This window comes from Ostrea edulis, chromosome 7 (assembly GCF_947568905.1).
Source record: "Ostrea edulis chromosome 7, xbOstEdul1.1, whole genome shotgun sequence".
Lineage (NCBI taxonomy): Eukaryota > Metazoa > Mollusca > Bivalvia > Ostreida > Ostreidae > Ostrea > Ostrea edulis.
Window position 1 is genome coordinate 87810522 of NC_079170.1, and position 144179 is coordinate 87954700.

The 144179-nt window shown below is 35.0% G+C and overlaps 7 protein-coding genes and 1 long non-coding RNA gene across 14 annotated transcripts in view; 3 read left to right on the forward strand and 5 right to left on the reverse strand.

Annotated features, from left to right (window-relative positions):
- The window catches only part of LOC125655833 (uncharacterized), an 11387-nt gene extending 6300 nt beyond the window's left edge, over nt 1-5087 (reverse strand). The window contains exon 1 of the long non-coding RNA XR_008796436.1: nt 4458-5087. This is a non-coding gene — a long non-coding RNA (uncharacterized LOC125655833). The remainder of the gene's footprint in view (nt 1-4457) is intronic.
- Nucleotides 5088-14249: 9162 nt separating this feature from the next.
- LOC125654001 (sugar phosphate exchanger 3-like) lies at nt 14250-49063 on the forward strand. Of its 6 annotated transcripts, XM_048883735.2 has the most exons (20): nt 14250-14541; nt 15538-15652; nt 20471-20563; nt 20831-20862; nt 23866-23917; nt 24405-24550; nt 25005-25101; nt 26448-26532; nt 27026-27103; nt 27628-27663; nt 29647-29715; nt 32758-32778; nt 37389-37495; nt 37655-37796; nt 39571-39596; nt 40822-40894; nt 43740-43850; nt 44824-44918; nt 46368-46433; nt 47341-49063. In XM_048883735.2, exons 1-20 carry the CDS (start codon nt 14483-14485, stop codon nt 47509-47511), a joined length of 1674 nt encoding a protein of 557 aa, XP_048739692.2. In that variant the 5' UTR covers nt 14250-14482; the 3' UTR covers nt 47512-49063. The 6 variants fall into 6 exon arrangements, with proteins under 6 accessions (XP_048739692.2, XP_048739694.2, XP_048739695.2 ...); XM_048883737.2 differs by lacking the exon at nt 32758-32778; XM_048883738.2 differs by lacking the exon at nt 27628-27663 and having other exon boundaries at nt 14251-14541.
- Nucleotides 49064-52293: 3230 nt separating this feature from the next.
- On the reverse strand, nt 52294-65552 carry LOC125655925 (ryncolin-1-like). Its single transcript, XM_048886461.2, has 6 exons — nt 65461-65552; nt 64845-64985; nt 54890-55028; nt 53547-53643; nt 53038-53202; nt 52294-52576 (listed from the first exon to the last, which is right to left on the reverse strand). The coding sequence occupies exons 3-6, from the start codon at nt 54914-54916 to the stop codon at nt 52332-52334; spliced, it is 534 nt and encodes a 177-aa protein (XP_048742418.2). The 5' UTR covers nt 54917-55028; nt 64845-64985; nt 65461-65552; the 3' UTR covers nt 52294-52331.
- A 9657-nt stretch (nt 65553-75209) lies between these two features.
- Nucleotides 75210-76656, forward strand: LOC125655924 (type-1 angiotensin II receptor B-like). Its single transcript, XM_048886459.2, has 2 exons — nt 75210-75295; nt 75418-76656. The coding sequence occupies exon 2, from the start codon at nt 75434-75436 to the stop codon at nt 76484-76486; it is 1053 nt and encodes a 350-aa protein (XP_048742416.2). The 5' UTR covers nt 75210-75295; nt 75418-75433; the 3' UTR covers nt 76487-76656.
- An 18485-nt stretch (nt 76657-95141) lies between these two features.
- Nucleotides 95142-98214, forward strand: LOC125655082 (type-1 angiotensin II receptor-like). The gene is made up of 2 exons (XM_048885246.2): nt 95142-95227; nt 95350-98214. The coding sequence occupies exon 2, from the start codon at nt 95366-95368 to the stop codon at nt 96407-96409; it is 1044 nt and encodes a 347-aa protein (XP_048741203.2). The 5' UTR covers nt 95142-95227; nt 95350-95365; the 3' UTR covers nt 96410-98214.
- Nucleotides 98215-99345: 1131 nt separating this feature from the next.
- Nucleotides 99346-104272, reverse strand: LOC125674099 (ryncolin-1-like). The gene is made up of 6 exons (XM_048911139.2): nt 104181-104272; nt 102782-102921; nt 101498-101637; nt 100758-100854; nt 100354-100518; nt 99346-99640 (listed from the first exon to the last, which is right to left on the reverse strand). The coding sequence occupies exons 2-6, from the start codon at nt 102873-102875 to the stop codon at nt 99390-99392; spliced, it is 747 nt and encodes a 248-aa protein (XP_048767096.2). The 5' UTR covers nt 102876-102921; nt 104181-104272; the 3' UTR covers nt 99346-99389.
- A 10245-nt stretch (nt 104273-114517) lies between these two features.
- LOC125654478 (ryncolin-1-like) lies at nt 114518-123086 on the reverse strand. The gene is made up of 6 exons (XM_048884442.2): nt 123001-123086; nt 122504-122626; nt 118081-118220; nt 117588-117684; nt 116578-116742; nt 114518-114801 (listed from the first exon to the last, which is right to left on the reverse strand). Exons 1-6 carry the CDS (start codon nt 123080-123082, stop codon nt 114557-114559), a joined length of 852 nt encoding a protein of 283 aa, XP_048740399.2. The 5' UTR covers nt 123083-123086; the 3' UTR covers nt 114518-114556.
- Nucleotides 123087-138210: 15124 nt separating this feature from the next.
- Nucleotides 138211-144179, reverse strand: part of LOC125656854 (leucine-rich repeat-containing protein 4C-like) — an 11631-nt gene continuing 5662 nt past the window's right edge. For both annotated transcript variants that reach the window (XM_048887468.2, XM_048887469.2), the window contains exon 2: nt 138211-140509. In XM_048887468.2, coding sequence (XP_048743425.2) covers nt 138664-140509 — 1846 coding nt within the window. In that variant the 3' untranslated portion in view covers nt 138211-138663. The remainder of the gene's footprint in view (nt 140510-144179) is intronic.

The following is a 144179-nucleotide window of genomic DNA, read 5'->3' on the forward strand; positions in this document are numbered from 1 at the left end:
GAAGCATCCTTGATCATCATTATCATACTATTAGTTTGTCTACTTAATACCCAGCAGCAGAGGAGAAGATTTTCAAAGAAATAAAATGCATTTTCACTATATGATCAATAGGACCCCACCCTAATACCAGAACCCCTGACCCAGGGGCCATAAATTTCACAATTTTGAAAGAGGCATCCTTGCTCATCATAATCATGCTATTGGTTTGTCTGCTTAATACCCAAGGACAGAGAAGAAGATTTTCAAAGAAATAATGCATTTTCACTATATGACTTATAGAGCCCCACCCTAGCACCAGAACCCCTGATCCAGGGGCCATGAATTTCACAATTTTTAACAAGAGGTACTGTAAGCAATGCTCACTAAGAATACCCCCCGCTTACCCCAATCTCCCAAAGGGTGTTGGTAATAGGTATAAACTACCTCTTTTCTGAGTGTTGCTACTTCGATGTCCAGTGCACATGACCTTTGACTTTTTGACCCCAAAGTCGATAGGGAACATCTTCATCCCATGGGTAGTCCATATGTATGATATGGTGACTGTAGGTGGAAAGGATAACGCTTTAGAGCCCGGAAACCATATTGCTACTTCAATGTCCAGTGCACTTGACCTTTGACCTTTTGACCCCAAAATCGATAGGGATCATCTTCATCCCATTAGTAGTCCATATATATGATATGGTGGCTGTAGGTGGAAAGGATAACGCTTTAGAGCCCGGAAACCATATTGCTACTTCAATGTCCAGTGCGCTTGACCTTTGACCTTTTGACCCCAAAATCGATAGGAATCATCTTCATCCCATGGGTAGTCCATATGTATGATATGGTGACTGTAGGTGGAAAGGATAACGCTTTAGAGCCCGGAAACCATACTGCTACTTCAATGTCCAGTGCACTTGACCTTTGACCTTTTGACCCTAAAATCGAAAGGGAACATCTTCATCCTATGGGTAGTCCATATGTATGATATGGTGACTGTAGGTGGAAAGGATAACACTTTAGAGCCCGGAAACCATATTGCTACTTTGATGTCCAGTGTGCTTGACCTTTGACCTTTTGACCCCAAAATCGATAGGGAACATCTTCATCCCATGGGTAGTCCATATATATGATATGGTGACGGTAGGTGGAAAGGATAATGCTTTAGAGCCCGGAAACCATTGCGTCTACAGACGGACGGACGGACAACTCGATTCCAGTATACCCCCCCCCCCCCCCCCCCACAACTTGTTGCGGGGGGTATAAAGAGGCATCCTTGCTCATCATTACCACGCTATTAGTTTGTCTACTTAATACCCAAAGACAGAGAAGATTTTCAAAGAATTTCTACATTTTCACTATATGACCAATAGAGCCCCACCCTAACACAAGAACCCCTGCCCCAGGGGCCATGAATTTCACAATTTTGGTAGAGGGCTCAATGCTCATTATAATTATGACCACAGTTTGGCTTCTTGATGTCCAGGAGTAAAGAAGAAGATTTTTTAAAATTACACTCATTTTGATGGTTTTTGCCCCACCCCCTCAGGCCCCAGGGGGGCAGGGACCACGAATTTCACAATTTTTGTTCCCCTTCACCCACAGATGCTATATGCCAAAATTGGTTGAAATTGGTTCAGGGGTTTCAGAGAAGAAGCTGAAAATGTTCAAATGTTAACACACGACGACGGACAAAAACAGATAGCAATAGGTCACCTGAATGAATTCAGGTGACCTAAAAATTGTTGAGTGTGGCGGAAAACATCAATCAATCAATCATATGAATAATATCTTTGCACATGTTCTATACTGAAAATTTGAAATTGTTACAATACCAAAGAGAAAAATATATCATATGACAGAAAAATTTAAACAAATTTGTATACAGCTTAGAACTTGATAGCCTTGGTCAATACAGCTAAAATATTGCAACATTTTCCCAATGATATGAATATATAGTCCTGTGCGTTGTGACTTACTTTTTCATTGTGACATTGTATGGTATGGAGTGAAGTGCATTGTTCAACTTGAAGGTACATTTATGTACAGCACTGAGACTTTTGGGGGGATTAGCCTTAACTTAGCTGTGTAGCAGTGAGGGTTCTTCATCGTGCCAGTACCTACCGTGATATGGGGCCTTTGGTTTTAATGTCGTGCCTAAAACACCTGTGCCTTTCACTTCTAATGCTGAGGGATTGGCACAGGATTTACTTCTCATCTTTAATTTGATGCTGCACCATAATTGAGAATAAAAACTATTTCTAGGACTAAAAAATTCGGATGGTTAACTGGAAATAGTTTGTAGATATTTGTATGGCTAATATGCAATAGTCGTAATATCATTTGGTCCCTACATACAATACTGTATACAGTAATATGTTTTACGGCGTGACCGTGTTTGAGGGCGAAGCAAATAAATTTTGGCATTAGTATCTATATCCAAAACAGAACGAAAACAACCCGGTTAGCACGAGGACGGAGCTGTATCAAAGCATCCTAATTTTGGATATTTGATCCGCCTATATATTGAACGCGGGAAATATAACGCAATTGATGTAAACAGTACATTGTGACGTCATATTCAGCGTCGTTATTTAGCAAATTTACAAACATAGCGTTTGAACCACAACAACAAACATGGCGTTAATGGTGGAGTGATTATACAGGGTTGCAAATAACCACTCGCCCACTCGCAAATGCGAGTAATTTTATCTGTGGGCGACAAAATCTTAAGGATCTTATCGCCCACATGGCGAGTAAAAATTTTGTCGGACTTTTCCGGAACCCGACCGGGGTTTGACTCTACTTTTAAATGCACTTTCGTTTTCACTATTTGCTACCGATAAAACGTTTTCTAGAGACAGACTGTTCATTGGATCAACGTCATAAGAAGACGCGCGATTAGATTCACGATGTGGAAATTTATACAGGGGGTACCTAACCCAGTAGAAAAAAGAAAAGCAGACCGCAAGGAGTACTTCGTTGAGTATGACAGGAAAAGAGCAAGAAATTTTAGTGCAAAATGGACAGAGAATAGAACATGGCTGCTCAATACCGAAGCGGGTATGATATGTAAATGGTGCAGTAAACATTGTCATAGTAGTGATCCTAAATCAAGTTTTATTAAGGGTTGTCAATCTTATAAAATAGACGCAATTGTGAAACACGAGGAATCAAAAATGCATGTTAGATCAAAAGAAATTGAAGAACAGTTGCAGAAACCGGTTCAGAAATCAGAGGCAGCAAACATTGCTAGTGAGGATGAAGAGAGAGTATTTGAGAGATTGCAGGAATTGGAAATGGAAACTGAGTTCAATTAAATTAAAACATCATGTAAAAAGGTTTTTTTCTTCTTTGTTATTGCTTTCAACATTTCATTGAAAATGTGGGCCCCAAAATATCAATGTGGGCTAGTAAAACTTGTTAAGTTAGGAGCCCACATGGCCCCTGGATTTTTAAAATTATTTGCAACCCTGTTATATATGATTAAGAAAATAAGATTTACATGCTTTTACGAATTTTATGTAACATCTCAGAACGACGTGAACTAGGGTAGACGAGATTCAAAATGGAGGAATACATGTCCACGCGATAGTATTCGAATCGACGCCATTAGTACCAAAATTTTCAAGTTCCATAGGTATGGTTTAATTTTTCATTGTTTTCCTATATTTTCCTTTTAAACATGTATATATGTGTTACCTAGAGGGAGAGCTCCGCTCTCACGGCCCTTTGGGCCGTGAGAGGGCTTTGCCCTCTATTATACGTAATACCCCCCCCCCCCCCCCCCCACTAAATTTCTCAAAGACTACAATGCAAAACCATTTCAAATTTCACATAAACTAGATCTATAATATGTTTTACGGCGTGACCGTGTTTGAGGGCGAAGCAAAAAAGTTTTGGCATTAGTATCTATATCCAAAACAGGACAAAAATAACCCGAAGTTAGCACGCGGACGGAGCTGTATCAAAGCATCCCAATTTTGGACATTTGATCCGCCTATATATTGAACGCGGGAAATATAACGCAATCGATGTAAACAGTACATTGTGACGTCATATTCAGCGTCGTTATTTAGCAAATTTACAGCGTTTGAACCAAAACAAAAAACATGGCGTTAATCGTGGAGTGATTATATATGATTAAGGAAATAAGATTTACAGGTTTTTACGGATTTTATGTAACATCTCAGAACGACGTGAACTAGGGTAGACGAGATTCAAAATGGAAGAATACATGTCCACGCGGTAATATTCGAATCGACGCCATTGGTACCAAACTTTTCAAGTTCCATAGGTATGGTTTAATTTTTCATTATTTTCCCATATTTTCCTTTTAAACATGTATATACGTGTTACCTATAGGGAGAGCTCCGCTCTCACGGCCCTTCGGGCCGTGAGAGGGCTTCGCCCTCTATAAGGACCTTGTAATCACAACACAAAATCAAACGTTATATGTAAAACCTTTCACCACTTACTGGAACATCCCATCATTGTTTGTATAAGGCATACTTCATGCTTGGAGGTTGTCCTTGCATTTCGTATTTCCTTATCATTAGAATGAATATCCCTACATCGACCTGTTCATCCTTTAATCCATAGATTTATCGTTTAAAAGGCCACACATAACATATGCACTACCCCATGCACATGCAATGATGAATCCGCAACATCGTGAATGAAAATGTTTCAAGTCAACACCGGAAATACCTACAATGATATATAGAGAGAAAGAATAGGTTAGATAACGTTCTGTTTCCGAATCGGGACAGGATATTTTTTTTATTATTATTTTTTTTTTTTTTTTTGTATTTAAAATTCTAAAAGGTGAATATCAAGCATGTTTTGATGTGTTCTGTTGTGATTATGAAATGAATATTAAATATCATTGCTCTTTTATGAGAAAAGGAAAATTTGTATAGTCAGAGATAACATGATATCCCGTCAAAAATTGTTTAAATGAGACGGCAATTGCCAGTATTGGCTATGGACAGACTCGTACTAAAATATTCAGTGAGGATGCATAATGGAAGATTGTTTTAAAAAGTTCCAGAAATTTTTACTCAATACCCTCTAAAAGACATACCTGAATGATGCCCAAAAACAGTAGACGTCTCCTATTCTCAGAAAAATCTTTGGATCTTCCAACACCGTCAAAAATCATGAAATAAACTCAATACCGGTGTAGCATACAGTCACACAAACTTTCTTCTGCATCTTTATGGGGTATTATAAGGTGCCCCTCTTCTGCCCGACTTTTCTCTGTTCTCACAATATGAGCTATAAAGCAAGTGTATATACAAGACTGGACATTCTGCATGTGAGATATCCAAATACATGGAAATGTTTTGAAGAATGAACTGCTTTTTTCTTAGCAACACATTAATTTCGCCTCGCAATTGTCAAGGATATTTGTAAACACATGTACATGTACGTGTGCCCCTCAACCATCTACTTTCATTTAAAGTGGTTTTATTAACTACTGGAGTCTCAATTTTTACTGAACTAAAACGTTGAAATCCTTAGATGATAGATGAAACACAGGAACTATATACTAAATTCAAGTAATTGCTCAAGTTTCTTTTTCTCTAATTAATATATCAGTCGGGATGCATGTCAGTAAAAATAAAATATTGATTCTACAAATGTATAATAAAAATCAACAGTTAGACATTCAAAATTTGATTTGCTTGTAGTAAAACAATATATTTTTTCTTGTAAATATCAAAATAGTCCGCAAGTACATATATCTGCGATTAGAAAAATAGTTACGTTGAGAAGTACTTGCTGCTAAGAAACTGTAGACATGATGATTATGAAATTCACTGGCAGAGAATATGTGAAAACTCTTATGCATGATCAGTATATACATGTAGGTCTATATGTACTTTTTCATCAAATACGTTTGTGTTTCTTTTTTCTTTCTTTTTCTTTTCTTTTCTTTTTTGTGTGTTGTTTGGTTTGATCAATAGATACTTGTAAATCATATCTAGATCTACATGTACATGTATTATAGTTATCAAAATATGTTACCAAGAAAATAATACTTATGTATCTCTCTCTCTCTCTCTCTCTCTCTCTCTCTCTCTCTCTCTCTCTGAAAAAGAAGTTTACATCATATATATGCTTACATAAAGGAATAAGATGAATATGAAATGTAGACAGTATACCTTATGTTATTGAGTTCGTATTTCAAAATGAATATGTGTGAAAATATCCATGTAACCTATTTCCTATATGTATGCAACAGTGATATATGTATGAAATGAAAAATTCGTAAATATAATTTTTTTTAAATCAACAGTACACATTAGAGAGCTTCTAAGTTTGCCATTATTGTATGCTTATATCATGTTCATTTGTATGATATCACTTCCAAAGTGCATGGATATATATTGTTGAGGGTTATAATAATATAGAGATGGTGAAGATATTATCTAATTAGATTTGCTTTAATTTACTACCAATACCCGAGTTCTAGATCGAGTTGTGTAGAATACATCCTCATAGAACTTATTGTCGAAATAATGCACATCGAATTGTATTGTTGAGTAGATGCAGATTTTGCAAATGTTGTAGGTTTAGATTCAAACTTCTAAATAACAGTAAATAGACTTTCAGGTTACAATATGGACTTTCAGGAACTTAAATTGAGAAGTGTTCATAAGTGCATGTTTGTATTAGAATGCTGAATTCATTTCTAATGTGTGAAACTTTGCATGGTTTCAAACTGCACTGCATTAAATTCATATTATAAGATATGCTGATTCCAAAATTAACTAGTCCTGAATTTTGTGAACAAGTACTATATGCGACAAATATTCGCATACAGTTTAGTGCCCAAATGTTACAAACATGCGAGGTAATTTAAAACTCATCTGCATAATCGAACACAAATACATCTAGGAATGTAAGTAAGTAAGTAAGTAAGTAAATGGTTTATTATAGTGACATGTGTTTTATACATTACAGAATTGAAAAATACATTAAACAGAATAATAGGAATTTAAACACCCAGCCCATCGGGCCTATATGTCACTTTTAACAGAACACCCCCCCCCCCCCACATTAAATAATAAATACAGTGGTACATGTATTACGCATGACTTATACTATTATGGTATATGATAGATTGTCTGTAGGTGTATGCGGAGAACAGGAATTTTGCAGTTTGTCTTGGGAAATTTAATAATAGAAATTTTGTTTTGTCTAAATCTGACATATTGATCACAGTGGGGTTAAATCCGATACTGGTAAAAAAGATTACTCTAAGCTTTGAATAAGAGGAACAATGAAGTAAAAAGTGACATTCATCTTCTACACTATCTTAAGAACATAAAGTACACAGTCTATCCGATAACGCCTCCCCCTTGTACCGTCCTGTTTCAATTCTTATAGGTAAGACACCACATCTGAACTAGGCAAGTATAGAACGATGACTTTTTGGAATATCCATGATTACATATTTTTCTGTTTGAAAATCACTCATATTTTTACGGTCGGTAGGTTCTAAGTTTTGTATCGTTATGGACCTCTTCATTCCAGCCATTCATAAAATCCAGACGAAGTTTTTCTTCCACTGTGTTCATGTTACAGACCATACGATTTAGGAAATATACTGTCATATCAAGAGATCCAAAAAGGAATTTGACTGTATTTGACCAATTTATGTTGTGTGATTATTTCATATCCCACATGAAATTTTTTTTTTTCGTAAGCCTGTCGTCCGGCATTGTAACGAGTCGATTCCATAGGCGTAAAATATTCATTTGATGTCGATAAAATGAAGGAAGCATTACATCCTTACAGGTCAACTGCCTTTCTATTGGTATTAGAAATGCTCATTCAATCTCAAATTATAAAACATAAATAAAGCGGCAAGCTAAATTACCACTTATGGTGGTACATCTAGGTATTAGATTTTGTCATAATTGTGTACTATGAACAATGATCTATTACTGCAACCTCGTTATGTTCATGTGAATATTATAAGTATAAGATGCATACCATTATTTTTTTCTTCTGTCCGAAATTCGCAAAGGCTAGGAAGGATTTCTTCGGTCAATTTTATGGACTTGATAAAACTCAAACCGTTGACACCATATGTTTTATGAGACGATGATTCTTATTGTGTTAAATTATTTTGTATTTTTCAAAGATATATTAGAAAACCTAACAGATTCAGTTAAGCTTTGAATTGAAATGTTCTTAAACAAATAATATTAATATTATTACACATGTTAATGTCCTAAAATGTACTGTGACTAATAATGTATGTACACATGTCATAATCTACATGTACACTGTATGTAGAGAGGGCAACGTAAGTTTTCAGAATATATGCCTATAATCACATTGTATATCCTTGATACTATTATAACATATGATAAAATCAAAACACCCATTGACATGCATGCATAATTATACATGTATGCAAATTACATATTGATTGCTAAATCAATCAATTGAGCATATTCGAAAAAAATTCCAATTGGCATATTTCATGTAATTACTTGCATGTGCGAACGTATTTCATACGCAGACATATGTGTCTAATTCTACCACCTGACTATAGTATTAGTGTTTGAAATCTTAATTTATAGTATTCATAGTTTTGAAATTATGAAAATAAGAAAATCTACATTCTTAGTAATGCAAATGCAACGTAAAATCTGCGTAAATACATGACTGTATATAAATGTTCCAGTTGAAGGTTTATGTTCAATTCAACCCCAACCCCACATATGCACTTATTTTTAATTACAATGAACTTCGATCTTTGTTTCTATGCGGTGACAAAGCTGGACATTATTCTTCCAGTAATTACCTTGTGTATTTATCTCTATTGTTCCCATGACGGAGGAAAATCCTTGCAATTAACATGGAACTAACAAGAAATACACGGAGGGATTAACTGAAGTACACAGGCATGCTAGCTTGTCAAACGTAACAACACACGGAATATACTTTGTTTTCTGTATCTCATTTCATGTCTGTTTTGTTTAACTGAAAAAATTCTTATAACAATATGATGTATATAAAGTGCTTACTATTCTTCTCTCACTTACATTTTTAAGTTTTTTATGTGCTTTTTAAATTCGCATTTGAATTATTTATTGCATATTATTACTTTAAAAACCTCCGAATTTTTGTAAAGTTTCAGCATTGCGGAAACCATTAGGAATCAAAGCCTACAGTTTCCGCAGACTGAAACTTGACGGAAACTATATAATCGTTTACGCACGGCGTAAACCATACGGGAAACCTCAACGTCAGGTTTCCGCAAGGTTTCCATATGGTTTCAGTTTTGCGGAAACTAGCGTTTTCATCCGGTGAAGGATAACCTCCAACGATGTAAAGATTTTGTCAAACGATGGTATGAAAAATCAGCTACTGAGAGGGGATTTCATTCTGGAGATGAAGATCTCGTATTACTCCAGTCGGACGCATGTAGAACTGAATGATAGCAATGATAGATGAAATCACCTGCACATAATTGACTCTGACAGCTCACCCCCCCCCCCCCCCCACCCCCACACACCACACACACACACTTTCGTATACTGGAACTCTCTAGCTTTTGTCTCTGTATAATTATTAAGCTTGTCACCTTATCGATGATAAAGTTAATTGACTCACATCATGTCTTTGGGAACATTGTAAATCTACACTACATTGTATATAGAGCATTTTAAGCAAAAATTTAGTCAGTCTTCCAATATCTGTTCAATGCTACACTCATGGATTAAACTGATGCGAAATATTTAGATTGTGTTCAATTTTTAGTGTAACAGTACCTAGAAAGAGTAAACATCCCCTGCTGATCGATAACACCCGCCGTGAGTTATTTATCTTCATTTGGTTAACGGAGTAATCCGTAGCCCAAATCAGTATGTAAAGGAAGGCCTAATGATTGGCATCAAACACGTCAGACAACATTCGACATATACATGTATACAGGTTGCATTTGCAAATTTGATCATTATAGTGACCATAGGTATGAAGTAGGCGTTAAAAATGACCTCATTAAAGATCAAAATGTAACGTTGATCACATTTCAACGTCTGTTTATGATAAAACAAAAAATACAGTATGATAAATTTTGATCCGGGTCAACATTTTTAAACGTTGAGAAATAAATACTGGAATCGTTTTTCAATGGGGTCACTATAGCTATTTAATGTTATACCAGAAAACTCGAGTATGTGCGATTGGCGGATTCACTGAAGTCACGAAGCATGAGACCTTGACACAAGAAAGAAAACAATTTAACGTTAAAAGGACCAGTCATCCGTCACGTATTGTTGCAGAAGTGTAGATCTTTGAGGGGGGATGGGGGGATACTATTTCTATTTATCCTAAGAGATCTAGAGCTACGGTTCTTCAGCTACTTCTGATAATGCAGATGACGTCCTTAGAGAAGTGAAGGAGTTTTCAATAAACCTATCCATTTAATAAAACGTCAATCAGTTTTAGGTAAAGTATTTCATGTACACTATTCATATATTACAATTCAGTTATAGGTATGATATTGCTTACTTTCATGTGAAGGGGAATTTGTAATTCTCTCAAACCCTGGCATCTGTCTATATGCACCTTCAAATATTTACTTATTAAAATCACTGGTGTATCTGTCTATGTGAACAGATCAAGGGGTCTGATTTTAATTAGGTTGATATTTACCATTCCAATGTTTTAGCCTTCGATACACTTACCAATTTTATTTTCTCATGAATGTGAACTACATGTATATGAATCTTAATAAATATAATACGATTATTTTAACGGCTGGGAATTCTCCGACAGCAAGGAAAATAGAATGTAAATATAAAATATTAATTTCGTTTTTGAAAATACATGAGGATATGAATTGCAACGCTTCACGCCGGCATATTTTACACGAATGTCATGCGCGTTTCATGAAGTATGCCGACGTATAAAGCATTGCAGTTCATACCCTCGTGTATATTTCAATAATGAAATTAATTTCTCGTCTCCGTACAATCTCTGAGTTGCCAGTACTGAATATATTGATACATCTGTACATCCCACCTCACTCCGCGTGGTTTATTCGTATTGAGGCATACAAGACTAAAGATGTGTTCTGAAAAGGGAGAAAAATATCACATTTTTATGCATGAGCTTTGAACAGTATAGGCAGTATTTATGGCTCTTCGGTCACGGAGTAGAATGTGTATTTAAGTTTACAATAGGTCTTTGTGTATTTAAGTTTACAATAGGTCTTTGTGTATTTAAGTTTACAATAGGTCTTTGTGTATTTAAGTTTACAATAGGTCTTTGTGTATTTAAGTTTACAATAGGTCTTTAAGTTTACAATAGGTCTTTGTGTATTTAAGTTTACAATAGGTCTTTGTGTATTTAAGTTTACAATAGGTCTTTGTGTATTTAAGTTTACAATAGGTCTTTGTGTATTTAAGTTTACAATAGGTCTTTGGGCCACGAAGATCCGTGCGACTTGTATCTAGCTCTAAATAGAACTTTCAATATGGCCGGTTTGGTGAATATACTGACTTGCACAACGACAAGCTAAGTGAAACCAATTGATTGTGTCAGTTTAACAGATAGGTGGATGAAAAGGCAGACAGACATGGTCAATACGTGTACATCCCAATACATGTAGTTGTTTGAGGGGAGGTTGCATAATGTACATGTACAGAAATATGAAGAAAAAACAAAAACTACAAATGACTTTCTTGGAATTGAATATACCAGGTACAAAGGTTTGTAACATAGACTACGGACGGACGAAGTAAAACCAATATAGAGCCTCCACCCCACCCCCCAAAAACTCATCGTTCGCGGGGCGTACGATCAACACGTTGACATGCCGTCACTACCATCAAGTTACACATAAAGAGTGTATTCGATTAAGCCACCCGAGTTACAAGGGTAACTAGAGTTGTAAATAAAATGTCGAATTATCGACACTAGTGATGAACTCGTGTTACTCGAGTATACTACCCATTTTACCAGGAGTAACAAGTGTTCCAATATGGCGGCGTGTTAGGAAGAAACGTAGTGTAAAGATTAGTTTTGTCTATATTTCGTACCAGACATGTAACGCATCAATAAAAACACGATACGAAACATAATTCTGACACTTAAAATTGAACTGGATACTAAAAGGAAACTTTAAATCACATTCGCGAATGCACAAATTGTCGAAATGCTGAATTTACCAGATAATGATAAAACTATATAATGATTTTTGTTTTTGTTTTTGTAATTGACGTTTACTAATTTTACAAAATGCAACTCTAAATGAGTATTTGACAATTAGAAGATATAAAACAATTGCCTATGTAAATACAACAATGAATTTGTTATATTACATTTCCCCATCAGGGTTCGCATTTCTTGCGTTCCTATCCTCCATGTTGTAAACAAACACTACACAACATATGTTTTATTTTCATATATGGAGTTCATTAACTGTCACAATCATTGCCTCCTCCCAAACCTTCTGTCGTCATAAGCTAAACAGCAAGACTCCCTCTTGCATGCCATCACCACCGTTCTCGGCAATCACAACACAATTATGGAAGTCGATTCATTAGCGGCATTTGAGGATGAGAGACGATTATTCTAAGGACGTCCTCGTGTTCCGTCCACCACACGATTATCTCCCAGCAGTTTTATCAGTAACGTATCAACGAAGTATTCTTATGAAGCTATCAGGGGGGAAGTATAATTAATGATAATAATAATTGGTTTTATATAGCGCTTTTTCCGGCGTATGCTGCTCAAAGCGCTTTACAATTCATAATTACCCCGGCAGACCTTATATCAATCTAGAACTTTTTCAGCCTCCTCGGAAGCATACATTGCAAGCTGCCATTACAAGCGCTAGAGCACTAACATTCTAACAATATCTTTCACTGGCTATAGCCAGGTACCAGTGGCGGATTTAAGGGGGGGGGGGGGGGGCGCAGCAAAAAGGTAAATCTTGGTGTCTAGCTTGTTTAGATAAATGTACTAAACGATAAAAGAAGCAGTAATCTCCTCCACTCCCGGAGAAATAAATGATAACATCTTCTGATTTCTTGAATTACTTAATTGGGAGAACTTAATTTTTTCCAAAAACCTTAAAATTTGCATCATTTTACTAAATTCACTTTATTAAAAATCATAGAAAATAGTACAAATGACTTAAATAGGAGACATATTCCAAGCCCTATAAAATCTGTAAAATCCAGGAGCTTCCGGGGGCTTCGCCCCCTGGGCCCCCACCACGACTTCGCCCTGGACCCACAGACCCTCTACCTCATAAAGTTGCGCCCCCCTAACCGCAATTCCTGGATCCGCCCCTGGGTACCCCTTTTACACTTGGGTGGAGTGAGTATGTGGATATGCTAAAGAGATTTCCCCAGAAAAATATGGACATTCCAGCAAAATTTTGTCAGAAAAGCAAGTAAACAGTGTAAATCATTGCGATGCAACACTACACAATGCTAAGTTTTGTATAACGCCCTAATCAATTCAAAATCTCATTAAAGGCGTACAAATGTAAGTAAACAAACATCAACAACAAAAATGTCCTGCATTAAAGTAGTATTGTATACTGATAAAAGTCTAACAGTCCTTAAACTATTTTATAAAAAAAACAAAACCCAAAAACCTAAGAATTGTCATATTTTGTTTTAAACGTTAAAAGCAATGTTAAAGAAATGAACCTTTAAGAAGTGTTGTTTAAAAATATCCAATGATTTGTCGCGACGTAAACCAACCGGTAAAACGTTCCATAGTGTAGGCGCTGAAAATGGTCAAAGCGCCTGTTTCCGTAATTATTAAGTCTTTTAAGTAGTTCGAGCCAGAAGCAGATCACGTTTTCCGATTGCAAGTCTCTAGGCAGACAATACGGGGTAATGGCATTCTTTGGACTGTTTTGTAAAGCATGCACAAACACTTTATATTTTATACGATATTATCTGGATTTTATGATTTTTATATATTATAATGAATAATACATGTAAAACTTTGATAATTCTTGTTGTGATTTTAACTTTTCATTGACAAACTGAGACCAAACACGAGTTGAATTACTGTGGGACTCTGTCCTGTATATACTACACAATCAATCAATCAATCAATCAATCAACTAAACTGGTTCCCTGTTGATCTCGCTTCATCAATCAGCGGGAAACCAGTTTATCAATCAACCAACTTCGAGAGAGAAAAAATAATACAGTTTTAAAATCTCCCGCTTTGATGTAAGTTTGAAAGAACTCTTCATTGAAGAAGATAACTTGTTCGACTTCCTGTTTTTATTTTGATTCACACGGTGTCACACGACAAACATTGATTATATTACAGTAGGCCTACTCGAATTTATTATTTGTTCTGTTTTTTATCAATTTGTTTTTAAAATCATGGATGCTAGACTAAGTACCAGAGCTGTACAAATACATGGTTGTTCAAAGAAGGAATGAGTTTACTTCGTGAACAGCAGCGAACACTTGAAGTCTGAAGTCAGCTGACGGCGATGACGAAGTACACTTACACGCACCATCATGTGGCTGTGTTTCTGCTGACATTTTTAAGGTATTTTTTTTTTAGAGTATAATTTATTTTGATTTGCACTGCATTCCTGTGGGGATCCGGATTTGAATATCTCCTCGGTAGCCCTTGCTTGTCGTAAGAGGCGATTAACAGATTAAATAGGGCAGTCACTCGGATGAGACCGCACAAACCCAGGCCCCGTGTCACAGCAGGTGTGACTCGATAAAGACCCCTCCCTGCTCAATGGCTATAATCGCCGAGCATAGGCCTAATTTTTACAGTCCTTCATAGGCAATGGTGACGTCACCTTTTGCGTGAAAAATTCTCAAGAGGGACGTTAAACAATATAAAATCAATCAATTACACTGCATACAGTACATAAGTACACATACACACATTTAGTATTAGTTATACAGTACATAAGTACACATATACACATTTAGTATTAGTTATACAGTACATAAGTACACATATACACATTTAGTATTAGTTATACAGTACATAAGTACACATACACACATTTAGTATTAGTTATACAGTACATAAGTACACATACACACATTTAGTATTAGTTATACAGTACATAAGTACACATACACACATTTAGTATTAGTTATACAGTACATAAGTACACATATACACATTTAGTATTAGTTATACAGTACATAAGTACACATATACACATTTAGTATTAGTTATACAGTACATTAGTACACATACACACATTTAGTATTAGTTATACAGTACATAAGTACACATACACACATTTAGTATTAGTTATACAGTACATAAGTACACGTACACACATTCATCAAGTTTGCTTAGCATTATTGTATGCTCCTGTAATCAGAGATTTGGGGGCATATAGTTTTTGGTCTGTTTGTGACTGTAAAAACTTTAATTTTGCCTTTGGCCATAATTTTTGAATGGATGGTGATCAGGTCATTTCTGTGGAAACGAGGGGATTATTTATATTCGGTCTTTCCTATCCCCCTTGTTTGGAAAGTCGAATCTAATGTTTGTACACGTACTTTTCAGTTATGCATTCTTTCATGCAACAAGAAAAACATTCAGCAATGTTAAATCGACAATCTCCGATGAGTGGACTCCATCCTACCACAACGATACTGTCAACTACACCAAGCCTGACCGGGTTAGTATCACATTACAGTCAACTACATCAAGCCTGACAGGGTTAGTATCACATTACAGTCAACTACACCAAGCCTGACCGGGTTAGTATCACCAGCGATTTTTTTCTACCCACTGGTACTGGTGCCGGTACCCATTCAATTGGGAAAAATAGCGCCAAAATTGAACAAATTGGGAATTTTCTACCAATGTATCAGCAAATGATTTCAACGAAAAGAAAAGAAAAAAGAGAACAAAACAAGAAGTAGTCATCCCTTTAAAAACTTTTTTACGGTAATATTTGCTGTTGTGGTACATAAGGAATCATGGTAGCCTCATTTTAGAATCGTCGTAGCTCTACAAAACACGCGCACTGCCATATGATCTGTACTTTCGATTTAATACTGGAAGTGAACATTTTAGTTAACTTGTACAACTTGTACAGACTAAGTAAGTTACGATGTCAGCGGTCTATTTTTCGGCAAGTAAATTGGGAATTTTTAGTCTCAAAATTGGGAAAAATCAATGGTTTTTGGCATTGGGAATGGTACCGTTCATCGGTACCAGTTATATAAGGAAAAAAATCGCTGATCACATTACAGTCAACTACACCAAGCCTGACTGGGTTAGTATCACATTTAGTATAACCAACTAGCAAGTAGAAAGAGAGTTGGATAGTAACAGCTCAAGCATGTTACCGTAAATACTCGCCTATAAGTCGGATTTTTGGGGGTCAATTTTTGGTCCAAAACTCTATGTCCGACTTATAGGCACGTCCTAAGAAGATTGGTATTTTTCTGGGCGGCGTAATGTAGTGTTTTTTAAACAACTCTGACGATTATCATGGACTACGACACAAATGATTATTGTTCACAAATATCTAGACATGTTGTATTGTTTGTGTATTTTAAAATCATGTATAAAGTACAAGTATTTACATATTTTTATCTAGTTAAAAATTATTTACATACCGATAACTAATACTTTCAACTAATCTATCGTTTATCGGTAAAATTGAATTACGAACCCGATTTAATATTGAAATGTTCATATGTATACCGGCTGAAATATATTTCATAACAGACTGAATATTGTTAACAGATAATTTAGATCATCATTCTTGACTCTTAAAAACTTTATTGTTGATACAATGAATTATACCAGAATCCCACAGTAACAGTTTGGGCGAGGCGCGTGCCACTAAGTAAACACGGTGTCAGGTACTGGTAATTAGGAGACCATAATTGCTTAGGTAACAAGGGATCATTGCCCATAATAGAACAAGGGTTGCGTTTAAACCCCAATCGATATGGCTTGGATATTGAGCAGATCATAATTATTAATTTCTCGAAATATTTGTTAAAACATAGGTAAAAACACTAGAGCATTGACTTGAAATTGTCAACCGAATCTGACAAAAAATTGTACAGACTTATAAGCGGGTCAATGGCAAATTCCTACAAAATAATCTTAAAAAATACAACCGACTTATAGGCGGTCCGACTTATAGGCGAGTATATACGGTAACTTAAAAGGTAAAAACCGAGGGATTAAAAGCTTCCATACAGTGACAGTCAGAAAAAGTGGATAAAGTAAGAGGTTTGATTTTAATTCAACCACTGGCATACAAACTGCAGACAATATTGGTAAAATAGTTAGTGAGCAGAGATAAGCAGCTAGGGTGTATCATCATATGGCTATATAATACTGCGGAACATTGACTGGCCAGATTGGAAATATACAGCCTTCATGACTGTCATCTGTTGCAATCAAAACACTGGGCGTCACAAATGAATTGGGCGGGTACGATTCTGCGTCAACAACCATGAAAACATTGGATTGAAATTTCACTTTTTAAAGGGACTGGTTATTGTTTCTTGAAAGAAATATTTTTCATTTTTTTTTTTTTGAAAATTAAAAATACACTGTATAACTCTTTTAATGTTGACAACCAAAAACTTGGACCGTCTGAATGCAAGGATAAGAGCAATATTTTAGCTTTGACTCTTTGTTATGTAAACAAAGACTCAAGTCTTTTTATGTAAACAAACAAACCAGTGAAACATTGATTTTGTAATTTTAAACATCTTCATTTTGTACAATCACAAAATGTAACTTTTGAAATGACACAAATTTTTCCTATAAAGTATACTTGAGATGTGATGTGATAAACTTGGATCAATGTTCATTCATTTTGAAAACTTCGTAAACAATACCACATCTTTGTTTTCAAAACAAATAATAAACTTTTTATGATGAGCTTCTCTCATGATGAATAACCTTGATTTTTTTGTGAAACCTTCTAAACTTATTAGACTGTAGATTTATTATCATTTATACCACCTTCACACTCAAGGATTTTTCCTATGAGTCCTTACAGATCTCCGACTCGTAGTCATGCAATCACAAGCATTCGTAAATCCCTAGTCGTTATCATGCAGTTAATAACTCGTCACAACTCGCACACACTCGTAAGGATCCGTGAAAATAGGGGCAAATTTTTTTGTCGTGTGAAATTTTTTTTCATAATTGTCCATGGATTTCATTTCCCATAAATAACTTGTAACAATCCGTAAGTATCGTAAACTGGTTGCAAGAACATGTAAACTGCTCGTAAGAATCCGTAAAACACTCGTAAAAAGGTTTTTTTACAAATCTTTGCGGTTAGTTTACGATATGTTACGGATAGTTTACGAGTTCACGGATTATTACGAATGCCTAAGTGAGATTTACGATTTCATTCATGTCGGGTTACAATCGCTTTATGGATTTTTCAGAGTCATTACGAGCGCATTATCTATAGACACGATTACTTTACGAGTACATACTTAAACTTTACGATTTTAAATACAACCATTACACTCAAGGATTTTTCTTACGAGTCCTTACAGATCTCTGACTCGTAGTCAATCGCAAGCACTCGTAAATCACTCGTCAGTATCCGTGTCTAAATTGTAACAATCCGTGTACTTTTACGGATTTGTGGAATATGTAAGGATCCGTAAGAAAAATCCGTGAATGTGAAGGTACCATTAAAGTGAAAAACAAACTTTGGGGGAAATCGTGAATCAGTCCCTTAAAAGTCAATTTCAATCCACTCTGCAATTACATGTTCTATAATCAATATAAGGGTTATCAGGCACACATGATTTCTTCTAGAATGCAATGATGATCGTTAAATACTTACTAGTGAATTTTAAGGCATGTATTTGAATATCTTTACCCTCGTGACTGTCAAAATATTTGACATCCCAATGAAAATGTCAGGTATGATTCAGCGCAGACGGATCATAAAACATTGGATTGAAATTGTAGTTTTTGAAGTGAATTTCAGTCCACTTTGCAATTACATATATATCATAACCAATATAATGGGTATCAATAAAAGAGTTAAAGGCCATCCTGTTTTGACCTTGAATTAATTTACATCCCGTTAATCATGAGATTAAACTTCAGTTTACTAATTGAATTCTTAGCCATTTTTAGCCTTCAATGTGAGCCTTGTCTGTTATAAGCAGGACAAAATCCTTTAATTCAACAATATCTTCATCAAGATAAAGTAATGCATCGATCTTAAGGAGGGAATAGATGCTGAGAGATTTATACAAATGAAAATGTTGGCAACCATAACGAAAGTATTCAAAATTTGCAAGGTTTACCCCAAGAATATACATTTACAATGTAAGTTCAAACAGTAAACATGGAGTGAGATTCAAACTCACCACCCAGAGACCAAGAGCTGACATTTTGTAACTGACTCCGATATGTACAATAAATATAGACAGTTTGATATAGATGAAGATTGGTAAAATAAATTAAAAAGTGGAGGTTAATTTATTTTGAAAGGATTTATGTACTAGTAATGAAGGTGTCTTACACCACCTAATTACTACACATAGAAACAAAAACAAGTGAAGGGAGATAGCGGTAATGGTCAGATTTTCTATTGATAAATTGTGTTAAATGATCTCTTCAAAACCTCTGGTAGGTTTTTTTTTCTTAATCGACATACAATCTTATGATATGTTCAAATAATACATGCATGTCTTAAATTTTACTATGTAACAAGTATTCAATGATCATCAAAGCATTTCAGAAGACGTCGCGTGTTGGTGCTTGATACCCATTTTATTGTTATGACACATACATTGCCAAGTGGAATGATATTCACTGCAAAAACTGCAATTTCAATCCATTGTTTTCATAGTCATCTGTGCTGAATTCTATCTTGGAGATATCAAGTGTTTTCACTGTGAACTATGACAGTCACAAATACTTTATATTTCCAATCTTGCCAATAATGTAACCAGATCATCATTTTGTTTAAAATGCTACTCATTTTAAGGTTTTGAATGAAACCGAAATTCACTGTCATATGAGATATATAGAACACCACATTAAACTACAAAAACTGAACTCAACCTATAAACCTTTTTTGTATTGATTCAGCCCTAACATAGTATCTAAGCATTATTTCAAATGTTAGATCTACATTATGTCAATGTATACTTTTATTGAGCATCAGCATTTAAAGCTGAAACATCTGTCACAGTATTAAAAACTGTATTGGAATTCGGTTCATTGAACAAGTGTTAAAGTCATGAAAATACAAGCCTTGGATGCAAAGGTTACATTCATTTCTATATATACTGTATCTATGAAAATTGCTGGTAAAAAAAAAATAATCATCATTTTTTAATCATGCATGCAGACATGATTTACCTTTCAATAACACCTTTCACCCATGGCGAAAATTTTTCACTGACCTACGAGGGATCCTTCATACATTTAACTTTATATTTAACCAAATATTGAATCTAATTTTGCGTTGTCCTCGCAGATCTGGAACCATCGCCACATGTTTGACACAAGAGGAGACGCTGAGCCCTATTTGGGGATCCTGGATGCTGTTTTCATGATATCATACGCTGTGGTAATATTTTATTTCATCTTGATTATGATCACGATAGGTTGTAGGTTTTTAAGTTATGTAATGTAGGGAAATATTCAAAAGTATGTTCAATGATTAATGAAATTGATTTATGAGTATGTACTGAGCATCTTGTTTTCTTCTGTAGCTTTTACCCTTACATGGGATATTAACTTTGTGTTTGGGAATCCAGACTGAGTTTTATCGTCTGCAGTAGAACCTATCTAAATTTTACAATTGATACTGATTCTGTGTCTTGGGTTTTTGTAGGGTTTATACATCAGTGGCATGATTGGAGACAGGTAAGTATGAGTCTAGCAGATAATGTATCAAACTTATGTACAATACATGTACCGGTACACAGTCAGTGTTTTGTACAATACCTGTATCAGTACACAGTCAGTGTTATGTACAATACATGTATCAGTACACAGTCAGTGTTATGTACAATACATGTACCGGTGCACAGTCAGTGTTATGTACAATACGTGTACTGGTACACAGTCAGTGTTATGTACAATACATGTACCGGTACACAGTGTTATGTACAATACATGTACCGGTACACAGTCAGTGTTATGTACAATACATGTATCAGTACACAGTCAGTGTTATGTACAATACATGTACCAGTACACAGTGTTATGTACAATACATGTACCGGTACACAGTGTTATGTACAATACATGTACCGGTACACAGTCAGTGTTATGTACAATACATGTACCGGTACACAGTCAGTGTTATGTACAATACGTGTACCGGTACACAGTCAGTGTTATGTACAATACATGTACCGGTACACAGTGTTATGTACAATACATGTACCAGTACACAGTCAGTGTTATGTACAATACATGTATCAGTACACAGTCAGTGTTATGTACAATACATGTATCAGTACACAGTCAGTGTTATGTACAATACATGTACCAGTACACAGTGTTATGTACAATACATGTACCGGTACACAGTCAGTGTTATGTACAATACATGTACCGGTACACAGTGTTATGTACAATACATGTATCAGTACACAGTCAGTGTTATGTACAATACATGTACCGGTACACAGTCAGTGTTATGTACAATACATGTACCGGTACACAGTCAGTGTTATGTACAATACATGTACCGGTACACAGTGTTATGTACAATACATGTACCGGTACACAGTCAGTGTTATGTACAATACATGTATCAGTACACAGTCATTGTTATGTACAATACATGTACCGGTACACAGTGTTATGTACAATACATGTATCAGTACACAGTCAGTGTTATGTACAATACATGTACCGGTACACAGTGTTATGTACAATACATGTATCAGTACACAGTCAGTGTTATGTACAATACATGTACCGGTACACAGTCAGTGTTATGTACAATATATGTATCAGTACACAGTCAGTGTTATGTACAATACATGTATCAGTACACAGTCAGTGTTATGTACAATACATGTACCGGTACACAGTCAGTGTTATGTACAATACATGTACCGGTACACAGTGTTATGTACAATACATGTACCGGTACACAGTGTTATGTACAATACATGTACCGGTACACAGTGTTATGTACAATACATGTACCGGTACACAGTGTTATGTACAATACATGTACCGGTACACAGTGTTATGTACAATACATGTACCGGTACACAGTCAGTGTTATATACAATACATGTACCGGTACACAATCAGTGTTATGTACAATACATGTACCGGTACACAATCAGTGTTATGTACAATACATGTATCAGTACACAGTCAGTGTTATGTACAATATATGTATCAGTACACAGTCAGTGTTATGTACAATACATGTACCAGTACACAGTGTTATGTACAATACATGTACCGGTACACAGTGTTATGTACAATACATGTACCGGTACACAATCAGTGTTATGTACAATACATGTATCAGTACACAGTCAGTATTATGTACAATATATGTATCAGTACACAGTCAGTGTTATGTACAATACATGTACCAGTACACAGTGTTATGTACAATACATGTACCGGTACACAGTGTTATGTACAATACATGTACCGGTACACAGTCAGTGTTATGTACAATACATGTACCGGTACACAGTCAGTGTTATATACAATACATGTACCGGTACACACTCAGTTTTATGTACAATACATGTACCGGTACACAATCAGTGTTATGTACAATACATGTACCGGTACACAATCAGTGTTATGTACAATACATGTACCGGTACACAATCAGTGTTATGTACAATACATGTACCGGTACACAGTCAGTGTTATGTACAATACATGTACCGGTACACAGTGTTATGTACAATACATGTAACAGTACACGGTCAGTGTTATGTACAATACATGTATCAGTACACAGTCATTGTTATGTACAATACATGTACCAGTACACAGTGTTATGTACAATACATGTATCAGTACACAGTCAGTGTTATGTACAATACATGTACCGGTACACAGTGTTATGTACAATACATGTATCAGTACACAGTCAGTGTTATGTACAATACATGTACCGGTACACAGTCAGTGTTATGTACAATACATGTACAGGTACACAGTCAGTGTTATGTACAATACATGTACCGGTACACAGTCAGTGTTATGTACAATACATGTACCGGTACACAGTGTTATGTACAATACATGTACCGGTACACAGTCAGTGTTATGTACAATACATGTACCGGTACACAGTCAGTGTTATCAGTTTCTCTATTCGTTATCGTGTTTTACACATATTCTCAAAATTTAATGATTTAACGATTATCTGAGTAATGCTTCCATTTTAGCATTGACCCAGATTTGAAATGACATCAGTGCTAATAGAGAACATAAGGTTGATGTACTAAGATCTTCTGTCAATATATACAAATAATGCATACGTACTAAGATCTTCTGTCAATATATACAAATAATACATATTTTCAATGTATATTGTATATGTCAACTATTGATACATATTTATTGATCCATTTGAGAAGAATGGAAGTTATATACTTAATATAGTAATGCTAATGTGTGTGGATGTTGTTTTCATCCAACACCTGGCAATGTTAAAGTTGCATTGGGTTCAATGCTTTAATAGAAATAGGCACTGTTAAAAAAGGAAATTCCATTTTGCACTGCTTTTCTACGGCTGTGTTTTCTAATTCCATTAATTTCATATGTACTTGCTCTATGCAAAACTCAACAATGGCATTCATTTTGACATGTGATATGAGCTACCATCAATTAATGGATATCAATATAAACTCAGTTGTTTTTTTGTTTTAGGTTCAACATGCGTTTGGTGCTATCATTTGGAATGTGTTCATCTGCATTGATGGTATGTAAAAGAATTTCTTTCTCTCATGAAACAGCAACAGTATTCCAGTCAATGATTAATTTGTACAGTACATTAAGTCAGAGACAATTGTTTTAACATGTTTTATTTGGGCACAGTAACACTTAACTTTGAGGGGCAATATCATTATAAATGTACAGATATCTTTTCGTTTCTCTCTGTTTAGATGGACAATATCATTATTAGTGTACAGAAATCTTTATAAATGTACAGGATATCTTTATTCTATGTTTGGATGGGTGATATCATTATAGATGAACAGATATAATTATGAATGTATAGATATCATTATAGATGTACAGATACCATTATAAATGTACAAATATCTTTTATTTTTTCTCTGTTAGTGCTTTGATGTCACAAGCAAAACAGTGTACCTTAATATCACAAAGACAAAGACTGTAGTATCAAAGAAAAACTTGTCTGAAGTCATTTATAAGATGTTGACCTTGTGATGTTCTATTTTTAGGTGTTTCTGTTTGGAGTGGTGTTTGAATGGCTTCACTTCTACAACAAGTATGTGTACATCCTCGTCTGGATCCTGAACGGACTTCTCCAGTCCACAGGATGGCCCACGGTGGTCGCCATTATGGGCAATTGGTTTGGAAGATACAGGTTGGTCGCTTTTCTCACCTCCACACTTTTACCTCAGAAGGAAATACTTATAGTGAACTTCAAAATAGTGAACACAGTGGTAGGCATATTTGCTTTCTATGACACGGGTCATGTCCTTGTTATCAGCAGTGGGTCCTTGCGAGAGGGTATGGATATCACCCACTTGGACATGTTGAATTTGTCTGGACACTATGGTGTCCTCACACACAAATGACCCACTAGTGTTAACTTCTTTTAAAAGCACACATAGAACCCCAATGAGAATTAGGTCACAGACTCTAATGGGTTATCTTGGTAAATACTGTTTAAACTAGAGAAAATGTTTATATTTTATCTGTCATGTAATGCAATGGAAATTAGGTATTGGGCTTTTGTGGGTTACTTTGGTAGTTGCCATCTAAGCTGGAGAAAACGTTTTTTATGATGTGTAAGACATTCTTGTAATTGATTTCAGCCGTGGTTTGGTGCTTGGTCTGTGGAGCGCTTGTGCGTCTGTCGGTAACATCATCGGTGCCTTTTTAGTGTCGGGAGTCTTAAACTATGGATATGATGTAAGATTCCTTATACTTAATTTTCCTTCCCCAGATATATCTGATTTATGAATTGTAACCTTGGAAATTGTCCCATTTGAATTTTGCCTTTGCACACCAAACAATGATTTCACCCAATTTTGAGTTCACCTATCCATATTATCTATCTATATATATATATATATATATATATATATATATATATATATATATATACAATCCAAAACCGCTGCGGTGGCCGAGAGGTTAGAGCGTTCGCCCTGCATGCGGAAGGCCGGGGTTCAAATCCCGGCCGCGACAGACCTAAGTCGTTAAAACAGGTAGTGACAGTTCCATCGCCAAATGCTCGACATCAGGTGTGAATGTCACGGGTCCTCAGAGATGACCTTAAAAACGGATGACCCGTGTTACAGTAGGTGTGGCACGCTAAAGAACCCTCACTGCTCAATGGCCGTAAGCGCCGAGCATAGGCCTAAATTTGAAGCCCTTCACCGATCTTGGTGACATCTCCATATGAGTAAAAAATTCTCAAGTGAGACGTTAAGCAAGATAAATCAATCAATCCAAATATAAGTAAATATCCACACAAGTAATAGTCTAATAAAGAAAAATTAGAATGCCGAAAATAACTCAACCGGTTTCATTTTCAATTTTCAAGAGTTATGACATTATTGCTTAGTTACACATTATAGATTTAACTATGACGGATTGTATTGACGCTTTAACAAAGATCATTATGACGTCATGATACAACGTTATGAAATAATACATGAGAAAAGAAAAAAAGGAAATAAAAACACAGCTGACTTTTGGTCTGTGCAAGATAAAAAATATACAATATGTACAATAATAATGACAAGTTTGTTTACATAGCAGTTGACTTGCACAGACCAAAAGTCAGCTGTGTTTTTATTTCCTTTTTTTCTTTTCTCATGTATTATTTCATAACATTGTATCATGACGTCATAATGATCTTTGTTAAAGCGTCAATACAATCCGTCATAGTTAAATCTATAATGTGTAACTAAGCAATAATGTCATAACTCTTGAAAATTGAAAATGAAACCGGTTGAGTTATTTTCAGCGTTCTAATTTTTCTTTATTATATATATATATATTACCAATGAATTACAGTAACAGAAAACCAACATCCACTGAGTCAAACTCTGACCCTTTAATGACTGGCAACTATCATTAGATTTTTTTCCTCATGCCCATATAAAATCCTTATTAAATTCTTTCATATCATGTATGTGTGTTACATAAGATATCATGTATGTGTGTTACATAAGATATCATGTATGTGTGTTACATAAGATATCATGTATGTGTGTTACATAAGATATTCAGACTTTGACCTATTTCAGTATGCGTTCCTGGTGACATCATCTGTGTTGTTTGCAGGGGGAATCGTAAACTTTTTTGGTCTTGTCAGCACACCAAAGGATATAGGTATGTTTATTAGTCTTTGTACTGACAGTTAGGCCTCTGTATCAAGTCATCAGTACATTGTAGTACAAAAACCCTGCATTTAGTAGTGTTGATTTACAGTGAATTTGTTTATTATACACCAGTAAATAATATTCTCATTGATTTCCAGAAAGCATTTCTCCCAAATTAGAATTTTCGCTTTTGTATATGTATTGATATTTTGTATAGATTTAAGTCTGTCAGCATACTGTTCTCACATTTTTACACTCTGACAAACTGACACTTCTAGTGATTAGTCTAATTAAGTCCGTCAGCATACTGTTCTCACATTTTTACATTCTGACAAACTGACACTTCTAGTGATTAGTCTAATTAAGTATGTCAGCATACTGTTCTCACATTTTTACATTCTGACAAACTGACACTTATTAGTGATTTTCTAATTAAGCACAAGGTGTAAAAGAGGGAATCTACAGTGTTATGTAAAATGTAGATGAAATGTTTCACTTTTCAGGGCTTTCCATCCCAGATGAAGATTCTGCTGTTCACCCACAGGAGTACAGTGTTCTTGTGAATGAAAGGGACAGCGAAGGTGAAATGACGTGTACTGTGTGTGTTTATATATACCAACACTAGTTTGTTCAGAAATTTACTGCTTTCTTCATGAAAAATTTGCCGTACGTAATTATGAACCAGTGCCGTTTGTGTTTTTTCTGTTATGTGTGGTGCAGGTTGATATGGGGGGGGGGGGGGGGGGGGGGGTGATCATGAATTATCTCCCTTACTACTTCACTAAAATAGGTATACATAGTCAAACTTATAATGCATGTTATCTTTCCAAAGGGAGATCACTGGCTTGTGTGTAAGTTTGGGCAAATTATTAAAAAGAATGATAGGTGTATTTATGTGTACATATATATGTTTTTGGCAGAGTCAGCAGTCTTATTGGAGAGAGCTTGTTATTTGATAATACTTATACATGTACTATATTTGTGCTTTAAAAGGCATGTAGAATTTACTTCCTGAAGTGTAATTTATCATATTCATGCTTTCTATAATGCCAACATGCATGTGACAATTGTATGTTACAATGGAAGTTACTGACATTATTTTCAGAAACCATTAATATGCCCCAAGCCTACCACAAGCAAGGTACTGTTGTCTGAAGCATTTCATGTACTAATACACATACTGTGGTCATTCTGATGATGATGAGTTTTATATATAATACATGCATTTGCTTGCTCAGATTGAAATGGAGAGGCTTTGCACATGGCACTGTACAGTTTACATGTACCTGTATAGAATTTAACAGATATTACACAGTTTTATTTTTGTAATGTTATCTCGCACCCTCTGGTTTGTTTGTTTTTTTGTGGGAGGGGCATTCATTGTCTTTCTTTCTGATTTTAATCAGATTGCCGTTACACCAAATGTAATTTTCTGCATGGTTTATTTAGGCTAAATTTTAACATATTTATTGGGGGGGGGGGGGGGGGCATTAATTGTCTATCTTTCTGATTTTATTCAGATTGCGTTTATACAAAATGCAATTTTCTGCATGTTTTATTTAGGCTAAATTTTAATATATTGTGCAACTTTCTAATATACAACTTTAGAGCATAGACCCACTGAATTAACTTTTATTGCATTACGGCTGTTTGTATTAAATTCCTGTTTGACAACTGTGGGAACCTGTAGGAGATATAAATTGCTTTTATTAATAATGCTCTCAGTTTGTTGATCTTCAGAACTACACAGTTTATCATTGTAGAGTTATGTCCCTTGTCCTTCAGAACTACACTGTTTATCATTGTAAAATTATGTCCCTTGTTCTACAGAACTACATAGTTTATTATTGTAGAGTTATGCCCCTTGTTGTTCTTCAGAACTACACAGTTTATTATTGTAGAGTTATGCCCCTTGTTGTTCTTTAGAACTACATAGTTTATTATTGTAGAGTTGTGTCCCTTGTTGTTCATCAGAGCTACACATTTTATTATTGTAGAGTTATGCCCCTTGTTGTTCTTCAGAACTACACAGTGTATTATTGTAGAGTTATGCCCCTTGTTGTTCTTCAGAACTATACAGTTTATCATTGTAGAGTTATGTCCCTTGTTCTTCAGAACTACACAGTTTATTATTGTAGAGTTATGTCCCTTGTTCTTCAGAACTACACAGTTTATTATTGTAGAGTTATGCCCCTTGTTGTTCTTCAGAACTACACAGTGTATTATTGTAGAGTTATGCCCCTTGTTGTTCTTCAGAACTATACAGTTTATTATTGTAGAGTTATGCCCCTTGTTCTACAGAACTACACAGTTTATTATTGTAGAGTTATGCCCCTTGTTCTACAGAACTACATAGTTTATTATTGTAGAGTTATGCCCCTTGTTCTACAGAACTACATAGTTTATTATTGTAGAGTTATGTCCCTTGTTCTTCAGAACTACACAGTTTATTATTGTAGAGTTATGCCCCTTGTTGATCTTCAGAACTACACAGTTTATTATTGTAGAGTTATGCCCCTTGTTCTACAGAACTACACAGTTTATTATTGTAGAGTTATGCCCCTTGTTGATATTCAGAACTACATAGTTTATTATTGTAGAGTTATGTCCCTTGTTCTACAGAACTACACAGTTTATTATTGTAGAGTTATGCCCCTTGTTCTACAGAACTACATAGTTTATTATTGTAGAGTTGTGACCCTTGTTGTTCTTCAGAACTACACAGTTTATTATTGTAGATTTATGTCCCTTGTTCTACAGAACTACATAGTTTATTATTGTAGATTTATGTCCCTTGTTCTACAGAACTACACAGTTTATTATTGTAGAGTTATGCCCCTTGTTCTTCAGAGCTTTATTATTGTAGAGTTATCTCCCTTGGTGTTCTTCTGTAGCCAACTATCAAGTATGCTGTCTCTGTACCAAGTTATACCATGCAGTGTTTCTTACTAAACATGTTATCAAATGTAATATTCACCGAGACAAACAAATCAAAACATTTTTTGCTTCAGTCTCTGTTTTGGAAGTGGGAGGGGGGATTGCCAATGTATATTTTTTTCCAATAATCTTTGTGTATGTGTTGTGTGGTATAACTGCCAGTGGTTAGAATTTTTTCCTTTTTTAGGACGGTGTGTAGAAGATGGAGATGTAGCCGGTCAGCTGACTAATGACGGAGTGGAGAGTGAGGAGGAGGGTTCGTATTCTGATCATGTATATTTCTTATAGATAATCTTATATCATTTTGGTTTATACCATTATTTGTAGTATGAGATGAATAATATATTGTTGATGATAGTCATATTTATATACACTTATTTACTCAGATTTTATCATTTGTTTTACTAATTTCATATTTTGATATTATATGTGTTTGTAATCTGGCAAGTAATTATAAACTTTACTGCATGTTGTCAATGTTTCAAAGTTTTAAAAAATATGGTAATTTGGTAATACCTGTATGTAGGAAATTGAAAATTCAATCATTTTGAAATCTTATCTAAACAGAATATTTTGTCATGATAGAACAAAATTGGGTTTGTGCTCTTTATATTTATGTATATTATAGATGTATGTGTATTGCTGTGTGCAGCTTTGTATTTTCACTGCAGTAATTCACCTGCTATATTTACAATGTGACAACATTTTTAAGAGTCGTGAAATGAAGGCTTTTCGGACTTGAATAGTATTTGACATTTTTCGAGTGAAAGCAGTGATTGAAGTTAATGATATTTTAAAAGAAATATTGTAACCACTTCACCCTAGTTCTTACATGAAGTCAGTTTAAAACTTCATGGGTAAAACTATGAACATTTTGAATTAGATTTGACAAGATTAAGAGATATGTATCACATGGTGGGATGCATTGGGACAAAGCTATGGAACAATCCATTATTCAGTAGATACAGTCATACACACATTGATAAATTATCATTATTCAGTAGATACAGTCATACACACATTGATAGATTATCATTATTCAGTAGATACAGTCATACACACATTGATAGATTATCATTATTCAGTAGATACAGTCATACACACATTGATAGATTATCATTATTCAGTAGATACAGTCATACACACATTGATAGATTATCATTATTCAGTAGATACAGTCATGCACACATTGATAGATTATCATTATTCAGTAGATACAGTCATGCACACATTGATAGATTATCATTATTCAGTAGATACAGTCATGCACACATTGATAGATTATCATTATTCAGTAGATACAGTACATACACACATTGATAGATTATCATTATTCAGTAGATACAGTACATGCACACATTGATAGATTATCATTATTCAGTAGATACAGTCATGCACACATTGATAGATTATCATTATTCAGTAGATACAGTACATACACACATTGATAGATTATCATTATTCAGTAGATACAGTACATGCACACATTGATAGATTATCATTATTCAGTAGATACAGTACATGCACACATTGATAGATTATCATTATTCAGTAGATACAGTCATGCACACATTGATAGATTATCATTATTCAGTAGATACAGTCATGCACACATTGATAGATTATCATTATTCAGTAGATACAGTACATACACACATTGATAGATTATCATTATTCAGTAGATACAGTACATACACACATTGATAGATTATCATTATTCAGTAGATACAGTCATGCACACATTGATAGATTATCATTATTCAGTAGATACAGTACATACACACATTGATAGATTATCATTATTCAGTAGATACAGTACATGCACACATTGATAGATTATCATTATTCAGTAGATACAGTACATGCACACATTGATAGATTATCATTATTCAGTAGATACAGTACATGCACACATTGATAGATTATCATTATTCAGTAGATACAGTACATGCACACATTGATAGATTATCATTATTCAGTAGATACAGTCATGCACACATTGATAGATTATCATTATTCAGTAGATACAGTACATGCACACATTGATAGATTATCATTATTCAGTAGATACAGTACATGCACACAGTGATAGATTATCATTATTCAGTAGATACAGTACATGCACACATTGATAGATTATCATTATTCAGTAGATACAGTACATGCACACATTGATAGATTATCATTATTCAGTAGATACAGTACATGCACACAGTGATAGATTATCATTATTCAGTAGATACAGTCCATGCACACAGTGATAGATTATCATTATTCAGTAGATACAGTACATGCACACAGTGATAGATTATCTCTTTTCTTTAGATACAGGCCATTTAAATTAGTCACCTTCCTCCTCTGTTGCTGTGTGTGTTACGTTTTAGGTCAGACTGTGTCTTTTTCCTGTTGGTCATACTCCTGATTGTGTTCTTTCCTTTTGCCCTTTGACCCCACACGGATGTCTGACATCCGAAATCTTGAATCCATCGTCGGAAACCCACGATTGATTACGGTTCGTTTCTCTCTCCATCATCCATGGGTCCATTCATTCCTACTCGCTCATTCTCATAAATAAATATTTAAAAATATCATCCAATCTAAGTAATCATTATAGTAATGGAACTCTTCTGTTTTTAAAGGTAGCATTAAGTTAACTTTGCTATTGCACCAATTGTATACCGAAATTGGGCTGAAAGCGTCTTGTTGATTGGACAAATTCGCTCAGGGTGCACTATGAGCGCCCAATCAAATTGCCTCATCAATTGCCTCATCAATTATTCATCAGAACGAGCCAGTAGGAATGAATGGACCGACGGTTGATGGAGAGAGGAACGAAGCGTAATCAACCGTAGGTTTCCGACGATGTCTTGAATCCAAAATGTAATTATAGGAGAATCAGGTTCTGCAACTTGTGCTCGTTAGTTATCATTTTTCATCAACTTTTGTTCACTGCTTTATATTAAAAAAAAAAGGACATAATTTTTGTATTTAATTGTTCTTGTTTCTATGTTCTCTATGTTGTAAGTTTCAACAGAAAAAAAATGAAATTCATTGAGACACTCGGCAAGCCTTTTGTATTTTGTGAAATTTGAATTTGAAGTAAACTCCATTAGAAAAAGAACCTGGAAAACTAACTTGTAAGATTTGTGGAACTTACAGTCTTAAGAAAAGAAGAATGGAATTAGTGACCTTGTTGAATAATCACTACAAGTGAAAAATACCACAAGTGAAATCAAAGCTGTATACAGTATTTATAGTTTACAGTCAAAATATAACATTTGAAAATTTTACAATTTAGACACGGAAGTTTCATCACAAGGTAAGAAATGTATCAGGTGAATGTCTTATTTACAAAACAAGTGACGCTATTCTCTCGTGAGGTACGCTTATCTACAAAACAAGTGACACTATTCTCTCATGAGGTACGCTTATCTACAAAACAAGTGACACTATTCTCTCGTGAGGTACACTTATCTACAAAACAAGTGACACTATTCTCTCATGAGGTACGCTTATCTACAAAACAAGTGATGCTATTCTCTCGTGAGGTACGCTTATTTACAAAACAAGTGACTAGTCTCTCATGAGGTACGCTTATCTACAAAACAAGTGATGCTATTCTCTCGTGAGGTACACTTATTTACAAAACAAGTGACACTATTCTCTCATGAGGTACGCTTATCTACAAAACAAGTGACACTATTCTCTCGTGAGGTACACTTATTTCAGGTTTTCTGATCGCAGTTTGTCTCTTCGTTTACATATCGCATATAAACTTATCACATTTATCAAATTCTCAACATTCCAAGCAAGATTTTTTATTGCTCAAAACAAAATTGACTTTTATATGCTAGAACAGCTGCATACTTTCTCATCAGACTAATGTTCCTCTCCTGCCCCAGAGTATTGAAGTATTTTTAGCCGAGTTGCAACGAAGTTGAACTCGGCTATTGGTTTGGTGATGTGGGTGGGTTGGCGGGCGGTTAGGTGTCAACAATTGGTTTCCAGATGATAACTCGAAAAGTTTACAATCTTGTCAAATAAAACTTTGATATGTTGTTGGGTACCAGGTAAGGAAGACCCCAATTGATTTTGGAGAAAAATGGTCAAAGGTCAAGGTCACAGTGACCGAAAAATAGAATGAAAATTTCAGAAAAATTTGGTTTCCGGATGATAACTAAGAAAGTTTAAATCCAAATCAAATGAAACTGTGATATATTGTTGGGTACCAGGTAAGAAAGACCCCTATTCATTTTGGAGAAAAAAGTTCAAAGGTCAAGATCAGTGACCGAATATTGAATGAAAATTTCAGAAAAATTTGGTTTCCAGATGAAAACTTAGAAAGTTTAAATCCAAATCAAATGATACTTGAAGATATTGTCATGTACCAGGTAAGGAAGACCCCTATTGATTTTGGAGAAAATAGGTCAAAGGTCAAGGTCACAGTGACCGAAAATAGATTGAAAACTTCAGACAAATATGGTTTCTGGACAGTAACTCGAAAAGTTTAAAACTGAAATTAGTTCTTCACAATTATAAATATGTCACATTATTCCTGACTTTACAATGTATCCCATGCAACTCGGCTCATGCACCCCTGGGTGCATACATTGATTTTTTCTATTCAATGTGATTGAAATTTAAAAATTGACAGCCTTGATATGGAATAAATAATTTTAGCATTTCTAAATGGTCCTCATGAATTGTAATATATTCAACATTTGTTATTATTTGCTGTTTATTTCATTGAAAACTCTAAATTTTCCAAAGTGTTAAAAACAAATTCAAATTATTATAGCAATTTCTCAAGAAATTTAAAAGTATTCATTCTTATATACAGGATTTCATTCATAAATTTCAATGAATCAATTAAAAAGAAGTGAATTTTACTTTCTTGTGAAGTTTATGTAATTTAATCCAATAAAAAAGACAGCATAATATATTTGCAAGTTAAAATAAACAAAAATCGAAAGTTATGTATGTGTTTATAGAACCTTCCTTATTTCTCACTGGAAAAAAAATATGAAATCATTTAATGATGTTTCTTAGATATGAAGTACATGCACATATGGCAATAAAAATGTAGTATAAAACTGAACCCTTCCCGAGACCGTGGTTACATGCAGAGGTGATACAGAAATGTGATGTGAATTCTTCCAACATTTTTGCAACTCTTGCATTTAACAATTAATTCACATTGAATGAATATATGAGACGGAAAAGCTGGAACTTTTACTGTCCATCAGGTGAGCCCTGTGATAAAAACTTTAGGTTTTTGTTGGAATTTTTGTTTTTTTTGTTTTTTGGGTTTGTTTTTTTTTTAACTTTTTTCTAATTTTATTTTGCTAGTCTGCATGATAAAATCATTTGATTTTAATACATAGTACACATGTGCATGAGGAGCATGTTTTCATTTGTTCTCTTTGCATGATATTGATAGAAATTGATAGATTTGATGTACTGCTGAAATTCTTAATGGTATCGATTGTATTGCATGATTGTGCAGTTAAATACAATTCACGACCCCTTGTAGGTCTTGACTGTGCAATGGTTTATAATGATATATATGTGCATCCTTTCAATAAGTAATTATATTATGAAAGTGATTGTTCTATATTCATTCAAAGAGTTCTTCCTAATAACACCCCCCCCCCTCCTTTTTAAACATATGTTTGTGAAGAGTGAAGTACATGTATTTGTAACAGTTGATAATGACTTAATCCATTGATAATCATAATGTTTTCAAGATTACTCCGATCATTCATTATAATTTTCAAAGATTAAAAATGTTTAAAAACAAGCGTAGAAATCTGTCTGGATATGGAAAGTAATGATTACAGTAAAGCGTAGAAATCTGTCTGGATATGTAATGATTATAGTAAAGTGTAGAAATCTGTCTGGATATGGAAAGTAATGATTACAGTAAAGCGTAGAAATCTCATTCTGTCTGGATATGTAATGATTATAGTAAAGCGTAGAAATCTGTCTGGAAAGTAATGATCATAGTAAAGCGTAGAAATCTGTCTGGATATGGAAAGTAATGATTACAGTAAAGCGTAGAAATCTGTCTGGATATGTAATGATTATAGTAAAGCATAGAAATCTGTCTGGATATGTAATGATTATAGTAAAGCGTAGAAATCTGTCTGGATATGTAATGATTATAGTAAAGCGTAGAAATCTGTCTGGATATGGAAAGTAATGATTATAGTAAAGCAGCGTAGATGGTCCCTGTTTATCAGTTTTGAGCAGAGCTTTCCAGTGAGATCCTTCAGCATTAGGAGAGACTGTACATAACGTCAGCAAAAGTTTGTGTAAAAATGTTGTACAGTGGAGCCTCGTTAATCCGGACACTTTGGTTCCCAGCAAAATCGTCCGGATAAATGAAGCGTCCGGATATTTGAATCGCATATTTTCTAGCTTTGCCTAAGTAGCCAATATGTGCCTACTTTATTGATGCATAGTGAATTAAACGCATTCTATCATTGGATTTAACCTTTTGCATTAGTAAATAAATTATAATGATAATGTTAACATTTACATGTATTTCAAAGCACTAAAATTTAATGTACGTGTTCAGTGTATTTGCCTGTGCTTACACTGTACATACATATGATCCCTAAAAAAAAAGATACAAAACTGTGTACCGTATGCACTAAAACAAATAATGAAGCACTTTATGTAACTATAAGTAATTAAATAATTAGTAACTAACATAATCATTTACATTTCAAACATTTCATCACACTTTTACTTCTGAATGAGGCCGGTAACTTCCATCTGTCACGGTTCATGGGTTCGGCGGTCTGTTAAAACAATCTTCATCGTCCAAAGTTGATATAAGAATTTCGTGATTATCATGTCAGTTGACAACATTCTTTAACCAAAATTCAATCTGCCAGACTTTATATTTCTTATTCTATAATTATCCAAGACAATATCAGGAGAACAAAATCATTTAAGCTCGTAATATCAAGACCTATTACTGCTTTGATCTAGTCACGCGCACCTATTATTTTCATGATGTGATAATAACTGAACAAAACTCGGGTGAAATTAACATTACAGGTACATACAGAATTTAATTGTCATTTTCCTTAAAATGGTAATTTTCTCACTTCTACGCAGAGTTTAAAATTTCGAAAGCAATAAAGCTCTACAACATCGTAACAAGAATCAATCGTACACAGGTACATTCTACATGCGCGACATTCTAAACGTTAAAAAATCATACTATATATACATGTGCATGAACATACATGTATATTTCACGCCAATCAACAGAATAAAATCCAGAATCTAGAAGTATAATCTACACTCTTTAGATTTGAATAAGCCGATATCAATTTACGAATCAGTACAACTGATACGTGTAGCAGTTAAAAAAAATTATCATTACGGCATGATGTTTAATTTATTAATACTATTAGGGTATTGATCAAGACTATAAAATAATATGCTACAGATTTATTTACAAAATTCAACACTACACGCAATAAAGATCGTATGTGCGAAAATTGGCAATACAATGTCTCGATCGGCACGTGCTATCTAAGTAACGGACTTATCATCACACACCACCTAATTGGAGGGAGGTGTTGACAGGGTACAGGTAATCGCTTCAATTAGACAGTTTGGCTTGTTTTCTTTATAATTTACACCTTGCTAAAATTGTCCGACACAGACCTTCCCTAAACAAAATTACCGTCCGGATTAACGGTACAATTTTCAATGCATTATAACGTTTTGTAGTAAAAAGTGACCATCCGGATCCGGAACGCGAATTTCCGTATTAATGATGCAAAATAACGTATAAATATTCCGTTCCCTAGAAAAATCGTCCGGAAGGTGAAGCGTCCGGATTAATGGCGTCCGGATTACCAAGGCTCCACTGTATACAGTATGTCATAATGTTGTTATCATTTTCAGCTCCTCTGATCCGATCCCACGAGCGGTACTGTGGTGCCTCGAACGCAGAGAACAGACCTAAAGCCATTGGTTTTTGTAGTGCCCTCTGTCTGCCAGGGGTGGCTCTGGTAAGTGCGTGTATGTTTTGAAATTCTCGCACATGTACCTGTGACCTCTGGTAAGTTTGCTTATCAAGTGATTGTTTATCACGCTGTATGTAATATATATATACATGTATGCTTCATCACCTGTACAGCCTTTTCCTATTTGATTGTATCTATTTTTAGTACGCCTTGGCCTATGCATGTCTAAAACTGGTCAACTACTCCTTCTTCTTCTGGTTGCCTTACTACCTCCACAATAAATACCGCTGGAAAGAGACGGTGGCGGACGATATATCAATCTGGTATGATGTAGGCGGAATCATCGGTAAGTTTGACCTTTTATGTAAAGGTCAATTAATAGAATTTTGGGGCATTTTTGTTTAGTGATCATAACTTTTTTGTCTTTTGACAAAGGCCTTTGATATTTGGTATGTTGGTATGTTTAATTTACTATCATATGTTCTCAACACTGTTCCTTGGTTGAAGCACATATACATATAGGTGACTGTTATGTACCGTAACTCTTAATTTTTCACTTTATACATGTAGATGACCCCTAAAAGTTGTTTTTAAAAAACTATGGAAAATGTATGGGGAGACATCAGTTTTAGTGTGATTAAACCATTCTTCCTAAAACTCGCAGTAATTAGATAAAGTATCATTACCTCAATTCTAATTCAGGTGGTTTTAGAATTTGAAATTGTTTGTCATGTTTGTCCCATTTCTCCTTACCTGTAAAAAAATGTCACGCTGTTGGATGTTACACATGTCATGTAGAATGTGACATACACTATCACATTTACACGCGTGTCATGTAGAATGTGACATACACTATCACAGTTATGTGTCATGTAGAATGTGACATACACTATCACAGTTACACATGTCATGTAGAATGTGACATACACTATCACAGTTACACGTGTCATGTAGAATGTGACATACACTATCACAGTTATACGTGTCATGTAGAATGTGACATACACTATCACAGTTACACATGTCATGTAGAATGTGACATACACTATCACAGTTACATGTGTCATGTTCTGTGCAGACTTATGTTTCTCATGTCATGATGAGTTTCATGACCTTTATTATGTTTTGTTTGTTTATGTCCCTTTGAGAATATTTCAGTCAGATTGAGATGTCACTAGCTGTAGGTGAATAGCTCCAGATTCTGATCCGTCCCAATATTTCCTCAGAGAATTACTGTTCTGCTGCTAGTAAGTGAAGTACCACAAGTTAGATTCACAGGGGCTCCATTTAAAGGTCTCATCCAAAAAACCCACAAATCTTACTTTTAAATGCAGAGTGTTTGGTGCAGGAGCAATCACTACCTATTTTTACATCGTAGGTTTTATGCAAACAAGGCAGTTAGCTTGAGCAGGGCTCAAACTTATGCTCTCTTGGCCACCACTCGTGGTCACAGTTAATCTGGCAGGTGTTACATTAGAATGCATTATTGTTACAATCTAATTAAAATTAGATGTTAGATCCGCTCACATACTCGCTACACAAACATCTAACAACATTCCATAGAGGGTCACGTCAGAGGTCAAATTTGTATGAAAAATTAACCAATCACTACAAAGGTGGAATGTCATCGGCATCCAATGAAAATCCTCATTATATACTGTATTTGGTTACTTATCAAAGATGGCGACCGATGAAGAAATAGAAGCGATTAAAACCGCTTTGAAGTTGAAGATATTTGATCTTGGGGCTTTGAAAATGAATAGGAACAGTTACTTAAATGTCATCTTTGTTGAAGTATACATGAAAAGATCCCCCGATGTCGCCATAGTTTAAATTTAAACAAAACACGCGATAAATAAGTCACAATCGTGGGTGCTGCCATTTTTTTCTCTTCCTTACGTAAACAATACATGGAATTGTGGGATAATACCCTATCGATATGAAGGGGGAAATTTGATTGGCTGTTGCAAATTTGACCTCTGACGTGACCCTCTATGGGATGTTGTTAGATGTTTGTGTAGCGAATATATGAGCGGATCTAACATCTAATTTTAATTAGATTGTTATTGTTACAGTTTTAAACTGAAATCACATCTTAACAGTCTCTTTTGGATTTTCAGGAGGAACAATATTTGGATTTGTTTCTGTAAGTTGAAAACAGTTTTTTTATTATCATTATTATTTTTAAAGCTAACATGTACAATTGATCAAGTCATAGACTCTGATTGACTGTATATAGGGAATTATTTGCCCCATTTTATTTTTGCCCTTATTGTCAGTGGGGGAATTCAAGACTGGGTAAAAACTTTTGGGCAAATTTAAAATGATGCGAAACGGTCAGCATGTGTAGAAAGGTGAAACTAACAAGAAGTGAAAATAACCCTGTATACAGTGTCTGTAAATATCAGATGTAACAAGAAGTGAAAATAACCCTGTATACAGTGTCTGTAAATATCAGATGTAACAAGAAGTGAAAATAACCCTGTATACAGTGTCTGTAAATATCAGGTGTAGTTTTGTATATCGTTGATTAATGATGAGTGAGACTGACCTCTAACTTTTAGCTCGCCTGTCTTAAGCTCTGTGTGGTTGATTAATGATACATGTATATGAGTGAGACTGACCTCTAATTTTTAGCTCGCCTGTCTTAAGCTCTGTGTGGTTGATTAATGATGAGTGAGACTGACCTCTAACTTTTAGCTCGCCTGTCTTAAGCTCTGTGTGGTTGATTAATGATGAGTGAGACTGACCTCTAACTTTTAGCTCGCCTGTCTTAAGCTCTGTGTGGTTGATTAATGATGAGTGAGACTGACCTCTAACTTTTAGCTCGCCTGTCTTAAGCTCTGTGTGGTTGATTAATGATACATGTATATGAGTGAGACTGACCTCTAATTTTTAGCTCGCCTGTCTATAGCTCTGTGTGGTTGATTAATGATGAGTGAGACTGACCTCTAACTTTTAGCTCGCCTGTCTTAAGCTCTGTGTGGTTGATTAATGATACATGTATATGAGTGAGACTGACCTCTAACTTTTAGCTCGCCTGTCTTAAGCTCTGTGTGGTTGATTAATGATACATGTATATGAGTGAGACTGACCTCTAACTTTTAGCTCGCCTGTCTATAGCTCAGTTGATTAATAATTTACATGAATTGATGATACTAGTCTAAATGATGAAATATTGTGGTAGTTGATGGATCTAAAAATGTCTGCCATTAGCCTTTGCTTGACTGATATAAAATCATGTTCTTCATAGAACAAACTATAGTCTCCTTTCTAACTGATTTATCATGAAGTAATTTGGTGAATAATTCAGGTTCATCAGAGTCTGTTGTAGTCACGTTTGCTATTTTTCGTTTTGTTTTACCTTACAGGACAGATTTCAACACAGAAGTGTGATCGTTATTCCTATGCTGCTTCTCGGTATTCCAGCCCTCTTTATCTACAGTATGTACAGAACTCAAACTCTTAGTTAAATCTGTTTGATATTGAGGAAGCCCAATACACTTCAAACCCTTTGTTTTAGCTCACCTGAGGGGAAAACTCAAGTGAGCTATTCTGATCAACGTTTTTCCATCGTATGTCTGTAAACTTTTCACATTTTCATCTTCTTAACCAGAACTACTTAGCCAATTTCAGTTTAACTTGGTACACATCATCCCTGGGTGAAGGGAAATGGTTTGACCTTGTGACCTTGACCTGGAAGTTTGACCTACTTTTTATAAAAATCTTACATATTTTGATTAGTATTTCCTGAACACAGCTAGCTTACATATTTTGTATGTAGGTAAGGTCTTCATATTATACATGTACCGTGATCAATGACTGTGAACTTGGTCTTGTCCCAAAGAAAGAGATAATGTTAGTCATATGGGTGTTGAGGCATCTTTGTGTTATGTGAATTCATTTTTAGCTAACCTGAGCTGAAAGCTCAAGTGAGCTTTTCTGATCGCCTGTTGTCCGCCATCTGTCCGACCATCCGTCTGTAAACTTTTTACATTTTCGATTTCTTCTCCAAAACCACTGGGCGAATTATAACCAAACTTAGCCAAAAGCATCCTTGGGTGAAGGGCTTTCAAGTTTGTTCAAATGAAGGGCCATACCCTCTTCAAAGGGGAGATAATCACAAAAAAGCAAAAATAGGCTGGGGTCATTTAAAAATCTTCTTCTCAAGAACCACTGGACTAGAAGAACTGGAATTTACATGATAGTTTCCTTACATAGTGCAGTTTCAAGTTTGTTAAAATCATGGCATCCAGGGGTTAGATGGGGCCACAATAGGGGATCAAAGTTTTACATACAAATATATAGAAAAAATCTTTTTCTCAAGAACCACTGAGCCAGAAAAGCTGAGATTTACATAAAAGCTTCCTGACATAGTGCAGATTCAAGTGTGTTAAAATCATGGCCCCCGGGGGTAAGATGAGTCAATAATAGGGGATCCAAGTTTTACATCTGGGGAAAATCTTGAAAAATCTTCTTCTCAAGGTCCACTGAGCCAGAAAAGCTGAGATTTACATGAAAGCTTTCTGACATAATCCAGATTCAAGTTTGTTAAACTCATGACCCCTAGGGCTTGGATGGGACCACAATAGGGGGTCAAAGTTTTACATAACTAATAGATATTAAAAAAAAATTAAAAATTTCTCCTTTAGAACCATTGGGCCAAAGAAGTGTACATTTGCACGAAAGCTTCCTGACATAGTGCAGATTCATATTTGTAAAAATCATGGTCCCTGGGGGTAAGATGGGGCCACAGTAGGGGATCAAAATCTTACATACAAATATATTGGAAAAATCATTAAAAATCTTCTTCTGAAAAATCACTGAGCCAAAAGTTTACATGAAAGCTTCCTGACATAGTGCAGATTTAATTTTGTAAAAACCATGGTCTCCAGGAGTAGGTTGGGGCTACAGTAGGGATCAAAGTTATACATGCGAATATATTGGAAAAATCTTTAGATATGAGCCAAGGTGACTCAGGTGAGCGATGTGGCCCATGGGCCTCTTGTTAGTTATGGTGTGATCCTTTGGGGCTAGATTGGCATCCCAATATGGGGTCATAATTTTCATAGGAATAAAGACTGATAAAAAAAATCACAACAGCTGAACAATCGCAGAGCCAAAGTGACTCTGGTGAGTGATGTGGCCCATGGACCTCTGGTTTTCTAATCACAGTGAACTTCCGATGATTCCAGATTCATAATTGTGGTCCTGATTTACCAGTAAATGTCCTCTTGTTATATACCAATTGATCATCAATACTTCGTTACTAGCTTGAAAATACGGATGTATATTTAATTACTGTTACAAAATTTAGAAATTCATCTCAAAATTAAGGATTATCTCCCTCATGCATAGCTCTTATCCTTGGACGAATTTGGCTCCACTTTTTTGGCACGCTGTTTTTGGCTATATTTAGCTCTAAAACTTCATAGTTACTTCGGATTTCAAAGATTTCGGTTGAGCATCACTGAAGAGACGTTATTTGTCGAAATGCGCATCTGGTGCATCAAAATTGGTACCGTATAAGTTTTACATTATGACCCCTGGGTCGAGGCCTCTGCTGGTGGACTGTTAGTCCCCGAGGGTCTCTACAGCCCAGTAGCTAAGTACTTCGTTACTAGCTTGAAAATACGGATATATATTTAATTACTGTTACAAAATTTAGAAATTCATCTCAAAATTAAGGATTATCTCCCTCATGCATAGCTCTTATCCTTGGACGAATTTGGCTCCACTTTTTTGGCACGCTGTTTTTGGCTATATTTAGCTCTAAAACTTCATAGTTACTTCGGATTTCAAAGATTTCGGTTGAGCATCACTGAAGAGACATTATTTGTCGAAATGCGCATCTGGTGCATCAAAATTGGTACCGTATAAGTTTTACATCAAGAGAAATGATCTCGTCATGATGTGTTCAAAACTTTTACTTTTTTGTTTTGAAAGATATTTTTTCTCACAATCAAATTCATTGTCTCTTATAATAATAATAATATTAATAATAATAATATCCTTTATCTATACAGGATTGCACAATTAGTTATATAAACTAGTTTACATTGTGGTCCTGTCTATAACACACATTGTGTATATACATATCGAGAACATATATCACAAAACATGGAAATATCACAGTTTATATACATACAGATAAGAACTAAATGAAAAGAAACAATAAACACATGAGTATGATTGAGGATCAAAATAATGTTTGAGATAGGCTTAGATTTAGAAGATGTGGTAGTTGTGCATTTGCTGATATTTTCATGCATGTATAATTTTGTTACAGATTCTGATCTAAGCAATACCCTGACTATGAATGGTCTCTTGATGGCAGTTGTGGGGTTCTTCATAGGAGGCGTGGCCAATCTAGTCAGTGCTGCCATCTCTGCTGATCTCGGTACGTCCGTACTGGTATATCATTAATCATCATAACATTTCCAAGGTTTGAAAATGTATTGGAACTTACTGTAGTTATTTGTGTTGCCTGTGGTGGCATCATAATTCATTGTATGTATTTTAAGTTTTTAAATGACTTGCACAATAACAATGATTTTTAAGACCCATTTTAGGTAAGAATATTGGCCCTCTCCCCAAAATTACCAATTTTTTCCCCAATTTAACTTGCACTTTTCCCAGTAATAAAAACATATTTATCAAAAAATACTGTAGAAGTACTTTTTTCCGCATGGTATTAATTTACACTATGTACGCGGTCACAAATTTTCCGCGGAAATTTATCCCAGCATACTTAAAGTAAATGAAAGACATTAAGTGGCAATCTAAGAAATCCGCCCAATTTTCTACCCGCGGAATAAACATAAATTGTGGAAAAAAAGTACGTTTACAGTGAGTTCAATGTGAATAGTTTATGTACGACACGACAAAGACACATCGATTCTAGATGATTTAGAAAGAATAGTCGAAAATTTTAAGAGCGTAACAAAAAGAAAGTTAGATATGTAAAATATGTAAAAATAAAGACATCAATTTGTTTGATATGATATATTTAGCATGTTTATAATAATGTCTAGGTTTTCCCAATTTGATCAAAATGTTGACAATTTTTCCCCAATTCGAATTGTTGAAAAATAATGGAATAATGAAAGTACATGCTAGATACATGTACCAGCATCCTATTTCTTATAGCTACAAGGTAAATTCTAGGTTATGACAAAGCATTTCACAAAGCATTCTGTCATTGATTGATTTCGCAGTGTATGAAAGTCATGATGTATCAGTAGAAAGACTTAGTGTGATATACGTGATAAAATCTCGGAATGAAATGAAATTAATATTTAAACTTTTTAAATAATTATATATATCTATTTATGATATTCGTATAAATAATTTACACTACTTTGAAACTACAGGCAAGCAGGGTCCTGTTCAGGGGAATAGTGAGGCCCTGGCCACGGTGACTGGTATCGTGGATGGAACAGGAAGTGTTGGGGCAGCCATTGGGCAGGTTAGAACAGAGATTATTGTTTTTGTGAACAATTTTTGTAATACACGGATGCAGCAAGGCCTTAAAATATATCTTTATAAGTGATCCTACATAACCAGAACTATTCTCTCAGTTTAGAAGAGAGGGACATTGCTTTTCTTTGAACAAATTATCCTGTTTTACAAAAATATTTATGAACTACTGAAACAAAAGTGAAAAAATCAAGATTTATAAGGGGAAAAGATAAGAGAGAAATATTTTCTGAGAATGTGATACAGTTAGAGCTAACAAAATCCTTTGCTGGATTCTGACTTATGATTGACGGAGCTGCGATGTAACCACTGAGCTAAGGACTGTTCCAGAAATGATCAAATGGGGGGGTCGGGCCGCAAATGATATTTTTTTGTGTGGGTGGTCGTATTTTTTCATATTTTATTTGGTCCGTGGTTGGACTGTTAAAAAAATATTTATTATGGGTAGTGGGTAGTTTCTATTGTATTATTTTGTGCCACGTGGGTGTTGAGTTTTCAGAATATTTTTATTGTCGCTCTGGTCGTGTTGGTTACAAAACGTCGGAGGGAAAATTGAAAACGTGCTTTCGAAATGCTGCTTTCGAAATCGGAAATCGGGAGTAACATAGAACTATTCGAGTTGTCGCTTTTTGCAGCGCATAACTTTCCATTACGGCACTCTTCAAATTAGAGGCGCGTTTAGTAGGGTCCCTTTGAACGTGATGGCGGCGAACTCTGTTCTGTAGATTATTACAGTTAGCAGTGCATCGATTTTGGAAATATTTTGAAACCAATAAGTATTCCGTTTTCTAATAAAAATAGGCAAACCTTAGTTGATTTATACGAGGGTACCGATGCGTTATATTTATCAGTCAGTGTGAAGGTGATATAGAGGCCTCCGGACGCGGGCTCCATTAGAAGACGAACGATTCGTGGAAAAACATATCCATACCCATTTCATGATAATAGCATCGTTTGGACTCCCAATCTTTCCAACATTCCCGCCATAGATGCCTTTGATTGTTGATGTGACATCGTTTCTTCAGAACTACTGTGATACAATGTCGCACAGGCATTACCGCGTCATTGACTAGAATGTTTGTCCCGAAAACCTCGCGAGATTTGTACCGTTTTCATTTTTAAAAATATTTTTGTGGTGGGTCTGGTTAGTTTTTTTTTTAATTAGATGGGTCATTGTAAAATGAGTTTATCAATTTGATGGGTCATGGGGTAATTTTTTATTTTTTTTTATGGGTGCTTGGTATATACAAAAGGTTCCTCCCGACCCCCCCATGTATTTATTTCTGGAATAGCCCTAAGGTGTTAGTTACATGAATCAGCCGGGATGCGCAGTTTGACTAAAGCAGGAAATCTGCATTGCTGTGTGGAGTACCGCACAAAAAAATTAAATTGAGATGTTGTTGACACAGCTTGGTGATTGTGTATTGTGACTTTTCAGATACTGGTGCCCGTGATACAGGACAGACTGGGCTGGAAATCTGTGTTTTATCTGTTTATGCTGATGGTAAGCTGTGTTTTATCTGTTTATGCTGATGGTAAGCTGTATTTTATAAATCTGTTTATGCTGATGGTAAGCTGTGTTTTATTTGTTTATGCTGATGGTAAGCTGTGTTTTATCTGTTTATGCTGATGGTAAGCTGTGTTTTATCTGTTTATGCTGATGGTAAGCTGTGTTTTATCTGTTTATGCTGATGGTAAGCTGTGTTTTATTTGTTTATGCTGATGGTAAGCTGTGTTTTATCTGTTTATGCTGATGGTAAGCTGTGTTTTATCTGTTTATGCAGAGGTAAGCTGTGTTTTATCTGTTTATGCTGATGTTATAAATCTGTTTATGCTGATGGTAAGCTGTGTTAAAACCACTTGCAGTGTATGCAGAAATCTACAAAATCTAATATTTACATACATGTATTCAATGTTTTTACCCTTGGCATTTATACCAATTGAAATGATAGTCATTTCCTCATGAATGTGAACAACGTACATGTATGTATGAATCTTTATGATTTTAAAAGCTGGGAAGTCTGACAGAAATGAAAGAAAAATGTAAAAATTAGAAGTGAATTTTAGTTTTGAAAAGACATGGGAATATGAACAGCAAGGCTTCACTTCATGAAGTCTGCTGGCTTATGTGTTAACACACTTCATGAAGTCTGCTGGCTTATGTGTTAACACACTTCATGAAGTCTGCTGGCTTATGTGTTAACACACTTCATGAAGTCTGCTGGCTTATATGTTAACACATTTCATGAAGTCTGCTGGCTTATATGTTAACACATTTCATGAAGTCTGCTGGCTTGTGGCATTGCAGTTTATGCCCTCGTGTATTCTCAAAATCTTTAAATTTATTTCTCAAGAAATATACTTCCCTTTCTATTCATTTTAGACATACTTTCACTTTCGATTCATTTCAGACACTTCTGACAGCTCTCTGCATTCTCCCATTGTTCGTGAGAGAAGTGAAAGACATTTGTGCAAATTACAGGAATAGAACTGGAAATTTGAGGTACAAAGGTGTGTCTGTCACAAACCAAAACTCGTCGGAGATCACTCAGGGCGAGGAAACGGAGGATCTGTTTGACTGACCTTGACACAGTTTCATTGATGTGACCTTGTGTCTGTTAAGCTTCCAGTCATGCTTCATGTGTCAGCTGGACAAGTTCAGACAACACATCCATTTGAATGTTACACTAGAAAAATTTAACAGGTGCTCAAATAGTGCCATTTCCTGTTATGAGATTTTCGTGCCTATATATATATATATGTTCTATATGGTATATTTTTGTTAACCATACATCTCTCTGAAACCATTTCCATGTACAAATATAGACGAGTTCTTTGTTGAGCCTATTATTATATAGACTTTCTTCACATGTATTTTATGCAAGTAGCAAACTATCGCAGTGTCTATACTGGATGTGATCGGGGGTTTACTACCATTATGAACACATTGTTTTCCAGCTGTTGACTTGGTTTTTCTAAGTAGACTTGCTTGAAGCTTGAAAACCAGTATAAGAGGAATTCAGTTTTTTAAAATAATTTTATTTCGTTATCTTCAGCACTTATCTAATCAGTAATTATTTTTATATCAAGTTTCTGTAGTTGTAAAGTTTTTTAATGATTTATTGCAAAGCCACAATTTTTTTTTCTCCTATGCCCATAACGTTTTTTGTATCATGTTTTTACAGGTAAATGATTATTGGTTTTTACTTATCTTTAATTATGGACAATTTCACTGTGATTTGAAAATTGGTTGTAAAACCTACTTTTACAACATTAACAATAATACTATTATTATTTTTAAACCGTTTTTATTTTACATAATGTGTTATAGTTATGTTGCTAGTCTTTAAAGCGACTCTGGATATTCTACTCTCTTTTTATCGTATATATTTTTATCCTTACCGTGCATTTTTTTTTTCGTGCAAATTTTCATTATAATTATGTACATGTATCATTTTAATGTCAATCAACACATGTTTACAAGCAGCTGCTTGTATATTTACATGGATATCTCTGTGCACATTGTATATTTACATGGATATCTCTATGTACATTGTATATTTACATGGATATCTCTATGTACATTGTATATTTACATGGATATCTCTATGTACATTGTATATTTACATGGATATCTCTATGCACATTGTATATTTACATGGATATCTCTGTGTATATTGTATATTTACATGGATATCTCTATGTACATTGTATATTTACATGGATATCTCTATGCACATTGTATATTTACATGGATATCTCTGTGTATATTGTATATTTACATGGATATCTCTATGTACATTGTATATTTAAATGGATATCTCTATGTACATTGTATATTTACATGGATATCTCTATGTACATTGTATATTTACATGGATATCTGTGTGTACATTGTATATTTACATGGATATCTCTGTGTACATTGTATTAAAGTGCAGTGGATATTATTAATGATTGATCCATTGAAGGTTACAATTAATATACATGTATAGAGATAAGTTCTAAAACTAAGACATGTGTATAAAAGTTGTTATGAGTAATGAGTCATATGCACATGCATATGCAACTGAACAAGTGTTTAGAATAATTGTGAAACCATGAATAACATTAATATTAAATCTTAAGAATAAACATATTGTTCTTGTCATATGATGTGTGGCGGATCTGGGTTTTTTAGCTCTTCTGAGCCGAAGGCTCAAAGAGCTAATCATATGGCCATATGTCTGGCGTGCGGTGTGCGTCAACTTTTTGGAAAAAGGGCTATATCTCAAGAACCCCTTGGTCAATTTTTGTCAAATTTGTCACAGGGTATCCTTGGCCCAAGGGCTTTCATTTGTACTAAAACTAGGGTTGTGGCCCTTTAACAAGGGGAGATAATTAGGAAAATGCAAACAAAAGTAGTGGTTGCTAAAAATCTTCTTCTCAAGAACCACTGGGCAAATTATCACCAAACTTATGCATAAGGATGAGGATAGGTTGTAGATAAAAAATTGTTCAAGGTATCATCCTGGGGAAAAGGGTGTGGTCTCAAGGTCACTTCAAAGTTGACCTTAAATTTTGTTTTGTTGAAACTTTGATATTTTGCTTAGTATAAGGACTAGGATCATCAAATTTTGTCAGTTGATGCATCTTAGGACTTATATCATGTTGTCTCAAAAGTAGGTCATGGTGACCTACTTTTTGAATTTCGCAGGTAATTATTATTAAATGGATTTTGATGCATATCTTAGACACTTTTGAGCCTATGATCATCAAAAGTTGTCAGTTGATGGATCATGGGACCTTGAAGTGTGTCATGTGAAAAGTATGTCACCATGACCTACTTTCTGAATTTTATGGCTAATCATATATGAATACGTTTTAGGTTGTTATTTCAGATACTGAGAGGTTTAGAATCATCAAATCTTGTAAGTTGATGGGTCTAGAGGCCTCGAAACATATTTGTAAAAAAAGGTAGGTCACAGTGACCTACTTTTTGAATTTTGCAGACATTCAAATTTCACATTTTCAATTTTAGATGCATATTTTGGACACTATGAAAGCTAGGATCATCAAACTTTGTCAGTTGATGCATCTTGAGTCTTCATAGTTTGTTGACCAAAATGTAGGTCACCGTGACCTACTTTTGGAATTTGACGGCTATATTTTAATATTTCAGATACTATTTGACTTACAATTATTAAACTTTGTCAGTTGATGCATGTTGAGTCTTCAGAGTGTGTTGACTAAAAAGTAGGTGAGCGTGACCTATTTTTGGATTTTGACGGATATATTTGAATATTTCAGATACTATTTGATTTACAATCATCAAACTTTATCAGTTGATGGGTCTTGAGTCTTCAGAGTGTGTCGACCAAAAAGTAGGTCACTGTGACCTACTTTTGGAATTTGACGTTTATATCTGAATATTTCGGATACTATTTGCCTTCAATTATCAAACTTTGTCAGTTAATGCATCTTGAGTCTTTGGAGTGTGTCGACCAAAAAGTAGGTCACTGTGGCCTTCTTTTGGAATTTGACGGCTATATTTGAATACTATTTCACTTGTCAGTTGATGCATCGAGTCTTCAGTGTGTCGACCAAAAGTAGGTCACCGTGACCTACTTTTGGACAGTTACATTTAAATTTTCAGGTACTATTTGACTTAACATCATCGATTCTAGGCCCATGGGCCTCTTGTTTTATTACTTAGAATTGCATTAAATTCAAGCCCCGGTTGTTAAATCAGCTTCTCATTACTTATGAAGTTCATTTACTTACTGCCAGTCATTTAAAATGTTGAATACTTTTCATATTACATTTGGTGCCGTTCACCACCCCTAGACTTGCAGGTGAAAGTCCTGCCAGGGGCAAAAAGAATCTGGGTTGTGTGTCTTTGAGTGCGAAAACAATTTAAAGAGGGAGAAATTGTAAATGACCAGATGGAGATTCGAACCCAGGCCCCGTGCATTTCTAGTCGGGTGCTCTACCAATTGAACTATGGCTACAGGTGATAAAACCCATTTGACCGCTACATTCTTTCCTCTTTGAATAATATAATTTGTTTATAAATATATATCAACACAATGTTGTCAAAATCTAAATCGAGATAATTGTGCGTGCATTTTGTAGTACTGTAAACAGACGCTTGTCATTAACCAGAAAACCACATGCGGAGGTCAGGACACCGAGTCTGTCAAAAGCATTCAACGTTTCGGCATAGGTTAATGATAATTCCATTAAGGGTGCATGTAGAAAGAAAAAAGAACTGAAATTTCCTGTTGCCATGTTGAGAGTTGAGTCACGTAAAGTTTGGGGGGGGGGGGGGGGCATTTGAATCTCCTTATCTATCTGTTTGTTTGTAAATGTCTGATTTTCTTTACTTTCATTGTATCTAACAATAAGCATTCATGTTGATTTAAATAATTCAAAACTGTTCATTATCCTTTCCTTATACATAGAATACTTTGAAATTTGACATTGAGACAATATATGTACTAGAAGTACACTGGTTATTAATTTTAAAAAACGCAGAATTTTATATAAATTAGGGTTAGTTTTGAGTTAGTTTTTTATTTGGGGTTCTATAGGGTATTCCTGGGGTTCTGTGGGGGTATTTCTGGGGGGGGGGGGGGTTATAAGGTTAAAAGACGCACCCCGTAATATGCAAACATAAACAGGGTTCGTGCCCTCTGTTGAAAATGAAAAGTTTAGATGTCTCAAATGCATCTTTCCGTCAGTTTTAGAAATTTACGTTTGTTGCTATGTTTTACACATATCAAATACAATTGTTATTAACAAATCTTCTCTTTTAAAAAAAAATCACTAAAATCTTGTTCATGATGGTGTATTTTGACCATAACGCTGATACATGTACATGTATGTTGTGTAAGGAGAGAGTTTAATCCTGTGGATGACGTAAAGGGCGTCGATATGATACTGTGTTTCATATCTTGTGGCCTTATTTGTTCGCCATCTTTTTGCTCTGGGTTTGTTTTGATGAATTTTTATTTGTCATCTTATAGCGTAGCATTATTTAAGTTATTTTGTCTTCTTTGGGGGAAATCAGACTTTGAGTAATTTAGCTTTGCAGGTACTTTGATGTAGAATGTATTATCTGATTTCCCCCAAAATCTTATGTTGAAGATTTCTTTCGTCATTTGGTATTGTAATAAATGACAATTTTTCAATCTCAATCATTCTTTTGTTCAGATTTTTTTATGACAGCAAAAACGAGTTACGGTGAGCAGAGTTTTTGGGTAATAAAAGCTGATAAACATAAAGACTTTGATGGACACTGATTTGTAACAGCTCTGTTAAATATTTAGAATCGACAAACTAAAAACGAAGTAGTCATTAATAAGGAATACAAGATACTGTACCACCATGCTTTATTAAGCTTATTGACAGAATGTATTTACTATAATGGTCGGATCATCATATATGTTCTTTTCAATGCCTCGTGTCTATTTCCAAACTTATGCCAGTTAAGGTATTGAGTATTAACCACGGCAGAGTTAGCATACTGCCCATTGAGGTTGGAATCATAACAACGATAATACCACCACGCTCCTTTATGACTCGTGGCACAATTTCCTCCATATGTGTCGTTGTCCTGATCCTTTGTTGAATATTTCATTCCATTATGTGGGCCAAGACTGTCTCCTTAAATATAGAATAATACATATAACACGATATACATGAATATGCTTCTGAATATTTGAGTAACGTTTAATACTTACAGGAAATGACTACATGTGACGTCATATGTAATGCTGATCCTGCATTTCTACATCAGACGTTTAAAACATCTGTCCAGTTTTATGCCGTTAACAGAAGAAGCCTTAGGTGCATGTATGACCATATTAACATAATATGGAAAATGATGATACTTGAATAATGGCTGTTGTTCATTTTATGATAAATATAAAGGAGAGAATATTTAGAACCGCATCTTTTAGATAACCCAAAGCATCATGTATGGTCAACATTTATTGAATTTCGCCTGGTGCTGGTGACGTCTCAACAGGATTGAGATGTACACGTAAAACTGAAATCGATTAATTTACACACTGAATAGTCATTATTAGCGGTATAGCCTGAGAGACAATGAAAACTTTCCTAACCCGCAGTGCCCTTGTATCCTGATACAGTTAGCTTATATTTGCTGCTTTCGTCACCAACAGAGAACTTGGAGTATTTGGCGTAAGCCTTCTGACCGTTAAATTTCTGAAGGTCCACCCGAAGGGCATTGTTGCCGGACTTTGTCAGCAAGTGTAGAGCGTCGTTTCCTTTAAAGGATAAAAGTTTCCATTTACAATCCATCTGTTGACAAGAACATTTTTGATTTATTTGCAATGCATGTTCATCAGCTCTCTGATATTTCTAGGAGTTTATGTTCGTCCTGTTCTTGATTCTATATCCTTTATTGGATTATAAAATTGATGAATATTTATCTTCATATTTTTTTCTATCTTCAAAATGTTCTCAGTAATAAATCTTTGTTTTATCATATACATGTAGTATGATGTAAGTAACAGGATGATTGGGGGGAAAGAGGACATTGTAAATATTTTCAAGTTCAATTATGACATTTATCACTGCTCGTTATCTTCACATTTTCATATACTTATACCTATCCAATAATTTTTCTTGGGATCTCCAAATCCATTTTTGTAGGTTTGCCATGTCCTGTAAAAATCTGTCGACCCATCAAGTCTTTTCTGGATGACCTATAAAGGCGAATTTTGAATCAAATGGATTTGACGCTAAACATATAATTTCGTTCCTCATTGAAATCCCCATACTTGATATTCAATTAGACACTAAATGCAAGGTGAAGATAACGAACAGTGATCAATCTCATAACTCCTACAAGCAATACAAAATAGATAGTTGGGCAAACACGGACCCCTGGACACACCAGAGGTGGGATCAGGTGCCCAGGAGGAGCAAGCATCCCCTGTTGACCGGTCACACCCGCCGTGAGCCCCATATCCTGATCAGGTAAACGGAGTTATCCGCAGTCAAAATCAGTGTGCCAAGAACGGCCCAACAATCGGTATGAAACACGTCAGACAACATTTGACCCAATGCGACGTTGTATTGGTGAACTAGATCGTTATAACGACCATAGAATTTGCGAAATGCTGACTTCAATCGAGACCGTTGAAATCTCTGCACCATCAACTCGTTTGTCAGCAGCCTACCTCGATTCAAAAACTGACCATACCCAGAAGAAGCTCTTGCATATCGAATCAGCTGAGACATATAAACACCATATGCAGGTGATAATGGAAATAAATCTAGTTCATCAATACAACTTATCATTGGGTAAAATGCTGTCTGACGTGTTTCATACCGATTGTTCAGCCGTTCTTGGCACATTGATTTTGACTGCGGATAACTCCGTTTACCTGATCAGGATATGGGGCTCACGGCGGGTGTGACCGGTTAACAGGGGATGCTTACTCCTCCTAGGCACCTGATCCCGCCTCTGGTGTGTCCAGGGGTCCGTGTTTGCCCAGCTATCTATTTTGTATTGCTTGTAGGAGTTGTGAGATTGATCACTGTTCGTTATCTTCACCTTGCATAAATATATCTTTTCACTCACATTTTACTTCCAATTTGTAATAGTAGAAATTATAACGATGCATGTTCTCTAAAAAACATGTTTTTAAAACCTGCTTCTTAATATTAGCATGTATTTTTGAAATAACAAAATATTTTCAAATCACTGATTTACTCCACCTCAAAATTGGTTTTTGTAATGTTGGATTTGATCTACATTTGCTCCAGCTTTCATTTTAATTCAATATATTTCAAATTTTTTGCATACAACCTGTATGTGTAACCCTAACATTATCAATGATTATATAAAAAACAAAAAAGTGTTGGATATCCATGTCCATATTATAAATAAAGTCTTCTCTCTTCAGACAAGATCATTAATAAATCAATGAACACGATATTACACACCGTCCACCCGCCTCCTTCTGTTGTCATGTCACAGTACACGAGTTTCTTTGTTTTAAGGTCCGGATAAATCGCATACACTCCGTCCTGTTTCCTGTATTTGGTCTCTTCTTCAATATGATTGAACAGTCTCTGTATTTGGCTAGATGAAGTAAAACATTCATTTGAGGTAAATATACCATACATATTTGAAATTCAAATTAAGAAAACAATAGGATATAATCAACGAGAAAAGAAAAATATAAAGTCCCTAATCTCGATGACATCATTCAGATTCCAGTCCCTAAGATAAAAGTCACTCATATGATGGGGTGGTATTTGATGATTATTTTCAATTCGTAGAGTTATCAATTATCTCGTACTTCTAGACGCCAAAGTCGCTTAGAATCGGATTGGGTGTTCCATTGTATATGAACTGTAATCAGAATTTTCAACATGAGTGTACAATCATAACCCGAATAAGGTGTTATTTTGCGTGCTGCTACATTTTACTAATTTTTACGGGTTTGCGAATTTGAAACGTCATAGAAGTAGGATTTCATCGCGTAAAGTTTTTAATTGTAGTTTACAGATAATGGCGGGGAACACGAAACTATGTCAGACTGGTAATGTAAAGTAGTTTTCCCCCCGATTTTTTGCTATATAGTACATTTACTCCTAGACATAAAGCTACGGTATAGCAGAATGTTTCCATAGTAACCCCCCATCCATGCAGTGTTTATAACAAATGTTTTATTTTCATCTTTCACTTTTGATGAAAAACAGGAGACACTTATTTGGGTTTGTCCGTAAGTCTTGCAGTCTGTTTGTAATATTAACAGGTCCAGTCCAAAGACTATTTCTACCTACGTATCTACTTATAGTTAAATTGGTATTTAAACCTACTCCAGGTAGCTATTTTTACCTATTTTTTCCTTTACTTGCATTTCATGGCCAAACGCAGGAACGGCGCAATATGGTGTGTACCAAATTTCTTGATTCACTTACATTGACGATGAATACAACAAAAATACTGGACTAAAAATGATTACTTTCTAACCTTTCAAATTTGCATCAATAACTACACCGAGTTCCATTTTTAGGAGCTTAGACTCGAAGCTACGTGATAAGAAGTCTAGAATGTCTTACAAATCTGTATTAATTTTAAAGTTTACCTTCATGCATTTTAACATTAACGGTTTTGGGGGCGATTTTTCATGCATTTCCTCTACATTCTCCACCATCGTAAATTATTCAAATTTACATTCCGAATTTTGCCATGCACATCCACAACATGATACATGAAACGACTGACCTGTTTAAGAGATGTGCCTTAATTATTATTTATTTATATTTTTAAAAACAGATAAAAGTAGGTAGAAGTAGCTACTTTAAGTAGGTTTAAATACCAAGGTAGCTATTAATAGCTACATAGGTAGAAATAGTCTTTGGACTGGACCTGATTAATTCTGGATGATATCTCTAAAACTTTGGCAGTCTTGTAATTAAATTTTATATGATGAATCATGAATCTTTATGACTAAATGAAACCCTATTTATAACATCAAGGTAGAAGGTGCTGTATTGTAGTATCCTTAATTCTCTTTAGTTTTTTGCAAATGAAAAGGTGAAGACGACAAACAGCGACGAATTCCACAAGTCTAATAAAGAATACGAAATTAAGAGTAAGGCAAACACGGACCTCTGGATGTACTAGAGGTGGGATAGGGTGCTTAGGAGGAGTAAGCATCCCCTGTCAACTGGTCATACCCGCTTTAAGTCCTTACCTTGATCAGATAAACGGAGAAATCCGCAATCAGATGAACTCCAAAGTGTCTTGCTATATTTTGTGCCACTCCAACTTGAAGCATCCCAACAGCACGATTACGTTGGTTTTCGCTGAGTCGTGGCATGACAGAAGGGTAAATTTTGTCAAACCTAAAGTGCTTTCCTTAACGAATAGTGCCCAAATAAACCTGGACGTACTAGAGGAGGGATAGGGTGCTAAGGAGGAGTAAGCAGGAATAAGCATAGAATTTAAGAAATGCTTACTTTAAACAAGACTGTTGAAACCCTTGTAAGGTCAACCTATTTCTCAGCAGCCAGTCTCGATTTAAAAATTAATCATATGCAGAACATGCTCTTGCGTATCGAAGCATTTCAGAGACATAACTACCATATGCAGGTGATAATGGAATATTGCAACATAAATATGGAAAATTGACGATTGACAAGCTGAAATCAGCCCGTTTGTCGTAAAGTTGAGTTGTCAGATTGTCGTTATCTAGAATCTATGTTCAATATGTAAGGGGAGAACATTTTTTATAAAAAAAAAATAAGTTGTATCAGATGGGATTCGAACCGGGTGCCGAGAGAAGGTCGCGTGTGATGGACGATAGGCATTAACCTCTGCGCCATTGAGACTCTGCAACTACTTAGATATTTTTGGTATTCTGTGTGTCTGATTAGTATTGTAAAATTAATTATAATTGACTTTGAAGAGTATTATATTCTATTAATTTTGGGTAAAAGTATCTCTTGTTGAGTTAAAATAATTTCGTGTAATATTTTTCACACTTATGAAGACGGTCAGTGATTGGTCAGTATGTGTAATAATAGAACCTGCTATTGGCGGTATTTTTGCACGAGATACAGAACAACAAAGACGTGTCTGATGTTGTGTAAGTTTTTGGTGATATATTTGTCATTTTCAAGTACACAATAATTTGTCAGTGAATATTTTGAGTGCATAGATTCACTATATCGTGTGCAAGGTATTGTAAGAGATTCTTTGCTAAACAATGCTGTTAGGAAGCAGAATTCAATATTTAGCATTTGCTTTAATCAGACATATAGAATTGAGAACTAGTTTGTAGCTTAATGTTTTCTATTAATACTTAATGGGAGAATATAATTGAGTTTTACATACATGCACTTCGGTGACACAACGGTGTTTGAGTTATATGTGTGTTTCAGTATATTTACAGTGTTTATTTTATTAATAGGTCTAAATGTAGGTGATCAATGTATTACGTTGACCTTGACCTGTCGTGGTGGCCATTTTTTGGGCCGGATATTGCGTGCCTTGTTTAGGTTTGTGAACTTTGCGTATTTGCAATTGCTATTTGTTCATGTTGCTAATTATGCATGTTTATAATACATGTACTACATATGAATCCTTGCAAAGGAAATATGTTTGTATATATGATTGAGGTCAAGCAAATCTTGTACATTGGTTAAGTCACTAGAACAAATTATAATGTGTTTTTATTTATTTATATTTATAGGAGCACTGTCATTGATTCATTCATTGATTCATCATTGATTGATCACATTACACTACAACTGTGAATAAAAGGTGAAAAGAACTTGTGTGTTACAAATGGCGTCGTGGACAGGATTCACTTCGATTTAGTGTTCGTGTGACAGTGTGCAATACTCGACGAGTCATGGAGCAGCTCATCCAAGGCCTCGTTGACAAAGTTAAGGCCTTGGAAGCCAGGGAGACACAGGAACATCAGGCAAATCTGGATATGAAGAAGGAGTTGCACCAACTTCAGAAAAAATTAAAATCTTACGAGGAGAAGGAGTCTAGAGAGAAACCTGCACCAGTTGTGTATGTGAAAAGTGAGAGGAAATTTCAAAAATTCAGTGGACGTCCTGAGAAAGATACAGATCCGGATGTCAACGACTGGATAACCGAAATGAGGGAACACGTAAGAGCAACAACATCCAAAGACGGTCATGCAGATTTTGTGATGGACCATTTGGCTGGTAGTGCTAAAACAGAAGTCCGCTTACTTCCTATAGAGCAACGGAAAACCGGCGAGGAAATCTTAAACATTTTAGAACAAATTTTCGTCACTAAAGATACTGTTTCACAATTACTACAGAAATTCTACCAACGGGATCAAAAAGACAGTGAAACGCTTGAAAATTACTCGCGTGTACTACTGCAGATGATGGAACGAATCAACAGACGAGTCGACAAGAAAATGCAAATTTCGGACATTAATATAACCGAACGTTTCATAGATGGAATCAAAGACAGAACAGTCGGTCAAGAACTTAGAAAGATCGTAGTTGAAAAAGGACCTATTCCATTTCAAGAATTTCGTTTGCGTATGTTGAAATGGGTAGATGACAACCCCCCGAAAGAGCGGAAAGTGTGTGCTTCAGCATCAGTGTCAACAGAACGCACAGACGCATGGAAGGAACTTTTGCAAAAACAACAACTTATGCTTGAAAAACAACAGGAACAAATTAACGCATTACAAAACACACTAGAGAAGGTGAACGAAAAAAACCCATATTCTAGCCCGAATGGACGAGGACGAGGCAAAGGGAACAACAAGGACATTGTTTGTTATACGTGTACTGGTAAAGGACACTTTGCTCGTGACTGTCCCAGTCGTCCCAATAAAAAGAGCAAACCGAAGAGTGACCCAAATGGAAATCCCCCACAGTAGCGAGCCGTCTAGTGGAGGGTCAGGACAAAGGCTCAACAGACAACATTAAAAATAAAATTCAAAATGCAGTCAGGGACTGTCCGGTGACATCAGTGGAAATAAATGGACATAGTGTTGACTGTTTATTGGATACAGGAGCAGAGGTGTCAACAGTCTCAGAACTATTTTATAATCAGTTTCTACAGAAAACTAGTATAATGGACACTACCAAGTTTTTACGACTTACTGCCGCGAATCAGGAGCAAATTCCGTATTTAGGATATATAGAAGTGACTCTAAAAATACAAGACAGTGTGTTCAGTAACGTGGGCATGTTAGTTGAAACTGTGACAAAAGACCCAAATGCTATTCAAGTGATATTAGGATGTAATGTATTAAAGAACATCAGAACTTCAGAACATTCTTGTTCGTTAATGGATAACCCAGTATGGAATAATGTCATGTCTGTCTTAACTTTAGCCGACAAGGAAAACTCTGTAAAAATTGGACTTGTTAAAGTTGCTGGTACAGAGTATGTTAGAATTCCCGCTAATTCGATGAAAGTTGTCATGGGATCTACAAGACAAAACAAGCGGAACGAACCCTACACTGCAGTTGTACAGGCTGTCACTGCAGAAAATGGATCTCTGCCGAGAAACGTCATGGTGATAGACACTCTTGGTGTTGTTGACAATGGAAGAATTCCTGTTAGGATAATAAACATTGGGCATGAAGACGTTTGGATTCAACCAAAAAGTCGCATCGGTACGTTACACCTTGTTGATATTTTGAAATCCACAGAGGATGAATATGTTGTTGACATTGAGAAATCTGAAATCAACATCCGTAGAGTTTCAACGTCGCCTTATACAGATTCATTTGAGGTTGAAAACATTTTATCTGACTTGGATGTGGGACATGAAACATTCACAACATTCACAACAGAACAAAAGGATAAACTACGTGAACTGTTTGTCAAACATCATGATGTTTTCGCCAAAACTGACGAAGACTTAGGATATACACAAACTGTCACTCATCCTATTACCTTGACAGACGATCAACCAGTAAAAATTCCTCATCGTAGGATACCACCAAATCAGATAGTGGAAGTGAAACAACACATAGAAAACTTACTAAATCAAGGAATAATCCGAAAGAGCATCAGTCCTTACGCATCGCCTGTGGTGATAGTTAGAAAAAAGGACAATAGTATCAGACTCTGTGTTGATTATAGAGCTCTCAATACGAAAACGATAAAGGATGCATACCCTTTACCGAGGATAGAAGAAGCATTAGATGTGTTGAATGGAGCCAAATACTTCAGCAGCATAGATCTAATACAAGGATATCATCAAGTGGCCGTCAAAACTGAGGATATTCCAAAGACCGCATTCCGAGTAGGAACTGGAGGACTGTTTGAGTATGTGAGAATGCCGTTCGGTTTGTGTAACAGTCCGGCAACGTTCCAAAGACTGATGGAAGCGTGTCTCGGTGATGAAAACTTTGATATTCTTGTACTGTATTTAGATGACATTTTGGTATTTTCACGGACTATAGAAGAACACATTCTTAGACTGGACAAAGTGTTTACCAAAATTAAGTTACATGGACTTAAAGTGAAAATGTCAAAGTGTCATTTCTTCCAGAAGGAGGTTAGGTTCTTAGGACATATTGTGTCCGAGAACGGTGTTGCAACCGACCCAGATAAAACAGCAGTAATCCGATCATGGCCCATTCCAGTCACCGAAAAACAACTACGTTCATTCCTTGGACTGGCTAGTTATTATCGTAAGGTTGTACAGGGATTTGCCAGTATCGCATCTCCTCTCCATTCTTTATTGTCTAAACCGAAAAACACCAAACTGAAATCCGAACAATTTCAAGCACTATGGACTGAAGAGTGTACTCGGGCATTCGAAACATTGAAAGAGAGACTTACGTCTGCACCAGTGTTGGGATTTCCTGATTTCACTCGAGAATTCATCTTGGAGACGGACGCTAGTCTTGAAGGTCTTGGAGCCGTTTTGTCGCAAGAGACACCAAATGGTAAAGTAGTGATTGCCTACGCATCAAGATCACTCAGAAAAGCAGAGAAAAACATGGAAAAATATAGTTCTATGAAACTGGAATTATTAGCACTCAAGTGGTCAGTTAGCGAAAAATTTCGGGACTACCTTCTTGGATCGAAATTTATTGTGTATACTGACAATAATCCGTTAAGTTATATCCACAAAGCCAAGCAGCGTGTCGACGCAACTACAATGCGCTGGATCGGAGAATTGGCTCAGTTCAACTTCTCGGTGAAATACCGTTCTGGAAGGGTCAATCGAAATGCGGATGCTCTGAGACGACGACCTATTTCATCGGAGATAGAAAGTGTTGTGGATACACTAAACAGGATTACGCAGAGTACATCATTGGAGGTGTTAAAGGGAAGCATGAACTATATTGGTGAAGAAGCAGCTAACGTTCAGTTGCGTTCCGTGTGTGCGACAGCTACATTACCTGAATTTATCCCAACAGACATTGCGGCACTTCAGGAACATGATCCGGTCTTAAGTAGAGTGCGTTATTGGATGGATCGAGACGATAAACCGTCAGTTTATGAATTGAAACAGGAGCACAAAAGTGTCAGGAAACTACTTAATCAAAGAGACAGACTATTTTTTGAGAACTCTGTGATATTCAGGAAAATTCAGGATGAAACAGGAGAACAGAATCAGCTTTTGCTTCCGGAAGTTCTAAAACAAAAAGTTCTACAGAGTGTTCACAATCATGCGGGACACCAAGGCATTGAAAAGACATATTCATTGCTAAAGAAAAGATGTTTCTGGCCAAGCATGCTACAAGATGTTCAAAAATGGTGCAAGTCCTGTGAGAGATGTTTGATAGGGAAGGCTCCCCTTCCTGCCATTAACCCCCCAGTCAGCAATCTTATGGCATACAAACCCTTAGAAATTCTCGCTATTGATTTCACAGTGTTGGAAAGGTCGTCAGATGGACGTGAAAACGTGTTAATTATGACGGACATATTTACCAAATTTACGCAAGCTGTAGCTTGCAAGGATCAAAAAGCAACAAATGTGGCAAAAATCCTTGTTAAAGACTGGTTTGTCAAGTTTGGCGTTCCAGCACGTATACATAGCGACCAGGGACGAAACTTTGAAAGTTCTGTTGTCCGAGAACTGTGTAATTTTTATCATATAGAAAAATCACGCACAACGCCTTATCACCCTGAAGGCAACGGCCAATGTGAGCGATTCAATCGCACCATGCATGATCGCTTAAAAACGTTACCACCTGAAAGAAAACAGAGATGGCCGGAGTATCTTCCAGAGTTGGTTTATATATACAACTCCACAGTGCACTCATCTACGGGATACTCTCCACATTTCTTGTTCTTTGGTCGAGAACCTGTCTTACCGGTGGACTTCCTCCTTGGAACCAGGAATTCGTCAAGTAGTGATGCTAACGTACCTGTATCCTTTGATGATTGGTTAGAGAGCCACAAAAAGAGGATGTGTGAAGTCTACGAGTGTTCATCCGCTAACTTGAGGAAATCGGCTGAACAAAGGAACAAACAGAGGAACAAAAAGTCTACAGATTCATTTATTCCGATAGGAACCCGAGTTCTAACGAAGAACAGAGTTCTTGGACGCAACAAGATACAAGACACGTGGTGTTCCACTCCGTATAAAGTTGTGAAATATCTTGGTGATAATGTGTATTCTATTCAACTCGCGGATGGATCTGGTCCAATAAAAAACGTCACTAGGAAGGAAATTTTAGACACCGGTGAAAAAGTGACCGCTAGTAGTGATGATTCCGAGACGGAGGATTCAGATAGTGATTACATTCCAGAACAAATACAAGAAGTGATCCAGGCTGAGGAGTCGTCGAGTCATCGCAAATCAGACGAAGAGTTCGTTGAACCAGAACAGCCGCGCCGGAGTAAACGAACAACGGCTGGAAAACATTCCAATCCGTTTAAATTACCGCAAAGTGTCGTGTCGTCAAACTCTTGTAATCAGATTTCGATCCAGAATTCAAACTTTAAGGAACTTAGTGATGCTATTGTGAATCTTGGTGTTACATTAAGCGCAACCCTTAGTGATTCTTGGACTAAACAAAGTCAGAATAGAGACATAGTTTAGAGTGTCTTGTGCAGAAAGAAATATTGTATATATTTTTAAAATTTATTTTGATGTCAATGTTTACATATTTTTAGAGTTGAAGTAAATTTTCCCATTGCTGTGGTAAGCAATGATAAAAAGTTGGGAGATTTGTAAGGGGAGAACATTTTTTATAAAAAAAAAAATAAGTTGTATCAGATGGGATTCGAACCGGGTGCCGAGAGAAGGTCGCGTGTGATGGACGATAGGCATTAACCTCTGCGCCATTGAGACTCTGCAACTACTTAGATATTTTTGGTATTCTGTGTGTCTGATTAGTATTGTAAAATTAATTATAATTGACTTTGAAGAGTATTATATTCTATTAATTTTGGGTAAAAGTATCTCTTGTTGAGTTAAAATAATTTCGTGTAATATTTTTCACACTTATGAAGACGGTCAGTGATTGGTCAGTATGTGTAATAATAGAACCTGCTATTGGCGGTATTTTTGCACGAGATACAGAACAACAAAGACGTGTCTGATGTTGTGTAAGTTTTTGGTGATATATTTGTCATTTTCAAGTACACAATAATTTGTCAGTGAATATTTTGAGTGCATAGATTCACTATATCGTGTGCAAGGTATTGTAAGAGATTCTTTGCTAAACAATGCTGTTAGGAAGCAGAATTCAATATTTAGCATTTGCTTTAATCAGACATATAGAATTGAGAACTAGTTTGTAGCTTAATGTTTTCTATTAATACTTAATGGGAGAATATAATTGAGTTTTACATACATGCACTTCGGTGACACAACGGTGTTTGAGTTATATGTGTGTTTCAGTATATTTACAGTGTTTATTTTATTAATAGGTCTAAATGTAGGTGATCAATGTATTACGTTGACCTTGACCTGTCGTGGTGGCCATTTTTTGGGCCGGATATTGCGTGCCTTGTTTAGGTTTGTGAACTTTGCGTATTTGCAATTGCTATTTGTTCATGTTGCTAATTATGCATGTTTATAATACATGTACTACATATGAATCCTTGCAAAGGAAATATGTTTGTATATATGATTGAGGTCAAGCAAATCTTGTACATTGGTTAAGTCACTAGAACAAATTATAATGTGTTTTTATTTATTTATATTTATAGGAGCACTGTCATTGATTCATTCATTGATTCATCATTGATTGATCACATTACACTACAACTGTGAATAAAAGGTGAAAAGAACTTGTGTGTTACAATAGCAATAAATAAAATATATATTTCTGATGCCTTATTTCCTAAACTTTTACATGATTATGTCGATAATTTCTTAAATTTTTTTTTCAGTTACTGGGATTATTTCATTTTGCTGTTCAACAATATAATGATAGATATTTCTTAACATGAATTAGATAAGACTTACGCTTTTTGTTATTCGTCATTCCAGTGACTTTATAAATGGAAACAACTTTGACGTTGAAGGAGGCTAGATGGACATCTTCAATTTGGGATGTCATGATTTTCCAGGACCAAGGAATGTTCTTCAGATGGTTTTGCAGCTTTTCTGTATTGTTTCAATGATATGAATATGTAAAAGGTGACGTTAATGAACCGTGATCAATATCATAACTCATATAAACAATAACAAATAGAGTGTTGGGCAAACACGGACCGCTGGATACACCAGAGGGCCCTAGGAGGAGTAAGCATCCCCTGTCGACCAGTCACACCGCCGTGTTCCCTGTGTTTTTTGCGGAATTTTGTTTTTTAAACAATATTTTATTATGTATGAAACATAAATGGATTAGGCAGCAGGCTTGCAGCCTATATAAGCCTTCTCCAATAAGCGAATAGGAAAACTTACACACAAAATACAATCGCAAAATATATAGACAGATTTACAAAACATAATTTGTTACCTTTGTAGTATCAAATCGCATACATTTCTACCCGCAGAAAATAACCATCATAAGATATCTCATTCTATCGTAAATATGATATAGACATTGTAAATAGTAATAACTTAATAAGGTACATACTGTGAATCGTTGGATGGACTTTGTCCGTGTTGGATCTGTCCGGCAGAATAGCACATAAGCACAGTAGAATGATACACTTCATTGTGTTAATGTGTTACTGCTACAAAACATTTCAACATATTTATAATACCTAAGAAATGCAATCCTCTAATTTGTTTGAAATCCGACACCTTTTCATGAGAAATCTAATCTTTGTTCGCTGTGTGTCCATGTCACATCAACATGTATATAAGACTGTGTGTTGTATGAGAGAACATTATAGAAATGTTAACACTTCAAATCCATTGTCAAATCTACATTTTTGTTTGTGACAAATATTTTCTAGAACTTCTACAATGTTTTCTTTACATACTTCTCTCAATAGATCAGGTATAACTCAAAACCCAATATTAGAATATAGCCCCGCAATAAACGCCCATAATCTGTTTTTACAAATAATTGGAATATACGATGCAATGATACTTTGGAAAATGACATTTGAAACGTTTTGTAATAATCTACAAAAATTACCTCATGTCGAACAATTTTTTAGTACATGTGTATACACAATTCTATTGATGATATATATTATCAGTCTATGCAAATTATGGCGCTACAAAATTGAAAGGTATCAAAACGTATGAAGTTCATGTTTTGTTTTGACAGCTTTTATTAAGGTATGCATTCCTCATTTCACTTATTTTCTTTTTATTTGCAAAAGATGAAATGGTTATTTGTTTTTGTAATCGATTATAAACATCATGGAGTACAGGTGTTATCTGCAGATCAATATCCAGTGATGGATACCTCAGTAGGGATAAATAGCATTTAACAGACACCTTCAAAATAAAGAATTCCGAAGTATGTCAATCATCAAACACGTTTAATGTCAACCTTATTAAACCATCTGATATTGCACCTGCCACTTTCATAAAGTGTATCACAGCATATGTTACTGTGTTCGTAATCGATAATTTAACAAATATCTCATTCATTGATGACAACGAGTGGTAACTACAGTTTGGCCTTGAATTCTACATCCCACTTGTTCATGGCTGAAATAATTGTTCTGGTCACGTGTAAAAGATAAACAATGTTGAAATTGATGGTTCTTCCTAGTTCTGTTTTGTCAATAGGAAAGGCCACATTACCACGTGGGCGCACTAATTCGTACAGGGACGACAGCTACTATTGTGAAATCCGAACATTGATAACTACATGAGCTCTGTATGTACGGAAATCTACAAGTACAGTGTAGTACATATTGTTGATAAAAACTCGTTTTATTTCTAAATACAGGTTCACTGCTACAATATACTTTTCCGAATGACAAAACATGTCTCGCAACTTACTGTGAATCGATTATGAAAATCAGTGTTTATCGATATTTCTAAACCTACATATAATAAGTGGAGTGTCATGAATATTGCTTAAGCATTTTATCTATCTTACCTAGCTGTTTAACGATAGGAGTAATACATGTTTTATTTACAGTTACAGTCGCCTTGTTTTCCGTTGAGAAAGGCAATGAGATGGAGAAAGACAAATATGTCCAGAGTGAAATATGGAAAACGAGTTGAATTTAGTTTTAGGCATATCATGTAAAATTAAAATCTTTTCTTAGAATGTCATGTAAAAGGACAAAACTACAAGTCTATGTTGATAAACAAAATATGAATATAAACACTGACAAATACAAATTACAAGTTCATGCTGTGCAAGGAATCAGCATTGAAGGCGGCCATTTTAGTTCAACGGAGCATTCCCCCTCACTTGTTTGAACCTCTGATTACATCTTTATTCTGAAACACATTATGATGAATATTGTCAGAGAAAAGAAAGTAGCATCTGCTTGCTTTGTTTATTTCCAAAACGCATTTGATACTGTTATCCACACAGGACTAAAACGTATATGCTTGATACTGGGAGTAGGTTCGTTCTACTATAATATTATCAAACCACTGAATGAAGTTAGTAGATCTTGCATACGAATTGAGAACGATGTAACTGATTTCTACTCGATTAAATTAGGGGTCAAACAAGGAGATAATCGTAGCCCAAATCTATTTTAAAATGTTTATAAATGATTGACCAAATTATCTAGAAAAATTAACACCTGTTTACATTAATGACTCACCGGTACATTGTTAAGGACAGAGAAAACTGTTTTTCGCAAACCATACCGAACATGGCTGTTTTTAATTCTCTTGATAATTGTTCGTGAAATAGTCCTTATTCCGATAAAAAAAAAAGAGAGTATGTTAACTTTCCCCAACCGCATGCGTATAGTTGCGTGCTATCCTGTTATCAAGCTCCGGTACAATCGAAACATCGCTCAGTCTTTTCCGTCTAGTCGCGAAGTTTTTCTCGAATTCAGGGAAGATGGATTGATTAATTGATTGTTTGTTGTTTAACGTCCCTCTCGAGAATCTTTCACTCATATGGAGACGTCACCATTGTCAGTGAAGGGTTGCAAAGTTTAGGTCTATGCTCAGAGGTTTTAGTCAATGAGCAGGGGCATCTTTATCGTGCCACACCTGCTGTGACACTGTACCTCGATTTTTGCGTCCTCATCCGAAGGACCGCCCCATTTAGTCAGCACTTGCAACAAGCAAGGGGTACTGAGACTCCCCATGGAAGAGGCCGAGCAATGCTTCGATTGGCTCCAGTGAAAATGTACATTTGTGCATGCGCATTATGACTTATGATTATAACATCCGGTTTAACCTTGCTGATATATATTCTCTGTGGACCTCGGAGTCAACGCAATCATATCACAATGTACTTTCGTAGAGCATACTAGTGTCAAAGTCAGCCAATGAAGTTAAAGTCAGCACGTCGAGCGAAAGTCCAGTAGTAGCACATTAATATGTAGCACGCTGTCGCAGTGATGAAATTGTATTTGATCTGAGATTTACTTAACAAGTAGACTTGTTTCTTCTACGTTGACATGCTTAGAAAGTTGAAAACTCGTGAATAAGTGATTTTCCCCTCAGTTTATTCAGTTGAATCTTTAGCAATTACTTATAGTGAAAGAATTTTTATAGACATTTTCTGTAGTTGTAAAGGTTTATAAACTGTTGGAGAGCATCGATTATTTTCATATGTCCACAATTTTTATGTTGTGTTTTTGGAGCTGAAGTGTTTAAATGTATATTTGTTTTACTACCTAAATTATTAACGGAATATGATACTGTTAAAGTTTAATTGATAGCATTACCATTAATATGTTTATTCCTTTTTAACCATTATCATCGTCTTCTGTGTTATGGGGTATGTTGCTAGTCTTTTAAAGAGAATCTGGATATTTTACTCCCTTTCTATTGTAAAAAGGTTCATCATTACACGTGTACATTTTAATCTTATGGAAAATTCAACATCTCAAAGTATATTTCCTACATTTGTGAAAGTTGTTATAAATATTGACTTGACATGCACGTGAATACGCAACTGTACAAGCGTTAAGAAGATGTTGAACCTAAATGGCATTGTTATTACATCTTTAGAATAAGCATACCTTATTAGTGTTAAGTATATTTGTATGTTGGTATTTACAGGTTTGCAGCAATTGGGCGTTTACTCTGCTTGAAGTACTAACATTACTGAATTCGATACAATACATAATTTCATTCTATTTCATCTATAAATTTCATTTACTTTAGACATTTAATGCCAAGAACTTGAAGAAATATATTATCAATTCTGCAGGCATTTTGAAAAATGCCAATACTTAAGAAGGAATAGTGCACACTTTTTAAAATGTCATCACTTTCGAAATAAGTGTAGATCTTTCCTCACTATCAACATCTGAATTGACAGACATAACTCCAGATCTCATCTGCTGCATACCCAAGAATAATCCCGCATTAGTATGTCTGGTCGCCTGGTTAACCATGTATTTAATGGTGGTCAAATACTAGCAATCACGACAACGAACTTTCTTCATTTTATTTCCGAAATTCAATTTCACCACCGCGATCCTGTTATTATCGTTTTCTACGGTAGAGGTATCCTGTGACACATTGAATCCATCGTCTCCTCTCAAACATAGGGTCTTCATCAAATGAATAGACTTCATATTGTATGACGGAGTCCATCAATAACTTCTTCCGACTGATTGACGGAAAATTTCTTGCGATTAGGTTGAACACCAATTTCCATTTAATTGAATCAAATGCTTTTTTATACATCCAAGAAAAGTAAGTTACCGTCGTTGTTAATTTTTATTTTCCCAATATTCAATTATGTCGAGAATAGTTCTTGCATTTGTTCCAAATATATTTCCTTTATATATTTATATTCATATGAAGCAGAATTTATTCAAAAACTTCTACGTGAGAAGAAAAAATCTCTCGCTGTGACCTTCAATTCGACTTTTAGATATATCGATGACGTTTTGTCTATTAACAATGATAGCTTTCATTCATGTGTCGATTTGATATATCCCTGTTAGCTCGAAATAAAGGACACCACAGAGTCGTCCACTTCTGATTCATACTTAGATAATTTATTGAAAGTAGACATTAACGGCAAACTAACAACTCAACTGTATGACAAACGGGATGATTTCAGCTTCTCCATCGTCAACTTCCCACATTTATGTAGCAATATTCCATTATCACCTGCATATGGTGTTTATATATCTCAACTGATTCGATATGCAAGAGCTTGTTCTGGGTATAGTCAGTTTTTAAATCGAGGTAAGCTACTGACAAACAAGTTGATGGTACAGGGATTTCAACATTACATTTCAATAGAGTATAAATGACAACATTTTATCATTAATCTATAATACACTAATATAAAATAAAAAGCCCTAACATTTTCATGAATATTCTCTAATCGTTTCAAGCGATCTTGAATCTATTGTAGCGATGATGGAACGTGCAAACATTGAATGGGACTTCAGTATACCGGTTCACGCTCCTGTCACCGGATGTACACATGACTCTCTGGACAAACAACATCAGGGTTCAAGGATTTCGAATTCAAGTCCGGGAGCTCTGTCATTTCTTCCATTCTTATATTTGTCTGTACCGCCATTTCAACCGTTTCCTTGATGATTCAGGTGGGTATTGTATCCCTAACATACTATATGTATATCATTTTAGTGTTATATCATAATAGAGTATTAGCACTACACTGTAGTATTGCATTAAATGATATTCGCCATGTCCATGTCCCAAATGTTAATTGCCCATCATGTAGACATGTATAAACATTTAATATTGAGGTTATTCTTAGATAATTTAATGTAGAAAAACGGTGAAAGAACCTGCACTATCCAACTCGAATACAGTTATATCTCTTAACTGACAACAGGTGGTGTCTGGACTTCTAATTTCATGCTGCTATTAGTACTATAATACATGGGATGCTTATCATCAGTAAAACAAGTTTCTGAGATCTGGAAAAAGAATGATAAAAATAAATCGTGTGGCTGCACTGAATATTTTTAAGCACATTACAAGAGTTTTAATGTCCGACCAAGGGGGCGACACCTCAGTGGGGCATTTGTCCCCCCTCCTCTTGCAAAAAGCGGGTTGATTCTAATTTCAAAACCTATTTCAAAATTATTTTTATACCAAGCCTATGTAAATTACTGAAGCATATAGGTTAAATGCAAGGTGAAGATAACGAACAGTGATCAATCTCATAACTCCTACAAGCAATACGAAAACAATAGTTGGGCAAACACGGACCCCTGGACACACCAGAGGTGGGATCAGGTGCCTAGGAGGAGTAAGCATCCCCGGTTGACCGGTCACACCCTTTAATTGAAAGCAATTATATTGCATTCCTTTGGATTGCTACCCAAATAAAGCCTTTAATGACTCTATTTCCTCGCTAATATACTTATTGAAACCCCTCCTAGCACCACCTCCCCTAAATGTATTCAGAGTTTTTCGCAGTGTTCCACTATGTCCAATGTAATTGTTTATAGTTTGTTTAACAAAATTTTAACATTTTCAGAATGTATATACGAGAGTGAATAATCGTGAACAGTCATTGTAACATATACATATGTAAATTATAAACCTGTTCATGCTACTGTGATGTGGACGAATCGACGTTCCACTCATTGAAGGAACTCGTACTTATCAACTTCCAAGACTGTTTATAGTTTTCCTCTGTAAGCTTTTAATCTACGAAGTGTTTGGAGAACAGTCCATGATGTTTCTAAGGGACGGAATCGTTTTGTTTCACCAACTTTAGCCACGCTTGTCGGATCTTTTGGTGGTGTGAAAAAGGGGTATAATGTAATGTTTTTCATTAACCATACTTTGTCATCTTTCTAGTGTTCTCACTGCAAGCTTCCGCTGAGCAGTAGTATCTCGCTTTTGATCCCTTCTTTTCTTCCTAACAGATGCTATTTTACTAGAAGTATCGAAGTTTAACCAAATCTTGAAATCACGTGATCACGGTATATAAAATCTAGAATAAACACGCGTTCCGACAGTAAGTCGAAAAGGTGCTATTGTAATGACATTTTATGTAAAATGTGTGATTTCTACAGAAAACTATATAAATAATCAAATAATGACGACAATAACATTAAATCCTACTTGGATATTACCAAAATATCGCATATAGTTACCTATCAAAAAAAAGAGAAAGAATTGGAATGTGATGAAGCAGTCCAAATGTTAAAAGATAATAAAACGCCAGGCTTGGATCGTTTACCAGGCGAATTCTATCAAACTTTCTGATATGAACTAAAATCATAGTTTTACAATAGTTTAACACAAAACTTTAGTCATAAACGCATGGCTTTTTCTCAACGTTTAGATTTAATCTCGCTTATCCATAAAAAGGGAGACAAATCAAACTTAGCAAACTATCAACCTATAAGTCTCAAAAACATTGATTTTAAAATGATAGCCATTGTTTTAGCTAGTAGACGTAAGAGAAAACAAATCGATCAATTACTTAGTAAACATCAAGAAGCATATGCAAGGTGAAGATAACGAACAGTGATCAATCTCATAACTCCTACAAGCAATACAAAATAGATAGTTGGGCAAACACGGACCCCTGGACACACCAGAGGTGGGATCAGGTGCCTACGAGGAGTAAGCATCCCCTGTTGACCGGTCACACCCGCCGTGAGCCCCATATCCTGATAAGATAAACGGAGTTATCCGCAATCAAAATCAATGTGCCAAGAACGGCTTAACAATCGGTATGAAACACGTCAGACAGCATTTGACCCAATGCGAGGTCGTATTGACGAACTATATCGTTATAACGACCATAGAATTTGCGAAATGCTGACTTCAATCGAGACTGTTGAAATCCCTGTACCATCAACTTGTTTGTCAGTAGCTTACCTCGATTTAAAAACTGACTATACCCAGAACAAGCTCTTGCATATCGAATCAGTTGAGATATATAAACACCATATGCAGGTGATAGTGGAATATTGCTACATAAATGTGGGAAGTTGACGATGGAGAAGCTGAAATCATCCCGTTTGTCATACAGTTGAGTTGTGAGTTTGCCGTTAATGTCTACTTTCAATAAATTATCTAAGTATGAATCAGAAGTGGACGACTCTGTGGTGTCCTTTATTTCGAGCTCACAGGGATATATCAAATCGACATATGAATGAAAGCTATCATTGTTAATAGACAAAACGTCATCGATATATCTAAAAGTCAAATTGAAGGTCACAGCGAGAGATTTTATTCTATTTTAGATATTTTATTTTAAGATAAATACTTTGCGGTCTATATGATTTACTTACACTTTTACTGTATTGTTGAGAAGAGTTTTTAATTTTGATTTTAAATGCTTCCCATACTGATAGTGCATTTTCATTTCAATCAAATGCTTTAACAACTTGTTTCATTCCCGTGACAAAAACAGTATCTTTGAAAAGTGGGGTATCGATTTCCCAATATCCTGGTCCCGTAAATTTAGATTAATATCAAGAATAACTTTAATGCATTTGTAATCGGACATTCCTCTCCCCCCTGAAAGCAACCCAGGTCTTTCTCTGAGAGGCATACTTTGATCTTGTTGAATAAAAGATGTAGATACAAGAACGTAGTCGATTCTACTTGTTGGGATGTTTGCTTGATAACATCACGTATATCCTGAATCCTGTAACAATGGATGATAAAAAGCTGCTCAAATCAGTATATCTAGGTAACACAGACATACAGACAAACAAAAAGGAATTTATATCTGATTGTGCACTCGCTTGTCCAGTAAATGCAGTGGATACTGATATTTCGTGCGCACAAAGAGACTTTGATCTGTGGCGCGTATACATTGACTCAAAAGAAAGTAGGGAGTTTTCTAGTCTCTAACGGATTTACTCTCAATAACATTGGTATTTCTGAGTTTGATATAAATCTTTTCTCTGCAGGAACAGAAAATCCGAAAAAGTGGTCGTAGAAGTGACGATCAGATGACTCTTGTGTTATCAACATGCTTAAAAAAATTGGTGCTGAGCTTCCTTTGGAAATATAATTTGAAAACCTCCGCAACCCTACCATTCTGAAAGTATTTACACAATATTTCCAAAATCCAGTGTCACAGATCCATCGAATAATTATTGTTACATCAATAGATCCCAGAAAAGTTGAAACTCTTTGGTGGAATGACACAAAAAGTAAAAAAAAAAAAAAACGCCGAAAGCAAAACACATCTTCACTCCTCTGTGTCATTTGACCGATCGCTTATGACAAACACGTTGATGTTAGAGGAGTTCAACAGTCTCGTTTGGGCATTTGACAAATCATATGGTTGTTAAAAACATCTAGTTTGTCAATACAACCTATCACTGAGTCAAATGCTGTCTGACGTGTTTCATACCACTTCTTAGGCCGTTCTTTACAAACTGAATATGAATACGGATTACTCCGTTTACATGATCAATATAAGAGCTCTCGGCGAGTGTGACAGGGGATTCTTACTCCTCCTAAGCAACGTATCCCTCGTCTGGTATATCCAGGGGTTCATGCTTGCCCAACTCTTAATTATGTATCCATTATAGTAATTGTTAGATTGATCAATCTTCGTTATCTCTAGTTTTTCTTAAGCATTATTGACGCAAAGCTGTTTGTTTTTACGTTCTGCAACTCGATCAGAGGCAATATCCTATTTTGCTTTTGGAGTACTCTGGATTTTAAGATAGCGCAAATTCACATGAAAGATTGCTTAAAGCCAAGGAACACCAATTTCCTGATCAGAGTTTGCTAGTGGCATCAGACTCTGCTAGCCACCACAATCTATACGGACTTATTTACAAAACCAATATGTGGGAAACAATTTGTAACTAGATCCTCTAGATTGGGAATGATCATCAGGGGGAAATACTCTCCAGTAAAGACGACACTTCCTCTTGCACCTGGACATCTCCTAAGTATCATTATATGCACTTTTAAAGCCAGCTACGACGGAATTAGTAATTTATAGGGAATGGTGTGCGAAACTTTGATACGATTTCATCATAGTGATCATAAATTTACTCCAGTACATTTTTGTTCACTGAAATCATACAAGTGATTAAGCTGACGTTTTTTGGAGATGTATTGTTTTAGAAAATGTCTCTTTTTAACTCCTAACAGATGATACACATTAAAACCTATATATTGATAGACAGAGGGACCATTGTAGAGATGCTCGAATCTATACAGAATGAGCTTGACTATATCTAATAATGTTTCAATTGTTGTGACGTAATACTTATTTCCTGGCCAGATTGCGTCCTACTTGTAAAATTCAAGGTTTTTGATTCTGAATAAAATTGTTGTTTTCTTCCTAGAGCTATAAGTCAAAGATGCTCCTTTATATCACATAACTATAACGGTGGCCAACAGCTGATTATTGCTGGTATCAAGTAACAGTAAGTAAATATTTGTGAATTTAAAGTATTCTCAGAAAAACATGAAAATATGTGAGCATTTATAACGATAGACAGTTTCATCTTGATACACTTTTTACGTTGGAGTTTTGATATTCTTTTAGGTTAACCTAACCTGCAATGAATCCTTTCGGAATGAACACAACTGTAGAATATGGGAATGGTTTGCAGGAACATTTTAAAACCTCACGTCACTACTGTGACGAGAATGTTTCCAAAACAGAGGGATATTACAATGTATTATTGAACTCTACTACAAACACTGACATATCAGGAAACGAAACTCAGGCAGTTAGTGGAAACAATGCCAATATTCCTATCCTGTTTTTCACTTTGGATAATTTTCGATCAGCGTCTTCTGAAATAATAGCAGTCACCACTCTAGTTATTGGAACCCTGGGTCTGGTCGGAAACCTTTTCACTATTCTCAAGATAACGATTGATAAAAAGTTCCACACGCCGACATTTGCTGTCATTGGATGCCTGAGTTTTGCTGATTTTCTTTCGATTGTACGATGTTATGTTGTTTATTTTACTACTCTGCCATCTTTAGGACATGGTGTGCAAGTTTCTACAATGCTTTTCATGGCGTTTGAAGCATCTTATTTCAGTTCCCTTGGACACATGATGTTACTCTCTGTGGTCAGGTACTTGATGACCGTTCATCCCCTACAGAGTAGAAGTCACCTGACCACATTAGTAGTCATCTTATGGTCTGTTATGGTGTGGATACTAAGTTTGTTATTGTCATCATTTGAAGCATTATATATAACTATTTTACTGGCTGGTCAGATAGAGAACCTATCAACAATTTTAAATTGGAGTGTGAATATTCGTTCTCTATTCCAAGTTCTTTTTCCTTTTTGTACAATAATAACTCTACATTGTTTAAAAATGAAATCTCTGAGATCGTCACAAGTCCGTACAAATACTAGAAGGAAAATGAATTTGATTATTACCGTAATTCTCAGTGTGTTTCTCACTTCTCAAAGTTTTATCATGGTGTGGAATGTGATGGAATTACTTCGTTTTCATGGAATGTTTAAATCTTATATCCACGTACTTGAATTTTTAAAATATTTTATGGATGTAACAATTCTATCACAATTTGTACATTTTTCTTGTAATCCGTATATATACTTTTTAATTTCCTTTTGCTTTAGAGCTAAATGATTATACACAAATATGATATTTCAATTCAGTTGTTTTTTTTTTTATTGAATATTGATAATTTGTTACCTGAATGCATTAAGCTACAAGATTCAAATTGCTCACATCTTAAAAGACTGTGTACGATACTTACTGTCCGTCTAGAATTTTAGAAATAAAACAAGATGTGAATATGGGTGTGTAAATGCTTCAAGTGAAAAAGGTTCCGAAAAAAAATGTATACCGGTAGTTTTCAAAACACCCGGTTGTTTGGAAGGAAACATGTTTTAATGTACATAATAAGTTTGAAACATCGTGGTACAAATATCTTAGGCTTCCATTGAACTAATCTTAATTTGTACAAAGAATACAGTGTGTATTCTTAGAGAAGCAATCTTATCTAGTCGACCAGGTTTTCCTGAACACAACGCAGTATATCAGTTGTTAACTTTAATCAAAAGCTTCTTTATTTAAAAGTGAAGTCAGTCATCTGTTTTATACTAAAGTGCCTTATAGATATGAGAAAAAAAGAATAAATATTTTGATCACTTCTGAATCAATAGGCATTGAATGAAGATTGACTGAGTTTTATAAGGAAACCAGTAAGATAGTGTTCAACAAGAATTTCATGGACAACAGCACAGAAAATATCTAAAAGATTACCCCTCTTCTGATTATTATGCACACTGCACCGATACACTGAAGTCCCCCGACAAAATTTTATATGAATACCTAGCATGATAATCGATTCGCTATTGGATTTGGATTTTAATTGTTTTAACTGATGACATGCAGAAGGTAGTTAGTATCTAATGTTGCTAAATATCATGATTTAAATGAAAGTGGTTATTATTGTTAATGTTAAAATGATGATGTATAAGTTTCCGGTATGAAGTGCACTGTTATATCCACATTGAGCAATGTAGTTATTATGGAGACAATGCCGATAGCAATAAAAAATGTCATAAAAATTAAAATCATACAAGACCGATTATTTTGTCATTCTTTGACTACGGGTTACTCCGTTAACCTGATTAAAACATAGGGTTCACGGCAGGTGTGACCGTCGACAGGGAATGCTTACTCCTCCTAGGAATCTGATCCCACCTCTGGTGTGTCTAGGGGTCCCTATTTCCCCAACTCCCATCTAGTATTTATGTTTGTTTGATATTCGTAGGATTGGTTAACTATATATCGTTAACTGAATGGTGACTGTATTATATACCATAATACTATCCATCTCATTGCGATCCAGCCTCACCCTCCAACACCTCCCAAATGCACCAACATAGTGAAGTTGAAGTGTGTTGTAGTAACATTCCATATGCTCCGTATGGGACGTATGGGTTGTCCCATGGTTTAAAAAATAAATAAATATAAATAAATAAGGACCATCGTGTACCAACACGTCTAATGACTGTGGTACTGTCTTTTGATGGCCGGACACATACATGTGATTATAATTAGGTCATAAATCATAATGAAATAAAGAAGTAACTTATAAATGAGTAATAAAATTGATAAAGAAAATTTTAAAATTTTAATAGGAGGTAATAATTAATAATAACTAGTAATATTAGTAATATTAGTAACAGGTAATAGTAATAGGGATGTAGGTATGTATATACATGTGAAATAACTAAAATATATACAGAAAAGAATTAGGGTAGGGTCGCCAAAGAAAATTTTGATAATAGAGTGCTACTAGTTATTAGTTATTAATCATAAATTATGCCATACAACAATTTTGAGATCGTCATTAGGCAAGAATTTTGAGGTCGTCATCAGGTGCTACACCTCATACCCTGTACCATGTTTCTGTAGCCAGATCCAGCTCATAGCACGACATGGCTCCCTAACTCTTATTCGATAGTATTTATTATGTATGTAAACTAAAGATGTATATCGTAATAAATTAATAAAGTAAAAAAGTTAGTGAGTGAGTTAGTTTATATAACAAATTAGTATGACATAGACTAAATTAATGACTATACTAATGGCTATAGTAATTGATTTTAAAAATAATATATACCCGTGATATTACAGCATAATAATTTACATATAAACACATAACCATACATTTACACAGATATATACATATAATACAATAATAATTGTAATCCATATATATATATATATATAGACATATGCGTATTCTTATAGAGAGTAAGGAGGGAAAGAAAGAAAGAAAGAGAGAGAAAGAAAAAAAAAATTTTAAATTTTATTTGCGCGAGCAGGACTCGAACCCGCGCCGACACAGTTGGTAGATCGTGTGATCCTGAGCCCGACGCTCTAACCACTCGGCCACGGAGGCCATACGTTATCGAGGGCCTAAAGTTTATTAGAATGCTGTAAAAATAAGTTTAATATAATAATTATTAATGTTTGTAATTTTAGATGTTGTAAGGGTTTGTAAGCATATACGACAAGAAACTTTTAGTTATGGTAGTAATTATTTGTTAACGTTACAGTGATAAAAAGATTGTGTATAAATTTATAATGTTAAACTGTAATTGACGGATTTAGTGTAAACATTTGAACGATGAAAGGATTTGTAAGCATATACGATAAGAAACTTTTAGTTATGGTAGTAAATATTTGTTAACGTTACATTGTTAAAATATTGAGTTTAAATTTATAATGTTAAACTGTAATTGACGGATTTCGTATAAATATTTGAACGATGAAAGGAACCTTTTGTTATGGTAGTAAACATTAGTTGAATTAATAGTGCTAAAATAATATTTGTTGAAAGTATATTTTAGTTATAATTAATAAACATTTATGTTATAACTAATAAAAATTTATGGTAAACCATTAAGTTATTGCCGACGAAGATGCATAGGTAATTGACTGTAAAGATTGATAAAAGTGCTTAAAAGAATTAATGTTGTAGACAATAATAACGTTAATTATAATATATTTAAATGGATTTTACTTACCAAATGGAAGGAACTTAGTGAAAACCCAAATGAACTAAAGGATTCGAAATGGAAATGACGAGATTGATTACGTATGTTAATGTTATGACGTGATTGATTGCGTATGTTACTATTATGACGTGCATTTGAGTTAGTGATTTTCCGCGAAAACTGTGATATGGTATCTTGTTATATAAATAACAATGTAGAAGCATTTGAAGTTTATGAATTTATTGAATCAGTACAAATAATATAATAATAATATCAATCAGTATAAATAATGAATTAATCTATATAAAATCAATATACCAAAATAAAAAAATAAAAAAAACAATTTTTTAAAATTAAAATCAGTATGGGTAATAATAATTGATAATAGATAATGGAGTGAGGAATAATAATTGATAATGTAATTAAAATAAAAACCATGGGTTTTAATATTAACATGAATATGAATAGGTTGATTTGAGATGAAATAAGAAATTGTGATTATATATGTGATTATATATATGAATAATTTGAGTGATTTAATGGAGATTGAGGAAAGTGTAATATTTATCATACTACATATATTGTGTTATAATGTGTACACATAAAAATCAATACATATTGTTATGACTAAACGTCATACTGTATTGTCATGACTTATAAAAATAATTACAATGCGATGTATAAATATTGCTATAACAATAATTATTACATTTGTGTAATTATATGAATTGTTATAATACAAGTAGTGTGTTTATAGTCCATTCACACTAACAAGTCTATATAAATGTGTTATAACACAAGTAGTGTGTTTATAGTCCATACACACTAATAAAGTCTATATATATAAATTGTACTAACATATGTAGCGTGCTTATTTTCTGTATACAATTACAGTATATATTATTTTAATGACATACATATAGTGTTTATATTTCGTACACATTGACAAAGTTCATATATGTATATATTTACACCTGGATCTACAATTTATGAAATACTGTAGTCTATGAATATGCTTAGTTGAAAAAGCCAATACTATGTATAACACAATAAACTCCAGACAGACACATATTTACCAATGAGAAAAATTTATATCGTGCATGAAATAAAATCTGAAAATATCGTAACATACTGAAATTTTAAGATTGTGGTACATTTTGTGTGCAAACCAAGAGATAGATTTAGTAAATGGTGTATTTATAATAATGCCTTGCTCATTGACAGTGTCATATATTAGTAATAAAAATGTATGGAAATATTTGCATTCTTTAACTTTTTTGCTTTGTTTGCCTATGTAATAAATAGTGTTTTTATGTGTACCTAAGTGCTTAAAGGATATAACCACTTGAGAATCACAGAAATCCATACATGGAATTTGTAGTGTAATATTATTAGTGTTTAAGTTGAAAGGAATATTATTAACATCAAAATATGTGGTGTCAACATCGTCAAAGTTAGTAAATTCTTGAAACACCATGGACAGGAAATGGCTCATACTGTGTATTGACTGAAAATTACAGTATAATGAATTAATTTATAAATATTTAGAATTGTTAGATATTTATATTTAGCAAGTAAGACATAATAGGAAATTGAAAAGTATGTGTTTGATTAATAATTGGTAAAATTGATGGATAGTTAATTTAATAATTTGTAATATGTTGTGTAAATGAATTTATATATAATTATAAATCTTAGAATGGAGATTACGTTTAGTAAGGAGTATTTGTTTAAGTTTTTTACCCACACTGTAGCTGAAAACCCAATTGTAATGGAAGGGTGGTGATTTGGTAAGTATATATCTGACAAGTTTGTGTTCTTGTGAAGTATTTTGATGTTTGATATTACCAAATATATTAGTAGATTGTTTGGGTTTTCTATAGAAATTTCCATCTGGAGTGAATAGGTAAGGTAACATATGTCTTTTGATATATTTCTTAGGATATCCACATCTTTGGAGTCTGATAGCAAATAATTTACATATAGTATCATGTTCTAGAGCATTGCTTGATCTGGTACGGTATCTGTGGCATTCAGTGGTTATTACACCCTTAAAGAAATGTTTGGGGTGACCGGAAGTAAAATGTATATAACTGTAAGAATTGTAAGGTTTCTGGTAGATACAAGTGTAAATTTTATTATCTGTAAATGTAGTGTATCCAATACCGAAAGTGATATCTAAGAATTGTGTCTGTATTTTGTTTATACTGAAGGTGATTTCTAACTCTTTGGGGTAGTATTTCTTAATTTCATGGATGTCAAACATTATTTGGTTTGGCTTACTGTACAGTATAATGGCACCATCATCGATATATCTAGCCATGTAAATGATTCTGTTGTGTACATTGGAGAGCTTAAAAAAAGATATTTCTGAGACGAAGAGTGCTAAATTAGCTATGTCTGCAGAATCGTAAGAACCCATTGCTAAGCCTTGTTTTTGTAGAAATAGATGCTTGTAACCGACATGGAAATAAGCATTTAGTTTTATATAGGTGAAAAGTTCTATCATAAATTGTATAGTTTCTTGTTTGATATCTAACTGATTCTGTAAGAACAGAAATGAGTTAATGACTGTGTTATTGTCAATACTGGTATATAAAGAGGAAAAATCGAAAGATATAAAATGTATATCCATGTCATAGGGATCAATGGATATTTTGTTAAGTTGGTTTATGACATGGAAAGAACTGTTAACTAAAATGTCATGTTTCTTGTATTTAATTCTGAGTTTGTTTAGAAAATGTCTTACAAGTTTGCTGAGTATTTTGGATGGTTCTGTAATAATAGTATTGAATCCGTTGACTATGGGTCGTGATTTTAATAAATGTTGGATTTCAGGTGAAGCTTTTTGTTTAAGTTTATGAGGTTTAGGTATAATATTAAGTGACGGTAGTTTAATGTCAGAAGGTGACTTGCGCTTGTAAAAGGATTTAATGTCTTTGTTACTGACGTGGGCGGGAGGTTTACAAATGTATTTATGGTAAATACGATGTAAGTCCTTAATGGAGTTATGTAGAATAAGATTGATATCACTGTATGGAAATTCTTGATATGTATTAGTATCAGCAAGGTGTCTTGTGTATTCATCAATGTACCAGGAAGTATCATTGATACATAAACCTAAATTCTTATCTGCTATGTTTAAAACAGTGTGGTTAGATTTAGCAATTTTATGAATTTTATTAAGACAATTATTGGATATGTTAGGTTTATGTTGTAAATATCTGATGTAGTCATGATATAAAGATTTGTGTAAAAAATCTAAAGTATTGAGAATGTAGTTTCTACTACTGTTGGTGATTTGTGGTAGTTGGCATAATTCTAAAATATTGTATTTTTTACAATCCAAATGAAATTTGGAATTTTTTAGGTCTTTATTTATAACCTTTTTTAGATTATGTATGACATCTGTATATATGTTGTGAAGATCTGAAGGCTTATTGGGACTAGGTATGAAATTAATACCTTTGAGTAAACATGAAACCACATTATGATCTAACTGATGTTTGCAAAAGTTGTGTATTTTTTCATTGGGATTATGTATTTCATTATTGACCATTGAAGTAAGTTGAGACATTCTGAAGTGTTTGATATTATTAGCACATTGGTGGTTAAAATATTTGTGTATTTGTTGATTTTTTTCTTTAGCCTGTTTGTATCTGTGAAAATTATGTACTTTGGAGTGACACCAGCATAAATCTTTGTGTTGTCTAAGTAAATGTTTGTTGCAATAAGAACATAATTTACAATTTTTATACTTACAACTAGTATATCTATCATATGATTGGGTAAAAGATTGTTCAGCTTTAATTGATTGGTAGTATGAAGAGGTCCATTGTTTGTTGGCTAGATTATTATTATCTATAGTGACAGTGACATAACATTTACTATTGGTATAATAATAGTTATTATAATTTTTAATAGCTTCTTTTGCATATTTCTGAATGTGATACATATTAAGTAATTGCTAATTGCTAACGCTATGAAATTGTAACTCACATAAATCCGGGGTTGTAAAGTTGACCAGTCACAGGGTTAGAAACTCACAGAAATTCCGGGATTGTAAAAGTGATCAGTCACAGCCACAGGGTTAGAAACTCACAGAACTCCGGGATTGTAAAGTTGAACAGTCACAGGGTTAGTCACTATTTGTTGTAGACCACTAGGTTTGTAAATCCAGAGCGTATATATATATATATATGTATATAAATCCAAAGACACTGAACGTTGTTGGTAATCCAGAATATTATATAGTACGTAGAAGTATACGGATATGGAAATAATTTAAAATTGCAATAATCACTGCGGGTTAATAAAGCACTATGAATATACTAGTGATTAAATTTTAATATGGTATCGTAATTTTAGATGATATACAGTATCCCAGTATAGTAGAATTTGTCTATATCCCACTATAGTTGGATTTGTTTATATCCGTCCAATTATGGCAAAGATTTTTATGGTGTTGAATAAATGGTTGGAATCCAGGTATGGTTCAACATGTATCATACACATATATAGGTGTTTATATGGAATAAACTTCTGATGATTCAAGTATGGAATCAATGGTTGTATTATATGGTATAAACTTCTGATGATTCAAGTATGGAATCAATGGTTGTAGTATATGGTATTTTGATATATATGGTACTATGGAACAAATGGCTGGATACTCAGATACAAAACAAAATTTTGTATGAAATTGAGTAAATGGCTGGAACCCAGTTATGGTATCATACACATATAGGTAATGTTAATTTTCTGACGATTCAAGTATGGAATCAATGGTTGTAGTATATGGTATTTTTTGTTATATATGGTAGGTACTATGGAACAAATGGCTGGATACCCAGGTATGAAACAAAATTGGAAAAAAGGAAAACCTAAAAAAGGAAATTGATTATTAAAAACAAATTATATAAGAAATTAAACTTTAATATAAATTATAGAAGAGTAGAAATATATTTTTTTATTAATGAGTATTAATTAAGTGAAAATGATGATGTAAGGTTAGATAATAAAGGTGAAGATAAATAATATCTACATTATAGTAAATTAACTCGTTTAAAAGTATTGTCAAGAGTCTAGAGTAACTGTCGCTATTCGATGGACCACCTTGGAAGTAATGCTTTGTTTGTTTGATATTCGTAGGATTGGTTAACTATATATCGTTAACTGAATGGTGACTGTATTATATGCCATAATACTATCCATCTCATTGCGATCCAGCCTCACCCTCCAACACCTCCCAAATGCACCAACATAGTGAAGTTGAAGTGTGTTGTAGTAACATTCCATATGCTCCGTATGGGACGTATGGGTTGTCCCATGGTTTAAAAAATAAATAAATATAAATAAATAAGGACCATCGTGTACCAACACGTCTAATGACTGTGGTACTGTCTTTTGATGGCCGGACACATACATGTGATTATAATTAGGTCATAAATCATAATGAAATAAAGAAGTAACTTATAAATGAGTAATAAAATTGATAAAGAAAATTTTAAAATTTTAATAGGAGGTAATAATTAATAATAACTAGTAATATTAGTAATATTAGTAACAGGTAATAGTAATAGGGATGTAGGTATGTATATACATGTGAAATAACTAAAATATATACAGAAAAGAATTAGGGTAGGGTCGCCAAAGAAAATTTTGATAATAGAGTGCTACTAGTTATTAGTTATTAATCATAAATTATGCCATACAACAATTTTGAGATCGTCATTAGGCAAGAATTTTGAGGTCGTCATCAGGTGCTACACCTCATACCCTGTACCATGTTTCTGTAGCCAGATCCAGCTCATAGCACGACATGGCTCCCTAACTCTTATTCGATAGTATTTATTATGTATGTAAACTAAAGATGTATATCGTAATAAATTAATAAAGTAAAAAAGTTAGTGAGTGAGTTAGTTTATATAACAAATTAGTATGACATAGACTAAATTAATGACTATACTAATGGCTATAGTAATTGATTTTAAAAATAATATATACCCGTGATATTACAGCATAATAATTTACATATAAACACATAACCATACATTTACACAGATATATACATATAATACAATAATAATTGTAATCCATATATATATATATATAGACATATGCGTATTCTTATAGAGAGTAAGGAGGGAAAGAAAGAAAGAAAGAGAGAGAAAGAAAAAAAAAATTTTTAAATTTTATTTGCGCGAGCAGGACTCGAACCCGCGCCGACACAGTTGGTAGATCGTGTGATCCTGAGCCCGACGCTCTAACCACTCGGCCACGGAGGCCATACGTTATCGAGGGCCTAAAGTTTATTAGAATGCTGTAAAAATAAGTTTAATATAATAATTATTAATGTTTGTAATTTTAGATGTTGTAAGGGTTTGTAAGCATATACGACAAGAAACTTTTAGTTATGGTAGTAATTATTTGTTAACGTTACAGTGATAAAAAGATTGTGTATAAATTTATAATGTTAAACTGTAATTGACGGATTTAGTGTAAACATTTGAACGATGAAAGGATTTGTAAGCATATACGATAAGAAACTTTTAGTTATGGTAGTAAATATTTGTTAACGTTACATTGTTAAAATATTGAGTTTAAATTTATAATGTTAAACTGTAATTGACGGATTTCGTATAAATATTTGAACGATGAAAGGAACCTTTTGTTATGGTAGTAAACATTAGTTGAATTAATAGTGCTAAAATAATATTTGTTGAAAGTATATTTTAGTTATAATTAATAAACATTTATGTTATAACTAATAAAAATTTATGGTAAACCATTAAGTTATTGCCGACGAAGATGCATAGGTAATTGACTGTAAAGATTGATAAAAGTGCTTAAAAGAATTAATGTTGTAGACAATAATAACGTTAATTATAATATATTTAAATGGATTTTACTTACCAAATGGAAGGAACTTAGTGAAAACCCAAATGAACTAAAGGATTCGAAATGGAAATGACGAGATTGATTACGTATGTTAATGTTATGACGTGATTGATTGCGTATGTTACTATTATGACGTGCATTTGAGTTAGTGATTTTCCGCGAAAACTGTGATATGGTATCTTGTTATATAAATAACAATGTAGAAGCATTTGAAGTTTATGAATTTATTGAATCAGTACAAATAATATAATAATAATATCAATCAGTATAAATAATGAATTAATCTATATAAAATCAATATACCAAAATAAAAAAATAAAAAAACAATTTTTTAAAATTAAAATCAGTATGGGTAATAATAATTGATAATAGATAATGGAGTGAGGAATAATAATTGATAATGTAATTAAAATAAAAACCATGGGTTTTAATATTAACATGAATATGAATAGGTTGATTTGAGATGAAATAAGAAATTGTGATTATATATGTGATTATATATATGAATAATTTGAGTGATTTAATGGAGATTGAGGAAAGTGTAATATTTATCATACTACATATATTGTGTTATAATGTGTACACATAAAAATCAATACATATTGTTATGACTAAACGTCATACTGTATTGTCATGACTTATAAAAATAATTACAATGCGATGTATAAATATTGCTATAACAAGTGAGGCTGGATCGCAATGAGATGGATAGTATTATGGCAGATAATACAGTCACCAATCGGTTAACGATATATAGTTAACCAATCCTACGAATATCAAACACTGACAAATACAAATTACAAGTTCATGCTGTGCAAGGAATCAGCATTGAAGGCGGCCATTTTAGTTCAACGGAGCATTCCCCCTCACTTGTTTGAACCTCTGATTACATCTTTATTCTGAAACACATTATGATGAATATTGTCAGAGAAAAGAAAGTAGCATCTGCTTGCTTTGTTTATTTCCAAAACGCATTTGATACTGTTATCCACACAGGACTAAAACGTATATGCTTGATACTGGGAGTAGGTTCGTTCTACTATAATATTATCAAACCACTGAATGAAGTTAGTAGATCTTGCATACGAATTGAGAACGATGTAACTGATTTCTACTCGATTAAATTAGGGGTCAAACAAGGAGATAATCGTAGCCCAAATCTATTTTAAAATGTTTATAAATGATTGACCAAATTATCTAGAAAAATTAACACCTGTTTACATTAATGACTCACCGGTACATTGTTAAGGACAGAGAAAACTGTTTTTCGCAAACCATACCGAACATGGCTGTTTTTAATTCTCTTGATAATTGTTCGTGAAATAGTCCTTATTCCGATAAAAAAAAAAGAGAGTATGTTAACTTTCCCCAACCGCATGCGTATAGTTGCGTGCTATCCTGTTATCAAGCTCCGGTACAATCGAAACATCGCTCAGTCTTTTCCGTCTAGTCGCGAAGTTTTTCTCGAATTCAGGGAAGATGGATTGATTAATTGATTGTTTGTTGTTTAACGTCCCTCTCGAGAATCTTTCACTCATATGGAGACGTCACCATTGTCAGTGAAGGGTTGCAAAGTTTAGGTCTATGCTCAGAGGTTTTAGTCAATGAGCAGGGGCATCTTTATCGTGCCACACCTGCTGTGACACTGTACCTCGATTTTTGCGTCCTCATCCGAAGGACCGCCCCATTTAGTCAGCACTTGCAACAAGCAAGGGGTACTGAGACTCCCCATGGAAGAGGCCGAGCAATGCTTCGATTGGCTCCAGTGAAAATGTACATTTGTGCATGCGCATTATGACTTATGATTATAACATCCGGTTTAACCTTGCTGATATATATTCTCTGTGGACCTCGGAGTCAACGCAATCATATCACAATGTACTTTCGTAGAGCATACTAGTGTCAAAGTCAGCCAATGAAGTTAAAGTCAGCACGTCGAGCGAAAGTCCAGTAGTAGCACATTAATATGTAGCACGCTGTCGCAGTGATGAAATTGTATTTGATCTGAGATTTACTTAACAAGTAGACTTGTTTCTTCTACGTTGACATGCTTAGAAAGTTGAAAACTCGTGAATAAGTGATTTTCCCCTCAGTTTATTCAGTTGAATCTTTAGCAATTACTTATAGTGAAAGAATTTTTATAGACATTTTCTGTAGTTGTAAAGGTTTATAAACTGTTGGAGAGCATCGATTATTTTCATATGTCCACAATTTTTATGTTGTGTTTTTGGAGCTGAAGTGTTTAAATGTATATTTGTTTTACTACCTAAATTATTAACGGAATATGATACTGTTAAAGTTTAATTGATAGCATTACCATTAATATGTTTATTCCTTTTTAACCATTATCATCGTCTTCTGTGTTATGGGGTATGTTGCTAGTCTTTTAAAGAGAATCTGGATATTTTACTCCCTTTCTATTGTAAAAAGGCTCATCATTACACGTGTACATTTTAATCTTATGGAAAATTCAACATCTCAAAGTATATTTCCTACATTTGTGAAAGTTGTTATAAATATTGACTTGACATGCACGTGAATACGCAACTGTACAAGCGTTAAGAAGATGTTGAACCTAAATGGCATTGTTATTACATCTTTAGAATAAGCATACCTTATTAGTGTTAAGTATATTTGTATGTTGGTATTTACAGGTTTGCAGCAATTGGGCGTTTACTCTGCTTGAAGTACTAACATTACTGAATTCGATACAATACATAATTTCATTCTATTTCATCTATAAATTTCATTTACTTTAGACATTTAATGCCAAGAACTTGAAGAAATATATTATCAATTCTGCAGGCATTTTGAAAAATGCCAATACTTAAGAAGGAATAGTGCACACTTTTTAAAATGTCATCACTTTCGAAATAAGTGTAGATCTTTCCTCACTATCAACATCTGAATTGACAGACATAACTCCAGATCTCATCTGCTGCATACCCAAGAATAATCCCGCATTAGTATGTCTGGTCGCCTGGTTAACCATGTATTTAATGGTGGTCAAATACTAGCAATCACGACAACGAACTTTCTTCATTTTATTTCCGAAATTCAATTTCACCACCGCGATCCTGTTATTATCGTTTTCTACGGTAGAGGTATCCTGTGACACATTGAATCCATCGTCTCCTCTCAAACATAGGGTCTTCATCAAATGAATAGACTTCATATTGTATGACGGAGTCCATCAATAACTTCTTCCGACTGATTGACGGAAAATTTCTTGCGATTAGGTTGAACACCAATTTCCATTTAATTGAATCAAATGCTTTTTTATACATCCAAGAAAAGTAAGTTACCGTCGTTGTTAATTTTTATTTTCCCAATATTCAATTATGTCGAGAATAGTTCTTGCATTTGTTCCAAATATATTTCCTTTATATATTTATATTCATATGAAGCAGAATTTATTCAAAAACTTCTACGTGAGAAGAAAAAATCTCTCGCTGTGACCTTCAATTCGACTTTTAGATATATCGATGACGTTTTGTCTATTAACAATGATAGCTTTCATTCATGTGTCGATTTGATATATCCCTGTTAGCTCGAAATAAAGGACACCACAGAGTCGTCCACTTCTGATTCATACTTAGATAATTTATTGAAAGTAGACATTAACGGCAAACTAACAACTCAACTGTATGACAAACGGGATGATTTCAGCTTCTCCATCGTCAACTTCCCACATTTATGTAGCAATATTCCATTATCACCTGCATATGGTGTTTATATATCTCAACTGATTCGATATGCAAGAGCTTGTTCTGGGTATAGTCAGTTTTTAAATCGAGGTAAGCTACTGACAAACAAGTTGATGGTACAGGGATTTCAACATTACATTTCAATAGAGTATAAATGACAACATTTTATCATTAATCTATAATACACTAATATAAAATAAAAAGCCCTAACATTTTCATGAATATTCTCTAATCGTTTCAAGCGATCTTGAATCTATTGTAGCGATGATGGAACGTGCAAACATTGAATGGGACTTCAGTATACCGGTTCACGCTCCTGTCACCGGATGTACACATGACTCTCTGGACAAACAACATCAGGGTTCAAGGATTTCGAATTCAAGTCCGGGAGCTCTGTCATTTCTTCCATTCTTATATTTGTCTGTACCGCCATTTCAACCGTTTCCTTGATGATTCAGGTGGGTATTGTATCCCTAACATACTATATGTATATCATTTTAGTGTTATATCATAATAGAGTATTAGCACTACACTGTAGTATTGCATTAAATGATATTCGCCATGTCCATGTCCCAAATGTTAATTGCCCATCATGTAGACATGTATAAACATTTAATATTGAGGTTATTCTTAGATAATTTAATGTAGAAAAACGGTGAAAGAACCTGCACTATCCAACTCGAATACAGTTATATCTCTTAACTGACAACAGGTGGTGTCTGGACTTCTAATTTCATGCTGCTATTAGTACTATAATACATGGGATGCTTATCATCAGTAAAACAAGTTTCTGAGATCTGGAAAAAGAATGATAAAAATAAATCGTGTGGCTGCACTGAATATTTTTAAGCACATTACAAGAGTTTTAATGTCCGACCAAGGGGGCGACACCTCAGTGGGGCATTTGTCCCCCCTCCTCTTGCAAAAAGCGGGTTGATTCTAATTTCAAAACCTATTTCAAAATTATTTTCATACCAAGCCTATGTAAATTACTGAAGCATATAGGTTAAATGCAAGGTGAAGATAACGAACAGTGATCAATCTCATAACTCCTACAAGCAATACGAAAACAATAGTTGGGCAAACACGGACCCCTGGACACACCAGAGGTGGGATCAGGTGCCTAGGAGGAGTAAGCATCCCCGGTTGACCGGTCACACCCTTTAATTGAAAGCAATTATATTGCATTCCTTTGGATTGCTACCCAAATAAAGCCTTTAATGACTCTATTTCCTCGCTAATATACTTATTGAAACCCCTCCTAGCACCACCTCCCCTAAATGTATTCAGAGTTTTTCGCAGTGTTCCACTATGTCCAATGTAATTGTTTATAGTTTGTTTAACAAAATTTTAACATTTTCAGAATGTATATACGAGAGTGAATAATCGTGAACAGTCATTGTAACATATACATATGTAAATTATAAACCTGTTCATGCTACTGTGATGTGGACGAATCGACGTTCCACTCATTGAAGGAACTCGTACTTATCAACTTCCAAGACTGTTTATAGTTTTCCTCTGTAAGCTTTTAATCTACGAAGTGTTTGGAGAACAGTCCATGATGTTTCTAAGGGACGGAATCGTTTTGTTTCACCAACTTTAGCCACGCTTGTCGGATCTTTTGGTGGTGTGAAAAAGGGGTATAATGTAATGTTTTTCATTAACCATACTTTGTCATCTTTCTAGTGTTCTCACTGCAAGCTTCCGCTGAGCAGTAGTATCTCGCTTTTGATCCCTTCTTTTCTTCCTAACAGATGCTATTTTACTAGAAGTATCGAAGTTTAACCAAATCTTGAAATCACGTGATCACGGTATATAAAATCTAGAATAAACACGCGTTCCGACAGTAAGTCGAAAAGGTGCTATTGTAATGACATTTTATGTAAAATGTGTGATTTCTACAGAAAACTATATAAATAATCAAATAATGACGACAATAACATTAAATCCTACTTGGATATTACCAAAATATCGCATATAGTTACCTATCAAAAAAAAGAGAAAGAATTGGAATGTGATGAAGCAGTCCAAATGTTAAAAGATAATAAAACGCCAGGCTTGGATCGTTTACCAGGCGAATTCTATCAAACTTTCTGATATGAACTAAAATCATAGTTTTACAATAGTTTAACACAAAACTTTAGTCATAAACGCATGGCTTTTTCTCAACGTTTAGATTTAATCTCGCTTATCCATAAAAAGGGAGACAAATCAAACTTAGCAAACTATCAACCTATAAGTCTCAAAAACATTGATTTTAAAATGATAGCCATTGTTTTAGCTAGTAGACGTAAGAGAAAACAAATCGATCAATTACTTAGTAAACATCAAGAAGCATATGCAAGGTGAAGATAACGAACAGTGATCAATCTCATAACTCCTACAAGCAATACAAAATAGATAGTTGGGCAAACACGGACCCCTGGACACACCAGAGGTGGGATCAGGTGCCTACGAGGAGTAAGCATCCCCTGTTGACCGGTCACACCCGCCGTGAGCCCCATATCCTGATAAGATAAACGGAGTTATCCGCAATCAAAATCAATGTGCCAAGAACGGCTTAACAATCGGTATGAAACACGTCAGACAGCATTTGACCCAATGCGAGGTCGTATTGACGAACTATATCGTTATAACGACCATAGAATTTGCGAAATGCTGACTTCAATCGAGACTGTTGAAATCCCTGTACCATCAACTTGTTTGTCAGTAGCTTACCTCGATTTAAAAACTGACTATACCCAGAACAAGCTCTTGCATATCGAATCAGTTGAGATATATAAACACCATATGCAGGTGATAGTGGAATATTGCTACATAAATGTGGGAAGTTGACGATGGAGAAGCTGAAATCATCCCGTTTGTCATACAGTTGAGTTGTGAGTTTGCCGTTAATGTCTACTTTCAATAAATTATCTAAGTATGAATCAGAAGTGGACGACTCTGTGGTGTCCTTTATTTCGAGCTCACAGGGATATATCAAATCGACATATGAATGAAAGCTATCATTGTTAATAGACAAAACGTCATCGATATATCTAAAAGTCAAATTGAAGGTCACAGCGAGAGATTTTATTCTATTTTAGATATTTTATTTTAAGATAAATACTTTGCGGTCTATATGATTTACTTACACTTTTACTGTATTGTTGAGAAGAGTTTTTAATTTTGATTTTAAATGCTTCCCATACTGATAGTGCATTTTCATTTCAATCAAATGCTTTAACAACTTGTTTCATTCCCGTGACAAAAACAGTATCTTTGAAAAGTGGGGTATCGATTTCCCAATATCCTGGTCCCGTAAATTTAGATTAATATCAAGAATAACTTTAATGCATTTGTAATCGGACATTCCTCTCCCCCCTGAAAGCAACCCAGGTCTTTCTCTGAGAGGCATACTTTGATCTTGTTGAATAAAAGATGTAGATACAAGAACGTAGTCGATTCTACTTGTTGGGATGTTTGCTTGATAACATCACGTATATCCTGAATCCTGTAACAATGGATGATAAAAAGCTGCTCAAATCAGTATATCTAGGTAACACAGACATACAGACAAACAAAAAGGAATTTATATCTGATTGTGCACTCGCTTGTCCAGTAAATGCAGTGGATACTGATATTTCGTGCGCACAAAGAGACTTTGATCTGTGGCGCGTATACATTGACTCAAAAGAAAGTAGGGAGTTTTCTAGTCTCTAACGGATTTACTCTCAATAACATTGGTATTTCTGAGTTTGATATAAATCTTTTCTCTGCAGGAACAGAAAATCCGAAAAGGTGGTCGTAGAAGTGACGATCAGATGACTCTTGTGTTATCAACATGCTTAAAAAAATTGGTGCTGAGCTTCCTTTGGAAATATAATTTGAAAACCTCCGCAACCCTACCATTCTGAAAGTATTTACACAATATTTCCAAAATCCAGTGTCACAGATCCATCGAATAATTATTGTTACATCAATAGATCCCAGAAAAGTTGAAACTCTTTGGTGGAATGACACAAAAAGTAAAAAAAAAAAAAAACGCCGAAAGCAAAACACATCTTCACTCCTCTGTGTCATTTGACCGATCGCTTATGACAAACACGTTGATGTTAGAGGAGTTCAACAGTCTCGTTTGGGCATTTGACAAATCATATGGTTGTTAAAAACATCTAGTTTGTCAATACAACCTATCACTGAGTCAAATGCTGTCTGACGTGTTTCATACCACTTCTTAGGCCGTTCTTTACAAACTGAATATGAATACGGATTACTCCGTTTACATGATCAATATAAGAGCTCTCGGCGAGTATGACAGGGGATTCTTACTCCTCCTAAGCAACGTATCCCTCGTCTGGTATATCCAGGGGTTCATGCTTGCCCAACTCTTAATTATGTATCCATTATAGTAATTGTTAGATTGATCAATCTTCGTTATCTCTAGTTTTTCTTAAGCATTATTGACGCAAAGCTGTTTGTTTTTACGTTCTGCAACTCGATCAGAGGCAATATCCTATTTTGCTTTTGGAGTACTCTGGATTTTAAGATAGCGCAAATTCACATGAAAGATTGCTTAAAGCCAAGGAACACCAATTTCCTGATCAGAGTTTGCTAGTGGCATCAGACTCTGCTAGCCACCACAATCTATACGGACTTATTTACAAAACCAATATGTGGGAAACAATTTGTAACTAGATCCTCTAGATTGGGAATGATCATCAGGGGGAAATACTCTCCAGTAAAGACGACACTTCCTCTTGCACCTGGACATCTCCTAAGTATCATTATATGCACTTTTAAAGCCAGCTACGACGGAATTAGTAATTTATAGGGAATGGTGTGCGAAACTTTGATACGATTTCATCATAGTGATCATAAATTTACTCCAGTACATTTTTGTTCACTGAAATCATACAAGTGATTAAGCTGACGTTTTTTGGAGATGTATTGTTTTAGAAAATGTCTCTTTTTAACTCCTAACAGATGATACACATTAAAACCTATATATTGATAGACAGAGGGACCATTGTAGAGATGCTCGAATCTATACAGAATGAGCTTGACTATATCTAATAATGTTTCAATTGTTGTGACGTAATACTTATTTCCTGGCCAGATTGCGTCCTACTTGTAAAATTCAAGGTTTTTGATTCTGAATAAAATTGTTGTTTTCTTCCTAGAGCTATAAGTCAAAGATGCTCCTTTATATCACATAACTATAACGGTGGCCAACAGCTGATTATTGCTGGTATCAAGTAACAGTAAGTAAATATTTGTGAATTTAAAGTATTCTCAGAAAAACATGAAAATATGTGAGCATTTATAACGATAGACAGTTTCATCTTGATACACTTTTTACGTTGGAGTTTTGATATTCTTTTAGGTTAACCTAACCTGCAATGAATCCTTTCGGAATGAACACAACTGTAGAATATGGGAATGGTTTGCAGGAACATTTTAAAACCTCACGTCACTACTGTGACGAGAATGTTTCCAAAACAGAGGGATATTACAATGTATTATTGAACTCTACTACAAACACTGACATATCAGGAAACGAAACTCAGGCAGTTAGTGGAAACAATGCCAATATTCCTATCCTGTTTTTCACTTTGGATAATTTTCGATCAGCGTCTTCTGAAATAATAGCAGTCACCACTCTAGTTATTGGAACCCTGGGTCTGGTCGGAAACCTTTTCACTATTCTCAAGATAACGATTGATAAAAAGTTCCACACGCCGACATTTGCTGTCATTGGATGCCTGAGTTTTGCTGATTTTCTTTCGATTGTACGATGTTATGTTGTTTATTTTACTACTCTGCCATCTTTAGGACATGGTGTGCAAGTTTCTACAATGCTTTTCATGGCGTTTGAAGCATCTTATTTCAGTTCCCTTGGACACATGATGTTACTCTCTGTGGTCAGGTACTTGATGACCGTTCATCCCCTACAGAGTAGAAGTCACCTGACCACATTAGTAGTCATCTTATGGTCTGTTATGGTGTGGATACTAAGTTTGTTATTGTCATCATTTGAAGCATTATATATAACTATTTTACTGGCTGGTCAGATAGAGAACCTATCAACAATTTTAAATTGGAGTGTGAATATTCGTTCTCTATTCCAAGTTCTTTTTCCTTTTTGTACAATAATAACTCTACATTGTTTAAAAATGAAATATCTGAGATCGTCACAAGTCCGTACAAATACTAGAAGGAAAATGAATTTGATTATTACCGTAATTCTTAGTGTGTTTCTCACTTCTCAAAGTTTTATCATGGTTTTGAATTTGATGGAATTACTACGTTCTCATGGAATATTTAAATCTTATGTCCGCATACTTGAATTTTTAAAATATTTTATAGATCTAACAATTCTATTACAGTTTGTACATTTTTCTTGTAATCCGTATATATACTTTTTAATTTCCTTTTGCTTTTGAGCTAAATGATTATACACAAATATGATATTTAAGTTCAGTTTTTCATATTGAATATTGATAATGTGTTACCTGGATGCTTTAAGCTACAAGATTCAAATTACTCAAACCTTAAAAGACTGTGTACGATGCTCACTGTCCATCTAGAACTTTGTATTTTAGAAATAAAACAAGACGTGCATATGGGTGTGTAAATGCTATAAGTGAAAAGGGTTCCGGAAAACAAACGTATACCTAGTTTTCAAAAACACCCGGTTGTTTGGAAAGAAACATGTTTAAATGTACATTATAAGTTTGAAACATCTTGGTACAAATATCTTAGGTTTCCATTGAACTAATCTTAATTTGTACAAAGAATACATTGTGTATTCTTAGAGAAGCAGTCTTATCTAGTCGACCAGGTTTTCCTGAACACAACGCAGTAAGTCAGTAGTTAACCTTAATCAAACGCTACTTTATTTAAGAATGTAGTCAGTCATTTGTTTTATACTAAAGTGCCTTATAAATGTGAGAAAAAAGAACAAATAAATTTATCACTTCTGAATCAATAAGCATTGAATGCAGATTGACTGAGTTTCATAAGAGGCAGGAAGACAGTGCTCAACAAGAATTTCATAAACAACCACACAAAAATATCTCAAAGATTACCCCTCCTTTCACTATTATACACACTGCTCCATATACTGAAGTCCCCCGATAAAATTTTATATGAACACCTAGCATGATGATTGATTCGCTTTTGGATCTTAATTGTTTTAACTGGTGACATGCAGAATGTATTTAGTATTTAATGTTTGAAATGAAAGTGTTTATTATTGATAATGTTAAAATGATGATATATAAGTTTCTAGTACGAAGTGCACTGTCATATCCATATTCCGCAATGTAGTTATTATGGCGACAATGCCGATAACAACAAAGAATTGTTATGAAAATTCAAATCATACAACACGGACTATTTGGCCATTCTTCACACATTGAATTTGACTACGGGTTACTCCGTTTACCTGATCATGATATAAAGCTCACGACGGTTGTGTCCGGTCGAGAGGGGACGCTTACTCTCCCTAGGAATCTGATCCCACCTCTGGTGTGTCTAGGGGTCCGTGATTGCCTAACTCCCTTGTGGTATTTTTATGAGATTGATCATTGTCCGTTATCCTCTATGGTGAAACATTTCTCTATTACATGAAATCTTTCATGTTCAAAGCTAGATTTAATACTATTTGAAAATATAACCACTAAATAATAGTTGATTGTATTGTAATCTTATAACGTTCTCGATATGTTTATATTTATTGAAGCATTACATCGATCTCTGTAGGTATGAATGTACCTGTAATGCATTTTTGTGACCATATTTAACTTCATTTTTTCAATTATTATTTTCATATTTCATTTTTTTTTTAGTTCCGCAGGTATATAGAATGCAACAGTAATAATGATGAGCTGTTTTTATTGATCGTTTGTTTCTTGACTTACGTTCTATTCTAGATTATCACTTACGTAGTCGGAAAATTTAAAACCTCCAAATGTGAATTGCCAAACCATTTCAGGAATCACATTTAGACATCAATAAGTGGTAGTTTTATGTTTTGATGTGCCATCTTTTTGCTGTATACTTTATGTAGCTTGTATTTTGATGCACATATATTGTACATATGTAATTGCTTGGGATCAGCATATTGAAATATCAGTTTGCATTGGGTGATTAGCTGTTACTCTGATGCACTATTATCCTTTATATAATTTTCATCATTTTCGTCATTTTTAATAAATTGTATTTATGGAATCCCCATGGGTACCAATTGTGGTCTTTTGTGCTCTTTTGTTCGCTGACATGCTTTTGTATTCTTATGAAGCAGAATTTATTTTATAACTTCTACGTGAGAAGAAAAATATCTTGCTGTGGCCTTGAATTCGACATCACTAGTACCGTATAAGTTTTACATTAGATATATCAACGACGTATTATCTATTAACAATAATAATTTTCATTCATATGTCGATTTGAGATATCACTGTAAACTCGAAGTAAAAAACACAACAGAGTCCTCCACTTCTGCTTTATACTTAGATATTGTATTGAAAGTAGATATCAATGGCAAACTAACAACTCAACTTCATAAAAAACGGAATTATTTCATCTTCTCTATCGTCAATTTCCCATATTCATGTAGCAATATTCCATTCTCACCTGCATATTGGTGTTTATATTTCTCCACTGATTGGTTATGCAAGAACTTGTTCTGCGTAAGGTCAGATTTTGAATAGAGGCAAGCTACTGACAAACTAGTTGATGGTACTGGGGTTTCAATAAAGTCAGCATTTCGGAAATTTTATGATCGTTATAACGATGTAGTTTTCTAATACAACCTATCACTCGGTCAAATGTTGTCTGACGTTTTTCATACCGATTGTTAGAACGTTCGTGGCACACTGATTTTGACTATGGATAACTTCGTTTACCCGATCAAGATATAGGCCTCATGGTGGGTGTGACCGGTCGACATGTGATGCTTACTTCTCCTAGGCACCTGATCAAACCTCTGGTGTGCCCAGAGCTCCGTGTTTGCCCAACTATCTATTTTGTATTGCTTGTAGGATATATGAGATTGATCACTGTTCATTATCTTCATCTTTCATACATCTTTGCGTGAGTTTTTTTAAATTTTCGTTTGCTGTTATTTACATCAAATGCAACCATATCATCAATTAATGACCTTTTAAAAAATCACCAAGATCTCGTCCATGTCCCTTTAAGGGTGTATTTTTACTCCAAACATCAAAACACTGATATTCTGTGTAAGTAGAGATTTAGATCCTGTGGGGGATACAGAAACGTAAGACACTAAATTGCCTTATATATATTAAACTCTGTTAACTATTTAGAAGTGACTGACTGAAAACGAAATAGACATTTTAAAGAGTACAAGACACTCTACTAACATGCTTTATTAAGCTTACTGAGAAAATGTATTTACTAACTTAAAGATGGTCGGATCATCATAGATGGTGTTTTCAATGCTTCGTACCTCTTGCCCCACTTATACCAGTTGAGGTATTTGGAACTAACCACGGCGGAGTTAACATACCACCCATTCAGGTTGGCACCATAACAACGTTCATACCACCACGCTCCTTTATAATCTGTGGCACAGTGTTCTTTACTCGTGTCGTTGTCCTGATCTTTTGTTGAAAATTTCATTCCGTTATGGTAGCGAAGACTGTCTCCTTAAACATAGAATAATACATATAACCAGATACTTTCAGCTATAACACGATATCAATTAGTATACCTCCAAATATTTGAGCAACGTGTATTACTTAAAAGAGATAATTAATACAAACCCTGCATTTCTAAAGCAGACGTTTAAAACATCTGTCCAGTTTTATGTCGGTAACTTTCATGAAAATATAAGAAGCCTTAGGTATGACCATGTTTCAATAATTTGAAAAATAATGATACTAATATAACGACTGTTGTCTCGAATTCTATGATAAATACTGTAAATGGGGAAATGATTGCGGTGGTTTAATTTCGCTATGTTCGCGGTCGGGGATTTTTTTCCCGCGAAATTAAAACATCCTCAATCCTTTTGCAAGTGTGACACAATACGTTTTGAACAGTTACCAGTAATCAAATAGTCAAAATAAAATTTGAATTTCACAAAAATAAAACCACCGCAATTAGACCAATATGAAAAACTGCGAACTTTTGGCACTGCGAAATTAAAACCACATACAGTATAAGATAAACTATGGAGAATCCTATCTTTTAGATAAACCAAAGCGATATGGATGGTAAATATTTGTTGGATTTCACCTGCTCCTGGTGATGTCTCAATATGACTGAGATATGCATGTAAAACTGAAATCGATTAATTTACACATTGAACAGTCATTACAAGTGGTATAACCTGAGAGACAATGAAAACTATCCTAACCTGCATTTCCCTGGTATCCTGATACAGTTAGCTTATATTTGCTGCTTTCGTCACCCACAGAAATCTTGGAATATTTGGCGTACGCCTTGTGGCCGTTAAATTTCTGAAGGTCCACACGAAGGGCATTGTTGCCGGATTTTGTCAGCAAGTGTAGGACGTCGTTTCCTTTAAAGGATAAAAGTTTCCATTTGCAATTCATCTGTTGACAATAACGTCCATTTATTGGATAATGAAATTGATAAATATTCATTATCTTTACTTTTTATCTTTTATTGAATTTTTCTCCGTTACTGTAATAGATCCTTTTTGTTTTATCATATCATAAGATATAAGTAACAGGATGATTGAGGGAAATTATGACCTTTATCACTGTTTGTTATCTTCACCTGTCATCATTTATTTACCTATCCAGTAGTCTATCTTGGGATCTCCAAATCCACTTTTGCAGGTTTGCCAGTCCCTGAAAAAATTTGCCGACCCATGAAGTCTTTTATGGATGACCTACAAAGGAGAATTTTTATTCAAATGGATTTGATATTAAACATTTGTTATGATTAATGTTTAACTCTTTTCCATCCGCATCAACATATTCCTGACTGCTATCTAATTAGACACCAAATATATTTTTACTTGCATTTCAACTACAATTTGCATGACAGAAATTACAACGACGTACATGAATGTACTAAAGATGAATGTTTTTAACATTTGCTTTTAAAATAAATTTTAGATTATATTTCACTTACAATTTGCAATAATAGAATTATAACGATGTATTTACTTTAAGAAGAAAACTTTTAAAACTTGCTTCTTATGTGATACTAAAATAGCAAAAATATTTTCTGGTCACTCATCTCAAAATATTGATTATTTAGATAATGGATATTATGCACATTTGCACCAGCCCTTATTCTAATGCAATTCGTTTCAATTTTTTACCAAAAAATAAACCAACAAACAAGCTGTATCAGGAGACTGAAAGACTGATTGCAAACCCTAACCTTATCACTGATTATATTAAAATTTAAAGTGTTGGATATCCACGTCCATAATATAATTATTATTTTCTCTCTGCAGACAAGGTCATTAATAAATTAATAGCATTACAAATACATGTACATGTTGATTACAATAGATTACACACCGTCCAGCCGCCTCCTTCTCTTGTCATGTCACAGTACACGAGTTTCTTTGTTTTAAGGTCCGGATAAATCGCATACACTCCATCCTGCTTTCTTGTATTTGGTATCTTCTTCAATATGCTCGCACAGTCCCTGTACTTGGCTTGATGGAGTAAAACATTCAGTTGAGGTAAAAATATCACATATTTTTGAAATTCAGATTAAGAAAACAAATAAAGTATGGTATATAATCAACAAGAAAAATAGAATATAAAGTATCTAAACTTGGTGAGATCATTTATATTCCAGTCCCAAAGCTGAAAGCCATACAGCTGATGAGCATGATATTTGAAGAAAACTGGATATGTAATTTTAATATCACACGCTACAAATTTTATTTTCAATTCGAAGAGTTATTCAGTAATGCATAAATCTAGATGCCAAAGTCGCTTAAAATCGAATTGAGTATTCAATTGTATATGAATTTTCAACACGTGTGGCCAATCATAATCCTGAAAACGGTGATCTCTTTGGTGCTACTAACTTTTGCTATTTTTAAAGGGTTTTGCGAATTCCTAAAATCCGAAACATATGACTAGTTTTTAAATAAAGGCAGGATTCTGACAGGCTTCTGACAAACGAGTTGATGGTGCATGGGTTTCAACAGTCTCGTTTAAAGTCAGTATTTCGGAAATTGTATTGTCGTAATAACAATCTGGTTTGCCAATACAATATATCATTGTTTCATACCTAATGTTAGGCCGTCTTGGCACACTACATTTGACTACGGATAACTCCGTTTACCTGATCAAGATATAGGGCTCACGGCGGATGTGACCGGACGACAGGGGATGCTTACTCCTCCTAGGCACCTGATCCCACCTCTGGTATATCCAGGGGTCCGTGTTTGTTCAACTCTTTATTTTGTGTTGCTTATAGAAGTAATGAGATTGATCACTGTTTGTTATCTTCACCTTTGAAACGTCACAGAAGTACAATTTCATCGAATATAGTTTCTAATGGTAGTTTGCAGATAATGATTTCAGTGGCACTTTACAGATAATGCTTTAATTGTAGTTTACAGATAATGTTTTAATGGTAGTTTACAGATATATTTTCTCATGATTGGCAGTTAACCCCACCCTTTTAAAATGTAGACGGTAGCTCTCATTAATCCTTCTGAATATTTTTGAATCAAAAGGTTCAAGTACTTGTCTTCATTCTCTACTGCTGTTGTTGTGTAGCTTTTCGTCCTTCATAACTGGCTATATATTACATTTAATGAATATGAATTAGATAAGACTTACGCTGTTTCTTATTCAGCATTCCATTGATTTTATAAGTGGAAACAACTTTGACGTTGAAGGAGACTGGATGGACATCTTCAATGTGGGATTTCATGATTTTCCAGGACCAGGAAATGTTCTTCAGATGGTTTGCAGCTTTTCTGTATTGTTTCAATGATATAAATATACTTCTTTTTATCTTATATTTTAGATCAAAAAGATTTAAAATCAGTTAAATCTACAATGAATGTTCAAAACTCTAGAAACATGTAATTTTGGAATTAATTTTATTAAATGGATAAAAAATACTGTATTATAAAAATCCTATCTTCCGTTTAAAAAATAATGTCTGTATCTCTAGAAAATGCCAGATGCACAGGGGAATTAGGCAAGGCTGTCCAATGTCAGCGATTTTATTCCTCTTTGTTGCAGAAATTCTATCAGATAAAATAAAATCCGATAGTTCGATTCCCGGCTTCACAAATAAAAACTTAGAAAATGAAATTAAAAATATTCAACATGCAGACGAATTGACACTGGCTTTCGGTGATACCGATTCTCTAAAACACGCAATAAACACCATTAAAAGTTTCTGTGAATTAGCAGCGTCAAAAATAAATTTCTCAAAAACAATGTATTTTACTCGGAAACCTGAGAAACCAGCTTGAAAGAGTAGAGTGAATAAAGGTAATTAAGAAAACCGTAAAATATTTAGGTATTTATGTAGGTCAAGATAAGATTGAATGTTACAATAAAAACTGGATGAAAATATATCACGAAACTGAAATGTTATTTAAATCATGGAAAATAAGAAAACTATCATTATTTGGAAAATGTACAATCATTAACTGATTGGCTTTATTAAAATTGACTTATGTTACAAACATCTTAGAATTACCCGATCCTAAGTTTATAAAACACATTAATACGTTATTATATTTTTTTATGGAATAAAAAAGATAGAATCAAAACGAACACATTGATAGGGGATATTAAAGATAGTGGGACAGGTGTAGTATATATAGAGTCTAAATTCAAAGCCCTAAAAGCCATGTGGATTCCCGGCCTTATTACAGGTAATAATATCATTAAAAAATACCCAAAAAGAAAACAGACAAATACTGTATAACAATGGGTTTTTTTATTTTTATTTATGTAATAAATTTTTTCCCGGAATTTTGCAAATAGGAAAAATTACAAAAAATAGAATCGTGAGAGAGAGAGAGAGAGAGAGAGAGAGAGAGAGATTATAACGGAATAATACAATCGCAGAAATTGAAAACGCCTAATATAAATTGCTAACTTTGTGGGATCAAATCGCAAAAATGTCCACCATCAGAAAATGCCCGTCATAAGATATCTCATCATATCATAAACATGATATGGACATTGTAAATGGATAACTTAATAAGGTACATACTGTGAATCGTTGGATGGACTTTGTCCGTGTTGGATCTGTCAGGCAGAATAGTACATAACCACAGTAGGACGAGACACTTCATTGTGTTAATGTCGTTTACTGTTACAAAACAATCCAACATATCTATAATACCCAACAAATGCAATCCTCTAATTTGTTTGACATCCGACACCTTTTCATGAGAAATCTAATCTAGTTTGCTATACATCCATGCCACAGTAACATGTATATAAGACTATGTGTTGTGTGAGAGAACATGATAGAAATGTTAACACTTCAAATCCCTTGTCAAATGTACATTTTGGGTCCTGACAAATATTTTCTAGAATATCTACAATTTTTTCTTTACATATTTATCTCAATAGATCAGGTATAACTTAGAACACAACATTAAAATATAGTCCCGCAATAAACGCCCATAACCTGTTCTTCAAATAATTAAAATATACACTGCATTGATACTTTGGAAGATGACATTTGAAATGTTTCAAAATAAGCTACAGGTACGAAAATTACGTCATACCGAACAATTAGCTTTTTGTATATGTGTATGCGTAATTCTATTGATTATATGTATGGTCAGTTTCAAATTATGGCGCTACAAAAGTGGAAGATATCAACAAGTTTTTGTCAGCTTTTAGCCTTTTACTAAGATGTCCATTCATCTACATATACATATTTCACTTATTTTGTCTTTATTTGCAAAAGATGAAATGGGTTTTTGTCGTCGGTTATATAATGCAGGGTTGAGTCCAGGTGTTATGTGCAGATCAATATCCAGTGATGGACACTCGGTAGGGTCGAAGTGTTTAAAATACACCTTTAAAATAAAGAATTACGAAGTACATCGATCTCTCATTCAATCATCTAATAGACCACAGTTATCTTTATCCAATCATCTAATAAACCTCAGTCATCTTTATCCAATCATCTAATAGACCACAGCCATCTTTATCCAACCATCTCATAGACCTAAGAGTGCACCTACCACTTTCATAAAGCGTATCACAAGTGTTATTGTTTTAATGATCGATAATTCAAGAAATATCTCATTCATTGATGACACGAATGGTAACTACTGTTTAGTATTGAATTCTACTTCACACTTGTTAATGGCTAAAGTAGTTATTCTGGTCACGTGTAGAGGATAAACAGTACACTGATGAAATTGTGATGTTTATTCTTAGTTCTGTTTTGTCAATAGTAATGGTCACATTACCACGTGGGCGCCTTAATTCATGCAGGGACGACAGCTAGTAGAGTACTATTGGGAAATCTGAACCGTGATAACTACATGAACTCTGTATGTACGGAAATGTACACGTACAGTGTAGTACTTACTGTTGATAAAAACTCGTTTCATTTCTTGGTACTGTAAACGTACTTTTTTCCACGGGTTCATAATTACGCGGAATCACAATATCAGTTTAATCCGCGGGTAAAAAATTACGCGGATTCTTTGTATGATTACAAAGTACGCTTTGTATGATTACAAAGTACGCTGTGACAAATCTCCGCGGAAAATTTGTTCAATGATATAAATAGTAAATATTCTATCTACACTTACGGTCAGCTTGTTTTCCGTTGAGAGAGAGAAAGAGGGAGAGAGAAAGAGAGAGAGATAAAGAGAGAGAGAGAGAGAGAGAGAGAGAGAGAGAGAGAGAGAGAGAGAGAGAGATGAAGACCGAGTTGAATTTAATTTTTGGCATATCTTGTATAATATACAACAAAATTAAAATCGTTCGGTAGAATGTAATGTAAAATGACGAAACTATAAGTGTTCGTTAATAGAAATTTGAAAACGCACTGATTTATACAAATTGCAAATTAGCGCCGCACAAGGATTCAGCTTTGCAGGCAGCCATCTTAGTGCAACTGAGCATTTCTCCCGATTTATTCTGAACCTCTGATACATGTAACATGTTTATTCTAAGATGCATTATGATGAATATTGTCGAGAAAAGAGGATAGTGTTTGCTTGTTTGATTCATTTCCAAATATATTTTGATAACGTTATCCACATAGGACTAATATTAATATTATATATGCTGGAATAAATTACAAACTCGTTTTGATATGTGAAGAGTGCACCTTTTTATTAAATGACATCTAAGAACAAGAGTATTTGGTGTTTTTTTCTCAACACAATGTTACCACACAATACCACTCAGAGAAACATTAAGAGAAGCTGTCAGTAATCATGGAGAATTTTTTGAAAAGTGCAAAAAAAAAAAAAAAAAAAAAATTCTACAATTTTATGCAGTGTCATTGATAAAATTATTGAAAAAGCATGTGTGAGTCACTTAAACTCAAATAACACAGCGTTATTGATCACTTTGTTGTTACCATGGTAACAAGGACAAAGTCCTTAAAAAAACAGTGAAATATACCTTTTTAAAGTCCAAAATAAATACAATTAAGATAATAAGATACATATTTTTTTAGTTTAAGGTAAATGAAAAAAGGCTTATATAAAATTTTGATGAAATAAGAAATTTAAATATCTCAGCTAAAATAGTTTCCATGGCAACCAATATACCTTGCATTGTATACAGTCAAAAATTCAATAAAACAATATATTTTTAGCTAACTTTTTTCAGAAATGCAACACAATCAGACAAGGTCTTTCATATGTAAAACTTATACGGTACCAATTTTGATGCACCAGATGCGCATTTCGACAAATAATGTCTCTTCAGTGATGCTCAACCGAAATGTTTGAAATCCGAAATAACTATGAAGTTTTAGAGCTAAATATAGCCAAAAACAGCGTGCCAAACAAGTGTAGCCAAATTCGTCCATGGATAAGAGCTATGCATGAAATAACAAATGTTAGATTTTTATTCAAAAAAATAAAATCAGTTAAACAACTTCTAGTTTTTTGTTACTGACCTGACCAAAAACACCTTTTTTTCATGTTCAGCTACATTTTCGAAAATCTATCTAATTACTAGGCTAATGATCTAATTTTAGTCAAGAACATTTGCCTTCTGGGTGCATGCAAGGTGAAGATAACAAACAGTGATCAATCTCATAACTCCTACAAGCAATACAAAATAGATAGTTGGGCAAACACGGACCCCTGGACACACCAGAGGTGGGATCAGGTGCCTGGGAGGAGTAAGCATCCCCTGTTGACCGGTCACACCCGCTGTGAGTCCCATATCCTGATCAGGTAAACGGAGCCATCCGCAGTCAAATCAATGTGCCAAGAACGGCTTAACAATTACTGCATCAATTACTTTCTAAGGACATGCTAAGTTCTATTGAAACTTGTAAATGACCTTGTCATACAATATCAAGGTCACATACATTAACCAATGACCTTCATATTTAATTAGTTGACCTAAACTGCATTTGGATTTAATTTAAACATGTATATATCTTTATCTACTAACCAACCTGTGTATTACTTTTTTCTAAATCACATATTGCTATGGTTTATATATATTATAGTTTATTGAGAGAGAGAGAGAGAGAGAGAGAGAGAGAGAGAGAGAGAGATTAATTAAGTTTGTTTAATGGATGCTTGCAGTGCATTACTATCAATTATAACTTCCATATGATCAGGAAGATAAATTGAATAGAGTCTATATGCAAAGTTGATATAGAATAAAGAAATATCAGGAAATAGATATAAATCTCCGAAAAGTTAAATGAATCACAAGATTCTATTTTCAAAACTTTACAAATTTATTTTTCAAACCCATAGACATGAGTTTGAAAAATTATAAACACAATGCTACTTTATGAATAATATACTCTTAAAAAGTATCAACTATGGGAAAATGTACATAGCAAGGTCGTAGAACATAATTAAAATCACCAGGTTCTTTAAGTTTACTATGGGGGGGGGGGGGGGGGGTCTGCCATTTGATACATACAAGATGTTGGAATAAGTAGGCCTCAAGTATTTCTATATCGAAATCTCTATGAAGTCTATTGTTTTATTACATTTGATATATGGATGTGGTCTAAAATATATGAATTACAGAATTTGTAATTGGAAAACGTGTGTGCTATACTCATAGCCAAATAATGATATATAGGAATGGGATATTTGTTAGAGGATCTATCAAAAAATCCCCCCCTTCTCCCTTCTCATCAGAACAACAATCCACATCGTTATCTATAAAATATTTTGAAATACGAATTGCATTAAAATAGAAAATACATTGACCATTTGATAGGCGATAAATTATTTCAGTGAGAATGAAATACTTTGAATACACAAAAAGTGTGTCACAATGCATGTTGAGTATGACGCAATATGAGGTGAAAGTGTGACGTCAGCATTGATACTGATTGAGTGTAGAAAATGATTTAGATTTCTGTTAGGCGGATCTTTGTTTTTTTTAAAGAGAAACAAGTGTTCTACAATAGATATACTTCGAATCTTATTTACGGGTGTTTACTATTAATTTACTATCTGTCACTGAGACAGTTTGTATGAATTTGGAATTATTACATGAATTCTAACTTCACTATTAACTAACATATAAAATTAAATTTACAGAAAAATAGGCAAATCTTTACATCACCTTTTAAATTTCCTGTTAAATGAATTCCTAATGACCGTCCAGAATTTGTTATGATGTCTGCTAACTGATTTATTCATTTCTTCCTTTAATTCTAGAGAGTTCGCACCAAGGGGGATAATAATTGTGTAAAATAGTAGGTACTAGAGTAGAGTTTTCAGGGATTTTACAAAAAATGGTAAATTGTTTAACTGTTTTTATTTACTATATTGGTAGAATAAATAGCTGGCTTAAAAATGGTATGTAGAATTAATGTCAGCCCTGCTGCGTTTCACAGAAAATAGTGTCTGAAAAGAAGTCATAAATGCTCTTTTTTACCTTAATTTATTATTTTTAAGAATAAGCAAGAAATTACACATTTTTTCAATCACAAGTACCATAATCTAAGTGTTTTCTTGAATTTCCATTCACTGTACATTGTTGGGAAATTGTTTTATTAGAAATATTTGTGAAAAGATTAAAAACTTAACATCTAACGATTTAACTGTAGGTATGGTCCGTTGCCATGGGAACACAATGCATGGTTCCAGTAATTTTCACTTTTTTAACATTTACTATCACCATACACAACAGTGTGAGAGTTTCGTTCAGATTTGTGATTTTTGCACTTTCCACTTTTTTAAAGACAATTCTCAATGGTTACTCTTAAAAACCAATAACCCAACAGAATTTTCATTCCTTTAGAAATATGTCTCATCATTTCATCTCGATCAAATGTAATTGTATTTCTCGACAATCTCAAGAATGTTCTCAAATAATTCGAAAACAATTTTAAATAATGTGATTAATTCTCACACATTTGCCTCATCGAATTCCAATGTTCTCAAATGATTCCGAAGGTATTTTCATTCGCTTGATGAAATCTTAAAAGTATATACCTCATTATCTAAATCAAATCTAAGTGTATGATCTCAATATATCTCACATTCTAAAGGAATGTTAAATCGAATTGATCCCACTTAGATTTTTACATAATGTATCTCTATCTTTTAAAACTGTTGATTATTTTTAATTTGTTAGTATCACACTTCTTAAAACATTTGAAAGTAAATTACCTTTTCTCAAACAATATGTTAATTATGCCTAGATATAATAAACCGTCCCTTTATAAAACCCTTCTGAGAGTCACCTATGATACTTGTTAGTACTTTCTTTAAACGATTTGCTATGGCACTAAAACCAATTTTGTAATCAACATTAATAATGATATTGGTCGCCATTTTTTTATATAGCGTCTATCTTTTTCTTCTTTGGGAATGCAAGTTATTGCACCTTGGGATTGAAATTAAAAGACAAATTGCTGATTTTAAAAACCATGCAAAGTACATCATGAATTGTTGAGTCCAAATCAGTGTATTGTACAGAAAATGAACTCTAGTTCTTATGTTAAATTTTTATATCAGGTTTTGAAGGAAAAGGAGTTCATAGCCCCACAACTCAACAGAGAGAAGTGGGAAGCTTATCTCAGTGATACTATTTCAGAAAAATGTTGGGAATTTCATTGTATTATTTTAATGATGATACAGTATCTAATCCATGGTGCCCTAGGTGAGGATTAAGCCCCTTTTTGCATCCACTGTACGTGCGTCTGCGAATATTCATATATGTTATATAATATTATGTAACAATAACTCCTTTATATGACCTAGAAACCCATTATTTGAGGTGTCTTGCCTCATGTAGCAGGGTAAACGATGATTTCTCTCGTGTAGAATTAAAATACCTTGAGCTAATCTTTTTTTTTTTTTTTTTTTTTGCTTATATCAAAAATTGAAATCAAACTTTCTGAATTCAACAATATTATCGCAACCAACAGCCAATACTTTTCCCCGTTTCTGATTATACACAATAATGTAATATATAACATTATTTTCTTTAATACATGTAATAATTGACACATGTATATGATTTTGGCACACTGATTTTGACTGCGGATAACTCCGTTTACCTGATCAGGATATGGGGCTCACGGCGGGTGTGACCGGTCAAAAGGGGATGTTTACTCCTCCTAGGCACCTGATCCCACCTCTGGTGTGTCCAGGGGTCCGTGTTTGCCCAACTATTTATTTTGTATTGCTTGTAGGAGTTATGAGATTGATCACTGTTCGTTATCTTCACCTTGCATGCGTCCAATCCAGGAGTCCCTGGCACTCTAGGCGAGCATTATTATGGGGTACTTGATAATTTAAAAAATTAGGCTTAGATCTATATAACTTTGAATGCTTTTCAAATAATTTCAAAACAATGTTGTGATTTTTTATTTTCATATAAAACCTCCTTCTTCTCAATTTACTAGAACAAAGAATTTTTTTAAATTTGATATTGGTTTTGTAGGCTTATTGGATTAAATTTGAAAATCACATAACGTTTTGATCTCTAAATCAAAAGTTAGGATCTAAATATGTTTGGTTAGCATTATAGTACAATACCGGTAAAATTGCTATAGCTGCAGAACACACTTTGAACGAAAGTGTAATACACAACAACGTCCACAGGCCTCATCAATGTTTTCATTTTCTTATCAATACAATGAATGCATGTATAACGTATGATAATGTGACATATCAACAGAGGTAGATTAATTTCATGCACAGCCAACAATTGATATTGTTAATCTGTCTTTGGTAGTCTTATTTCATACAAATCACAGGTAGGATACTCGGTCCGATGAAAAAAAAAAAGCAAAAACAAAACACGGAACGGAAAAAGGAACAGAACAAAAAAAAACGGATCAGGATATTCCAAACATATTAATCATATAGTTTTCCTAACGAAATATAACATAGCAGGTAGACTTTGTCTTGATTCATGCATTAAGGAAAATCAATGCACATTAATTTATATCAATGAAAATAATTATATGTTATTCAATTATTTTGCACAATGTATTAAAATTCCCTGTAGGCCTACCATAACACTAACAATATAGAGTGCATACATTCAGCAATTAGTGCATTCTATATAATTCGAAACTTTTCAAACAAAACGCATTGTGAGCATGCAAGGTGAAGATAACGAACAGTGATCAATCTTATAACTCCTACAAGCAATACAAAATAGATAGTTGGGCAAACACGGACCCCTGGACACACCAGAGGTGGGATCAGGTGCCTAGGAGGAGTAAGCATCCCCTGTTGACCGGTCACACCCGCCGTGAGCCCCATATCCTGATCAGGTAAACGGAGTTATCCGCAGTCAAATCAGTGTGCCAAGAACGGCTTAACAATCGGTATGAAACACGTCAGGCAGCATTTGACCCAATGCGAGGTTATATTGACGAACTAGATCGCTATAACGACCATAGAATTTGCATCAAATACCACTGTATTAAAAAATATAAATTACAATTAAACACACAGTGCACGGTGAAAAAATTCACTAACCTGTAAGTCTACGTTTTAATGAGGAATATCTAGCACGTATATAAGATAATACTTAATCAAAGTCATTCTCCACATCATACTTCATTGTGTCTTCAGTAAAGAATGGAGGTCTGGGTAGTTGAACCTTGAACTGTCCTCGTTTCAAAGGACAGTCGACACATTTTAAAAGGACAATGCCATCAAGGGGCAAAAGGATGCTTATCTTTTCTGTCTTCATAAAATTTCGTGATCAAAGCTAATATTAATCTAGTCAAAATGGATGAATAGAAATGACAAATGCAGCGAAGTCATATGATTTGTTAAAAGACAAACTTGAAACATTGTGTTTTACATGATTATATATTTTTAATGAAAGTTTTCCCGATTTGATATCTAACATTCTGATTTTTGAAAGAAATATAACGATATATGACGCAGTGACCAGTCGGTATTCATTTGAACAAAATTTCCAAACTCACAACACTCAATTACTAGCATTAAATGTCACTAGTCCGTTAATGGATCGGATCAATTTGTTTTTCGTTTCTTATATTGTTCTTCTCTTTTTCAAAGAGGGTGGGTGGAGTGAAAAACTCATTATGTATGTAGCTGCTCGCTAATATATCAACGCTGGGTTGCAAGACTATTGTAAACCGTTAATTAAACCCTTAAAAAGGCAACCAATGATTATGTTTTAAACACTGCACCTCAACAAGAAGCACTGCCACCATTTTTCTTTTTAATTTCCTAAACTCCTTCAAAATCGGAATCAAAATATACACTCCCCCAAAAAATTGACATTACTCAAAATCCCAGGTGCAAATCTCTTTAAAAATTAGAACAAGTCTAATTGGCTCAAACAAGTCATTTTCTGTAAATAATAACAATTTCATGTATGTTACAAGCTGCTATGCGGGTATGTTCAACGCTGCCTGAAATGCAACAGCGGACATTCATTCATGTTGTGGACCAATTCAAATGCACTTCCGACCCAACCTAACTAATTCAAAGTACTCCTTTCTAGCACCTACTTCAAACATCATTGACGCATTTCTCGCCGCGATTGGACCCCTTATACACTTTTCTGTCTTGAAGCAGGCCCAATACAACAACCACCATGGCTTCGAACTCCAATCCTTGACAACACCAAAACACCTTGGTCATGGGTCGTTCCCTCATAATTCTTCATGTCTTGGTCAATATCCAGATCCCGTCTCCGCCAATTTAAACAAAACCGGCACTGTTGTTCAGACAATTTGGTGCAGGTTCATAATATACATTACAGGTGCATATTACACTACATATTCCTCCCTTTTGATTGTTCAATATCTTGTAACATTTCAAACTTTCTCCACGTTTTTAGAATGGGCAGTCGAATTCAAAACACCACAAAACCATCATTGCAAAATCCTTGTGTTAAAGCATGCATACTTGGTTTCAGGTTTTATACCATTTTAATAGCATTGTGTATTTTCCGGACAGCAAATGAGCTACACCAGACACTATAAAACTCGACAGGTGGCACAGGATCGGCTAACCTTGGTTGTGGAGGTTACTTTCAGGGGATCAGGTTAGATTAACGTGGCGATCTTTATGGTTAACGCCCCAGTTTTGCGTGATATAACGTTTCTAGAATCGGTACCGTTTGCGTTGGTGTTTACGATATAAATTATCAATTTCCAAAATAAAAAGAGCATTCCACAAGTAGGAAACATTGCACTTGAACACATTCTGAACAGTCAGTCTGCAAAATCATATACGGTTATACGTTTCATCACGGAATCGGTTTAATGGCATCATATGACCTCGGTAGCAAAGCACGATGTTGTCAAAATCTAAAGCGATACAAATGTTCGCTCAATACGTGGGACTGTAAACAGACGCCTGTCATTAGCTAAATAACCACGCGCGGAGGTCAGGACATCACGGCTGTCAAAAGCATTTAATATTTCGGTATAGGTTAAGGATATTTAGGGTGCTTGTACACAGAAAAAGAACAGCAATGTTTCGTTCCTAATGATTTTTCATCGAGGTCATCAGCTTAGGCGCCATGTTGAGAGTTGAGTCACATAACATGTAAATATAAACAGGGCTCTTGCCTCTTTCGAAAATGAAAAGTATAGACGTCTCAAATATATTTTTGCTTCAGTTGTTGTGTTTTAATTTACGTGTTGTGATTTTCGAAACATATCAAATGTAATTAGATATCTACATCATTAATCAATCATCTTTTTCAAAATCACCAAAATGTGTTCATGTCCCTTTGAGGGTGTATTTTCACCTAAAACGCTGATATGATGTGTGACGAGAGAGTTAGATCTTGTGGGTGATACAGGAACGTACGACACTGAATTCTAATTGCTAAAATATATAATGCTCTGCTAATTATTTGGAAGCAACAAACTGAAAACAGTAATAAGGAATACAAGACATTGCACTACCATATTTTATTGAACTTACTGACAGAATGTATTTACTATGATGGTCGGATCATCATAGATGTTCTTTTCAATGCCTCGTAGTTATTTCCCCAGTGAAACCAGTTAGGGTATTTAAAACCATCCACGGCGGAGTTAGCATACTGTCCATTGAGGTTGGAAGCGAAACAAGTCCCATACCACCACCCTCCTTTATAACCCTTGGCACAATTTCCTCTATGTGTATCGTTGTCCTGATCTTTCGTTGAAAATTTCATTCCGTTATGCTCGTTGAGACTGTCTCCTTAAATATAAAATAACTAATAAACCAGCAACGTTTCTGACATAACACTCTATACAAGAATATGCTTCCAAATATTTGGACAACATGCATTATTCAAAAGAAATGATTAATACGAAGCCTTCATTTCTACATCAGACGTTTGTTACATCCCAAATTGTCACCCCATCCAAAATCGTCGCCCGGTATCCCAAATCGTCGCTCTGGCGACGATTTGGGACAAGATTGCACTACCATTAGGGGCGAAGATTTGGGACAAGATTGTACAAAATCGTCGCCCACCAATATTTTGTTTACGTTTTTAATATAGATTACACAGAAGTTATTTTATTGTACCCCCTCTTATATGGGGGTACATAGGTTTCACTTGGTCTGTTTGTCTGTCTTGTCTGCACTCATATCTCTGGTGTTTGTGGACCAGGCTGAAATTTTGTATGTAAATTACAATTGACCCTCTGATGTGCCTTCCCAAAAATGAGAATTATCGAATGAGAGCTTAAAGCGCCGCGAGCTGTGCACAATTTTCAGCAACTGTGCAATATCCCTGGTGTTTGTGAACCGATATGTGGGTTACATGTGTACCTGGCATGTGCTTACCGTAACACGAACTCTCTTGATCGCGAGCTCAGAGCGCCGCGAGCTGTATTAATAGTGAACTATTTCAGACTGTCTTTCTGGTGTTTGTAAACCGATTTAGCTGAAATTTGTATGTAGGCTATATATGGTACAAAGCACATAAGTTTCACTTATTTGTTTGTTTGCTTGTTTGTTCATTCACGTATTGAGAGAGAGAGAGAGAGAGAGAGAGAGAGAGAGAGAGAGCGAGTAACGAGTCAAATAGAAGTATTGAAAAATAAAGAGGAAGGGTGGATGTTTCTCGAGGTTTTCACGAGTGTCCAGACGGCGAGAGAGTGTCTAAGCGGCAGTTAACAGACGCAATCTAATATAATTTGAAGTCACTAACAAACCTGTGGTGCACAAGACCTAACAACCCTATGATCAGCAGAATGACCCTACAACAAAAAGCAAACTGATTTATTGTCGGATACATCCCTCTCTCTCTCTCTCTCTCTCTCTCTCTCTCTCTCTCTCTCTCTAACAACAAATACAACTCTTTCAATAGTAACAAAACCACTACCAACCAAAACAACAATAACAAATACTGTGAACATAATAAATCTTTTTCAAAATTATACGACAGAACAAGTAAAAGACGAAGTAGAAGATTAAAATATCTTGCTTATAGGGTCCAGAGAACCTTTTGCGGTCATAGATGGACCACAGAAGAAGAAAGAGGAGGAGAGAAGAAGGAGTTAACAAACAGGAACAGTTTCTATGTAAATGATGTTTCCAAATAGTTGTAACAAGGGAACAACAATTTGGGGTGTGCGGTTATGCCCAAATCGTCGCCGACGACGATTTGGGACGTGCGACGATTTGGGGTGTAACAGACGTTTACAGCATGTCTCCAGTTTTATATTGTTAACATTCATGTAAATAGAAAAAGTCTTAGGTATCACCATATAACAATAATTTGGAAAATAATGACACTTAAAGACTGGCTGTTGTCTCGAATTTTATGATAAATATAAAATAAACTCTAAAGAACCACGTATCTTTTAGATAGTCCAAAGCGTTATGGATTGCCAACATTTGTGGGATTCCATCTAGTGCTTGTGACGTCCCAATATGATTGAGATATACTGCAAGTCGATTAATTTATACATTTCATAGTCATTACTAGTAATAAAACTGAAAGACAATGAAAACTATCCTAACCTGGAGTGCCCTTGTATCCTGATACAGTTAGCTTATATTTGCTGCTTTCGTCACCAACAGAGAACTTGGAGTATTTAGCGTATGCCTTCTGACCGTTAAATTTCTGAAGGTCCACACGGAGGGCATTGTTTCTGGACTTTGTCAGCAAGTGTAGGACGTTGTTTCCTTCAAAAGATAAAAGATGACAATTCAATTCATCTGTTGAGAGGCATATTTTTCTTAATCTATTTTCAATGCATCTTCATCGGCTTTTTGAAATATTTCTAGGAGTCGATGTTTACACTTTACTCAATTTTATATCCTTTTTAGGATTATGAAATTGATTAATATTTCTTATATTCACATTCTTTCATGAAAATTTTCTCAGTAATAAATCTTTGTCGTTTTATCATATCATGTGATGTAAGGTAACAGGATGCACCTGAAAAAGTAGGACCTTTAAATACATTCAAGATCAATTATGACCTTTATCACTGTTCGTTCTCTTAATTTTTTCATATACAAAGGGGATGATTTCAACTTCACCATCGCCAACTTATTATTATCCTCTGCATATGGTGTCTACATCTCTCAGATGCTTCGATACGCAAGAGCTTGTTCTGCGTATGGTCAGGTTTTTTTAATCGAAGCAGGCTATTGACAAACAAGTTGATGGTAAAGGGATTCCATCAGTCTCGTTTACAATCAGCATTTTACAAATTATATGGTCGTTATAACGATCTAGTTTGCCAATACAATCTATCATTGGGTCAAATGCTGTCTGACGTGTTTCATGCCGATTGTTAGGCAGTTCTTGGTACAATGATTTTGATTACGGATAACTCCGATTACCTGATCAAGATATAGGGCTCACGGCCGGTGTGACCGGTCGACAGGGATGTTACTCCTCCTAGGCACCCGATCCCACCTCTGGTATATCCAGGGATCTGTTTTTACCCAACTTTCTATTTTGTATTGATTATAGGAGTTATGAGATTGATCACAGTTCGTTATCTTCGCCTTTCACTTACCTATCCAATAATTTTTCTTGGGATCTCCAAATCCACTTTTGTAGGTTTGCCAGTCCCTGTAAAAATCTGTCGACCCATCAAGTCTTTTCTGGATGACCTACAAAGGCGAATTTTGATTGAAATGACGTGGATGTAATACTAGCCATATGTCATTAATGTTTTGATATTTTCCTTCCTCATCGAAATTACATTTCACTTACAATTTGCAACAATCGAAATCATAATAATGCATGCACCCTAAGAGGAATATTTTCAAATCTTAAGTTTTAGCATGTAATTTTAAAGTAATAGAAAAACTTCAAATCACTGATATTAATGATTTTTCATGTTCGATATTATCTGCACTAGCCATTATTCTTAGGCAATCTATTTCATTTTCCCCATAGAAACTATAAGTACTGATAATATAAAAACGAAGTGTTAGATATATATATCGATAATATGAATAGCGTTTCTCTCGTCAGAAAAAATCAATGACCACGAGATTACACACCGTCCAACCGCCTCCTTCTGTTGTCATGTCACAGTACACGAGTTTCTTTGTTTTAAGGTCCGGATAAATCGCATACACTCCGTCCTGTTTTCTTGTATTTGGTCTCTTCTTCAATATGGTTGAACAGTCCCGGTACCTGACTAGATAAAGTAAACATTCAATAGATATAACATTACCAATTAATTCAAATTAAGAAAACAAGTAAAGTGTAGCATGGCATCAATAATAAAAACAAAATATAAAGTATCTAAATTTGATGAGATCATTCAGACTCCAATCCCAGAGTTAAAAGACACTCATATGAAGGGGGTGGTATTTGATGAACAACGCATATGTCATTTTAATGTAAAAGTTATACGGTACCAATTTTGATGCACCAGATGCGCATTTTGACAAATAATGTCTCTTCAGTGATGCTCAAACCAAATGTTTGAAATCCGAAATAACTATGAAGTTTTAGAGCTAAATATAGCAAAAAACAACGTGCCAAACAAGTGGAGCCAAATTCATCCAAGGATAAGAGCTATGCATGAGGGAGATAATCCTTAATTTTGAAATGAATTTCTAAATTTTATAACAGCAATTTAATATACATCCGTATTTTCAAGCTAGTAACTAAGTACTTAGCTACTGGGCTGTAGAGACCCTCGGGGACTAACAGTCCACCAGCAGAGGTCTCGACCCAGGGGTCATAATGTAAAGGTTATATGGTACCACATTTGATGCACCAGATGCGCATTTTGACAAATAATGTCTCTTCAGTGATGCTCAACCGAAATGTTTGAAATCCGAAATAACTATGAAGTTTTAGAGCTAAATATAGCCAAAAACAGCGTGCCAAAAAAGTGGAGCCAAATTCGTCCAAGGATAAGAGCTATGCATGAGGGAGATAATCCTTAATCCTTAATTTAATATCATATAATAAAAATCTTATTTTCAATTTGTCATTTCGTCTCTTCTTCAATATGGTTGCACAATCTCTGTATTTGGCTTGATGAACTAAAATATTCAGTTGAGATTCAAATTAAGAAAATAAAGAAAGTGTAGTACATGTATATGATCAACAAGAAAAACAAATTATAAAGTACCTAAACTTGATGAGATCAGTCCCTAAACTAAAAGATACTCAGATGATGGGGGGGGGGGGGGGGGGGGTCTTTGATGAACAACGGATATATAATTTTTTAATATCGCACGCTACAGATTTTATTTTCAATTCATAGAGTTATTAATCATTGTGTAAACCTAGGCGCCAAAGTCGTTTAGATTCGGATTAAATGTTCGATTGTATATGAACTATAACCAGCATTTTCAATATGGGTGAAAATAATAATAAATATGAATAGCGGTGTTCTTTTGCATGGTGCTGAATTTTGCTAAGTTTTAGGGTTTCTTGAATTTCTAACATTTGAGAGATACTGTACAACTCCAATTCCACGATCTAAAAAATTTTGCAAATTCTGCTTGAATGAAGTTGAGGATGAGAAACACTTCCTATTATTTTGTACAAAATACGATCACTTAAGGAATAAATATTCACAACATTTGGGTGATTTGAATGCAAATTCCATGAAATTCCTCATGAATGCCGACAATTATGCATTCACAAAACATATTTGTCAATATTTGAATGAGTATTTTAATCTAAGGTACACTGAATTGAGATATCAGGACAATTGTGGTTAATCTAAAAATGTGCATTATGTTATATTTGTATATATATGCTAATATATGATGTTAATGTATGATGTACGCCTCATATTTGGTAATCCTCAATAAAACATTTGAATTCGAAAATTCGAAGCTTTGAAACGTAACAAAATAGAATTTCACCGCGTACAATTATTAATGGTAGTCTACAGATAACGGTTTTTATGATTAGCAGTTAATCCATCCCCTCGGAATTGTAGTGGGTAGCTTTTATCAATGCTTCTAAATATTTATCAAGTCAACAAGTTCAAGTGATTGTCTTCAGTCTCTACTGAATCATGGTGAAAAAACGAAACTATTGCAGACTGGTGTTGTTGAGTAGCTTTTCGTCCCCAATGATTGAAAATATAGTATATTTACCCTTGAACAAAGATACAATATAACAGAATTGCTCTCATAATAGGGCTCCCCCTCCCGTGTTTTATTTCAATTCAGAAAACTGTTTTATGATAAGCCAATCGGATTTTAAATCAAGGTGAAGATAACGAACAGTGATCAATCTCATAACTCCTATAAGCAATACAAAATAGAGATTTGGGCAAAAACGGACCCCTTGATTTATCAAAGGTGGGATCAGGTGCCAAGGACGATTTAGCATCCCCTGTCGACCGGTCACACCATTCGTGAGCCCAATCTTGATCAGGTAAACGGAGTTATCCGTAGTCAAAATCAGTGTGCCAAGAACGGCCTAATGATCGGTATAGCACAATTCACTTCATTTGACCCAATGATAGGTTGTATTGGCAAACTAGATCGCTATAACGACCATGGAATTTGCGAAATGCTGATTGTAAACGAGACTGTTGGAACTCCTGCACCAACAACTTGTTTGTCAGTAGCGTATCCCGATTTAAAAAATGACCATATTCAGAACAAGCTCTTTGTGATCGAATCAGTTGAGATATATAAACACTATATGCAGGTGATAATGGAATATTACTACATAAATATGGGAAGTTGATGATGGAGAAGCTGAAATCATCCCGTTTGTCATAAAATTGAGTTGTTAGTTTGCCGTTAATATCTATACCCAATAAAATACCTAAGTATGAAGTAGAATTTGACGACTCTGGTGGCTTTTATTTCGAGTTCACATGGAGCATTGATAATAGATCGAATTGAAGGTCACATCAAAAGATTTTTTCTCCTAATAAATTCTGCTTCATGAGACTATAAAAACAGTTCAGCTAACAAAGGAACACTGTTCATGTCCATTGAAATTCCAACAGATTGTTGGAAGACCTGATCACCAGAGACCACGAAGATATTGTCAGTGAGGAACTCTTGCATATTCATTATTTCAACTTCAAAGTTCTTTTGTATGGAATCAGAGTGGTGTTTAACAAAGTAATTTTTGAATGACTGATCACTAGATACGAATATTTCCTTTATCCATTTTTGTTGAAGAAGCAACTGTTTATGATGTCAAAAATCTAGTCTACAATTCATTGCTAGGAATGGTCGTGTAAAGTGTTGAAAAGTCATACGTTTTGATGTTGATTTGAGAAAAGTTTTGCGATTTCAAGTTTACTAAAAGTTCTTTAGAATTTTTTAGAATCCACATTTGATTTACACCACTTCTGGCATATACAGTCGCACAGTGAGTTTGAAGGTTCTCCTTCACAGCTGTTAATATTTTGTAGGAGCAAAGATCATAAATCCATATGCCTGAATAAAACCCTATTCATAAGATCAAGGTAGAAAATACTGTATTGTATGTTTGATTTTCTTTGAATTTTCCAAAGGAATTTGATAAAATGTCGACTACAAAATATATTAGAAAAGATGGCTATCTATCTTAAGTTAAAAGGTTGAATATCAATGTCATCAATTTGTGTACTATATAAAATACTTAACAGTCTTATTTCCGTTTTTGCTTTGAAACGTAAGGTAAATCTCCATCAAAATTAAAGAAGATGCTTCGTAATTTTGAAATGAAAAGGTGAAGACAACAAACAACGACCAATCCCACAATTCCCACAAAGAATAAAAATTAAGATTAAGGCAAAGCCGAACTCCTGGATATACCAGCTTTGGGATAGGGTGTCTGGGAGGAGTAGGAATCCTTTGTCAACTGGTCACATCCTCTGTGAACCCTTATCGTGATCAGATAAACGGAGAAATCCACAAACAAAATCACTATGTAAAGAACGACCAGGCAATTGGTATCAACGACGTTACACAGCATTTGACTCAATGACAGGATTTATGGGTAAATTATATTGTTATAACGATCATTGAATAACTGAATTTCAACAAGACTGTTGAAACCCTTGCAACATTAACATACTTCTCAACAACCTGTCTCGATTTAAAAACTCATCATATGCAGAACATGCTATTGTATATTGAATCAGGTGTGATTCATACATACCTTACGCAGGTGATAATGTAGTATTGCTACATAAATATGGGGCGATGGAGAAGCTGAAATCATCCCGTTTGTCATAAAGTTGAGTTGTTAGTTTAGCGTTAATATATCATCAAAAAGCATCTAAGTACAAAAAAGATGTGGAAGACTCTGAATCTGTTTAGTTTTGTTTTAGTTTTCTTGATTTAGATGATTAGAATATATATTTCTGATGTTTTATTTGCCAAACCTTCAAATGATTATGCCAGTAATTTCTTAAAAGTTGTTAGGTAAAGATTATTTCATTTTTATGTTAAAAATGTATTGATAGGTATTTCATAATATCAATTAGATAAGACTTACGCTTTTTGTTATTCAATATTCCAGTGACTTTATAAGTGGAAACAACGCTGAAGGAGACTGGATGGACATCTTCAATGTGGGATGTCATGATTTTCCAGAACCTTGGAATGCTTTGCAGATGTTCTGTATTGTTTCAATGATAGAAATATACTTCTGTTTAGCTTCTGAAAGTTTTAAAATCAGTTCAATCTGCAATTGAACTTTGATATCTCAAAAAGGCGAGTACTGTATAATGGGTATTGTGGAAATTTTACGAATGGGACACAAATGCAAGAGAGAGAGAGAGAGAGAGAGAGAGAGAGAGAGAGAGAGAGAGAGAGAGAGAGAATGCAACAGCAGATATTAGAAACGCAGAATATAATTTGCAACCTTTATGAGATTATATCATATTGCAAAAGTTTCACCACCAGAAAATATCCGCCATACGGTGTAACATTTTATCGTAAATATGATATAGTCATTGTAAATAGCATTGAATAACATAATAAGCTACATACTGAGAATCGTTGGATGGACTTCTTGCGTATTGGATATGTCCGGCAGAATAGCACATAAACACAGTAGGATGAGACACATCATTGTGTTGATGGCATTTACTGCTACAAAATATTTCAACATATTTATAATACGTAAGAAATGCAATCCTCTAATTTGTTTGAAATCCGACACCTTTTCAGGAGAAATTTAATCTAGTTTGCTGTGTCCATGTCACAGCAACAGGTATATAAGACTGTTTTGTGTGAGAGAGTATGATAAAAATCCATTGTCAAATGTACATATTGGTTTCTGACAAATATTTTCTAGAACCTCTACAATGTTTTCTTTACATACCTCTCTGAATCGATCAGCTGTAACTCAGAACCCAATGTTAGAATATAGCCCCGCAATAAACGCCCATAATCCGTTTTTCCAATAATTCAAGTATACAATGCATTGATACTTTCGAAAATGACATTTGAAATGTTTCGAAATAAGCTACGAAAAATACGTCATACCCAAAAACATTTTGTATATGTGTAAGCACAATTCTATTGACGATATGTATTGTCAGTTTATTCAAACTACGGTGCTACAAAATTGGAAGATATCAACAGGCATGAAGTTCTTTTTTTTTAAAGCTTTTATTAAGGTATTCATTTCTCTACATATACATATTTCATTCATATTGTCTTTATTTATTTGCAAAAGATGAAATGGGTTTTGTAGTCGGTTATAAACATCAAGGAGTGCGGGGTTGAGTCCAGTTGTTATGTGCAGATCAATATCCAGTGATGGATACCTCAGTAGGGATAAATAGCTTATTTTGTTTTTATTTGCAAAAGATGAAATGGGGATTTGTTTTTGTAATCGATTAGAAGCATCATGGATTGCAGGGTTGATACCAGGTGTTATATGCAGATCAATATCCAGTGATGGATACCTCAGTAGGGATAAATAGCGTTTAACAGACACCTTGAAAATAAAGATCATAGATTGCGGGGTTGAGTTCAGGTGTTATGTGCCGATCAATATCCAGTGATGGACAATCAGTATGGACGAAGTGTTCAAAAGACACCTTCAAAAGAAAGAATTACCAAGTACGTCGATGTCTTGTCCAATCATCTAATATACCTCAGTCATCTTTATCCGACCGTGTAATAGACCTGAATTATGAAGTACTTCAATTAACAAATATGAGTAATGTCAACCTTATCACACCATTTCATGGACCTGAAATTCCACCTGCCACTTTCATAAAGCGTATCACAACATATGTTACTGTGTTCGTAATCGATAATTTAACAACTATCTCATTCATTGATGACAAGGAATGGTAACTACAGTTTGGCTTGAATTCTACATTCTATTTGTTCATGGCTGAAATAGTTATTCTGATCACGTGTATAACATAAACACTGATGAAACTGTGATGGTTCTTCTTAGCTTTGTTTTGTCAATAGGAAATGTCACATTACCACGTGGGCGCACTAATGCGTGTAGGGACGACAGCTACATGTACTATTGTAAAATCTGAACTGTGATAACTACATGAGCTCTGTATGTACGGAAATGTACCCGTACAGTGTAGTACTTACTGTTGATAAAAACTCGTTTCATTTCTTAACATACGGTTATTGCTAAAATATACTTTACTGAACGACAAAACATGTCTCGTAACTTACTGTGAATTATTTAAGAAAACACAGTGTTTATCGTTTATCTATATTTCAAAATCCACATATCATATATGAAGTGTCATGGATATTGCTTCAGTATTTTACCTATCTTACCTAGCTGTTTCACGATAGGAGTAATAAATGATTTATGCACAGTTACGGTCGCCTTGTTTTCCGTTGAGGAAGACAAAGAGATAGAGAAAGAAAGATATGTCCAGAGTGAAACATGGAAAAGGAGTTGATATTAATTTTTGGCATGTCATGTATGATATGTAAAACTTATACGGTACCAATTTTGATGCACCAGATGCGCATTTCGACAAATAATGTCTCTTCAGTGATGCTCAAACCAAATGTTTGAAATCCGAAATAACTATGAAGTTTTAGAGCTAAATATAGCCAAAAACAGCGTGCCAAACAAGTGGAGCCAAATTCGTCCAATCAACATTAATGTTTATTGTTAAACAATGATGAAAGTGGAATAGATGAAAAAATGATTAGAAGCCCACCATTTGATGCTTTTTTGAAGAGTACTTAGCTACTGGGCTGTAGAGACCCTCGGGGACTAAAAGTCCACCAGCAGAGGCCTCGACCCAGGGGTCATAGTGTAAAACTTATACAGTACCAATTTTGATGCACCAGATGCGCATTTTGACAAATAATGTCTCTTCAGTGATGCTCAACCCAAATGTTTGAAATCCGAAATAACTATGAAGTTTTAGAGCTAAATATAGCCAAAAACAGCGTGCCAAACAAGTGGAGCCAAATTCGTCCAAGGATAAGAGCTATGCATGAGGGAGATAATCCACAAAATTAAAATTTTTCTTTAGAATGTAAAACTTATACGGTACCAATTTTGATGCACCAGATGCGCATTTAAAAAGACAAAACTACAAGTCTACGTTGATAAACAAAATATGAATATAAACACTGACAAATACAACTTAAAATTTTGTGCCGCGCAAGGACTCAGCATTGAAGGCAGCCTCTGATCACATTTTTATTCTGAAACGCATTATGATGAATATTGCCGCAGAAAAGAGGGTCGCGTCTGCTTGCTTTGTTGATTTCCGAAACGCATTTAATACTGTTATCCACACAGGACTAAAAATTAATATGATTGATACTGGGAGTAGGCTCGTTCTTCTATAATACTATCAAACCACTGAATGAAGTTAGTAAATCTTGCATACGAATTGAGAACGAAAATCTTATTTCTTCTCGATTGGATTAGGGGTCAAACAAGGAGATAATCTTAGTCCAAATCTGTTTTAAAATCTTTATAAATGATATACCAAATCATCTAAAAAAAATCAATCTCTGTTTACAATAATGACGCACCGCTACATTGTTAAGGAAACAGGAAACTGTTTTTCTCAAACCCTACAGGACGTGGCTGCTTTTAATTGTCTTGATAATTGTTCATGAAATAGTCCTTATTCCGATAAATAAGTATGTTAACTTTCCTCAACACCATGCGTATAGTTGCGTGCTTTCCTGTATCAAACTCCGGTAAAATCGAAACATCGCTCAGTCTTTTTTGTCTAGTCACGAAGTTTCTCTCGAATTCACGGAAGATGGATTGATTGAGTGTATGTTGTTTAATGTCCCTCTCGAAAATCTTTCAGTCATGTGGAGACGTCACCGTTGTCAGTGAAGGGCTGCCAAGTTTAGGCCTATGCTCGGAGCTTATGGCCATTGAGCAGGGGGATCTTTATCGTGTCACTACTGCTGTGACACAGTACATCGGTTTTTGCAGCCTCATCCGAAGGACTGCCCCATTTAGTCACCCCTTGCAACAAGCAAGTAGTGCTGAGGATCCCCACGGAAGAGGCCGAGCAATGGTTCGATTGACTCCAGTGAAAATGTACATTTGTGCATGCGCATTATGATTTTTTCCCATAGCATCCGGTTTAACCTCGCTGATATATATTCTCTGTGGACCTCGAGGTCAACGCAATCCTATCACAAAGTACTTTCGTAGAGCATACTAGTGTCAAAGTCAGCCATTGAATTTCAAAGTCTAGTGACAGTCCAATAGTAGCACATTAATATGTAGCGCCCTGTCACAGTGATGAAATTGTATTTGATCTGAGATTTACTTTACAAGTAGACTTTGTTTTTCTGGTTGACATGCTTAGAAACTTGAAAACCAGTGAAGAAGTGTAATTTTACCCTCAGTTTATTCAATCTTTAGTAAGTACTTATAGTGAGAGAAGTTTTATAGAAATTTTCTGTAGTTGTAAAGGTTTATAATGCAATGTGAAGATAACGAACAGTGATCAATCTCATAACTCCTACAAGCAATACAAAATAAATAGTCGGGCAAACACGGACCCCTGGACACACCAGAGGTGGGACCAGGTGCCTAGGAGGAGTAAGCATCCCCTGTTGACCGGTCACACCCGCCGTGAGCCCCATATCCTGATCAGGTAAACGGAGTTATCCGCAGTCAAATCAGTGTGCCAAGAACGGCTTAACAATCGGTATGAAACACGTCAGACAGCATTTCAATCTGTTGGAAAGTAACGATTATTTTCACATGTCCACAATTTTTATGTTATGTTTTTAGAGCTGAAGTGATTAAATGTATATTTGTTTTACTACTTAAATTATTAATGGAATATTATTCTGTTAACGTTCAATTAGTAGCATTACCAATAATATGTTTTTTACTTTTTAACCATTATCATCTTCTTCTGTGTTATGGGGTATGTTGCTAGTCTTTTAAAGAGAACCTGGATATTTTACTCGCTTTCTATTGTGTAAATGTTCATGATTACACGTGTACATTTAATCTTATGGAAATTTCGATCATCTCAAAGTATATTTCATACATTTGTGATAGTTGTTATAAATATTGACTCGACATGCATGTGAATACGCACTGAACAAGAGTTAAGATGTTGAACCTAAATGACAAGTGTTAAAGGACACAACGCATGTTTCTAAACGTTTTCATTTTTTCAGCAAAATTAACTCTTTTTATGCCTAAAACTACTTTAAATGTGTTTTAAATGAAATATTTTGCGTAGCTTTCGAGTTTGAAAGCGATGAAATTCAAATCTTGCGATATGCATATTTTCGTTCCTAGTTTACGCGCCATTATGTGTGACGTCATATGCGCCCTCGGGTTTGAAAACATCCATTAGCTATTTGATAAACAGATTAGATTTAATCGACAAAAAACCAATTATCTCGTTAACGGCTTGTAAATAATAATGCATTAAGATGCTTTGTGCCGTGCTCGGGTGTACTAGTTGTCGGTAGAAAGGATTTATACTGAGTATTTTTCAATTTTTCGAAGGAAGGTACGAGAAAAAAGACGTGGATAATTTTTTTGTTGGAGCAAGAACTTTACCTTAAAAAACACACCCAGTCACCTTTTCAAACACCGCTTGGACAGAGACCCTGATAAACTGCGAGAAAATGGATATATCAGAGCGATAAGCACTGGTATGCCTATAGCATACATTCTGTTTTGCTCTTCAAATTCAATACACACTCGGATCAACTGACCTTCACCTTGTAACAACATATATCGACGATACAATGTAACATCTACCAACTGGTAGATTTACAAACAAGAAAAATAAATTAAAGATACAAAATAATTGAACTTTTAATTATACAAATAATAGAATATTGTATTTCCTAACTTTAAATTGAATTATAAAATTATTTCCTTATTGAACTCGTAGCATCTTCAGTGCGTCAGTAGGTTATAACGCCGTGCTCCCACTTCGTACTTCCTAAAGACGTGTAGATCACAATTCAAAAATAGTAATAAGATTGTTTTATCAAAATAAAATAATGTGATTACCACTTTAAATTTGAATATTTTTATTGATTTGTGTGTGTTGTCTTTTTCTTTCTTTCCGAAATGCACGCGTGACAATAGCTTGGCTTAGGGCCTAGTTGTCAACAATTTAACGTATCATAATTTGTCTAATCCAAAAATAAATAATGATTGCACTGTTTATTTTAGAAAAACAGCGTCTATTACAGATGTATAAAGGAATAACATCCCCAAACAGTTTGTAGACAGCGACCCATATAAACATTATTTACTCACAATATTGCCGATTTCATACACGCTTTACTCGCTATATTTGGGTATTTACATCGTTATATGTGTGCACTGGTGGCGAACACAGATAAAACTCGGACAATTTGTCAACATCGATTTAAATGTTGCCCATGGTAAATAAGTTATGCCCCTAAAAGTTGAGTTTTTAATAATATCTCGCAGTACTTTCACAATCCGAAGGGCGCATGTGACGTCACTGTACCACGTGATTACCTACCTAATTAACTTGACCTTTTGAAATCGGGGCTTAGATTTAAGTCTGTATTGTGGTTAATTATCGCAAAATTTCGGCGAACGAACTATTAGAATTAATTACTATAAGCATAAAGAAGACAAAATGCATGTAATATTGTATACTTTGAAAACATGAGATGTGTCCTTTAAGAAGATGTTGAACCTAAATGGCATTGATATTACATCTTTAGAATAAGCATACCTTATTAGTGTTAAGTACATTTGTATGTTAGTATTTACAGTTTTGCAGCAATTGAGTTTTTTCTCTGTTTGAAGTACTAACATTACTGCATTCAATACAATACATAATTTCATTCTGTTTCATTTATAAATTTCATTTACTTTAGATATTTAATGCCAAGAACTTGAAGAAATACATTATCAATTCTGCAGGCATTTTGAAAAATGCCAATACTTAAGAAAGAAAAGTGCACACTTTTTAAAATGTCATCACTTTCGAAATAAGTGTAGATCTTTCCTCACGATCAACATCTGTATTGACAAACATGATCGATACCGTTTGCGCAATTTAACCCGTTCTACAAAACTCTTCCATGGACATAATAACTCCATATCTCGTCTGCTCCACACCCAAGAATAACCCCGCGGTAGTACGGTTGGCCACCTGCTAACCGTGTATTTAATTGTGGTCAAATACTAGCAATCACGACAACGAACTTTCTTCATTCCGAAATTGAATTTCACCACCGCGATCCTGTTATTCTCGTTTTCTACGGTAGAGGTATCCTGTGACAAATTGAATACATCGTCTCCTCTCAAACATAGGGTCTTCATCAAATGAATAGACTTCATATTGTTTGACAGAGTCCATCAATAACTTCTTCGTACTGATTGACGGAAGAATTTTTCTTGCGATTAGGTTGAACACCAATTTCAATTCAATTGAATCAAATGCTATTTTAAACATCCAAGAAAAGTAAATTACCGTCGTTGTTAATTTTTATTTCCCCAATATTCAATTATGTCGATAATAGTTGTTGCATTTGTTTCAAATATATTTCCTTTATCTGTATGCTGTTGATTTATTTGTTTTCTCTTACGTGTGTTACAATGTAGCTAAAACAATGACTATCATTTTATAATCAAAATAATTTTTGAGACTTATAGGTTGATAGTTTGCTAAGTTTGATTTGTCTCCCTTTTTATGGATAAGCGAGATTAAATCTAAACGTTGAGAAAAAGCCATGCGTTTATGACTAAAGGTTTGTGTTAAACTATTGTAAAAATATCGTTTTAGTCAATATCAGAAAGTTTGATAGAATTTGCCTGGTAAACCATCCAAGCCTGGTGATTTATTATGTTTTAACATTTGGACTGCTTCATCACATTCTAATTATATTTTGTTTTTGTTTAACTATATGCAATGTTTTGGTAGTATCTAAGTAGGATTTAATGTTATAGTCGTCAATATTTGATTTTTTATATAGTTTTCTGTAGAAATCACATATTTTACCTAAAATGTCATTACAATAGCACATTTTGTACTTACTGTCGGAACGCGTGTTTATTCTACATTTTATATACCGTGATCACGTGATTTCAGCATTTGGTTAACCTTCGATACTTCTAGTAAAATAGCATCTGTTAGAAAGAAAAGAAGGGATCAAAAGCGAAATACTACTACTCAGTGGAAGCTTGTAGTGAGGACACTAGGAAGATGGGGAAAGTATGGTTAATGAAAAACATTACATTATACCCCGTTCTGACACAAACAAATGATCCGACAAGCGTGGCTAAAGTTGGTGAAACAAAAAGATTACGTCCCTTAGAAACATCATGGACTGTTCTCCAAACACTTCGTAGATTAAAAGCTTACAGAGGAAACTCCCTACCCGACTGTTTGTCAACAACAACTTTAAACAGTCTTGGAAGTTGAAAAATACGAGTTCCTTCAATGAGTGGAACGTCAATTCGGCCACATCACAGTAGCATGAACAGGTTTATAATTTATATGTTACAATGACTGTTCACGATTCACTCTCGTATATACATTCTGAAAATGTTAAAAATTTGTTAAACAAACTATAAGCAATTACATTGGACATAGTGGAACACTGCGAAAAACTCTGAATACATTTAGGGGAGGTGGTGCTAGGAGGGGGGTTCAATAAGTATATTAGTGAGGAAATAGAGTCATTAAAGGCTTTATCTGGGTAGCAATCCAAAGGAATGTAATATAATTGCTTTCATTTAAAGCTTTATTTAACCTATATGCATCAGTAATTTAGATAGGCTTGGTATAAAAATGTTTTCGAAATAGGTTTTGAAATTATAATCAACCCGCATTTTGCAAGAGAAGGGGAGGGGGGGGGGGGGAATGTCCCACTGAGGTGTCGCCCCCTTGGTCGCACATTAAAACTCTTGTAATATGCTTAAAAATATTCAGTGCAGCCACACGATTTATTTTTATCATTCTTTTTCAAGATCTCAGAAACTTGTTTTACTGATGATAATGATCCCATGTATTATAGTACTACTAGCAGCATGAATTTAGAACTCCAGACACCACCTGTTGTCAGTTAAGAGATAGAACTGTATTCGAGTTACATAGTGCAGGTTTTGTCACCATTTTTCTACATTATACTCATTGTCATTGTGCTATTGTTTAAATATTGCTCAATTCATTAAATAAGTGTAAATGATTTAACAATAACCTCATTATTAAATTATTTTACATATCTATCTGATCACAGTTATATTGATTTCTCGTCTGCATGAAACATCAAGGAAATAGCTGAAATGGCGGTACAGGCAGATATAAGAATGGAAGAAATGACAGAGCTCCTGGACTTGAATTCGAAATCCTAGAACCCTGATGTTGTTTGTCCAGAGAGGCATATGTACATCCAGTGATTGGAGCGTGAAACAGTATACTGAAGTCCCATTCAATGTTTTCATTTCAAGATGAATAATTCGCCATCTACATGGTTTACTTACACTTTTACTGTATTGTTGATAGTAGTTGTTAAATTTTGATTTTAAATGCTTTCCATACTGATTGTGCAGTTTCATTTGAATCAAATTCTTTAACAACTTGTTTCATTCACGTGACATAAACATTATCTTCTAAAAGTGGGGTATCGATTTCCCAATATCCTGGTCCCGTAAATTTAGATTAACATCAAGAATAACTTTAATGTATTTGCAATCGGACAACCCCCCCTCCCCCCCGAAAGCAACCCAGGTATTTCTCTTAAAGACATACTTTGATCTTGATGAATAAAAGATGTAGATACAAAAACGTAGTCGATTCTACTTGTTGGGATGTTTGCTTGATAACATCATGTATACCCTGAATCCTGTAACAATGGATGATAAAAACTGCTCAAATCAGTATATCTAGGTAACACAGACATACAGACAAACAAAAAGACAAATATTTCTGATTATGCACTCGCTTGTCCAGTAAATGCTGTGGCTACTGATATTTCGTTCGCATAAAGTAACCTTGATCTGTAGCGCGTAGACGTTGACTCAAAAGAAAGTCGGGAGCTTTCTAGTCTCTACTCTCAATAACATTGGTATTTCTGTGTTTTGAAGTACTCACATTACTGAATTCAATATAAAACATAATTTTTACTCCATTTCATTACAAATTCTATCTACTCTTAAACATTTAATGCCAAGAACTTGAAGAAATACATGATAAAGTTTGCAGGCATTTTAGAAAATTCATTGGCGTGGTGGCAGCGAATCGTCATCCATTCCCCGAAGAACAGACTATTCCAAATTCTAGCGAATGTGTTAACACTCAGTGACTTACCAATGCGAAAGTGCATATAAACAACGCCGTTTATCAGGAACTGCGCACGTCACAAACCTGTGCGAACCAAAACAATCACCTGTAATTCGACTAATGGTAATTACTCGTCATGGCTACAACACGTGCCCCCAAAGCAGTGGCCATTAACAAAAAGTGAATCTATTACTTCATTTGAGGCATGGCACCAAAATCTGCAATATACACTCTCTCTCGACACAAACTTTGCACCGTTCCTTGTCGACGGTTTCACCTGGTTAAAGAAGACGCTCACCACCCCCTTAAGAGGACTTGAGAATGACGGCGTGGATGTAGCTGAGAATACCAGGCGCACGGCAGCGCAGAAGGTAACACACCTCGAGTTGATGCTAGGCCAAATAGCTAACTTTTGTCCTGTGGTGTCCAGGAACACCATCGTTAAAAACTCTACCTCAGTTCATTCCATATGGCAGTCAATAAAACAACATTATGGGTTCCAGTCCACAGGAAGTCACTTCCTTGACTTTGACAATATTCATTTGGAGGCAGGCGAGAGGCCAGAGGACCTATATCAACGCCTTATGAGTTTCATAGAAGACAATATACTTACACCAACGGGAAACATCAGTCACCATGGAGAAATCCCTGAGGCAGAGGAAGAACTTACCCCGACACTTGAGAATCTTGTGATACTCACCTGGCTCAGACTCGTACATAAGGATCTTCCAACATTAGTGAAACAGCGATATGGAACAGAGTTGCGTTCAAAAACACTAGCCTCCATTAAACCAGAAATTTCACAAGCCCTTGACAGCTTACTTGATGAAATACATTCATCACATGAATCCAAAGTCCTGCGAACTGCCTTTGTTAAACAAACAAAAATTTCAAATAAGAAGTCCCTTACAACAACACTGAAACGTGAATGCCCATTGCGCAAACAGGCAGGACGGACCAGAATCGATCACTTCCTCAGTACTTGTAAATATCTACCTGATGGAGACAGACGTTTCATGACCAAGTCCAGACAACTAGTTCAAATGGAGGACTCAGAAAGTGAAGAATTCTCAGGTGACTTTTGTGATCCTTCATCAGTAGATGATGAAGACCCACCATCATTTATTCCATCAACTCGCCGCGTCAGCACCAGCAAGTCCGCTCAAATTAAAGTGTTTTATGAGCACCACCCTGTGTATTTAACTATAGATTCTGGAGCTGAAATTAGCATGATTAGGACCAAATTTGCAGAGGTGATCGGAGCCCCTATCAAGAAGACATCGCAGAATGTTCTTCAAGCCGATGGCATGACACCTCTTGAGAGTGTCGGGGAAGTACATCTCACTCTAACCCGAAACAACAAAATACTTCACCTTGACGCCCTAGCCATCAACGATTTGGATGTTGACATTTTGGCAGGAATGCCATTCATGAAGTGCAATGACATTGGCATACGTCCCTCCAAACACCAAGTGACCATTGGCGATTCTACTATTATCCAATACATACCTGATGGTCAGTCCACGATACCTCATCATGTGCGACGAGCCCAGGCCTTCATCCTCCGAGCGGAACCAACAACAACAACCGTTTGGCCTGGATCATACATGGAGCTCAAAATTCCTGATGTTTTACACCCTGAATCAACTCTTTCCATGGAACCGCGAGTAAACCGGACCACAACAGGAAACCTGGACTGGCCTAAGCCGACTGTGATCGAAGCTATTGGTGGGAAAGTTCGACTCTTGAATGACACTAATGAGCCATGTGTAATACACAAAAATGATCACTTGTGTCAACTTCACCTTACATCTACAAATTACACTGATTTAGATGGGAGTACAGACTATGAAACATATCCTATCCTCTCCACTGTCAGAATGACAGGGACATCAAATTTCCACTCAGACACAGTTAGTATTGATCCAGAAAATATTCTGAGCGAAACCGATCGTAAGAAGTTCAACAAACTACTTGAAAGGTACGACTCAATATTTGACCCAAGTTTTGGAGGATACAATGGAACAGCTGGCAAATTCGAATGTCATATAAACATGGGACCTGTTCAACCTCCACAGCGAAAAGGAAGGCTACCACAGTATTCGAGAGACAAATTACAGGAATTACAACAAAAATGTGATGAACTTGAGAACTTAGGAGTTCTTAAAAAACCGGAAGAATGGGACATCTCTATTGAATATCTGAATCCATCCTTTCTCGTCAAAAAGCCAAACGGAGGCCACAGACTCGTCACAGCTTTTGAAGACGTGGGACGCTACAGTAAGCCACAGCCATCGCTCATGCCGGATGTTGATTCAACTCTTCGAACCATCGGCAGATGGAAATACATTATTGTGTCCGACTTGACCAGTGCATTCCATCAGATTCCTCTTTCGAAACCATCCTTAAAGTACTGTGGCATTGTGACGCCTTATCGAGGAGTACGTGTGTACACTAGGTGTGCTATGGGCATGCTAGGCTCAGAAACTGCTCTTGAGGAGCTTATGTGCAGAGTACTCGGAGACTGTTTACAAGAAGGTAGTGTGGCTAAACTAGCTGATGACCTATATTGTGGAGGGCAAACAGTGGAGGAATTACTCAACAATTGGGAAAGCGTGCTTGAGTCACTTGCACTGTGTGGACTTCGTTTGTCTCCTACCAAAACCATCATATGCCCCCGTTCGACCACAATACTTGGATGGAATTGGACGGAAGGGAAGATTTCTGCCAGCAAACACAAGGTCTCCACATTATCATCATGCAGTGTTCCCGATACAGTGAAAGGCCTTCGATCATTTCTTGGTGCATATAAGATTCTTGGGCGGGTAATTCCAAACTGTTCTGAGTTACTTAACCCATTAGAAAACTCGATTGGAGGAATGCAATCCAAAGACAAAGTACAGTGGACTGATGAGCTGCGTCAACATTTCAAGAACGCTCAAGAAAAGCTGTCATTAAGCAAAGCAATTATTTTACCCATTCCGTCTGATGAACTTTGGATTGTTACAGATGGTTCCGTCAGCAAACGAGGCCTAGGAGCTACTATGTATGCCATGCGCAAAGGAAAACTAAATCTTGCTGGATTTTTTAGTGCCAAATTAAGAAAGCATCAAGTAACATGGCTGCCGTGTGAAATTGAAGCATTATGTATCGCAGCAGCAATTAAACACTTTAGTCCATTCATAATTCAATCTGTAAAACAAATTCATGTACTTACTGACAGTAAACCATGTGTGGAAGCTTTTGAAAAACTTCGTCGTGGAGAGTTCTCATCAAATCCAAGAGTCACATCCTTTTTGTCCGTGGCTAGTCGGTACCGAACTTCTATACAACACCTTGCTGGCTCAGCTAATGTACCCTCTGATTTCGCAAGTCGGAATGCCCCAGAATGTTCCGAACTGCGATGCCAGATATGCAGTTTTATTGCTCAAACAGAAGACTCTGTTGTAAGGTCAGTGTGCTTACAAGATGTGCTTGATAGTAAAGTCAATTTACCCTTTACAACACGCTCTGCTTGGGTGTCCATCCAGTCGGAGTGCCCTGACTTACGAAGAACCCATGCACATCTCAAACATGGAACTCGTCCATCCCGGAAACTAACTAACATTAGAGATGTGAAGCGTTACCTTAGCGTTGCTAACATTGCTAGAGATGGTCTCTTAGTCGTACGTCGTTCAAATCCATTTCAACCTACTACAGAAGCAATCATAGTGCCCCGATCAGTATTGGAAGGATTAATTACTGCACTACATGTCTCACTTGACCACCCTACGCGTAACCAGATGCAGCAAGTCATGAAACGACATTTTTATGCTCTCAACCTGATGAAGGCCATCGAAAATGTGTGTGAAACGTGCCACGTATATGCTTCCTTGAAAAAATTCCCAGACCAGTTCATTCCTCAGTCTTCTGAAGAACCAACTGAAACATTTGGCATAATGTTTGCTGCTGACGTACTTAAGCGAAACCGCCAACTCATCCTTCTGCTCAGAGAATGTGTGACATCATTTACCGCCGCCTGTCTCATAGTTGATGAGAAACGAGATACTTTACGGGAAGCTATTCTCCGTCTTGTTCTTGAGTTACGACCTCTGGATGGACCCCCAGTTGTAATTCGTGTGGATCCTGCTCCTGGGTTTATGGGGCTTCGTGATGATGACACTCTTATGAAGTATCGAATCACCTTAGAAATCGGTCGGGTAAAAAATAAGAACAAAAATCCAGTAGCAGAAAAGGCCATAGGGGAGTTGGAAGAAGAAATACTTCGACAAGAGCCAGGTGGAGGTCCTGTGACTGATCTGAAACTGACAATAGCCGTGGCAAGACTCAATTCTCGAATCCGGTTCACTGGACTCTCAGCTCGTGAATTGTGGACTCAGCGAAGTCAGTACACCAATGAACAAATTCCAGTGTCAGACTTCTATACGATGAATTCCAAGCAGACCCTTCGGGAAGCCAACCATTCTTCCAGTGCTTTATCTAAGTGGAAAAGCAACAAGACCCAACATCAACAGTCACTCCGAGTAGGCGACCTAGTATATTTATATTGTGATCGTGACAAATCTAAAGCAAGGAACCGCTACATAATCACAGCAATTGATGGAGAATGGGGTTACATCAAAAAGTTCTCTGGTCGACAGATTCGCGCTAATTCTTACAAGGTCAAACTAGTGGAGTGCTATAGTGTTCCTTGTGAAATTCCCCAGCCCAAGTTGCTACCTAAATACCCAGATGACGACACTGAGGAACATGAGGACCACCCGGACTGTATCGAATGAAGCCATGATACCGATGGGATGGAGTCACAAGAACCAATACGAGATCACAGTACAATACCTCCACTTCTATCCGTACCACCCAGCGACGAGAATGAACCAACCGAATGCACCGTGGTAACCCCCGTTCCTGAGGACCAGATTGAGGGAGTCGCACCACAACATTCTGAATTCCAATCGCAGCGACCAATTCGTGACCGCCGTCCGCCTAAATATCTAAAAGATTTTGTACTTTCATGACTGAATATGTTTGTAGTGCCTATCGTATGTTTCTTATATTACTATAATGAACATTTATTATTTCAAAGAAGCAAAAGGAAGCTGCGCCATTATAGTATGTGTGTTTTATCGAAGTGACTGTGAACGAGTTAATTAGCTGTAATCGTGCAGAGGAACGAATTGTCTACTATTGTGTGTGCACGTTGTTGTTTTGCTGTGAACTCTATAGATAAAGGTTTTGACTGTTTATTAAGGCATCTGTGTTATAACATATTGGCGGTGTTCTGTAAAACTTATACGGTACCAATTTTGATGCACCAGATGCGCATTTCGACAAATAATGTCTCTTCAGTGATGCTCAACCGAAATAATTGAAATCCAAAATAACGATAAACTTGCTAGAGGTACTGCTATTTACATTAAATTGAACTAGATAGCTCTAGCGAAGTGTCAAACAGAAAACTCCAACTGGCAAATAAGATTCAAACACATTTTATTCAGAAGAATATGATTGAGCAACAGGCAGTGTCTGTACTCGTATATATCTCTCTATTAATCAACAAATGTCCACTACCTGTAAATGTTCATAACACATCCAATCACACATTTATAAGAAATTATTTGTCTATTACTGAAAAGAAGGGCGACCAAATAAGTATTGGAATGAGCTAATATCCACGGAGTTTTTTGCTTTATATATATATATATATATATATATATATATAAAACATTCATTTGCAGAAACAAAATTCAATAGGGCCAACGTTCATCTTCCCAAGTCAAGCATTTCTTATCTACTCCGCTCCATATAAATAGGAGGTGAGCGGATCAGAAACTCTTGACTTGAGTAGATGGTCAATGTTAGGAATAGCAACAGTAGAAAAGGCAAATCAGAATACATGTTCTTAAAATGGAAATTTGCACACTTTTTAAAATGTTGTCACCTTGGAAATAAGTGTAGATCTTTCCTCACTATCAACATCTGTATTGACAGACATGATCGATACCGTCTGGGCAATTTCACCCGTTCCACAAAACTCTTTCATGGACATAACTCCAGATCTCATCTGCTCCACACCCAAGAATACCCCCGCCTTCACGCGGCTGGCCGCCTGGCTACTCGTGTCTTTGATGGTGGTCAAATACTGAGACCCACGATTTCGAACTTTCTTGATTTTCTTTCCTAACTTTGTTTTCACCACCGTGATAGTGGTATTTTCGTTCTCCACGGTGGAGGTATCCTGTGACGAACTGAATTCGTCGTCTCCTCCCAGAAGTGGGTCTCCTTCTAATGAACAGACTTCGGATTGTTCCACGGAGTCCATCAATGAATTTGGCTTTAGGGCTTCTTCGCACTGATTGCCGGACGATTTCTTCTTGCGATTAGGTTGAGCACATCTACATTTGCAGACGTGTATTGCACAGAGTTTAATTGTACCGACGACAAGGCCGAACAATAACGCACCCACAGCGCACATCGCTCCAAAGAAAACACTCATCCATTCCACGATGAACAATTTCGATGTCGCCGACAACTGTACACCCCCTGTTTCATTTCCAAAATTATTGATGTATGTACAAACGTACATTCCGCCAAGACCATTTGCAAAATTTCTAATGGTCAATGTATTATTTTCAGATACAGACACACGAGACGTTTCCTGGGTTCGTGGAGATGTGTAGACTTTCTCTGACATGGTTGAGATGTTTAGTTGTGCGAGGTATTCTATGTGGTACTTTGATGTTAATTTCACTCCTTTGGATGTTATCCAGTAACCCACTCCGTGGTTGTCTGCAGAATGCGTGCAGTCAAGCGAGACGACCGCACCATTATACTCCATGTGTGATGTGGACATTTGTTCAATCAAAGGACCATCACATTTTAAGTCCCCTTCGTTTAGTTCTATCATCTTTCTTCCACCCAGTCTTTGTGGAGAATTACAAAGCACCAGGTCTGCGTTTACTGTCGTATTTTTGTTCCTTTTGATAAATTCTATAAAGTTGGTAATGTCACAAGAGCAAAACCAGGGATTTCCAGAAAGTGAAACACGATCAATTTTTCCAAATGTTGTGAGATCCCGATTGGATATTGTCCAAAGTTTGTTATCGCTTAAGTTAATGGAATTCAATCGAGTGAGATTTCTGAGAATTTCACCAGAAAACCAATGAATCCGATTGCTCCTTAAATCCAGCTCTTCTAATACATGTAAATTATCAAATGCACCACTAGGAAGACAGTAGATGTTATTAAAACTCAAAGTTAACCGTTTTAATTTGACGAGATTTTGAAATAGTCTGCTGTCGAGTTCTTCAATTCGGTTTTCGCTGAGAGAAAGATCCTCAAGATTTAAGAGCTCTCCGAATGCAGTGGATGATATGGATTTAATATTATTGGAACTCAAGTCCAAGAAACGTAACGACTCCGGAACACTGAACTGTAACATTCCTATCTCAAATAAACTATTCCGACTGAGATCGAGATTTTGGAGTCCAGGAAGAGCCAGGTATTTGCCGGGAATCACATCTAATCCCCCAAACAAAGTCAATGAGTGTACGGTGTAATCTTTTGGAATATCGCTCAACAGAAATCCCTTGTAATAGGACGAGCACGAGGCCATTTTGTGAATTTTATCACATGAGCAGTAATTGGGACATGCATTGTTTGAATGGGTTGTGTTATTGGACGTCTTTCTGTCGCTGATGTAGGCGAATTCCGAAGTATGGAGAATAAGACAGAACTGGAGTGCTAACAGAACAGTCTTTATGGTGAATGCCCTGAAATGAAAAAAAAAACCGGAAGTTACTTCGGAAAATGGTCAGTTATGCACTTGGTCAATTTCGTTAATTTTAGAAGCCCCGGGGTAAACCAAACCGTTTTGGCATTCCAGAGGCCGGTCCTCCATCGGGAACCGATCGATTTCCCCAACAATGGATCTCAGTGCATCCTTACAACAAAATATGTAAAGGGGTCAAACATGGGACGTAAATCTACATTTATTTACTGTATGGGAATTCTGAAATAATTAAAATCCACTTATGACGTCATTCTTTTGTTCGAACACTCCATTATTTTTCAGGAATGGAGTGTTCGGAAAGTAGGTCATCCTTTATACAAGTAGATATAAATGCATGCAACAAAGGAATGAAAAACATAAGACATGATTAAAATGCACAAAGTTTAGTTTTTATTAAGGTGGATTTTAAGTGGGTCAATGTACTCGTATCACTCCATTCCTTAAAAGCAATGGACCTCGGCCCCTTCGGGGCATCGGTCAATTACTTTTAAGGAATGGAGCGATACTCGTACATTAACCCTTACTTAATCACTGTGCAAAAAATTAGGTTTCTGTACAATATCACATTGTTCTAATTACCTCTAAAATACGTCAATGCTAAATTGGGATTATTATATAGATTTTCAGAATAATCATCGCCTTGCTCTTGAATAGAGATGTTTGAAGATTTTTATTATCCTTTGTGCAATTTTCATTATACTGCAGATTTTCCCTGTTTTCAATTAAATAGAATATCTTAATTTATTCTTAGAGGCTATGTTAGTCACGCATAGACTGGTAGGTGGGGTGAGGGTCCGAACTCCATTTACCCGATTAAGATATAGGGCTCACGGCGGGTGTGACCAGTCGACAGGGGATGCTTAATCCTCCTAGGCACCTGATCCCACCTCTGATATATCCAGGGGTCCATGTTTGCCCAACTCTCTATTTTGTATTGCTTATGAGATTGATCACTGCTCGTTATCTTCACCTTTCATTTGCTGTTTTATGCACTTCCGGGTGTAAACTACTAAATGATAGTCCTCCAGTAGTTTGGATTGGGTCCCTTAATAATCACATGACGTGGAACCTGACAAAAAATTCTGCAACCGCAAATATAGGCTCGCTCCAATGGCATATCAAAACAAGTTACAGTAAAACACTCTTATAATGAACACCTTTAAGTCGAATTAATGATTATTGCAATGCGATATTTATTCCCCTATAATAGGAAAATAGCGATAAATTATATTGGACATAAAGAACTGTTTTCCGTTCTTGGGACGCACTTGTAGTAATTCCGGATATGAAATGTCCTACTGTTTTCAGTTCAAGATTTATAAGGCAGTTTATGTTTCCGATATGCACATTGGGTGCACAAATGTTTGTCACTTTGTGTAATATTTTCACTATTTGTGTTTATGTTACATCTTGACCAATTCTTTACCGATGCAATGATTGCACGATGATACAGCATCGCACAGGGTTTTGTTATTGTAAATATGTTGTTTTTCCTTTCTTTTTTCACTATATTTTACTGTCTTCTTAAACTTCAGGGGCATATTTTACTTTTCAAATGATGTCATTGGAAATGCATAAAAGTAGTCAATTGAAAGTGAATACAATTAATTACCAGGGTCTTGGAGATATTAGTAAAAGGCGTAATATTTTCAACTATTTGAAAAAAAAGAAAAAAATTTAATGTTTACTTCCTGCAAGATACACACTTTACTCCCAATGATGAAAAGTTTATTCAAACACAGTGGTTTTGATCGACAAGCAATTCTTTTTGAAAAATTTGCTAATAAGAATGTACACAAGTTGGAAAATTTGATAATTCTGATGATAAAGCAATATATTTATATTAGTAAATTCTCAAGTATAAGCAAATTAAGTATAGATGCATCCAAAAAAATTATCATTGATAGAATTACAGTTGAAAAACTTTTGTTGTTGAAAAACTGCAGGTATAGGGAGTTTGAGAGATACTGGCAAAATATTTATGATTGTATTAAAAAGTTGTTGTTTTTTTAAACCTAAGATTGTTCCATGCCCCCTTTGTTTTATATGTTTTCTTTCTCTCTTTCTCCTTCTTTATATTTATGAAAATGTCTTTTGCATATGAATATTGATGATATTATTGTGTAGTTAAATTACATATATGTATATAATGTAAAAGTCAAATAAAAAATCAAACAATGAAAAAAAAAAAAAGAACTGTTTTCGGCTGGCCGTGGAGGTTCGCTATAACCGTGTTTTACTGCATAATGAAATTTGATTATAACAAACTGTTACCGTTTTGTGACTAGCCATGGAGGTTCCCTGTAACCGTTTTACTGTATGATGAAATTTGATTACAACTAACCGTTTTCGGTTGGCCATGGAAGTTCGCCATAACCATCTTTACTGTATAATGAAGTTTCATTATAACAAACTGTTTTGGCTGGCCGTGGAGGTTCGCTATAACCGTGTTTTACTGTATAATGAAATTTGATTATAACAAATTGTTTTAGGCTGGCCGTGGAGGTTCGCTGTACCCATGTTTTACTGTATAATGAAGTTTGATTATAACGAACTGTTTTGTCTGGTTGTGGAGGTTCGCTGTAACCATGTTATACTGTATTGTACATGCATCTGTTGTTATTGTAAACTTTTCCTATTTTCGATTTCTCCAGAACCACGTGGTCAATTTGAACCCATCCTAAGGTGGAGGAGACATTTACTTCTATTTAAGTTTACTCCTATTACGTATCATGCCCCCTTCCAAGGGAGGTAACTGGGAATATAATTCACAATGTGGAATGTTTACAATAATCTTCTCTAGAATCACTGAACCAGCAAAGTCGAGACTTACGTGAAATCTTCCTTATATATATATATATAAATTCCAGTTATCTAGTTAGGTGATCATAGAAATACATATATATAGAAAATCACTTCTGAAGAACCATCAGAGTACAATGTGTCAAGTTAAAATACATACATCTACATTTAATGTAGTTTCTGGTGATTTCAGATCTTGGGGCCCCCTCACCCTGACTGAACGAGCCACAATATGTCTAAAGCTTAAAATATACATACAGTACACGACACGAGTTTTATACACCCCACCGTGGAAAGACCACGGTGGAAAATCCACGGAGATACACCGTGTCCTCCGCGTTCCACGGTGTGTGTTAATTGTGATTATTAAGTTGTGTAAAAAAAAATTACAAGTAATAAGATAACAACAAAAAATGGTGCTTAAATTGTCCGATTACGAAAACCTTAAATTGTGTACATGTGTGGGTGGGGTGGGTGGGGGTGTAGTAGTCTGAAACTGTCTCAATTCCCCCTTCCGACTTCAATTTCTTAAATCGTGCAGTGGGTAGGTCGCTACAAGCTACAAGGCTAAATCCTTAACTTTCAAGTTTTCAAATTACACCCTCTCTGATTCTACGTGCTTGTAATCAATATTTAAGGATGTAAATCCTCGGTGTCAAATGCAACTAGTTCATGAAAAAAGACTAATATCAATATAAACAGAAATGACTTAACGATTATTTGCTTTTATTCATATACGCTATCGATTATTAAAATCTTTGTTATATGAAATCATTTTAAAATTTAGATGCAGTAGACAATGAAAACAACAGAGAGAGAGAGAGAGAGAGAGAGAGAGAGAGAGAGAG

Coding starts and splice junctions, on each gene's coding strand:
- LOC125674099 (XM_048911139.2), bottom strand. CDS start 102,875: ATGAAATCCCACATTGAAGATGTCCATCCAGTCTCCTTCAACGTCAAA. Junction 100,855..101,497: donor GAGAAGGAGGCGGCTGGACG/GTGTGTAATCTA, acceptor TCTCCTTTGTAG/GTCATCCATAAAAGACTTCA. Junction 100,519..100,757: donor CAAGATAGACTACTGGATAG/GTAAATAAATGA, acceptor TATCCTTTAAAG/GAAACGACGTCCTACACTTG.
- LOC125655082 (XM_048885246.2), top strand. CDS start 95,366: ATGAATCCTTTCGGAATGAACACAACTGTAGAATATGGGAATGGTTTG.
- LOC125654478 (XM_048884442.2), bottom strand. CDS start 123,082: ATGATGTGTCTCATCCTACTGTGTTTATGTGCTATTCTGCCGGACATA. Junction 122,627..123,000: donor AGTCCATCCAACGATTCTCA/GTATGTAGCTTA, acceptor GAAACAATACAG/AACATCTGCAAAGCATTCCA. Junction 116,743..117,587: donor CAAGAAAAATTATTGGATAG/GTAAGTGAAAGG, acceptor TATCTTTTGAAG/GAAACAACGTCCTACACTTG.
- LOC125655925 (XM_048886461.2), bottom strand. CDS start 54,916: ATGACAACAGAAGGAGGCGGGTGGACG. Junction 53,644..54,889: donor CAGAAGGAGGCGGGTGGACG/GTGTGTAATATC, acceptor TCGCCTTTATAG/GTCATCCAGAAAAGACTTGA. Junction 52,577..53,037: donor AGGATACAAGGGCACTGCGG/GTTAGGAAAGTT, acceptor TCTATATTTAAG/GAGACAGTCTTGGCCCACAT.
- LOC125654001 (XM_048883735.2), top strand. CDS start 14,483: ATGACGAAGTACACTTACACGCACCATCATGTGGCTGTGTTTCTGCTG. Junction 20,863..23,865: donor AGTGGCATGATTGGAGACAG/GTAAGTATGAGT, acceptor TTTTTGTTTTAG/GTTCAACATGCGTTTGGTGC. Junction 27,664..29,646: donor CCAAGCCTACCACAAGCAAG/GTACTGTTGTCT, acceptor TTCCTTTTTTAG/GACGGTGTGTAGAAGATGGA.
- LOC125655924 (XM_048886459.2), top strand. CDS start 75,434: ATGAATCCTTTCGGAATGAACACAACTGTAGAATATGGGAATGGTTTG.